This window comes from Juglans regia, chromosome 1 (assembly GCF_001411555.2).
Source record: "Juglans regia cultivar Chandler chromosome 1, Walnut 2.0, whole genome shotgun sequence".
Classification (NCBI taxonomy): domain Eukaryota; kingdom Viridiplantae; phylum Streptophyta; class Magnoliopsida; order Fagales; family Juglandaceae; genus Juglans; species Juglans regia.
Genome location: NC_049901.1, coordinates 20,165,356 through 20,309,534, shown reverse-complemented (window position 1 = coordinate 20,309,534; position 144,179 = coordinate 20,165,356). Strand labels below are relative to the sequence as shown.

Below are 144,179 nucleotides of genomic sequence, written 5' to 3'. Positions count from 1 at the left end.
GCATGTTTTTGTTTGATTTTTGAATTTGAAAGTAACATTGAATCCTGTGTGCTGCTCTGAATTGGGGCTTCGAGCTTTGACTACCGATTGGAGTCGAATTCTGACTCCCTTCAGAATCAAAGTCGGAGCACATTTTGGCCTTCGACCCCAATTGAAGTCGGAGGTCAGAAATGACTACTACAACTAAAAGTCGCAGTAAATCAATATGTGCTGCATTTTGTTTGTCTGGACTGGCTGTAGGAGACTTTAACGACCACTTTGTTTTGATAATCAGTTAGGAAAGACGAGAACATGTAAGAGTTGAACTTATTAATAAGTGAAAATTATTCTCACTTTATATTTATATTTAACTTGTTCCAAATTTCCAATATCATGAGATAGTTCTTCAATTATAAATAATAATATAACAAATGCTAAAATTTGAAATATTTAGAACTGGGAAATATTAATGTTGGCGTTATGGTTCTGTTGTATTTATGATTCAAATCTCACATTTATGTTGTCATGGGATACGTACAAAACTTTTGAGAGTCAGAGAGTTTTGTGGTTTTAAGATTAGTTTGAGAATTATTTTACCACTTTACAATAAAATAATAATTTAAAAAAAAATTCAAACATATCAAAATCAAATCAAAAGTCAAATAAAATTCTTAAAAATCGATTTTTTTATTATTAAGTTGTATAAAAAATTGTATATAACTTCTCGACTTATCATTTCAGTAAAGGATTATAAGTAGTGACATTGGGATCATGAAAACAAAACAAAAAATAAAATAAAAGTAATAATGGCAGGAACAATGATTGAAGTAATAAAATCTTGGAAAATGCTAGAAGGACCGAGAGATTCCAACCGATGCTTGACCGATGCCACATGTAATATTTTTAATGGCCTGTATAACGTAAAAAGAAAAAGTAGTTATGTAATTTTTTTAATGGCCGTAAAAAGTATTTAAAAAAGAAAAACTAGTTAGCCCCTTCATAACTCCTTCCCCTTCGCACAGATCTACCTCCATCACCTTGGCACGCCTTCCTCCCTCCTTTCCCTCTCTCTCGTACTGAAATTATTCTGTATATTTTTCTCTTTAAGTTTCATTTTTCTATTTTACATTTTCTTTCAAGATTGTTCTGAAGAGTTTGTGAATCTGGATTTCTATTTAATCCGTGAAACCTGGGTTTCTATTTAGTCTGAAGAGTTTCACTTCTCTGTTTGATTTGAAGAGTTTCACTTTCGTTTGAACCTCTAAGTTTGTTTGTTTTTTTTTAATTTTATTTTGATCGTGACCACTTGTGGAGTTCATGATCAATCTGTCTGGATTTTTTTTTCCTTCTAATTTTATTTCTTTCATGACAACTTGTTTGTTCACTGAGAAGAAACTACAATAGTTAGGAATGACTAGTCTGAAATGTAAATAAAAAAGAGGAAAACAAAACTTACAGCCCAGATTCGCGTAGGAGTGAAGGAGGTGGGAGGGGAGTAGGCTGGGAACGAAGGTTCGCTGGAAAAAATCTATGCTGCGCGGACGGAATGAGGGAGGGAGTGGGAATGGGTATTACAATTTATGAGTTTCCCTCTCTCTTTCTTTCTTTCTATCTCTTGTTTTGTCGTTTTCTTATTTTAATTTTTAATATTTTAAATTGTCACGTGAATCGGTCAATTATCGGTAAGAAATTGTGGGCTCTGTAGCATTACCCTAAAATCTTTGCCGCTCTGTTACGGCGAACCGATTTATTCATTTATTTATTTATTATTATTATTTTTATCATGGCCTCATGGATACATTAACAACCAACTAATAAACAATATCTATAAGAAAACACCCGTTGCATCCACCGCAAGACTACTTCAAATAAAGTCTGGATGTTCATTCCACCACTATAAAGTGTCATCCACAAACCATGCTTGTCTGCTAGAAGTAAAACTAGACAGCACCTTCTTCTCCTCCTGAATTAAGACACTGCACCTATTCAGATCTGCCCCCTTGAGCAAATAACCTCCATAACAGCAAGTGAGTCCCCCTTTTATAATCAAGTGAGAAATACCCGTGTGAGAAATTATTTGCAAATCCCTTAGAGCAACAAGTGCTTCTATATCCTCTACCTCATGAATACCGAACTCCTTTCTAGACATTACCATAACTATACATCCATTATCATCCTGCAACACGACACCCACACCAGAAACATTTAAGGAACTAAATATAGTTACATCCACATTCAACTTAAAAGTCCCACACGATAGAGGATACCAACGCAAGGTAGAAAGCTAGTCGTGAACTTTTACAGGCTTTCAAACTAACTGGTAATTCTCAACATAATCAAAGCAATTTCCAACCACAACACACATCAAGATTTGTTTGCTGGAATAATTTCATATTACGAAATTTCCACCCCCTAGGCAATTAACAAGAACCGGATCAAAATGAGAGGGTCATTAAGCCTTATAACTGCTTTTACAGTAGTATCAAATTCAGAATATCCATATATCAACCTTAAATCTCTTCTAAAATACATTTCCCACACTCTAAGAAAATAAGGGCATTTACATAAAATGTGGAAAACATCTTCATCTGCATCATGACAAAAAATCACACGTACTAGAACCCAGAATATGCCCCTGAAATAAAGCTTTTTTTTATAGGTAAACTGTCCTTACAAGCCCTCCATATAATTTTTTTTAATCTTATTTGGAAGCTGCATATTCCACAAAGTTCTCCAAAAAGAAGATAAAGACAATTCTTGATTACTAGAAGCATTCTCTCAAGCATGTTTTAAGTTTAGAGCAAAATAATACGCTGACTTTACAGTGAAAATACCATTCCTAGTGCCATCTGGTACTAATTCTTAAAAATTGAAACTGATCACAACATGTCCGTATGAAGTTTTATACTAGACACAATAAATCTGATTTCATCTGATTAAACCACACTATGAGTCAAAATTTGAGAAGAGAAACGAGTGCCTTCATCTTTACATTCCAAACCCAGACCATTGCCACCGCACCAAACTAGGTTCGTCGCCGCCACAACCGACAACGCCATTGCACCCATCAATTCTGTCGTCCCAACGAAGCTGTTTCAGTCAATTTTCGGGCTTCACCTGCTGCATTCAAGTACTCAAAGGCATCTTTCAAAATTATCCTTGCATCATATGTAAGGTTCTTTTTTGAACCCAGTGTTTCACTACAGCAAATAAGTGTTCTTCTCTTTCAAATTCTGGAATCTCACAATCCCTCATGACCAACAAGAAACAGGGGCCAAAAAGAAACAAAAGGCTGACTAGAAGCTCTTTAAATTCAACAAGTAAAGACTCCGAGAGCCTTCTCACTCCTCTCTGATCCTTACAACCGTTCTGAAAAGGGCTTTGGAAACCCTATCTGAAATCCAAAATACCAAAATATATCAAATACTAAACCTTTGATACCAAAAAAAAAAAAAAAAAAAAGATAGAAACAATTTAGACTTAAATTCATGCATTTGTAAACAATAACATGACCTCTATTCAAATCAAGCATATACCAAATAGAGGAATCTAACAAAAAAAAAACTGATGGGAGAATGGGGTCATGACGAACGCTTCACAAACGCCGACGTTGGTTCTAGGAGAGGGGCTCTATCGCCAACGAGAGAGGTGGAGGGTGGGCTTCAGTGGAAGAGGGAGAGGGGAAGGGGATTTTTTGCACGAGAGGGAGGGAGACTTTCACAGTGTTATCAGTTGTAGGCAGTCATATGAAATGTGAAATGGAAGAGCTAGGTGGCACAAATTTATTGACGGCTGTTGTTTGAGGAATAGCAGATGGACCGGTGGGAAGTTTTTCTCTTTATATTTTGAAAATGTATTGGTTCTTTAGGACCGAAACTGATCCTAAATCAGTTTTATACCGGTTTTTATATTTTAAAAATCTGTTTGAACCGGAGAGGACCAGATCGATATATATGTATTTTATTTTATTTTTATATTCTATATAATTTTTATATTTATTATATACTAAATTATTAATTAATAGAATATGAAATTTTAATATTATTATTTATGTCTATTAATCTTATAACTAATAAGTTAATCTCACTAGTAAGTCAGACACTACTTATATTATACTAGTATTGTTAACGTCGTGTTTCGTATGTGTTTGAGCCAGATTCCAGCAACTCAGGTATTTAGAATTGGGCCTGTGAAAATAGAGAAGAAGACAACTAGGAGATGGTGGCCTTGGGGCAGGGAGCCTCCAATGCAAAAGTCAGTAAAGTTTCTTGAAAGTTTGTAAATAAGTAAGAGAGTTTAGGGATCATAGAGTGTTTCTCTTACGTGAGAGTTGCTATTTATACTGGGAGTCTGGGGGATAGATTGTGCTTGCCCCTATGGAGTCTGTGTCCTTCGTACTATTTGTTTTAACAAAGTCTTTTAATGCAGTGTGGCTCTGCAACGGCTATTAATATTATGTGTAGTTCGGATAGTAGTGCCATTAATGCAGCGTAGTTTCCTGATTTGCTTTATCTTTAGTGATATGTGAGTGCTCTTGTGTAAGAAGATCAAGAGTTCCCTGCCTTTTCCTACTCTGCCCTGTACAAGTCTCTACGATCAGAGTGTGATTGAGATATGTTAGGCTTGTTTGTCCCATCAGCCGTTTATTTGCTTTTCCTTGTAGGTGCCTTTCTTCATGGGTAAGCTTAGACCTTAGGGATGGGTATCGGGCTGAGACCAAGTGGGCTTGTGGAGTGGGGAAAATCCCTTTACAAGTATAATTTAGATATTAATTAACTAGCAATTGTTAATAATAATATTAAATTCTAACAATTTAATCTAGTGTTGAAAAATTTATAATGCTAAAATTATGTAGTGTCTAGCATGCAAACGGTAAATCGAAAAAATTAGACTGGATCAAATCGAAATCGAGAAAATTAGAAGTTTTAGTAATGAATCGGTCCATATCAGCTTTTAAATTTTTAAAATCGATATATACCAATTTGATTTCAAAATTTATCCAAAATCGAACTAAATTGGACTCGTTACACCCATACTCTCTATAAAGAGATACACTTTGAAATGTTGAATTCTACAAATTAGTTTATGTATAAGTGATATTTCCTCACTAATTTTAGTTTTTCCAGGTCACTTTACGATGAGACTCACCTTAGATTAGGATCATTTAAATCCATGCAAGTGGAGTGAGAGGGGAAAAAAAAATGAAAAAGAAAAAGGAGCTAAAATAGCATCTTAACAAGATGGGTAAGGAAAGGGATACGTAATTATCAATATTAAACCTCTTATCTTATCTTTTTCTTTATTTATTTGCTACATTATTATTTATTAAACCTCTTAAGGTCTTATCTTCTGCTATGGGATTGATGATGTACTGTATTCTTGAAGAGTTATTCTATTTATAAATAACTATTTTGTAAGATTTAAATTTTAAAAAGTATATTTTAAATTAAATTATATCATACAAATAATTTACTATATATATTATCACGGCGGATTTATAAATAAAATTTTCGTCATTTGAAATCTACAGCGTAAACCGACAGTGCAGTGTTGAGAGTTTCAGCCTTCAGGGTTCAAACGTCAAAAGCGTGTCCTGATTTGGTGGTGCCCTACGAAGGCTTTCCATTTTCTAACGTTAATCCAAACGTGATTAACATTCTGGGATGTTCAATCCCCACTCGCATAAGCAAGCGCGTGAAACCCGTTCTTTGAGTGCATCGGAGAGAGTGAATTTAGTTTTGGAAAACTTTAACATTCATTTTGAATTAAATTTTAATGAGAAAAACTACGCATCAGTCGGAAGCCGCAACACAACTCACTTCAGTTTTTTTTTTTACACTCAATACATTGAGTGTGCTGCAGCTTCCGGCTGATACAAATATTTTCTCAATTTTAATTTTCATCTTTCGATACAAAGAATATTGGGAGGTGGAATTAAAAGAGAAATTTTTACATAAATGGCACACGTGGGAGTTTTGTTAGATGTAACTGAAATTCTTTGCAATAAAATAAAGGGCATTAATTAAGTTGATGCTTGGTGGTTCTTTGCCTATAACAACATCTCATGAAATTAGAACTTCGGACATCAATCCCCCTTTGTTGTTTTTGTTTTTATTTTTGTTTTTTTCAATTTTTCATGAAAAAGTAAAATCTATCTCAACCTAATTCATACATTTACACATCTATCGCAACTTATTTATATTTAAACATATCTCAATGGAACCTACACAATATTACTATTCATAGATCAATTCAGATCATCTAATATTATCTAAGCATCCAAGTGCGTTCTACTTAAAATATAATAGAGATTGACACCTAAAATAGTTGCCATTTAGATACTGAGTTAAGATAAGATGAGTTGAGATAAAAGTTAAAAGTTGAATAAAATATTGTTATAATATTATTTTTTAATATTAATATTATTTTGATATTTGAAAATTTTGAATTATTTATTATATTTTGTGTTAAAATTTGAGAAAATTATAATGATGAGATGAAACATTTCTTGTATCCAAACAATATTTTTTGTTACAATTGTGTTTAGGTAATGGTTATTCAATATTTTATCGTTACTTTTTCATTACTTTTCATTATTATTTAATATTTTATTATTATTTTTTTACTATTATGCACAGATCATCTAAGATCACCTCAGTACCCAAATGTACCCTTAATATTGTCGGGAAGGTTTACGTAAACAACAATAAATATTGTGAGACTTATTTCATGCATTTAGTTTTTTTTTTTATTATGAGAGAAACTCTATACTCACTATCCAAAATGCTCTCAATTTATTTTATGTCACATCATCTAATTATTACAACTTTTTCAAAATTTTAAATAAAATATAATAAGCAATTCAATTTTTTCAAATCTAAAAATAAAAGTAATATTAAGAAATTATATTCTAACAACATTTTATTCAACTTTCATCTTATCTTATCTAAACTTCTTTCCAAATCCTCATTCCATATTTGTGAGATTCTATTAGTTCCTTTAATTTGAGTCACATTCATGTCAAGCATAAGATTTTCAAACAATGTTAAAAGATTTTAGTAGTTATAGTCTATAAATCTCCTTTACCCTCTCTTACCATCTCTAAATAGTCTTTATTTACTATGTAGAAAAGATAAAGATGAAGAAAATTGCCATTAAATTTAGTATCTTAACACTCTTTTTCTTTATTATTACTTGAGAAACCTAATCAACTTTTTATTGCCTTTTTACCTTCAAAACTTCGACACTGAAAAAATAAAAAATAAAAAAAACAACCTAAGATTATTAATCCTACTCAGAACAAGCAACCTTTAAAACCTATAAAACTAAACCTAAATGTAACATCCTTGAACAACGCTGATGATTTTGATTATTGCTCATCGCGGACATGCTTGGACCTTAATTGGTTTATAAAAATTAAGAAAAATTTGTATTATATTATGATAATTTGTTCATTTTATAATGAATTATGCATTGTGAAGAATTTGGAGATGGTTTATTAATGAAGTATATTTTAGATCAATAGATATAATTAAAAAAGAGATTTATAATTTGATAGGTCATATTAAATCACATTAGCGTATTAATTTTATTGCGTAAAATTTGTGAAATGATTTGTAGAAGTTTTAAATAGACAAATTACACAAACCATTGTAAAAAATGTAGATCTCACTTAAAAAAAAAAAAGTATAAAAAACTATTATTTATTACTATTAGTGAGACTCAAGCTTCGTTTGGAAGTTAAACCTATTTCAATTCATTTCAACTCATTATTATAATTTTTTTAAATTTCAACATAAAATATAATAAACAATTTAATTTTTTTAAATTTTAAAATAATAATATTATTAAAAAATAATATTCTAAAAATATTTTATTATTTCAACTCAATTCAACATCTAAATGCACTCTCACTCTTTTATAAAAAACTTGTAAAAAACTTATCGATTCGAGACTTGTAATAAATTTTACTTTTCTCTAAAATATTTATTTTAAGTCTTCAAACCTTACGAGCAATGTTCGTCACTCGCTTTGAAGTAACGTGGGAACACAAATTCAATTATTTTCATAATCGCGTTTCGGGTAGTTTAAAGCATGATCAATTATTAAATCCTGTTTTTTTAATTGCCACCAATTAAAGCAAAACTAATCCTCCATATGTGTACGGTCAACGATCTCCCTCAAGCTGCTCAAGCTCTCTCTCTCTCTCTCTTTGCCCTACTTTTTTTTCTCTTTCCCAAATGCTCGAAAATTCTTTTTTAGCAAAGGCAAATACTTCTACCTCTGAATCTCTTTCACAATTTAGTTCTTGAATCTTCTTTGAATCCTCTCCACCTGAGTAAGCATCTCTCTACTTCGTAGTTTTTTTTTTTGAATTTTTTGGGTCATTTGATTTTATAACATTTGACGCAAGTCTAACTCTAAAGTTCTAAACCTCTCTTAGCTTTGAAGTATCTGAAACTTACACTCCAAGTGTGTGTATGTCTTTCATCCCTGTTTATTAAATTTGATAGATTTAGATCTGAGGCAGTTTCCAGAAAGAGCCGGTTTTTATTTATTGTGTATGAAATCTAATTGCTAGCTATTGTTTCTTTCATCTATTTTAGATGTTAGTTGTTTAATAGTTTTTTGCCTTAATTGCCTTCAGGTTCATTCATTTTCAATGATTTAGAAGTTTTCGGAGTCTGTTTGAGAACTGGGGAGCAAAACCGACCCCTTTTCACATGCTTAATTGGCTATTCCAGCTCTTGATTTCAGAATTTGGGATTTTATTCATTCATTTGTGCTATAAGCCTCAGGCTTAAATGTTATTATTCATATACTCATTAAGGTGGCTCTGGTTCTATCACCTGGCCTACTTGCCTCTTTTCGGCACTCTTCTATTTAGAAGATTGGTGCGTTTTGCTTTAGTTACTCAGGTTTTATGAGATTCTCAGCTAATTCGAAGAATTAGTACAAGCAATTGGTGTTCGGCTAACGACCTGCAGATAAGTATGAGGAAAAATGCTAATTCCCACTCAGGAAGAGTATTCAGCGATAGAAAGTGGATTCTTCCATTTTTTGCGAGTGTGATTGTATCAATTATGTTGTTTTTGACAGCCATTTTTGGGCTATTTACCTCTCCTTATCATGGAGAGCAATTGCCGCTTGACATTGTTTCGTTTGCGAGATCAGAGGACTCAAATGGGTACTTTATTGAATCGGATTTGGGAAGATCATTTGAGACTGATGAGGTATTGAAAATGCAAGCACCTAGATTGGCATATCTTATTTCAGGGACTAAGGGTGATAGTCATAGGATGATGAGGACCCTAAGGGCAGTATATCATCCAAGAAACCAGTATATTCTACATTTGGATCTTGAGGCACCGCCTCGCGAAAGGTTGGAATTGACGAATTTGGTGAAGTCTGATCCGACATTTCATGAAGTGGAGAATGTGCGGGTTATGTCTCAATCCAATTTGGTTACTTATAAGGGTCCAACGATGATTGCTTGTACCCTCCAAGCAATTGCAATCTTGTTGAGGGAGAGCCTGCACTGGGATTGGTTCATAAACCTCAGTGCTTCAGATTATCCTCTTGTGACGCAAGATGGTTAGTGCCAAAATTCTCTCTTTGTTTGGTACAGTAAGTAGTCATTGGTTGCTAGCGTTAGATATTGTTTTCTTGGTTGTAGAGGGCATTTATGCATGTTTAACCTGCTTTGGGAACAATAACATATTCATCACTTGGGGTTTGAGCTTCTATCCTCATAAATGTTCTCAAAAGACTGAGAATTGGTTGTAAAGTTTGACATTTTTGTTAATATACTTGGCAACAGTTGCAAGTGATGAATATATTTTGCATGGCGTTTTCTTGAGTGAGATATTGAGCACGTAGGATTTTTTTGCCTCCAAAATGTAGCAAGATGTTCTATTTCCCTTGGGTTATGTGGTTTATATTGACTGTAGCATTCCAGAACATGGTAAATGGTTCATTCTCAGTCAAGTTTTACTGATGGGTGAAAGTGAGTTCGGTAGTTGATTTCATTGAAGGTTTCTCCAAGAAAATCAGTTTCTCTTTTGTGTCAAGTTCTTCCACTCAGAAAAAAAAAACTTCTAGAATCTCTTGTTTTTCTAATATGCTATGGTTTTATTGTGTGAAATAATTTTATGAAGGGCAGCTTTTAAACTTTGGATAGATGGAAATGGCCTCTTTCTTGTTGGTGCCTGTTTTGGAAATCCTTGGGGATCCTTATTCCTGCTTCATAGTGCAATACATAGGACATAATCGCTTACAGAGAAAGCCATGTTGTAAGAGCTGTGAAGAAAACCGATGGAACAAGATAGAAGTACCTTTAGATAGAGCATGTTTAAACACCTTATTAAGGCATTGTCTGTACAAAAACTGCAAAAAGTGCTTTTGTGTGTTTGGTTGGGTTCAGCAGATTTGGAAAACTGATTCTGCGATAAAGCTTTGTATGGGACTCTTTGAATTTTGCTAAATGGGTTTTAACTTTCTCTCTCGCTGGAGACTTGTTAAACTTGGATGGGAGTTTTGTCATTCATTTATTTAGATCCCTTGGCTTATTCAGAGGGAACCTTCTTTGATCTAGACTCTAGAAGGGGCATCAACAGTGGATCAGATTTCATTTTAGTAACTCTCTCTCTCTCTCTCTCCCCACCACGAACACATTCATTTATTTACTTATTTCTTCATTTTGGAGACAAAAATCTGGTCCTTGCACTCCTGTTCCTTTCTGTAATCGTTTATTTCCCTTTCACTTGAATTCGTTTCTTCTTGATGTGAAATTAAAAAATTACAGACTAACGAAAGCTTGATTATTGCTTCCTTGATCTAAGGTTTCTTAGATTCTAACATATGGATAAATGACTAAAGTTGGGTTGGAAAAAGTATTATAATTTCCTTGATGTATATCTTAAATTCATTCATCTTGCTTTTGGATGTATTTCTTTTTCTTAATCCACAAAGTGAACTAGTCAACTTTTGTCATTCCATTCTCTTATAAGAGGTCTTGCCATGTTTCATAATGGTACGCTATCAGTAATCATGCTATTCTAAACTAGTTAGTTCTAATGCAACTCATCTTAGCACTGACCCCAGTTTGAGGCTCAGTGCTCCAATCAGTCTTGATATTAAGGTTAGGTTGGGATAGTGAATTGAGATGAGATGAGTTGAGATGAAAGTTAAATAAAATATTGTTAGAATATTCTTTTTTAATATTATTATTATTTTGGGATTTGAAAATGTTGAATTGTTTATTGTATTTTATGTGAGAATTTGTGAAAGTTGTAATGATGAGATGAGATGAGATGGGTTGAGAGCCATTCTCAATCCAAACCGAGCCTAAATTCCAAAGCCTAGGTGTCTGTGTTGCCCGGTCGCGATATATATGTATTGTATTAAATAACTATGAGCTGGTCTGGTTCCATCTTGGTGAACCGGTCCCTTGAATCAAAGACTGAACTGAACCAGTTAATTTTTAAGGAAAAAAGGACTGAAGACATGGATGGTTCCAGTGAAGTTACAGCCTGTTCCGGTGGGTCTGATTGGTTTGGCGGTTATTTAATACAGCCCTAGATGGTTTTGTATTCAGTATACTCTGATGTTGTAAAAGTATTTATATTTTACATAGATGCATTTACGGCCTTCTTATTTTCTTTTCTTTCTGTCTGCTTGTGGAAGTAGAATGTGATTTATTCTTTGGTATGCAGATCTGCTCTACGTTTTCTCCAACTTGTCTAGAAACTTCAATTTCATTGAGCATATGCAGATTACCGGATGGAAATTGTAAGTAAAATGTACAAGCAGTGTGCATGCTATCCTAAGAAGATTTTTCTCTATAATATTGATGATGGGGATGCCTTATTTACCTGCTCTGTAGGAACCAAAGGGCAAAACCAATAATCATTGATCCGGGACTCTACTTATCGAAAAAATCTGACATTGCTTGGACCACTCAACGCCGATCGCTTCCTACATCATTCAAGTTGTTTACAGGTAAGTACAATGCAAAATTATCAGTGCTTCAAGCGTAACAGTTCTGAAATGCATCTTATGCTTAAGTTATTAGCTAGCAATGGTCCTTTCTTTTAGAGGTTTTGCCTCATTCTTTGCAAAGCCAATCATATATCTCCTTGGTTTAGGATAAACACATTGGCAAACTTAATGCATTTCCGACAGTAGTAAAAAAATAGTTGTTACAATTGTTACAATATGTTTGATAAAGTTTTTGTTTTTTATTATAGTAATTTTTTTGTTTTGTTTTGGGTTTTTTTTTTCTTTTCTTTCTTTTGTTTTTTTGTTGGGGGTAGGATCATTCTGTCCTTTTTGTTTAAGATCTCAAGCTTCACACTTTTATGTCTCTCTTACACTTAGATTTTGTTGTGCGCAATTAGATAGCAATGGTACATGTACAGTCGGACTAGGGTAAAATGCTTGAAGGTCATTACTCTTGTATGTGCCTCTTCACATTGTGGCTATTTCATGGGATTTAGCTTCAGAATGAACATTATATAAAGTGCTACACGTCAACCTGTGAAGTTTAGTTATAAAATTTGAGAAAATTGCACTTGTTTATTGGGAAGTATATGTACTATTAGTTGCATGGCGTATGGCTGTGATCTCAGCGCTTGGGAGCTGGTTAGAATAGGAGGTTCTTCTCTGTTTACTACTAGGAAATCTCCTAATTAGTTGGTTCCCCTGATTATCGATTTCACTCTATATTTGTTTTACGAAATCTGGCTGTTTGCTGATTAAAATTTGGCATATTAATTATCTGGTTTATTTAATTGAAGGTAAATTCGAATGAGATGATCTGTGAAATTAACCTATTTCGAAAACTATTTTGCAGGTTCAGCTTGGGTAATGCTAACCCGACCCTTTCTCGAGTACTGTATATGGGGATGGGATAACTTCCCACGAACTATCCTTATGTATTACACAAATTTCATCTCCTCTCCGGAAGGTTATTTTCATACTGTTATGTGCAACAGTCCAGAATTCCGCAACACTGCAATTAGCCACGATCTCCACTACATTGCTTGGGACAGCCCTCCAAAGCAGCATCCCATCTCTTTGTCAATGAAGGACTTTGACAAAATGGTCAAAAGCAAGGCCCCATTTGCTCGAAAATTTGCAAAGGATGATCCCGTCCTAGACAAGATTGATAAAGAGCTTCTAGGTCGAACAACACGTTTCGCGCCCGGGGCATGGTGTATTGGGAGCAAAGATGATGGAGCCGATCCATGCTCATTGCGTGCGAATGGTACAGTGTTTAGACCAGGTCCTGGTGCTGAGAGGTTAAAGGAGCTGCTTGATGTTCTGTTGTCCAAAGATTCTCGGAAGAAGCAGTGTTCATGACAATGGTAAGAGTCGGGTAACTCCCGAGTGTAAATTTGTGTATTCAGGGTATACGACTGATGTAAAGTGGCAGAATTTTGTTTCCTTATTATATTAGTTGAACATTTAAGTTATAAACACGATCCACTTTACAGGAAAAGACTCGTGCATGGCTACAAAGTTCTGACGATCGAACTATCTCCTTCTTTGCCTTTTTTGATAGCCGAGTAGTATATTCCTGAAGCCGATATCTTCCCTTATGATGCGATTTACATTTTGTAAAAACTAAAAGACTCTTAGATGTGAACAGTAGATCAACAGTCTTTTATTAGTCTCTTTCAGCAGAGATTAAATTCATGTATTTGTCAACAATCATCTCCGGTGAAGAATCAGTAAAATATCCCTTCTCAACATCTAATCCTTCTTCAGCTGCTAACATCTCAACCTGGTTCTGGACCCGGTCTGCCCCAATTTGATTTGGCTCTAAGAGCATGCAAGCTATCTCGGTTGAGTCCTCACCGTGAACCAAGCCCAGTGTTTGCACCGTTGGGAGGCCGCCTCCTCGAGCACTCACCATGCGAGCGATCCTTCGAGCAGCTGAAACATCTGTGGACATGATGGGTATGTTGTACAATGCCACCCACGGGCGTGCCCCAATCATTGTGATGCCTCTTGCTTGAGAAACCATGGTGGGACCTTCATCAGGATTCTCTGAAAGTATTTCAGGCATGGTCCATCCCGCCCACTGGTTTCCCATGAAGTTGGGTCGGTAAAATCCAAGCTCTCGTCTGATGGTGTCCAGAGCCTTGCCAGTCGGGTGTGCTGCAGCATACAAATATACCGGGACTGCCATATATCAAGAACATGAAAAGGAAGTTAAAGATAAGATTCCAGCAGCAAATCATGTTACTATTGAATCTCAAACTACATACAAAAGATTGGACCAACCTTGGAATCTATTGCCAATGTCTGCTGCCACTGCCCTAGCAAGCCAAGCTGCTTCATCCATTGATGCCCTGGCCAATGGATGGAGAAGGATGTCATCCACGACACCGAGGCGAGGGTGAGCCCCGGAATGGGTCTCAAGGTCAATGGCTCCAAAAGCAGCCTCGGCCATGGCTAGGATAGTTTGCTGCAATGGGCTGTAGATGGCACTCCCAGTGATGTCATGCATCACATATGAAACCAAGGTGTACCTGACCCTATTATAAGCTCGATCAGGGAATTTGTTCACTATGACAGTTTCTGGGTCAAGCCTCCCAGCTCGCTCGATGGCATCAAGGGCAGCATGGTTTCGTGATTCTGAGATAAACAGCTTGCAGCATAGTAGCGACGATTGGTCTATGGTTTTCTTCTTGTCCTTTGTTTCACGAATAGGGAATATTATTGAAAAAAAAAAAAGAGTTGAGGGATTATTTCACTCTCCTGTTCCTTATATGAAAAATATACGTAAAATTTCCCCACATTTTGCTTTCTTTGACATGATGGATAATACACTCTCTTGATCGTTTCTCCCATTTTTAGTGCCTATCCATTTCATTTTCTCAACTTCAGCTCATAAAATCACTTGGTTTTCAAAGCCAAGCTGAACACACACGTTCACATTTTGCTTCCACAGCCACTATAGTCTTTGGTGAAGGTTACGGCTGTGATCGTTCCCGTCAATGTCATTGTTATTATCAGAGCTCTTTTATTTTTATTTTTGGGATAGTTGTCTCTTTTCTCGTCTTTCCTCAATAATAGCTTCCAAAATGTTCAGTAACCAGCTGATCAGATGTAAAGAACTAGAGGTAGCAAGCAAGCAATAAGAAAGAATTACATCCATTGACTTCAATTTTAGCAACTCAACTTTCATTCCTTAAACCTGATCATTTTTAAGGCCGATTGAGTACTGCAGGCGGAAAAATCTCGCAATAAAAACTACTGGGTTGGCGTTTTCTTTACAATCATCATGATCACATCACTTCTCAAATTCATTATCATCATATTTCAACGAAAATAACCAGAATAATTAGAAACTAGGCATGCTTATGTGAAGACTGAATGACCATGGCAGTGATATTGCAGCCAAAGAAGAAGAAGAAGAAGAAGAAGAAAAAGAAGATGAGCCCCTAATTACCTTGCAACTTGGGTCGAAATCCATTCCTTTCCTCTGCTCTGCCTGACCCTTGGCGTTGTTGCTGCTCCTACTTTTTTCTTTTTTTTCCTCCTCTCACGAGAACTAAAGATGAGGGTAGATATAGGAGAATAGAGATGGCATTAAAAAGCCATTTGAGATAATATTTATGTATATGTGAGTCCACAGCACCCGTACAAACAAATGTCCTGGCCTACATATTGACGTGTAAATGCTCAAATAATGAATAGGGAGAGCGGAAAGATGAGAGAGAGAGAGAGAGAGAGACGTGCTGGAACCATGAATCACGTGGTGCAACTGATCTTCAGCATCAACGACCGCGCTTCTCCTTCCATCTCATGATCTGCACCTTTTGTATTGCAGAAATTGTTAGTCAACAGGATTCAATTAATTAATACTTTATAATTTGTATTCTCTAGGAAGCAAACAGCTTTATTTATTTTTCATGTCTTTATTTTTTTAAAAAAAATAAGATTAATGAAATTAAATAAGTTCATATTTTAATTTGGAAAGCTTTAATTAACCATTTGCAAAATGCATATGAAATTATTTTTATATCATACTGCCCTGACAATAACAAGTTTAAATATTAAGTATTATGTTGGCTATGCTGCATAAATAATTAAGTATTACTTGTGCAAAACATGGTGATTAAATAAATGGAGCCAATTTGGAATTTGAAATAATTGTCTGGCTGGGTTTGTAACCACTGCAGAATGATTGGTAGTTAGTGATAACTACAAAACATAATATTAGGCCTAGTTTAATTTCACAAAACTTTTCATCTCATCTCATCTAATTATTATAATTTTTTCAAATTCTCATATAAAATAAAATAAACAATTCAACTTTTTCAAATTTTAAAATAAAAATAATGTTAAAAAATATATTCTAATAATATTTTATTCAACTTTTAACTTTTATCTCAACTTATCTCATTTGAAACCCATTATCCGTGCGTGCATGTCACGTAGGGCTACAACCCAAGCAACCCGTTAATAATTTGAGCCCGACCGGACCCAAACCGTCTTTCTGATATCGACAGACAGAATCGACCCGACCTGCACATTCCTGATTAGGACAACCCGTATTTTTTTTTTCTTTTAATAGTCAAATTCAAATACTAGCGATCAATTCCTTTGCACAAGTTTCATATATAAAACCCTTCGTCTCTGCAAACGTCACAAGGCAATGTGACCTTTCTTTGCACCAAAACCCACCAAAATGGGACACAACAAAAGCCAAACCAAAGAGACAAGTTAGAAAAAAAGAATAATATTTTGGCAGAGCTGCTGCGTACAACCGCCCTTTGTGGAATCGTGTGTAACCGGATGATGTGGCTCTGACAGAATTTAAGATCTTAACTAAATCACTCTATCTCTCTCTCTCCTCTCTCTATTCTCCGAAAAATCAGAGTGTTTCCAGACTTAGAAAGTGGAAACGAAGAGAAGCGAACCCACCATGTTATGTTTGATGAGGAGAGAAATGAAAACGACGAATGTTTCCTCTGGATTCGGACTGAAACACTGCCACTGGTTTCGAAAACACTCTGGTTTCAGAGATAAAATGCACGGGAACCCCATGTGACCCGCGCTCCCATCGTTTTTTCTTCTTCTTTCTTTGTCTGTCTTCCTCTTCATCTCTTCAGTCTTCGCAAGCTCTTGAGTCCACCACACGCTGCATAGTCCAGGTGATTTTAATGGTAATTATTTCATTTTTTGTTTCCTGAAACATGTGTTTCTTTTTTACAACAATCTATTTTATAAAGATAACTCTATTTTTGGTATGTGCGGGGCTTTGGACGTTATAGAGATTTTTGTTGATAAAGAATATGGTGGGGTGGTTCATTGAAGCACAGAAGTCTGTTGTAGAGAAGAGTGCAGGGAAGTCGTTTTTGATATTGGCTGAGACGAGGACATTTAGGAAGGACCCTTTTGATGGGTTTAACCGCTACACTAGTGGCTGGAATATTAGAAACGAGTTGTAAGATTTTTTTATTTTATTTTCCATCTAAACACCTAAATATATTTAGGGAAGAAAATCTAGAAGACCATCAGACTAGAAGAAGAAGGAAGAAGGACTGGAATGGCTGGAATATCAGTAATGAACATTATTGGGCCTCAATGAACATGTTCTCCCATTCCTTGGCAATGTTAAATGTACGAAAGTTTTGCAATGAAGCTGGAATGTCTTCTTCTTCAAAAGGTTTTCAAAAATTTGAGCCATGAAGTACCTTAGCATACCGTTCCATTAGAAAAAGTTTTGATTGAAGAGAGTCAGAAATGGAAGGTGCGCTAAAATATTTGTGATGTGCAGAGGAGATAAATGTACAGGGAGCAAGAAGAGGGTCAGAAAAAAAATTGATAAAGAGGGAGAAGGAGTGAAATGATGAGGAGAGAAATGTAAAATAAAAACTATTAAAAGAAGCGCCGGTTGCATGGGGATTCCCCAACCCGGTTGTAAGTAGACTTTCTCATATTTTGGAGAAGGTAGCGTCACTTTTGAGTTTACCTGTATGTTCACAGTGGCTTTGGTATCATTTTTTTTTTCTTTTCGTTTTTGAGGCATTTATTCAAATGGTTGGAGTCCCAGATTTTTATGAGTAATTTTTTCTTTTTGGTCGGTAACTTTTTATGAGTAGTTTGACGAGGATAAATTCACCTAACCCAAATTTTTCCTTAAAATCTTGGAAAAAATTCTTATCTTTAACCGATTTGCAAGCCATCTTTAACCTTTGCGCTTAGTTTCTTTGAGCCAACAGATCTGGTCAACATATATTGTTTCAAAATCAAGAAACAATAGTACCATCGCTCAACTCATGGATTTAGGAAATCTAATCTTGACCCATAATGATGGAAGAAAGATGAGTTGTTTTCCATCTAGACGACGGATGGACGACGGGAAACGGAGGCGATGGTGATGGCGTCGTGATGAAGAGAAATGAGGATTTTGGGAGGTTGGGCTAGCTGGCTGGGCTTTTCATTTGCAAAGGAAAACGTGTTCTAAAGTTTTATAAGCTGGGTTGTACGGGTCGAACCCGAACAATAGTTAAAACGCCTTTTCGGTTCGGGTCGGGTCGGAGTTTACAGTCGGACCGGGTTGGTTGATTTCGTGCACAGGCCTAATGTCATGTGATGAAAGTCTATCTATATATATATATATATATATATATATATAAATAAGTATATTACACTATTATTTGAAATATCCAAAATAATATATTTTATTTAATTAATAAATTCTAACTTATGTTACCTACTTAAAATTGCGAAACTTGCAATTGAACCTCATCCTTTTCATAGTAAGAAAAGGCAAAGGTGACATGTGGTACTGCAGAATCAGTACTTAATCCTAGTTATTTAGTTTCTCAATATATTTGTGGATTAGAGACGAAGTTGTGGGACCTTTTTTTTTTTATAATGATTTTGAGCTCTTGAGCTTTCTTCAACTAACAGGCATTTTCACCTACTTTTCATAAGCTTTATCTTCTAATAACGAGGTCATGGAATTGTCAAGTGCAGGCCGATCATATTTTTTAATACATGTATTAAAGTCTTTTATCTCTATTTTGGGCGCTTTTGTTTAGCATTTTTTTATATAGTAAATAAGAAGTATATATAGAAGATCAACGTTATCTCATTATATAATATATATATATATATATATATATATATATATATTTCCTTGGCTCCGCTTAGCCCCAAAACATAAATGATCAAAAAAATCTACTCAACCTCCTACTATTCATACAACCTCCACACTCCACATTATTTTTAATTTTTATTATTTTTTTCTTTTATTAAATATTTATTATATAAATAATGAATAAATAATTTAAAATAATTTAAAAAGAATAAACTCAAAAAAAAATTTTAAAAAAATATTAAAAATTTAAAATATTTAAAAAAGTGTAGAGTGTGGAGTGTGGTGGAGGTTGTGTAGCAAAGCTCTAAAAAATATATCCTTGAAAAAATTCACTCCATAACTCACCCTTTATTCTCAACCCACCAAACATTCCCAGGTGTATGTCTTCGAATCAAACTGACATTGAAAAACTTTTAAGACATGAAGCAACAACATTGTCATGGAGCGAGCTTAGTCTTGAATCGGAAACAGGTCCAGGAACCCATTTCTCTGGCCTAACACTGGTTGGAAAGTTGCTATCTTCAAAGCATTTAAACAAAAAAACATTCCATGCAACTATTAAGGCAGTTTGGAGCTTTGTGCTTGGTCTCATGGTTGAAGATGTTGATATCAATGTGTTCCTATTCACGTTCCCGACTCAGTAAGACAAAGAAAGAGTGCTGATCAACCGACCATAGAACTTAAAAGGGTTCCGTATGGTACTTAGCAACTGGCCCCAAGGTCTTAGTGTGCATGAGGTGGAACTCAAATACTCTGCGTTTTGGGTTCAAATCTATGGCCTTCCACTGGTAATGCTCACGAATCTGAACGCAGAAAAAATTGGGCAATTGCAGAAAAAATTGGGTAATGCTAGAGAACTTGTAGGATGGACCATGGACGAGGGTGGAGAACTCGTTAAACAGGAGGAGCAAGCAATTTATTTGGCATGCAACAACAACCTACTAATATCTTCCAAGTACCATGCATACATAATCCTCTTCCACATATAGCTTAAACCCCATTTTGAATCAGGGAACTAGCAGAAGGTCTATTCTCAACAACGAAAAATCTGGACAAACAATCAACAAGTAAAGGAAAAGAGAAAATGTACACAGAGAACTCGAAGCAACCCATATGTCAAGAAATCTGGAGCAAATCTCTTCAAATTTTCACAGGGGTTTCATGCGCTACCCAGTGGAATTCGAGTACTGGTAGTCAAGCTTCCATCCCAGCTGGTTCCCTTCGTGAACAAGACCCAATACGTGGCAATGAACAGTGGGCCGACAAGAAGTTAGTAGTCCATTTTAATGCTAGTAGTCAAAGCCCTCTTTTCTCTGACTAGCCCCCAAATGCCCATCCTATTAAACAGACCTATCCCTCGATTACCAATTTATCACACCAAGTGTTTTTCTCATTAAATCCAAGCTTAACACAATCAAATCATGTCTCTGCCGATTTTTTTGAAAAAAGCCTAGTTGGTTCCAACTCTTTCGTCTCTAGCCCATCGATTTACAAGCAAATCATAACCTAGTTTGAACGCCTCTTAGGCTTAATAATACGTCAAGAACTTAGCCCAGTCCAAGAGTTAGGCCCCTTTTGTAACCCCAGTGAAATAAGCAGCCCTAGTAACAAATCTACCCTTGCATATATGCCCAATCCAACCATATTCTCGTCCAACCAATCTCTTTCACAAGACCAACCAACAATTTCACACCCAAGACCCCAACATCAATTGAATCTCCTAGAAAGAGAGAAATAACCCACTTGGAGGAGGAAGTTCTACCGAAGAAAAGAGTTCTAGAATACCAAACATTCACAATCAATCAAGGTATCTAAGACCATCCAAACAATTAAGAAGCCGAGTAGGATGAAAACCAAACTTTGGCAAAGTTATTTAATCCAGCGAAAAAAAGAAGAAAGACCAAGAAGAAATCCAAAGAAAGAGTAGTCGATTTGTGTCTTACACAAGACCCTCTAAGAAACAAGAAGCATCATCCCACGATGGTAACAATTATCATAACTCTCCTCTCAGAATGTAGTTTGTTTGGTTGAAGTAGATAATGTGGTAGGGGATAACCTGCCACCAACTCAGGAATGAGGTTGCTATATTGAAATTGCAGAGGTCTAACCCGATCCTTTACAAAGCATAGCTTAAGGGCTCAAATCAGGTCTCACCAGCCTGATACTATTTTCTTACCAGAAACATTTTTGTCTGATGTAAAAACTCAACGCGTTGTGAATAGCTTAGGTTTCTCGTTGTATATGCATGTTCCCTCTCAGAGCAAATTTGGGGGGGGGGGGGGGGTGTTTGTTTTGTGGCGTCCTAGCACGTTTGTTGAACCTGTAAACATATCTAGTAATGTTATGGCGTTTATGGTGTACTCGGACCTTGTTCATATGCCTTGGTTATTCATGCTTGCGTACTGTCCAGCCCAGTTGAGTTAAAAGAATCACTTTTGGAATCTTTTAAATGCAATTACAATGGCCTATTTTGGACCCATGCTTGGATTAGGTGATTTCAGCACAATTCTAAACCAGTCTAAAAAAGAAGGGGGTAGACATTTGCTTCTTCCTCTTATCGCAGCGAACTATAACTTTTTATGGATAAGAATGGATACTTAGGACCAAAATTCACTTAGACTCATAAAAGGCATGGCCTAGCAAATATTCTTGAGAGGTTAGATAGAGGTATTGCAGACTCTTAATGGACACTTTTATTCCTTGATGCCAAAATCCATCACTTACTCATTCACTCATCTGACCATGCCCCTCTCCTCTTGAACACTTTAGGCACTGGTAATTCTAAAAGTTCCTTTAAATTCTAAGAATTCAAGGCCAGAGACCCCACTAGCCTAATTGTTGTAAAAATGTATGGGATAGAATTATAAATGGTTCTCTTACCTATGTTCTATCTCAAAAATTGAAAGCTATAAAAAAGGCCCTAAAAATCTGGAACAAATATTGTTTTGGTCATATCCAAACTCAGATAAGGAACTTGAACAACCATTTATCCTAGCTTCAAACTCAAGATCCTATCGATAATTCCTGCATAATGGAAGAAAAAAAAATAGGGTTTGCCTAGAGGAACAACTTAGGAGAGAAGAGATCATCTGGCGCCAAACATCTAGATTGCAATGGCTCACCACTACTGACCTAAATACTAAATTCTTGCATATGTCCTCTACCATGAGAGGGAGAAACGATATCTCTTGTCTAAAAGATCACTCTAATCAGTGGGTCAATGACCCCTCCAGAATTCAGAATATGTTTCTTGATCATTTGCAGAACATCTACCAATCCTCTAGACCTCAATTCCCAGAAGACATGGATAATCTTTTCCCCAACAAGCCTACTAATCTGGATAATGAGCTTCTCTGTAACATCGCCAGTGATGAAGAAATTCTTTCAACCATTCTACAAATCCCTTTATTCCAATTCCCCTAGTCCTGATGGCTTTACTAGTTTCTTATATAAGCAATAATGGGAAATTGTCAAGACATATTTTATTGATGCTATAAAACTTTTTTTCATCCATGGACAGCTCTTGAAGGAGTTAAATCATACTCACATTGTGTTAATTTCAAAAATAGAGTCTCCAAACAAAGTTCATCAATACAGGCCCATCAATCTGTTCAATGCGTGCTATAAAATCATTGCAAAGGTTTTGGCGAACACGCTAAAAGTTATCCTTCATAAATTCATTTCCCCTATCAAACAACTTTTATTTCTGGTAAAGCATCCAAGACAACACTTGTCGCCTAGGAAATTTTTCACCTTTTAAAAAAGGAAAGAGGGAAAAAAAGGTTTGATGGCTGCCAAAACCGATATGAAAAAAGATTTTGATTTTATGGAATGAAACTTCTTGCTTACTGTTTTAGCTTGCTTAGGCTTTCACCAAACTTGGATAAACTGGATAATGTTTCTTACTCTATAATAATCAATGGGAAGCCTTGTGGTCATTTTAACCCCTCAAAGGGTGTAAGACAAGGAGATTCACTATCTTTTTTCTTATTCATAATTGGCAGTGAAGTTCTTTCTACATTAATCTCTAGGGAAGAGCACATTGGAAATATTTGAGGCATTAGCATAAGCAAAAATGGTCCTTCCCTCACCCACCTATTATTTGCTGATGACCTAATCCTTTTTTGATCAACTTCTATTCAAAATGGTCAATCTTTTCTTGGTTATCTCAATGAGTATTCCTCCTGGTCAGGTCAAAAGATTAATGTGGGTAAACCCTCCATCCAATTTAGCAAGAACTCTTCCAATTCCATAATCAGAGATGTTAAAGAGATTTTAAAATTCAGAATCCTTACCACTAGGGTAAAGTATCTAGGTCTTCCCCTTGATTTTGATGCCCATATTAGCACCTTCTTTAAAGAAATAGTGGAAAGAATTCAAGCTAAATTATCCAAATGGAAGCCCAAACTCTTTTCTCAAGCAGACAAAACAACCCTTATTAGATCAGTAGCAAGTTCCATCCTCTCTTACATAATGTCTAGCATTTGGATCCCTAAAAACATTTCTAGGAACATTGATAAAGTCTTCACGAAATTCTGGTGGGGGGTTTGATCCTAATAAGACACACAACTTCACCCCAAAATCTTGGAGCTCAATCTGCAAATCAAAATCCATGGGAGGTCTTGGGCTTAGGACAATCTCTCTCTTTAATAGAGCTATGTTGAGTAAATTAGGATGGCATCTCCTTAGTGAAGACACAAGTGTCTGGAAAAGCAACTATCTGATAAATACTTAAAAAAAAAAATTCTTGGTTAGAAGTCTCTGTCAAACAATCTAACCCTAGATTTTGGAAAGGACTGTTAAAATAAAGAAGCTTAATTGCCTCTAGATTTTATTGTCAGATCAATAATGACATTGATACCAAATTATGGGTGGATCCCTGGATACCCACATTGACTCCCTCTATCCCAATACGTCTATCTTCATCCACCATCCAAGATCCCTAACTGAGAGTTTTTGAATTAACTCTTGAAGAATCGAGAAGATGGAACACACTTCTCCTCCAAATTTTGTTATCTCAAGTTACTGTTAATGAAATTGAAAAAATCTCTTTAGCACAATTTCAATTCCACAATATTAGGGATCATATTAAATGGTCTCACCATTAATATAGGAATATTTTAGTCAAATCTACTTATGCAGCAATCTCAGCATAGTGTAATGCACAAAGATCTACTCATCCCTTCTTTAAAGTTATATTCCTCTTAATGAGGATCAAGTTTTCTGCCCCATCTGTCAAATGGAAGAGGAAATTACTTCACATCTTTTCTTAAACTGTCTTTACTCTCGAATCTTGCGGAGACAATCACCCTGGCCATTGGACATATCCTTCTCAGCAGGTCAAGATATTAACAACTGATTCTATTAATTCTCAACCCTGCTAATAATCTGTACATCATGGCGAAGGATCTTCACCACTTCCAACTGTTTGTTATGATAGCAATGGATAATATCTAGTATTATTGAAACCAAATAATTCTTGAGTCCCTCAATATCAACATTGATCAATTTGTCTCTAAAGTTATCAAATCCTATAGAGATCACTGTAATGCTTGGGAATGGAGAATTTTAAATAGCACCACCACCTAGTTCCCCCCTCCCCCAGACTATCTCTTAATCTCTTTTGATGTAGCAGTGAGAACATTGGGTAGTATTGCAGTAGCAATTAGTCAAGTCCATGATGGTTCTATCGAGTTTGTGATTACAAAATTCATGATTACCAGCAACCCGAATCAAGGGGAAGCTATGGCACCATTTATAGGTATACATAAAGCTTTTCTAAAACAATTTAGGAATATTATCATTGAGGGGGATTCTCAAGTAGTCATTACAGCAATAGTGCAACCCCTACAAATCGCATTTTTAAAAATAGATGGAACAGTTAGAGATACAAGAATATTACTTCAAAGTTTTAAAAGATGGGAGGAATTTAAAATATATATCTCAAAATCGATTCGTGCATTCTATTGCGCAATGGACAACTTCAAACAACCTGCTTGGAAATATCCCCTTAATTAAAGTCCCATAATGTATGCTTGATTTTTATAGTGGAAATGATCCTCCGGTAAATTAGACTTTTGTATGTAATCAGGACAGTTCTATTAATGAAGTTTATCACTTATTGAGGAAAAAGAAAAAGCTTGTGGAATCTTGGTTAGGTGTTGCAACGAATCCATAGTTGTAATCTTACTAGCTCCTTGTGTGATTTTAATAGATGATTATTCTTATTATACATTGCTTTGTCTCTTATTCTTGTTTGTTCTCTTTGCCTTAGTCCAACTGCATTGTCATTTTGATTTTGATTTTATGCTTTCTTAGTATATTAACTCATTATGATATACCTCTCATTTTGGACTCACATGTAAAACGTCGACATATTGAAAGCATCTAGGAGACCCACCAAAGCACGAAAGTCAGGATCTTTTAGAAATAATTTTCGATTTAGATGTGATTTATGAAACGTCTAATTTCTCACGTCAAAGAACAACCCATAAAATATGGACTCTGGCTAATTGTACTCTTTTCTCGGTTTCTATATAAGCTATATTCACTACAAGAAATATGGTCTTTTCCAGCGCCTAAAATGGACGCAAATAACCATTAAATTCGCTGCTGAAAAGTATTTGCGGCGAAATATACTGCGCCGGCTAGTAGTCGCAATTGTTGAGACATTTATTAATTTCGCCAGCGAAACAAAAAATTCGCCGCGAATTATTTTTATTTGCAGCGAATTTTTTCGCTGACAATATTCTTCATTACGCCGTAAATAACGCTGGGTTATCAATATCATATCGATGCGAAAACTTTTTTGCAGCGCTTTATATCGCTGCTAATAGGCACCAGGACGCCGCAATAGATTATTTGCAGCATTTTTAAACTCTGTCGCCAACTCATAATTGGTCTTACCGTTTATTTGCGGCGAATAAGTTTGGTTGAAAAATATTATTAGCAGCGAGTTTTTACCGCCGCAAATAAACCTATGATGCTTTTTTTTTTTGGCGTCCAATTATATTCGCTGCAGATAATGTTTAACGTTTTTTGCGTCCAATTATATTCGCTGCGAAAACGTGTTTATTGCTTTGGCATCCAACTATATTCGCTGCAAATAATGAATCAGTTTTTATATATTTTTCTCGGCGTACTGTAAATCGCCGCAAGTAATGAATTTAACTAATTTTCCAGTATACGTTTAAAAAGCACAATTTTTTTGTGGGTACCTAATAGGCTGCTCCAATTCATTCACAATAGGCCCAAATAGTACTTTAATCCAATACTTAGCATATATTAATATAAATTCAAGTTTTCAACCAATACATCATAAACTGGCATATGGTGCATTAATGGAAGGCAATAAAGTAGTACAAATGGGAGCAGCTATATAATGTCTCTGTGAAGCTTTAAAACATTCACATACAATCCAAATGTACTAGTTAAAACAAATATGATCAAAACAAATGGTGGTCTAATAATAATCTGCAACTTCGCACATCGATCGTTGATCTTCTTTGCGATGACATTGGTGATTGAGCGGCAAAGATCGATCCAGCTGTCTTCTACATTCGCTGCACAAAAGAAGACACCAAGTTGGAAATCTGCAATTAATATGGAAACAAATGGGGTACATGAACAAATAATGGTGCAATTAATAGGAGTACATACACAAACAATGCACTTTATATAATTTTTTTTGGCATAAAACTCACACGAACAAATAGCAAAAATTATTTAAAACCTTTTTTTACTAGCTGCCTTCTACATTATATAATTGTCTAGCTGGCTACCTAATAGTAATATATAAACATAATCTAATTAAAACAGGTATTAAAATGGAAGTAAATATAGAAACTCAAGATGTAGATCATGCTATCCATTATATTTGCATATACCACATGCATGCTAAGGAAGATGATTCCAAAAGCTTATATACAATTGTTCATGAAAACTTATTATTATTATTCTTATTTTTTTGCATCTTCCTCAATCAAGCCTTTTGAAGGCTGCATGCTCTACAAAAAAGGCCACTCGTGTCTTTTATCAAAATCATGTTGAGGTGAAGGATGCAGCTTGTTCTATCTATATATATATAATATACCTTTATCTATAGAGAGAGAGAGGTGCCCTATAAACTGATGACAAGCAACCGGCCTAAAATGGTCATGCCCTTGCATTGCATCACACATGATAGTTGCTTAAAGTTGAAAAGTGTGTGTGTGGTAATTTGTCTCACTTTTTAATGTTGCATTATCACCTTTTTTTTTTTCCTTTCATCTTGTTGTTGGGGGTGGCTAAGGTATAAAGTGATTAAGTATCTCACAAAAAGTTTTGAAACCACAATAAATGCCATTATTGTTGCAACCATAAATTATGGTTAAAGAAATAATAATTTAGTAGCTAAGAAAGTTAATAAATTATATGGTTTATGGTTAATTAGTAACCTATTACACCTATATATCAATATTAAAATGGTATAAAGATAATATGATATATCCCAGCTCATTCCCTACATGATGCCAGCCCAAGCTAAAAAACAAATTCTTCCACTAATAAGCACCTGTGTTAATAACATTCTGTCTTAAATTCCAAGTTAAATCCAGTACTAGGCCAGCCATGCATAATGCAGGCACACACACCTCAGCAAACCCAACATGCTTTCCAAACTGATGACGACTATATAATATATAGAATATATATATATATTTCTATATATTATATACTACTGTTTTTAGGGTTTACCACAGTGGCTATCTCTCTATCCATCTATATAGATAGATAGATATATGGCTAGTTAGTGGCCTTTGTGGGTGGTTTTGGAGATTTGGAGGGCTGTGTAAGTAATAATCTGTCATAGGGCTGAGGAAAAGTAAGAGTCTGTTCCCTGTTGCCACTTGACTCACCTCCCGAAAAGCATGATGTACAGATAAGGAAAATGAAGAAGCCTAGCATTGCCAATCCGTTCCCTGTCCAATTGATCTCTCTCCCCCAAGACTATCAGGTCACAAGATTCTATATACAGTCTGGATGTTATACTTTAAGTTCTGGTTATGTATGTGCGTTTTCTTTGTTCAAACTTTTGACACTATTTTAGGATAAAGATCCACCGCAGTTAGATAAATTCTGTGTGCCATTGATTCTTTATTCCTGTGAGGAATGTTTTTTTTTTTTCGTCTTTCTTTTCACTACCAGTTTACACTTTTTAGCATACATCAATCAATATTGATTATGTTGTTCAGCCTTGTGGGATGATAGTCATGTCAGGTTGGTCTAGTAAATAAATACATGGTGTCCAATATCACAGAGTTTTTTTTCTTTGGACAAAGCTGGTGGTCCTGTATCTACCTTTCTACACAACACAGCAAGAGTCTGCAACTCTTGCTCCAAAAAGATCAAAAAATAAAGAAACTCACCATTGTACTGAATTAGCTGTTGCATGACTTCGTTGTATTGCTTCTTAATAACGATCATTCTTGAATCTATTTCTGATCTCCAGGGCTAGTGTTAATTTTAAAACTATCATCGCCATGAAGTGATCATGGGTTGGTTATAACTAAATGTTGAGCAAACTTGCTGACTTATTTGGTATTCTAAATAGTCCATCATTTATTATCTTTTAAAGTACTCCAAAACAACTCAAAAGGCAATTGAAATAATTAGCAGCCATGCCATCACGCATGATCTTCATGATCAGCCAACGTTACCCTTGCTTAAGGCACTACTTAGTTATATTATGCTATTCATTTCTTTACTTTAAACTTAGTTAACCCCTAGTAAACTTGTAGCAACATAAAAAAGTGCACATACCAGTTAATTAACAAGCTTATATACATTGGGTTGAAACATCCTTGGCCGGGGTTCTTGAATGTGAGGTTCTTGAATGTGAAGCCTGCTGCTACGTCAACTTAAAAGATCAGCACTCGATGTAAAAGTCTGCCACATCATTTACAAGGTCATCAATTAATGTAGAGCATACGCAAAGCGTATTTTATCACTAAAATATTGGATCTTATTGGTTTTGAATCTATTTTTAGATATGCACTAACTTATAAACAACAAAACTGATGATTTGTCAATCGAAATGGCTTACCCTTCAAGAGTAACATCTAGGCAACTTCGGGAGAGCTCATGCCATACTGATGATTTTCAGCATTTGCAAACTTCTCTAACAACTTCGTCATCACCCCACCACCTTTCCTTGACAACTCCCGGCCTGGCCTGCTGCATTAGCTTTCCGCGCTCCTCAGGTACATTATATGAACATTGAAAACCCTCCACGTGCAGTAAATGAGATTCACCTATATGGACAAAATGAGATTGCAGCGTATTTTATTGCTGTTTCAGTCCTACCCCAGTTTATGGGATTCACTTTATAGTTCATTACAAAGATCCAAGAAATTAGTTATTCCATCCATGTACCAATTTATAATTTAAAACATCAATCCAAGCTACACAATTAAATTCAAAATCTGTATTGTAAAAAGCCCTTCCTCTAACCATTCAAGTTAGCTACCTGGGCCCAAAAATACGTTACAACACATATTATGATTTCAAGTTCCATAAACCCTTTCATATTCTATATTACATTTAACAAATTCAAGACCTTCTATTGAACAAACATACATGTATAACTGGCTAAGTAAAAGTAACATATAACATCACATGGAACCATTACTTGGAAACATGTTCCAATATTAGTTATAATCTGTCCAAACTAGTACACGGCATTATCTCATAACCACATCAACCCAAATGACGATATGTTAGCTTCAGCAGCCCAATCTAGTCATCTAAAAATATGCATTCCTGATTTTGTATATTACATAGGCAAATTATAGTTTAACTTTTCTATTAAACATCATGAACTTGCATCAATTCTGCTTGACCAGCAGCCAAACAATGAATTTGGGTTTGGCACTTAGTACCAATGCAACCCAGTCATAATCCACTTCTCAAAGGTCATCATTAAATCAATGCTTTCACAGTCCAGATTATCCAAGAAACTTCACATACGAAAATGGCAAATATGGGCTTCAATTTCAGTCATTTGAAATAAATGATCAACATAAAAAAAGACTTGATTGTTTTAAGTCTTACAGTTTTGTTTGAGAAAAAGGTGGATGGCATGCATTATGAATGTTCCATTTAACACCACTGGATCATTAAGGACAACTTGCTTAATAGGAAGGAAAATGAAACTCGTACGATCTATAGATGTATGCATACCATAACTTATTTGTGTACGTAAAGTAGGCCTATCTATACTTGGGCAGCTCCACAAATTTTGTATAAAAAATATACAAAATAAAAATTACTCGAAATTCATATCATTTGTATAGAAGTGCATAACTCTTTGAAGTAAACCGTACATGGAAACATGAAGACATCACCTGCTTGTTCAGCCTCCCATGAATTTGGGCAAGATGACTTCTTCAGGTCAAGCATCAGAGAAATACTTGTACCACGTACCAGCAGAACATAACATGCACGAGGAAGAAGATTACAAAATTCCAGGACACGCATTAGGCTCTGGCGTAGGCCGACCCTTTCCCATTCATACCATGTACAGACAATATGGTATGAATTAGCCTGTACAACAAGCAACCAACTGCTTGTTAAGCATGCCACTACACCCAATCGATATGTATAGTGAAGGTGGTGGCGTAGATACTTACATGTTTGACTCGTGTTCAATGAGGCCTAACATCATCATATGATAATTTGCCAACATATTATCATACCTATTTAAGTATATATCTTGGGCCAAAACATCTGCTTTCCCAACCCAGCTTGCTCCCACAAAACATAAGCATATAACCTCCCATTGGATATATATACTATATATATATATATATATATATATATATATATATATATATCTCAAAAATCCACCATCTTACGCCAAAAATGCACCAAAAAATGCCCCAAAAAAAGCAACCCATATTCTCCCACAAAAATACCCTCAGTGAGTCTCTCGAAGAGACTCACTAAGGGACGGGTTCGCAGCGAAGATGGCCCTCAGCATACGATCGGTTTCCTGTTGTTTCTCCATCATAACCTCCATGTTTGCCTTCATGCACTCCATCTCACTCTTGGAAGCTTCAGCGTCTTTCTTATGTTTCTCAATCAAGGCTATATACTCTCTCTCTCTAGCCAACGAGCGTTGTCTTGTAGCATCGGGGATCACCATCTCTCCCAAGCCTCTTGCATAACCCGGTCGATGCCCAAGTACCTCTCTAAAGACACCAGCTGCTGCTTCGTCAGTTCGTTTATCTGGTTCTAGATTATCCAGCTTCCCTACCATATCCTTCTGCAATAGGACATAATGAACCGATTACACACTTTTATGCTTTTCTAATAATGCATTTTTAAGATTCACATTTGATAAATTGAACCATCATTGCATTTAACATACCAAAAAGAGACGCTAGAATATACTCACATAAATGTCTTCGGTGGCAGGTGTCACAAATTTAGGACAAAGATTAAATGCTTCCAGCTTATATTTTCCCTCATAGAGAGGAAATTTATTGCATACTATGAAGAATATTCAAAAATTCATGAAGTGAGTAAAAACTGAAACAGAAAATTTCAGTTTAGTTATAGGAACTATTATTTGTTCTAATCCATGGTCTATAGATGTATGATCTTTCCCAAAAGTGTGTTTTTTTTCTCGGATATCTCGCTCAAAAAAAAAAAAAAAATTCCCCCTTTGGAAGCCTAGTCGACCAAGAAATCACCGTGAACTTTAAACTTATTGCGGCGATATTAATTCCAGCAGACCAAAAAATCGCCGCATTAGGCATATTTTTTCATCTAGTGATATGCTGCCATACGATTTTCCACTAACAAGTAAACACATCAGCTTTAAAAAAAAAAGATCAGAAATTGATGTCTACATTATATGCATGCATCTTGTAATCGTACAGAATTTCTGTTAGAGCAGTCGGAAAATGAATATCTCTAATTTGCATGCATCGTATATTTAATTTGCATATTTCGAAATATGTAAGAGTATTTATGTTGGTGATTGACAAGGTTAAAGCAGGAGATATATAAACATAATTTATGATGCCTAACTCATTTTTTAAGAAATAAATTAAGTATGATCAGTAATTCATACTGACAGCTAGCAAAATAAATGTTGCATGAACCATGTATATTTTTATGTATTTAGTTATCTTAGTCGTATAAAAGTCATAAAGTTCATACAAGACATTTAGGACATCAGCAAAATATTACATGAAATGAAACGACTATATATGATTAAAGATCGATGCAAATGAAAATGAAAAACTCCCAAATGACAAGAATTATGTCACATTTCTCTCAACACAGCAAGAGTTTTATATATCAATTACCCTCTAGAATTCAGATTTGTGGGGTTGTTTTTTTACTTTTCTATTATAGTTAGTGGTTGGATCTTGACTTTATTTTTACAATACACTAATGGACCAGCCCAATCTAAGTTTAAGGCACAAATGGTCTTTCCTATCTTTTTTCTCCTCCACTATATATATATTTATATATATATATATATATAAATATATGAGAAAAGAGAATCACATGAAGTGACCACATCGTTGTGGGAAGGTATAATGGGTGGATGCAATGAACTAACAGGATATGTAAGACAAGTGTCCTTTAGATTGATCCAACGGCTGGATAATGATGGGGATGGTGTCGACCCTCACTCAAAAGAGTCTAGTCAGCACATGGTGGTCCAATTATCAAACTGGCAAACTTGTAGCAACATGATGCACTAATTGTTAATTTTTAACTCTCCCCTAGATGTTGATGACTTGGGGAGGCTAGAACTAGTCATCCAATTGAATCTCTATAAGTGTTTATAAAGGGAATTTTGAAATGAACATTACTAGCACAGGTGGAGTTTTCTTGCAGCCAGCTTTCTGAAAAAGAAAACAATAATAGCACAATCCATAATAAGTACATTATTACTAGGGTAGCAAATTGCCAATTAATTAGTTTGTTGATTTGCTACACATGCAAGATAATCTTAGCTATCTCCTTGTTCTTTGTTTATCTTTCCTCAGATTTGTTTTCATAATATAATCCAGCACCACGTGTTTCTGAATGACTTTGCTATCTTGTAGTTTACTTAGAACTCACCGAGAAAAGATTTGTTTACATGTCCATGGCTGATGCATGGGTTTCCAAATAATTAGCAGGATTTTAATGGGGTGTTGAATAAATGCAGTCTGAACTAACCTTCTAAGATAATATGAATTTTATCAGCAGATCTAGGTTCAGTTCATGCTGTACGTCAACCAATACAGTAGCTCCGACTGGTGCTACTGTATTTACTATATATACATACATGCATCATGTATCACTCCACGATCGAAGTTCTATATATATATATATACATATATGTATATATACACAATATAAGAATGGTGTCCGTTGGCAAGCTTGATGTAGAAGTTGAGGTGAAGTCTGATGCAGATAAGGTCTGGGGAATCATTAAGGATTCTGTCACCATCCAACCAGCTAGCATGCCCTAATGACTACCAGGTGTGAAGTTCTTGAAGGCGATGGCTAGTGTATTGGTTCTGTTCGCCTAATCACATATGGGGAAGGTAATTATATTTGGTTCATTTCTTGTACCTACATGTAAAACTGCAAGGTTTAATTAATGCAGTAACTGAGCTGCATATTGCCTTCTTTTGATCATTTTAAACAAATATGTATTGTTTTGTTTTGTTAATTTTTGGCTTGTCTGTTTTTATTTCCAGGTTCTCCTATTGTCAAGATTTCTAAGGAGAAGATCGACAATTTTGATTAAGCAAACAAGACAGTTGCTTTTACTGTGATCGATGGGGACCACTTGAAATTCATATATTATTTCAAATGCCACATTACTGTGACTCCAAAGGGAGATGGTAGCCTGGCAATATGGCTATGCGAGTTTCAAAAGACTACTGACGAGGTTCCAGATCCACACGTCAGTAAGGACTTTGTAGAGAAGAACTTCAAGGAGCTGGACGAGCTTGGCCTCAAGCAATAATAGAGGCAATTTTGGGTCTGATACATATATGGGGATATTTGAATATTTATGGTCTAATAAATAGCACAAGTAGTAGTTTGCAGTGCAGTACCCTGTCCAATCCGTAACGTACGTGTTTCTTAAATAATATCGACAGTTAGTTAGCCCTATAAAGTTAATGTTACTGTATGTGTTAAAATCTATGGTAGGTGGATTAGATTTTCCATTAGAAGAACACAATTATAGACTCTGTAACTGGAAATTGAGAGCTTCTTCTAGTATTACAAACAGGGCTCTGTTATGACTTATTGAGAGCTTCTGCTGTAAATAAAAATTTTTATTTCTCACTCTTGATGTTCATGGGAAAAATAATTAAGTTATGCACCCTACCATTTGGACAATTCCTGGGAAAATTGCATGATCTTTTGACATTTTCCAAATTAGAAAGAGGGCCCAGCTGATTATTATTAGCAAGTAATTCACGTGGGGATAGATATATCTATGTTTTTTTTTTCTCGATCTCAATCAGTACTAGCCTAAACCTATATATGTATGAGATGTTTATGACAAGACCTCGCCTACTTCATGTTTGGACGAGTGAACCTAATTCTGCAGTCCATTGACAGGAGCCCATCACATTCAGTCTATGCAACCCTCCTTTAATTCCAAGTTGCCAACCTCATCAATGGCATTTCCTACTGTGACTGTGAGCAGCAATATTATTGGTTTGAAAATGATATTTACAATCACCCTAATTCCAAAAGTATATATTAATAATGATAAACAATAGTACAAATGGAAGCTAACGCATCATGCATCATCTCCGGCCCCTGGCCCCTGGCCCCTGGCCCCTGGCTAACTAGGGAACCCACCAACAAAACAGCCAAATTAATGACGTATATATAGAGGCCAAGAAGAAGCCCACACTTGGAACAAAGCATAGCAACAAATGAAGCAGAAGTAAATTTGTGCATCCCTACATCCAAAACGGCAAAAAAATCAGCACCTAACCCTTATAACACAGCAGCAGAGCACACAATGGCAACGCCAGTACCACTTAGGAGCGAACAGTTTGTAACTTCAAGTTACCCATCATTTTCACTAATTTTGAATGGGTGACAGTTTGGAACTTCAAAGACGGTCGAAGAAGACAAACACAAACAATGCACTAGGAAGGGGCGATGAATAAAAGGGAAAAAATAGATACAGATCAACAAAAAAAAATTCACTCAGAAACGAGGATACGCAGAGTGCAGTTAATTTAGACACTCTTAATCAGTACCCATTTTCAAAATGCATAATTTTTGCAATAACCAACTCATGCGCCTATGAAGGGGGAGAACTATTTCTTAAAGGGAACCACAGATACCTGTCAATGGACGATCTCGACCGCCGATATTGGCCTTCCTAAAACAATCACTCGAAACCGGACCGCGGGGAGGCACTGACTATGGTACGCAGTTGGTGTCTGTGACTCTGGAATGAGGGGCCTGGGATTTTCAGCTCCACAATCGCCGGGTGCAAACAGGGGCTTCTGACTGGTAGGCAAAAATGGGGACGAAGGATTTCGGCATTTGGGGGGAAATCGTGATTTGGGGGGGAAATCTCTGATTTCTGTGGAGGTTTTGGCGCCGAGATGGATAAAGCGAGATTTGGCAGCGAAATTGTGCGTCGGGAGAAGGATTTAACATTTTACGGCGGTCTAATTCGCCGTAGTTATCATTAAAATCGCTGCAAAAGTAGAAATAATATTTGCGTTGAAATTTTACGTCGCAATTAGCATTAAAATCGCCGCAAAAAACTCGAAAAAAAATGTTTCAGTTGGAAGCTGCGTCGACCAAGAAATCGCCGCGAATAACGACTTATTGCGGCGATATTAGTTCCAGCAGTCCAAAAATCGCCGCAATAGGGCCTTTTTCTTGTAGTGATTAGGCTTTACATATACCTTTTTGAGGTGACCACTCGGAACATGATGTTTAAGTAAAATCATCCACTATAAGCATGGTTGATCAAAACGAACTCTCAATTCTCACTCATCTCTCTACAATCACTCACGTCTTAGGAAACTTGGCTTGAAGCTGATCTCTAGTTCTCCCCCTCTCCAATGGTCCTCTAGATCTCAAATGAAGCAGGTCTGGCCTCTTTTTGTTGTCTCTCTTCCCTCTTTAAGTCCCTTGACCTGACTTTATTCGCTTGTCTCCAGCTTTTTCATGTCCGATCAAGCCTTGCTATTGTCAGACCATCTCTTCTTCCCATCCTTTGATCTAGCATATATAGTGGGTTTTCATCTTCAGTGCGTGGGCTTTACACTTGCACTCATTTTACTTTCAGCTACATTTTGTTATGAGCTTGCACATTTTAAACTATATCTAACATTATCCTTTTGAAAGATCTACTTGATATAACCATATATGAAGTCTTTCATAGGCGGAAGTAGCAAGCAAATAGGTAGACCTCAGGTTCATCCCTAGCTAGCTTACAAATGGCAAAAGCAATTTAATGCTAAAAACCTTCTCGATCCGTAGTAGTGGATATGGCATGTGAGATATCGTTGGATACAAGTTCCTTTCTGTCATGAATAGTTTCTCTTTATTTGACATGCTGAGTCCGTTTGTATTGAATGCATGCATGCCTTTGAAAAACGGCAAACCCATATTAATTAAATACCTAGCAGCTTACACATGAGCTACGACTTAATTGGGCTTAAAGATTTTTACAGAGTACTTTTGCTTTCTTTCTAAAAGATATATCAATGGCAAAAAGCAAAAATAATAAAAGAAATATTTCTACAAGCCTCAAATAGACTAGACTACAAGCTAGCTCCATGTAAATCTTTATAAAAAAGTGACATCATCTTCAAAAAATATAAAAAAAAAACTATATTTTTTTATTAGTGTGATCTATTTTTTAACAAATGACTCGGAATTTTTTATTTGAGACTTTTATATAGCTGATATTACTCAAATAATAATAATAAAGCTTTATAAAAACAAAAGGGCACTCTAGTAAAAGAACTGATCAACATATCATGATTCATGGGAAAAGCACAAATAAAAACGCCAATGGTTTCCAGAATCAGCGCCCGAGACACAGTTCCCATGATTCCTCCTCTAACCTTGATAACTCCGCTCTTTAAACACAGTGAGAGAAATAGAGAGAGAGAGAGAGTAGAGTAGAGTAGAGTAGTTGCATGGCCCTTTTTACATGACAAGCAACCAAAAATAATATGGCCATGATATGAACAACCACTTTGAATCTTCAAAGGAGAGAGAGATCGAGATCCATTTCTTTACTTCTTTCGTCCGTTTGTTTTTCTTTTTCCTCCCAAGATAAAAGAAGCCCAGTTCTTTATTTTTAGAGAGAGAGAGAAAAAGAAAGAGAGAGAGAGATGGCGATGGGGGGATCATACAAGGGGAATGGGAGTAGTTGTGGGCATAGAGGGAGGCCGTACGGGTTAATGCTTCTGCTGGCATTCGGTGCGGCATTGCTTGGGGTCATGGTCCTCCACAAGCTCAGAGAGCGCCGCATCTTCAACCTTCTTCTCAAAGAGAAAGACCGTGACCTCATTTCACTTCAGCTGCTATTGCAGGTAAATTCCTCTCTCTCTCTCTCTCTCTCTCTCTCACTCTCTCACATGCAATTTGCTTTTGGCTTGTTCATCTCCTTGCATGCCATATATATATATATATATATACACACACACACATATACACGAAGAACATGCATTCTTTCTAAATCAAACGGAAAAACACTATATGGTAAATCCAAACGTTGTAGCTAGGATATGGTGGTTTTATGCATCTTAAACTGCATGTATATCTTGGGATCGATACAACGATATTTCTGAGTTTCAGACACCGATACATAATCGATCATATAATCTATCTGTACCATTAATTGGCCGTAAACGCCGTCTGCCCGCTTTCAGCTAGCTCATGTTTTACCGGTAACGTTTACGTAACTACCGTAAACGTATAGATGGTTAGATGATGCTGGTAATTTTGTTGCTTTTCTAGAATGTATGATCTTGGGAAGATGGAAATATTATATTTCAACAACATTAATCTCATACAAAGAAAAGTGCAGTAATGATCTCTAATAAAATGCATGTCACCATATTGAACAGTACTACTGAACAGAACTTTGGCATTGTTTAGTAATTTCATTTTTCAAGATTCACAATAAATTACCAAAATTAACATTTTTGTATTCCAAGTTACCAATTTCCTTCAATTTGCACCCTCTTATCCCCTTGACCTGATGATCAATATAATAATGAAACACTATACTCGCTAAAATTATTTGTCTAATAGTACTGACATTGACGTAGCCAAATCTCAATGTCTAGCCAAATTTTGGCTAAGTAGTTCAAAAATGGTCTGTATTAGAGTAGTTAAAACTCAAAGGCTCCACTTTTGAGCCACGGTTAATCTATCAATTTCTCCAAATTTGACTAGCCACTATTTATTTCCAAAACAATATTTTACTTTAAAAACATTTCTAATGGCTATTATTAGATAATTAGGTTGATAAAAAAAAATAGTTGAAAAATAATAATTTTAAGTAAAAATTAAATTATTAATTAATATATAGAGTGTATTTGTAAAATATAAAAAAATTATTATTATTAAAATATTTAATATTTTATAATTATTTTGACTTTTGAATGGATAGTCTAATGTGGATTAACCTCTCTAATGATTTTGACTTTGGCCAAAACTTTAATTTTTAGTCAAATTTTGAACTTGCCAATGCTCTAACACTGTACTCGCTGAAATCTAATAAATAGGAAACAAAAAATAATAATAATAAAAGAGCCAGGAACACACAAAAAAAAAAAAAAAAAAGAAAAAAAAAGAAAAGAGAAATCGCCAGTGGTGTTCTCTACACACCTGTTTGATAATACTTGAAAGAATGACTCAATAATTTATGTGCGTTTATTATTTTGTTTTGGATTTTATTTTATTTTATTTTGTAAATGAAGCGTAGCGAAATCATTTTAATTTATAATGATGACATTTTAGACAATTCACTCACTTCTGTTATATTTCTTAGTTTGGATTGAAAATTCATCTCAACTTATATCATCTTATCATTACAATTTTTTTAAATTTTCACACAAAATATAATAAACAATTCAATTTTTTCAAATATCAAAATAATAATAATATTAAAAATTAATATTCTAGTAATATTTTATTCAACTCATCTCAACTTATCTATGAATCCAAACGGAAAATGTCAATTGTATGGTGGGGTGCAAATTAGAACATGAAATGGTAGTTTAGGATACCAAATTATTGGTTTTAATAATTTGGCGTGCAATTTGAAAATAATTGGGTGAAAGTTAGACGTTTAGGGATGCAAAAAGAAAACTTTGCATCAAATTATATACATAAAGATGAAGCATGCATGCATGCAGAGAAAATCCACAAATTCTTCACCCATTACTGAACAAAAGTGATCTTACCGACCCGACATTTTATATTTTCTATTTGGGTACACACTCACACAGAAGGAGATAAATCACTCCAAGGAAATGAAAAGGAAGAACGAGGAGATGAAAGCCAAGATATACTCCCTTAGAACTCAAAAGATGGAGCTTGACAGAAGGATTCTAGAGAAGCAGTCTACCATTGGCTCACTAAAAGACGAACAGAAAGCCATGGAGTCTGCACTCGAGGAGAAGCAGAATGAAATCAAAATGCTAAGAGTGAAAGAGATTGATCCAGGGAAAGAAAATCCTCATGTGATAGCTCTAATGGAAAGCTTGAAGCAGAAGGAAGCTGAAATTGAGGATTTGAAGCACCGTCTTGAATACCCAGTTAAGGTATGGTCATTAAGTGCCGATGACCCTTCAAACCCGCCTGTGAATTCAACCATGAATGGAAGTCGTGTTGGCGGACAAGCTAACACTGACCTTGTCAGTATCGCAGAAGAAGGTAAGAAACTGCATGAATCCAGATATTACATAGGTGGTGATAATTTAAGTACGGTAAGTGAAGATAGAAGCAAACTTGAATCGAACAATTTCAGAGATCAGTCCGAGACCAAGGAAAGAGTTGAAGATGGAACTGGAAATTTAGTTGGTGATACTGGCCGGAGGGAGATGAAAAGAGAACAGATGCAGAAGCAGGGGAAATTGCTAGAAGAGAATATTAATAATGGAGGCCAAGCTATTGATAAGCCTATTGAAGATGGCCAAGGAAGTAAAAATGAAGATTCTCAAAATGGTGGGAGCGATTTCGAGGGTAGAAGAGATAAGGATATAGAGGTGACAGAAAAACTTCAAAATTCTCAGGAACCTCGTGAGATGATTAATAAGGGTGGGATTAAGTCAGAAGAGCCAGACAACTCTGGAATTATCGCTAGAATGAGAGGAAAACATGGCCATGTGAGTAAAACGAAGGCAAAGAGATGGAGAATGCTTGTGAAAAATAGGCACAATGGGCATCTTGAAAATAATGAAGTAGTGAGCATGAGAAATAGAAGATTCTTTAGGGGTGATCAAGATGGATTGAAGGGCAGAAATGAGGGGGCAGAAAGAGAGGGAGGAGAAATGGGTGTTGATAATCCAATGGAAGAAAGCAACACTTTTAATGTTTCAGGTGCCAAATTGCTGAAGCCTAAGAATCCTGATACAAATCATCAACGCGAGATATTGGAAAATGCCCAAAATTCTTTAAATGTCCAGGTTCTGAAAAATAGAAGTTCTAACGGTGAAACCAGCAACGATACAGATGATGCTAGAACGCAGAAATTGGAGGAAGGAAGACGGGCAGAAGAGCACGAAGCCAGTGGTATTCGACAACAGACAAGCAGCGGTGATATTAGTGAAGTAGACGATAACGCTGAACAAGTAATTAGAGTCGGCAACACAAACACAATGCCAGAAGAGTTGGAGGATGCCAAGGTACAAGAATCCCAAATAGTAGCAGCTGATGGTGATTTCTTTAAGGAATCCAAATCCAATGCAGAAGGAGAAAATCAGTACAAAGAAGAAACGGATGAGTCCGAGTTTTAATATTGAACTGTTAATGCTTTTTATTTATGAGGAGTTTTCTACATGTTTTATGCTTGCTTAGCATGTATGTTTAGCACCTAATGACAAAGGAGACCGCCCTCCAAAGCAGCAGAAATTAAATATTTTCTAGCCCGCTATCTCATCCCCCTCATCCTCCTCCACGCCCGGCGCTTCCCTAATTCCTGTATAGCTTTTTCGTCTAGGAAATTGACATCAAAAGCTCCTTTTTGTTCCAATCCTAGAGAAAAATTCCAGGTTCATCTACCTTCCTTCCATAGAAGCTTCCACCCCGCCCGTTGCCCATGGGTAACACTCCTCCCTCCTGCCCGATGCTCATCTTTCATTGGGTTGCTCTACTCCCAGCCAGAGCGCTTCCCTCCCCGCAAAACAATGTACTGCCTCATGTGGTAGTCAGAAATATGGCATGAAGTTGTGAACGAATAGCAACTTGAGCACCACCATGCATGCATGCTACCTATTTCACTGAAACGCTGCCGAGAGAGGGGTGGGGGCCTGGGGGTTCATTCCGGAATCCGTACAAATACAGGTCCAAGGAAACCCTGCTCTCGTGCAAGATCTGGGATACGTTATACCAAAGGGCCGATGGCAAACCAAGGTTTCATCAATGTTATTGCTTACACATGCCTAACCATTGTCTCTCCACGAGACACCTTCCATTCACATATGTACTAAAATCATGATTTGGGTAGTTACTACTCTTTTACTATCCATTTACTATTTATAGTGTATTTATTTTGTTATCATTTCTTTAGTATTTTTTTTAAACAAAAGCACTTCTAACCGGTCGGGCTATTTTTTTTTGTTTAACTGCCTTCCACTTATATGCTGTCACTTAAGAAATTACACCAAATTTTAAATACATTCGTTTACATGGAAAACAAAGGAAAATACAATCATTCACATAGAAAAATCGATCTAGTTCACACACACTCTCTCTCTCTCGTCTGCAGTGCCTCTCTATCTTGCTATCTCTCTCTCTCTCTCTCTCATGTCTCTCAGCAGTTGCCGCCATCCTCCACACTGTCCAGCGTCGAGTTTGCCTCACTGGGAAGTCTTTATCTTCCTTTCTCTTCGTCCATCCCTCTCTTGCTTTGCGATTTTCATTTCTCATTGGACCCCTCAAACCACCTCCCCCCATTATAGGTTTCTCGTCAATGCTAGTAAGTCACTCCATCCACCTCTCTCTCTCTCTCTCTCTCTCTGCCCTTACTTGTGGCCATGCCTTCACATCACTGTCGCCAAGCCACTCCATTGCGACAATGTAGCAACTTGTCGCATCGCAAGGCCAACCGCCACCTCCTATGCATTCAGTCTTAATCCCCCAATAAGCTTATCTCCTCTCTAGAGAGCTTTGACATGCTCTCGTGACGGTGACAAGAAGGATATGACATTTCCTATTGGGCGATGAAGCATAAATCTTTTCATTTCATGAAACTCAAAAAAATAAAATCTGATAGCAAAGGGCGACGAAACATAAATCTTACCCATGTCGATCTATTGAAGTTTTTGTCTTAAATTTTAGGATTTAAAATGTAAAAGAAGCTGTGGATGGGTAACGGAAAATTTTAGGGAAAAAGATATATGTGGAGGGTGACGGAACTTGGGTGAGATGACATTGTCTAGCTATGGTGACGATTTATTTATTTTATTTTATTTTATTTTTTTCTGGTTTCATTCGGCGACAATCTGGGTTTTGTGAGGCAGCAATTTGGTTCTTTCCAAATGGTGAAATCAAACTAAAAGACCTTAATCAGAGATCGAGGGGATGGGAAGGGAATGGTTTTTGTGCGAGAGGTTGGCGAGGGCTCAGAATTTTGGATCGGTTGATGTGTGGTCACATGGTAATAAGTTGTGAAACTTACGTGGCAATAAACTATTTGAAGGCTTATTTGAGAAAGCTCGGACGGACCGGCTGGAAGATAAACTCTAAGAAAAAAATTAAAAAAACATATAATTTTACTAATATTCACTTCTTTAACCGTTAAGTAAAATAAAAAAAAAAAATCAAATACAAAGTAGTAGTAAAATAGGTAATAGGAGGATAGTAATCCTATCATTTTCTTTTATTATAACTGTTCATTCGAGCAATTTTTTTTTTTCTCTCACTCCGGTCCAGAACTTACCTACTTGCCCATATCCGGGAGTAGGCACCAACCGATTTATTTTTGGTCCTTCCCCTTTGATCTCTCTCTCTCTCTCTCTCTCTCTCTCAAGAATATGCATATTCTTGAAAAGAACCGTGCTTTATCAGCAGAATGTGCTACTAAACTAAACAAGTTGCAGACCGCATTGGCTTTCATGTACATCTTCATTTTTCTTGTCCGACAAAGTGGACAGAAAAGGGGAAAAAAGGAGAACAAAGCTGTCAAAAAATCCCGATTACAACCCGGATATCCAGATTTCCGACTTTCAAAACCCGGATTCGACCGGGTACCAGCCTAGGTTAACCTGGGCGGGTCCCAGCCACATCACACACCTGGGTCCGGGTACCCAGACGAACAGTCTCTATTATTTATCAGTTCACGTTAGACTCAAATTAAATTGAAGTTGGGATCAGAAAGGTGAATTCCATGCAGTCATGCAAAACCATAATGAAGTGACTTCAAAAACCATCAAACAGAATTTGGACTTACGAAGATGGCTTTGCATTATTAGCACACTATAAGGCCAATGCATCAAATCATGAAAAATAACTAGAAAACAGGCAACAAAACATAAAGGGCTGATTGTCTTCCTACAAAAGAAATCAGCCTCCAAATTTTATCACAGGATCATTCTCCACAGATTGATCATAACGAGCCAACAGAACTATTTCCAACCAATAAAAGTCCAAGCCCACGGCTTATTACCAGGAAAATTCCATGACAATTAAACAATCCAAACCTCAGTGTGATGCTTCCACTGGTTTCTGTAAACAAACAAGAATAAGTCGGTAAGAACAAAATCAAAACTTAAAAAAATGTGCATGAGTACTAGGTTAGCCTAAATAAACCCTTCACTAGACTGAACAAGTGGTTTAGCATCAAAATTGAAGTGGTCCTATGTGTTCTAACAGCCTCAAAAATCAATGTAAAAAAATAAAGGGGAAAGCTCAAAAATCACGGTTCCTTCTTTCACTATTTATATGACCACCCTCTTCAACTTTTCTAGACTTCCTAGCACTTTCTCCTTTTCCAGTTAGACGAATTTCTTGTATACTTCCTGTAGACAGGAGAAACAACCTTTTTCAAATCTTAATAAAATTAATATCTTAATTATAAAAAAACTATATGACCTCCCTCTTTATTTTGGTCGATGTGGCATATCCTCTTAAATAAGCATTACACATAGAATTTATTTATTTTTTGATGATTCACTACACAGAAAATGAGAACAAAGCTCTTTATTCTATTAAATGGTGAAGGGCACGGTTCACATATGCCAAGGGATGAATGAGAACATTGGACAAGTGAAACAAAGGAAAAGACACCAAATTTCTTGCCTTCAACTCTTTGTTTTTTTTAAGTTATAAACATTTCATTACAACAGGAGAATCCTCTAGTACATATGTAGTAGACCAGAACAGCTAATAAGAATAAATTCTTTTACTCAAATTTTTTCCTTTGTGTGCTCCAGCTAAACTTTCTCATGAAAATTATTTTTAACATGCATAAATGAATATCATATGAGACGATTATGTGCTAAAAAACCAATGTTACTTTCACCAGATTGGGAAAGGCAAAAGTCAAAGGAACTCACATACTGATTGGACACATTATGAACAGCATGCAATGCGCAATTTTATTACTTTCAGCACAACAGAAAATGTTGCACAGGCCGATTATTCTGATGTCTAAAATAGTAGAGCTCTAAATTTCTCATGACTAGGGCGGATCATACTAAAAAAAGTAAAGATGGTGATCAGGTTGAAGAATACACAGAGTTACCTCTTCCTCCTTGCCTTTGCCTCTTGTAAAGAATTTGTAGCTCCCAAAGATGAGTAGACCCCAGCCCGACAGGGAGACAATTACAAACTGCAAAAGCATAATGTTCAGTCAAGAAAGCTTCCTGTGTAAGTGACCACAAATCCTGTGTCATTGTCGCTCAGGACACAGCCGTAATGAACTTCCACAAATAAAAGGTTTAACACCATGACATGAATTTCATCTCAGTGAAGATAAATAGCACCAAAAAAACCTCCAAACAAAATAGTGTGAGTGATTTGAGGGAAAAAATGGGGATGGATCTGAGTTTTGAATCACAAGATAGGACTCACATGCTCTTCCTTCCACTTAGATGGGCTCATTGGGTCTTGCCAAACATTAACCCTGGGTGGGCCATGGTGATCTGCAAATAATCAAACAAAAAATAAGTAGGGACAACAATATATTGCAGATAATAAGTAGAGATACTACAAAAAGTATACATCAATTCACATTTGGTTCTAACGAAAGGATCAAATAAAGATTGGAAAAGAAGCGCTGATGGCATTCATGTTTCACATATATCACATATGGCATCAAGACCCATGCGTTCTTCTCTCCATTTTTTTAACATTTTGAAAGTAATTTATCAGTGAGAAAAACACAAAAAAGTAATCAAACATTTTTTTGATAATTCAAAACAGCAATCAAAGAAGCCAAATGATGTCCTTAACAGCACCTCCTTTGACTGGAAAACTGCCTCTGCAGTGAGAAAATCATACTTCTTTCATTATTTCACTTACTATTCCAATACACTTGTACATCACAAATTTAGCATTCAAGAAACAAATTAGCATTCAAGAAACTTAACAAAAATTAAACAAATCAAAACAAGTATATGTATGCAATTAAACAGAACGTTGATGATTTTCTTTGATAAATTCCCGCCATCAATCAGGTTCATTTTCTATATTATTTTCTATATTTCTTGAGTTAATTTTCTTAACAAAAATTCCATTTTTTCTATCGTTAAATGTAGGGTTTTGATGACTCCCAAATTTATCCATTCACACATCCAGTGGATACCAAAATTTATCCACCAATCCCAGAACGTCGAACTACATTAAAAAGAAAAAAGTAGAATTTATTTTCTAAAAAGAATCTATTTAAAACATATAATTTCAGTTTTATGGGAACTGAGAAATCACAACGACCTTCACTCGACCTAAAGCAAAAAAAAAAAAAATATAACTGTATGACTTTAACATTTTTTCCTGGAGGTCGGGGTGGGAAGAAGGAAAAAACCCATTGCATTAGCTTTAATATTTCAGAAAAAAAAAAAAAAAATCTTCGCGATCTCTCAGCCAACAGAACAGCCGAAACCTCAAAATCTCGAATCTCAATATGAACTATGCTGAATTATTGAATTCATTAAGGACCTAATCTGCACGAAAAACCCTGAAAAGACGAAAATCTTTCTTTTCCTTTCTTCCCTAAATTCTCTCAGCAACCAACTGGAGAGAGTAGAAAAGTTAAAAAAAAAATCCTTACAAACTTCCATTATCAAGCTCGATTATGCTCATTTTGTCAAATTTCTAAGGACATAAAATACTTATGACAAACTAACAGATTCCTTTCTTTCCCAGATTTTCTCAGCAACCAAAAACCAAATAGGGGAATGAAAAGATTGGAGAATCTGGTTTATATGAAATGAGATCGAGAATCAAGAGAAATGAACACATATAACATCGAGATATACAAATAGGGAAATTATATGTCTGGGTGTGTTAAACCTGCAGCGCCGGCAAGGCCACGCCGATGAACTAGATTGGAGGCTTGAGCCGAAATCTTAGGAGAGGAGAGCCGGGTTAGAGTCGCAGCTTGACGAGCAGCAGCCGCCGCTAAAGTAGCCATGGTTCCGAGGTTCGCAGTGGATCGTTGGAGAGAGGGTACAACGGAACTGAGAGAGGTCAAGGGAGAAGCAGATCCATATATAGGATCAATTACAAACGACGCCGTCTGGTTATGTTATTTTGTCTCTCTCTTTTCCTTTTTTCTTTTTTTTTTCATTTTCAAAAACCGAAAATATTTTTTTCTTACAAAAAAGCAAAAAAAAAAAACGTAACTATTATCACTTTTGCAAATTCAGATGCCGGTCGAATTGAACAGTGCAAACACAGATACAAATAATATTGAACGTTTAAATGCATAGGGAAATAGATCGAGAAATGCTTTCCCCATAAAAAAAAAATTTATGTAAATGAAAATTTTATACTGACGTGACTTGATATGATACATCAAATTATAAAATTATTTTTTTATAAAATAAATATAACGTATTATATGAAATATTATCAGTTTTTAAGTTTAATTTTGTGAAATCTTTGTGATTGTATTACTTCTCATTGCCTTAACATAGGGTTTGGGAAAAGATGATATGCAAAAGACGATCGACAACTGAGGGCATGATTGGACAGGCAAAGAATTTTCAAAATTTTTAAAACTTCTCATAATTTCATTCCCAAATATCACTAAACTACAAAACATTTCACAATTTCAAAATTTTAAATTTTTAATCTAATAGTTACCAAATGATCATCCAAACACAAAAATCAATAAACCTTTTATAAATTTTAAAACAAAACACAAAAATCAATATAACTTTTATAAACTTAAAAACAAAAATTATATTCTAACAAATTTTTAACTTTATAATATTTTTGTTTTAAACTTTTCTCTCTCATTTTTTCAAAATCTAATAAAATATTTTCATTCAAATTATTTCACCGATATTCACAAAATTCTAAAATATCAAGTGTCCAAACATATCCTCAAAATGCAAGAACGATTCAAATTAGGGTTGAAAACCGATCCTATCGGTGCGGTTTTGATTTTGATTTTTGGATCAAAACTGCACCGATAGTTTTTTAAAATGGTGGTGCTGACCGAAACCAACCACCAGGGATAGTGAGAACTGGCTGGAATCTTACGGCCGGTACTAATTGGTTCCACGGTCGGTCCATTGATTGCTAAACTATCCCCAAATTCACATAAGAAATTCAAAACAAATCAATCAAAATTCACAACAAAATCAAAAATTCATAACAAAACCTCAAGAGGAGAGGTAAACGGGAGAAATGAGAGGAGAACGAGAGAGGCGAGGGACGTTTCAGAGAGTTCCGCCTCAGAGAGACGTTTCAAAGAGGAGAGAGTTCGGAAAGGTAATGGACAGGCAGAGGATGAGAGATCTCGAGGAGATGAGGGACATGCCAAGCGTTGGCGGTGTGAAGGAGGAGGGGAGGGGAGGGCTGTGGCGCTGTGCTGAGGGTTGAGAGAGGAGAGAGAAGAAAGAAAGAGGATCGGGATGAAGAAGAGGGGAGGGGAGGGGAGGGGAGGGGAGGGGTATTAAACCCCTTAGATCTAAACGACAATATTTGGTGCATTAAACCAAACGACATCGTTTTACTTATATGTATATATATATATATATATATATATATATTCTAACTGTTTCATGTGAAATAACGTTGTTTTACTTAATATATATACATATATTATATCATCCGGTTTGGCAGTATGAACCTAGTTAAGACCAGGATTGACCCGATCGATATTGGTTTCTTATATTTCCTACCGCCGGCGGACCGGTTCTCCATCGGTTTTGGCCGGTTCTTGACTCTAGTGGTTTATTCCCGTCGGTGATGGTCGGTCTCATCAGTTCTTGTACACCCCTAATACAAACGCAATGCAATATTGTTGTAGGATGTGGGAATCACGTGTGACAGTGTTGAAGCTACAAGCATTATCAATATAACTTTTCAATTGTTGCTCGTTGATGGGGAGTCATGAAAAATTTTTAGAGTTGGTGGGTGGGATAGAGCATGGCTTTCACACTTTGAAAATAGTTGTTACACGCAAAATGCACTTGATATTCATGATACTTGTCAAATGATCATTATTTCTGATGTGGCATTTTAATGGTTAAAAAAAACTCCATATAAGTCACTAATTTGATGATTTTCCAAACTACATAGAATAAAAAATTCAGTTGAAAATGACATCGACTATATCTCTTATAGTAAAGTAAGTCACAAGGAGTCACACCTTTTATATTGCCGCTATATCATAAAATGGAAGCATGAAACGATTTGAGGGTAATTTTGCACTTGAGTCCATCTAGGGGGACTCTGCGCACATCCTAGATAATATTGTCATTTGTCATTTGTGGGAATAACATTAATGCCCTGCCCATGATTCAATCTAGTCGAGATTTTTTGAAATCGCACATCTGAAATCTTGCTCAGAATTTCCCTCCCTCCTCTCTTCAGTCTCTGGCCGGCATTAGGGCTGTACAAAAAACTGGCAAACCGACCAAGACCGACTCAGACCGGCCGCTAGAGCTCGAAATCGGCAGGAAACCGATCGGCTGTCGATGGTAAATTATCAAAACTGGCATCGGCCGATTCGGTCCCGGTTTGAACCAGCCAAAAACTGAAAAACCGGCCGACGTCATATACCTTTTTTTAAAAAATATATTCATTCATTAAATGACGCCGTTTCACTTATTTACGCTGTTTCACTTAAATAGGTGAAACGGCGTCATTTGCATCTTACGTTTTAAAAAAATAAAAATAAAGGGAACGGCGGCGCCGTTTCCTACTAGAGCATATTATCCCCTAGCCCAGTTTCTTTCCCCCTCCCTCTTCTCATTCGATTTCGACACTCAGCACTTCAGTAGTCAACGCCATCCACTCCACTCCACTCCACTCCAGTGACCAGACCAGCGACTCCAGTCTCCAGCCACTCACGGCTCACCGACGCCCAGTGGTCCACCATCCAGCAGCGGCGCAGCCTCCACCGCTCCACGTTCCTTCGGCAAACGGTGCAGCTCGAGAGCCTCCATTCTATTTTTTAGGTATGATTTTGTGAGATTTATGAGGATGAAAATTCTGAAAATTTGATTTAAATTTAGTGATGAGTGTCGATTGATGAGTCTGATTAGTTATTAGTGATTTTCTTGAAATTTATTTTTTGATAAGAGCCTAAGAGGACCAATCAGTGGATTAGGGATTCTGTTTTCTGGTTTGGTATTCCAATCTAGGGTTAGGGATTGTGTTTTTTGGTTTGAGATGGTGAAATAGTGAATTGATGATTGAAGATTGATGAAGATTGATAGTATTCCAATCTAGGGTTAGGGACTGTGCAGTGTTCACGGATTGAATGAACAATGAACAATCGGTTTTATAGATTTTTTTTTTTTTTTTTATAGATTTTGTAAAATGAACAATCGGTTTTATTGATAGTTTTGTTGATTGACAGTTTTGTTGAAAGTAAAATAATTTGTGATGTTTATTAAAAGTAAAATTTATGATATGTTATAAATAATTTATGATTTTTATTGACAATAAATATTCATAATTTATTGAAAGTAAAATAATTTGTAAGATTTATGAGCGATCTAAAATGTAGATTAGAATCTTAGATTTATGATGTTTGCCACGTTGTAAACTAGCAGCTGTGTAATTGACAATTGATCTTGATTCGAACTCCCAGATACCAAAACCTCCGGCTTCAAGTGCCCCTAATAGTAGTAATTGTCCACTTCTTAAGAAACGGAAGGGGAATGATCCGTCAATTGTTTGGGACCATTTTACAAAAGTTGAGGGTTGTTCTGTAGATGGTCCTAAGGCCACGTGTAATTATTGTGGCAAGATATAGCTTGCCACTCGAAGAGGAACGGAACTTCAACCATGCAAAACCATATACCTTCATGTCACAAAAATCCTCATAAACGTGGGCCTTTAGATAAATATCAAACAACATTGACAGGTGAGGTATCCTCGAAGGGGTTTGGAGAGAGTAATAATTCTTTAAGAAATCTTGTAACCCATAAATATAGTGAGGAGGCTGTGAGGATGACGCTTGTGGGGATGGTAATCCTCGATGAATTACCATTTAGAATTGTTGAAGGGCAAGGATTTAAAAAGATAGTTTGGTTGCTTGAACCTAGATTTAAAGTGATATGTCGAGTGACGGTTGCAAGAGATTGTATGAAACTATTTCCATATGAAAAAGCCAAACTTAAAAAGTTATTTAAAGATGAGTGAATGAGGATTTCATTAACTACCGATACGTGGACATCGGTACGAAATCTTAATTATATGTGCCTAACTGCCCATTTCATTGATAGTGATTGGAAATTGTAAAAGAAAATCATTAATTTTTATTTAATCCCTAATCATCGAGGGGATACCATTGGAAAATATGTTAAATCGTGTCTCCTTTATTGGGGCATTGATAAGATATTTACTGTTATTGTTGATAATGCTAGCTCAAATGATACTGCAATTGCATATTTGAGACATTTTTTGATGGAGAATATGTTGGAGGGGAAGTATATGCACATGAGATGTTGTGCTCATATTCTGAATCTTGTCGTGAATGGGGGTCTTAAGGAGTGTGATGATGCCATTACAATGGTTAGAAATGCGGTTAGATATGTGCGTTCCTCCCCTACAAGATTAGACAAGTTTAAGAGATGTGCAGAAAATGAAAAAATTGATTGTAAAAAGATATTGTGCCCTGATGTGCAAACCTGATGGAATTCAACTTACATGATATTGGAGGCTGCTGAGAAATTTGAAAAAAATTTTAGGAGAATGGAGAGTGAGGACTACAATTTTCTTTCTTACTTTAAAGATGGAAACATTGGGCCTCCTAGAGCTGACGAGTGGGAGACAATGCGGGTTTTTGTGAAATTTTTGAAGATGTTTTATGATGCCACTTGTTGATTTTCTGGTTCTTTAATGTCATGCAAACACAAGTTTTTTGAAGATTTGTAGGCTCCAAAAAGAGTTGGTTAGACTGTGTGAGAGTGAGAATACTTGTTTGATGAGCATGGCCATAAGCATGAGAATGAAATTTGACAAGTATTGGGATTCATTGGATATGATGAATTTGTTGTTGTTGATTACAGTTCTCCTTGATCCACGTAGTAAGTTGGGACTTCTTTCTTTTCACTTGAAAAAATTTATGATCACAATTGGGCTGAAGATTTGTTGTCGAGGGTGAGACAATTATTATTATTAGACATGTATGCGGAATATAATGCTACGTTCGGTTCTTCCTCGCTTAGTAGAGAACATGTTTCCCCTCCTTCATCTGCATTTCCAAATGATGCTGAAGACAATCATGAGTCACAACTTTTTTATGAGTGGTTGCTAGCATCGACTCTGGATCTACAGCTACCAAAACAGAGATTGACCGATATTTATCATATGGTTGTGAGTCATTCAGCCAATCTTTTTATTTGTTGAATTGGTGGAAGGTGAATGAGCCTAACTATCCTATAGTTGCGAGGATTGCACGAGACGTGTTAGCCATGCCTGTTTCCATGGTTGCATCAGAGTCAACATTTAGTACGGGAGGTCGTGTACTTGATCCTTTTCGGAGTTCCTTGGCTCCGAGAACTGTTGAGGCACTTATTTGTACTCAGAATTGGTTGCGACATTCATCAACGCCAATTGATATTCAAGACTCCATGGATAATGTTGAGAGTTTTGTAGTAGAATCTAGTAATGTGTTTTTCTCATTGAATTTCCATATTCATTTATTTTTATAATTTAATTTTTTTTCATTATCCTAATTTATTAATATTTATTTGTTGTTTTCTTATAGAGTTAGGAGCATCACACATCACAACTATTGATGATTGAAGAGTCGAAAACTGCAGCTGAAGAATGAAGATTTTTTGAGTTTTATTCAAAAACAATTGTTATTTGTTACTTACATGCTTAAGATAATTTAGTTTTGTTTGTAATGTGTATTAAACATCTAGTGGAGTTTTATTTATTTATCTAGTAATTAGTAATTTAGTATATAAGATAATAAGACTATAAAATATAAGTAGTATATATGTAGTAGTTATTAGTTACTAATAATATATACATGGCATGATTAAAATTAAAAAGAAATTGAATAAATAAATTAATTTTAAAAATTATGCAAAAAAAAAGTCTAAATGTAGATGATCTTGAATAACAAATTGAGCCCAAAAAGAGGTTGAATTGGGTCTTAAAATGACCCAAACAGAGTGGTTCAAACCGGTCCAAAACTTGTGGCCCAAACCGGCCCAAAACCGATGAACCGACCGTGAACCAGCCGGTAACCGAACTGGATAGTTTTCCCCTCATGATCGGCCGGTTTGGCCTCTCCAAATAAACCGACCTATCGGTTTCGGTTTGGGCCCAAAACCGAACCGATAGGTCGGTTTTTCAGCCCTAGCCAGCATCGACTTGATCTTCTCCTTCACTCTGTCAGCCGCTGACCACGCGAGGATTCAAAAGATTTTTATTTTTTAAAGCAAATGTTTGAAAAAAAAAATCAGCTCTAGTTTCACATGAGATCTTCTTGCTCGCAACTTTGCAATTGGATATCAAATCTGAAACAACATAAAATTGATTAAACTTGCCTGGATAGAAACCATTACAGAACAAAACGCAATGATTTCATTTGTCTCAAAGATTTGTACATAGAGAGAAAGCAAAACAAAACTATCAGCCATTTCCTTTGTAATTCAATCTTGTTATACTTCGTGTTGCTTGTACAAAACTTTTAATAAGATGAACTATTGTGATAGCCCACACTTGTACGTTTATTTTATTTTACAGAGAGAAAGCAAAACAAAACAAAAATTTATACACAAAGATGTGGATGAAAGACCTTTGTAAGTATCAGAAGGAGGGGAAGAATGAGGTTAGTGTAAGAATATTCCATTTATATAGCATTTACAGGGGACAAGAACAGAGGTCTACAACTATAAAAGAAATAAAGATGGAAAGTATACAACTATGAACAAAACCTATGGAAATGCTATTTACAATAGTGCAAGACTAATGTATTGCCAAAAATAAAAGAGAGATCATAGCAGCTGTTTATGAGAAGAGATGTGGGGAGAAGATTATGGAGAATCGAGAATTATGGAGATATGGCTTATATGTCTCTTCATTCCCTCTCAAGGTCAAGGAGGGATTGATTCTACGTAGAGCTTGCTACGATTTGGCATGAAGTTGGGACTACACAAGTACTTTGTGAAAATGTCGAAAACCTGGTCCTCACCCGAGACGTGCAAGTTTTATCACAACATGAACAACTTGTTCACAGACAAAATGATCATCAATCTCTATGTGCTTTGTCCGATGGTGGAAGATGGGATTCTTGGTAATGTTAAGAGTTCTCTTGTTATCACAATGCAGAGTTGGAGGGAGTTGGGATAGAATGTCTAAGACTTTGGAACTAATTTATATACCACATGAGTTCAATTTTGGTGGAGGTGAGGGCTTTATATTTGGCTTCACTAGTGGATCTAGACTTTTTTGTTTGCTTCTTTGCCCCCCAAGACAACAGATTAGGACCAATGAAAATTGTGAGATTAGTAATTGATCTATGATCATCATGAGAGCCTGCCTAATCCGCATCGCAAAATCCTGAAATAGTTGAGATGAGACTTTTAACATAGTGAAGACTGAGATTGAAAGTTCCCTTTAAGTATCGAAAAATCTCGAAGGAGCTTGCATGTACTGGCATACATAATGTATAGTGTAGGTGATGTCTGGCCTAGTGAGTGTGAGGTACTGGAGAGAGCCAACCATTTGATGATATATAGTAAGATCTGTGAGAGAAAAACCATCATGTGCAGATAGTTGCACACCAGACGCAAGAGGAATTGAGACTGGTTTAGCCCAATCAAGACTGAATTTCTACAATAAGGAAAGGAGATAACGTGTTTGACTAAGAGTAATATTGGAGGTATCCTGTGTGACCTGAAGTCCAAGAAAATAGTGCAAGTCTCCAAGATCCTTCATGTGAAACACTTGAGACAAATGAGATAAAAAAAAAAAAAGCATTGATAGAAGAAATGGAAGAACTAGTTATAACAATGTCATCCACATGAATTAAGAGAATAATAATATTCAAAGCTTGACGACAAAGAAATAATGAAGTATCATACAGAGACCGTTGAAAGCCCATTTGTTGGATATATGAGCTAAATTTCATGTACCATGCTCGGGGAGCTTGCTTGAGACCGTAGAGCGCCTTGTATAGGCGACAAACATAATCGGGATATATAGAATCCTCAAAGCCAGGTAGTTGAGTGAGATAAATTTTCTCTTGTAAGTCACCATGCAAAAAGGCATTGCTCGCATCAAGTTGCTTTAAAGGCCAAGCTTGAAAAAGTGTCATGTTTAAAATCAAGTGAATGGTTGCAAGTTTTACAACGAGGCTGACTGTGTCGTTATAATCAGGGCCTGGTAGTTGAGTGAAGCCTTGTGCAATAGGACAGGCTTTATAGTACTGTTCGATAGATCCATTGGCCTTTGTCTTGATTTTAAAAACTCACTTAATGCTAATCAAGTTCATGTCTTCGGTTTTTGGTACTAAAGTCCATGTGTGGTTGGTATGGGGAGCATCAAATTCAGACTACATGGCCTACTTCCAAAGAGGTTTCGTAAGGGCCTGTGTGTATGTGCTTGAATCCTTTGGTTGAGTGGCTAGATTTGCCATAAAATAAGTTAGAATAGGATGTCGTGTAGCTAAAAATACTTGTGGTCTTCGTGTACCATCATGTGTCCTTGTAACTATGGGATGGGTACGAAGTGGCACTGCATTCATATGAAGCTGAGAGGAAGCAGGGGCCGAGTCTGAAGGAAGGTCTAGAGGAATGGCAGATGGCACATCTTTTGGACTTGGATTGACATGAGGAGTGGAAGGCTGAATATAGATGAACTAGGAGGAAAGCTCATGGGTTTATTGGGTGCATTGTAAAGTATGGATGGTAAATACCAAAGTTTAAAATGCTGGACATTAGCATCAGACAAAGCTTGTTGTGTTGAGAAAGGAAATGTGGTCTCATAAAACAGAATATGTCGAGAGATGTACACACGGCCCGTGATCAGATTTAGGCAACAATACCCTTTGTGATTTGGTGTAGCCAAGAAAAATACATCTAGAGGTCTTGAAACTAGTCTAGTTTAGAGCGGCCAAAAGGATTTAAGTATGGGTAACATGCGTAACCAAAAACTGTCAAAGGGGTATAACATGGTGGAGAATTAAAAACAAGCTCATATGGAGACTTATCATGATGAATTGGAGTGGGTAACCTATTGAGAAGAAAAATTGTTGTAGTAAAAGTAGCAATCCAAAACTTGGACGGAACAGAAGCATGAGCCATTAAAGTGAGACCAGTCTTAACAATATGACGATGTCGGCGTTCAGCTAAGTCATTTTGTTCCAGAGTACTGAGACAAGATACCTATTGAGGTATTTACAAACTCACCACCCCGTCACTTTGAATAATTTTCATTTGAGTTTGAAATTGAGTTTCTAGCATTTTAAAAAATGTGAGAAGGATATGAATGACATCTAATTTATGAGCCATGGAAAAATACCATATGTAGCAAGAAAATTCGTCTATAACAACCAAATAAAATCGAAAACCATCATAAGAAGGTATTGGAGCTAGTCCCCAAACATCCATATGAAGGGTATGTAGAAAAGTTTGAGTATTAGTAGTACGAGAGGCAAAAGACAATTTCTTAGATTTTTCAAGACTGCAACTTTCACAAAAAACCAAAATGCTTATTTAAAGTAGACAAAGAACAGAGTGAAATCTTAATAATTCTTGAATTTGGATGGACTAGTCATGCGTGTCAAATGGTGATGGAAACCTTGGTAGCTTGGAATGCAACTGGAGGTAAAGAGAATGGAGTGGCACGTAAAGGGTACAAACCAGCATCAACGAGGCCTTTAAACATCACCCGATTCGTTTTCAGGTCCTTTATAAAAAAACCCAATGTATAGATCACAAAGCAACAATTGTGGTCAAAAGTAAATTGAGAGACTGAGAGAAGTCTCCTTTTAAAAGCAGGAACGATAAGAGCATTTTTAATAGTGAGAGAGGTATGTGGAACTTCAAAGTTACTAGCAGCCAAAATGGGAAAACCACAACCATTTCTAACCATCACAGTATCGGTACCTAAATATGGTAGTATACCTTTAGCATTAGTAGAGGTAAGAGTCATGTGATGATTAGCTCCAGTATCCAGATACCAGACGTCATTCGAAGTATCACCAGTTTGAACAACAAGAAAAGCTTGATAGGTTTTGGCGTCTTTAATAGTAGCACAACAGTTGTCGGCTTTGTGGTTAGGTCCACCACAACAGAAGCACGTTATACGACCAGTACGTACGGGAGGCTTGCCACCACCACGGGAGGAGTTTTGTTGAGAACGTCCACAGCTCATGCGACCTTGGGACCTGCCACCCCCATAGTTTGATTTATATTTGTTCTGATAATTATGAGAACGTCCACGAGAAGATGAGTTTCCAACATTACGATTTGCATAAAGAGTAGTTCTATTGGTGTAGAAAGCCATGATTGAAGAGGAATCTCTTATTGCTGAAATCCGAATACCAAAGTCTCTTAACTTGCTAATGACAACTTCAAGGGAGGGAAAGTTATCTCTTGCATTGAAAGCAACCACTATGGGATCAAATTCAGAGCCTAATCCTCTAAGTAAACATATGTTAAAATCATCATCGTCCATTGTTTTGCCGGCACCAAGGAGAGTAAGAGCCAAAGATTTGGCTTTATAAAGGTAATCTTCCATTAAAGTAGTACCTTTGGTGAGGGATTGGAGCTCACCTTTAGTCTGTTGAACACGATCCCGAGTATGTCGACCATACAATGTCTCCAACATGTCCCAAGCTTCATGGAAGGTCTCACTATTGATCACCTAAGAAAAAGGAGCAGTGGACACTGAGATGTTGATCCAGTAAGGATCAGTTGATAGTTAGACTACCATCAGTAGTAGTAATAATTGCAGACGGGTAAGGGAATTCATTTGTGATATAGCCAAGGAGCCCATGACCACGTAAAATGAGAACAACCTGGACTTTCCATAGGAGCTAATTTGTGGAGGCTAGTTTAATGGAAATGTCTGTGAAATTTGTTTTGGAAGAAAACAGATCAAAGGAGGCTAGCTCGTCCATAGGAAGAATCTAAGAGGGAAAGGAGGAAGACATTTTGACAAAGATCCACTCATGGCTCTTGATACCATGTAAGAAGGAGAAAAATAGCTGGCAATATGCGTGGCTCATATTCCATTTATATAGCATTTACAGAGAACAAAAATAGAGGTCTACAACTATACAAGAAATAAAGATGGAAAGTATACAGTTGTGAACAAAACCTATGAAAAAGCTATTTACAGTAGTGCAAGACTAACGTATTATCAAAAATAAAAAAGAGATCACAATAGCTGTATATAAGGAGAGATGTGGGGAAAAGATCATGGCGAACCAAGAATCATGAAGATATGGTTGATATGTCTCTTCAGTTAGAACTTAGGGCTCATGAGGTTAAAGCTCTGGAAGATGAGGATGGGGCTTAGACGATGCGTTTCATTTGGCTAAGGTTTCTCGACTTTCCATCCACTTGAATGGAACTGTGCGTTTCAATGGAATATTGTCTTTTCCGAGTACCCACTTAAATGAAATTGTGCATTTTATAATAGCCACGTAGGGTGTGCATCGGGAGTCCCCATTTGAAGACTGCAATAAGAATTTCTCTTTTACACTTACGGTGTTGGATTGTAACACCCAGAACCACCCACGAAGAAACAGCATACTCATTGAAAATATGTCGTTTTAAGTGAGGGGATTTCTTTTCCCTTTTTCCTTCCCCACCCTGATGGTTACTTGCTCCCCTAGATTTTTCCTCCCCCATATTCCCACCTTCCCACGCCTTTTTCAATCTGTTTTCTAACCCCCCACCCCCCACAACATATCACTCTCACTTGTTAGTCTCTGTCGAGTCTTCTCCCCTATGATTTTGGGTTTGCCGAGTTTCACTCGGTTTTCCCTGTTCTCCATCGCCAATTGCAGCGCCACCATCCACGTTGATCCACCCCATGCTCCTCCACACCAACCAACACCAACCCCTCTCTAGACGCCACCTTAAGTGACCAAACTGCCAAGAAGCCGCATGGGAACCACCACTTGAAGCCGCAGTTAACCATGCATGAGTTACACCATGCCAAACGCAAACTGAGTGGTTGAGTATGTCAGATTCGGTTGAGTTCCTCATCAGGTAACCCACTGGGTGCCACCCTCCAACCACCATGGAAGCCCCAGTTCGTCCATGCAGCAACCTCGCAAGCCTCCATGTTTGTTTTTCCTTTATTCCTACACTAAGCGCCAAGCACGCTGGAAACCATTCAACCAGGGTACATGCAACCCAGCACCGTTAACCATTTATTAGAAACAACCCAACGTTGTCGAGTTCTCTCTAGCACGACGGAAGCCGCCAGGCCCACTACTTCAAACCTCCAACCCACGCCACCATAGCCAACCTAGAACCACATGTAGGAATAGCCACGCTAGCCTCCATCATCCCCTATTTCCCCTACACCAAAACAGAGCAATCTAAACTCCTCCCAAAGCTCTTATTTTTCAGCCACAGTTCCTCGTCGGCAATAGACACTTGGCACCGTCGAAATTCCACTACCGTCAATACCCACTTGGCAGTTAGCTGCCGGTTACACCACAACCACGTCGGAGACTACTTGGCACGGGGTCCTCCACCGAAGAACCCCTCCAGCTCTACCCGAGATTCAGTAGCTCCTACCTCTCGGAAATCCCTCTCCCAATGTGAGCCTCTCTCATTTTCTCTCATATTTTATTTCTCTTTCTCTGTCTCTCCTACTTCTTTCTCTCTCTCACAACACCTTAACTTCCTGTCACAGTCCTCTCTCTATACGTAAGTTCGGGTCTAGATTAATATTAGAGGATCACAAATTGGCCATACACACACTGAAGGTAGGAGTCATATGGGTATGTTTCAGGGGTCAAAGAATTCGTGCATGGACAATATTAGAAGGCCAAATTATGGGGTTAATATAATCTTAGGTTTTAATTGTGTAATTGTTTGGAGAAATTATGTGGGAATCAAGGTATTTTGGGGAGAGTTGATATTTTTGGGTCTCGAAGATTTTAGACATTAAGGAAAATATTATTTTTTTTTTATCTCAGATTTTAATTACAAAATATGTGTTCAATTGAAAATTTATCCAGGTTACGTGACTATCTTATAGGTGAAGACTGATATTCCCTTGGCATTGTTGTAAGAAAATTAAGAGAAACTAAAAAGTTCAAGTAAGCGAGATTCCTATGTTAGACTTTCCATAAAAAGAAAGTGAACTGAGATTGGTTTATGAAAATGTGTATGATATGTTTTGAAAAGAAAATGTGAAAACAAACTTAGCTATTTGTTCTTCATTACTCATGAAATCTGTATGAAAGAGAAAAGTATTTTCTAACATGACTAATGTAGACATGAGCAATATTTTGACATGATATTTTTGAAATGTGCAAAAGAATGAATATGAAATATGAAAATTTTGTACATATTATATGAAGATGTTTTGAATCTGTTTTGAACATGTGAAAATGATATGAATATGTTCAGCACTCTGTTTGATATTATATGCATCTGAAAAACCTTTGGCAAGATTTTCTGATTTTGATCTGATTCTGATTCTGGTTTTAATATGATGATTCTGATTCTATTATATGGTTAGTACCAACATCTCTGATATAAGTGCACCTACTTTGAAAATAAAGTGATTTTTCTGCGTGTTCTTTCATGTGTGCACACTTGGGGTTTCGAGAATGAATAAAGAAAAGTTTCACATTTTGATACTGCCTGATTTGACCACCAGGAATAGCACAACCCTACCACGAGAGTTAAATATGATATATGATATGATATGATATGATGGTAGGATACAATATGAAATTAATGATATGACAAGATGAAGATGTTCAGTTATGTTATGCCAAAGAGGTTTTTGAATATGAATAGTTGATTTTAGATTATGAACAGTTTGAAATGTTGCTCTGATTTTTTGATAACAAGTTTTTGAGATCTGCATATTGGAACTGAAATGTTTTGTTTTTTCATTCTGAACTCAATGAAAAGGTTCATGTTTACATACTAGTATATGTTCTCTGCTTACTGAGTTGTTGATAACTCACCCCTTATCTCTATTATATTTTTAGATATTTTGGATGTTTCAGCTAAGGATCAAGAATAGAAAGCATGGGTAAGTCTATGTGAGCATAGTGGATTAAGTACAAAACGATGTCATAGTTATTGGATAATTTTATTCAATATATTTGTTGTGTTATGATGACATGGTATGTTGAGAGGTTGACGTTTATATTAAGAGTTTGTGGTGTTCCTAGTTAATTATTTAGAGTAATTGTGTTAAAATAGTGAGATCTACGTGTAGTTGAGGTATTGGAGATTTTATCTATACTGTGAGATATGATTTTAGGTAACGGTTAACTCTCATACCCCATATGAGACCGGGGCGTTATAGTTGGTATCAGAGTCAAGTTTGAGGTTATGCAGATTATAACATATGAGATTTTGGATATTTGTGATTATAGGAAGTAACTTAATATTGGAGGTGTAGAAATTTGAGGACTAGAGATGATTATGTGGTTATTTATGATTTGAGATTCCGCAGACTTTATGGATTGCATTTTTGGAAATTCGAGGTTTAGAGATTCTGAATACCTTAAAAATGATTTTGATAAGGTCTAAGGTTCTATAATTTTGTAGGCTCCATGATATAATTTTGATGATATTTAAGGTTTCCACATTTGCAAACTCATGGAAGGTGGCTTACGAATTCTGAGTTAAATTTTAAAAAATGATTTTTATAACATTTGATATTTTAGATTCGATAGGCTTATTCTTTAAACTTTAGAAAATTATTTTTATAAGATTTAAGGTTTAGATTTTGGAAGGTATAAGCTTAATCGAAAGCCAGGTTTGGCATTTTGCCGACTTTTAAAAAAAATTGAGGAGGTTGGGATGTAATGTTTGAGAATTTTGTGAATTTTTAGAGATGATATTTAACGTTTAGATTTCGGGTTGACTTCATGGAATGGGTTTTGGTTAGGAACTTGAGGTATAGACTTGTGACATCGATGTTTTAGAGGCTACAAACATGTCGTTGGAATCTATAAACTTAAATTTGGTGATTTAAAATGTGTGGACTGATTAAATATGATGTTTAGGTGTACATGAGTGAGATGTAATGCGTTTAGGACTACAAGTTGTGAGAGTGAATTCGAATACGTTTTGAAGGTATCAAATTCGTGGTTTTTAGAACTTAGGCTGAAGCATTAGGGCATATTTTAGTGAGATTCAAGGTTTTGATTATATGTATTTTTGTTTAAGCTACGGGTAGGACCGGGTTAATATATATATATATATATATATATATTCAACTCTTTTCTCTGTGAATGCTTTAGGGTAGGTTTGGGGCATAAAACAAAACACAAAATTCTTATCTCATCTCATCTCATCTCATCATTACACATTTTTCAAATTTCCATACAAAATATAATAAACAATTCAACTTTTTCAAATCCCAATACACATTTTTCAAATCCCAAAACAATAATAATATTAAAACTTAATATTTTAAACTTCAAAACAAAACACAAAATTCTCATCTCACCCCTCAAACCTACCTATCATCGCTACTCTTGGGTTTAGCCTAACTAATTTTAAGTTGATCCTCCCTAAATATTCAGACCTCCTTATGCTCATACCTGTTACACTTTTCGAGCAGATCCTTTCATGAATATCTTGCAAAATGGTCCATATTGCATGTCTTCCATTTATTATTAAGATACGGTCAATTTCTTTCAAAAGTTTCTAAGTTGTCTTTCTTGAAGTTTCTTTTAAATTTGACGTGAAGGAAAACTAACATTTTTCTAAACCTTCTTTGAGTTGGACTTTGAAAAAAAAAACCTTTTGGGAATTTGACATGAAGAAAAAATAACCATTTTTGATAATTCTTTTAGTTGGGCTTTTAAAAACAATTGCCTATATACATTACTTATTTATATTTAGTAAGCTAACAACCAACTTCTTTGTCCAACTTAACGAAATCTTTTTGGCAACTTAGTGTTCTGACAATAATATTTTGGGGGCTATTTTTGACAAAAGGTTTGAACTTTAATTATGAATTTCCAATAGAAGGACAATCTTGAACCTAGCTCCATCGTGTGATCCTCTTATTCTAGGTGCGAGTCAATTTCCTCCATAGTCACTTAGTGGAGCACAACATTTGTGCCTAAATGTGATTTCAATCATTAGATTAGTTCTCTTTCACCGATAGAAAGTATGTGAGAAGGTCCCAACTTCACTAGTTTATCTTTGATTTTCGACCATTTTGTTACGACTATCCAACCCTATCCACCTCATGGGCTTGATTTGGTGTATGGGTTTCTGAGTTCTCGAATCACTCCAAAATCAAAGGATGGTAAGGATGCTATGAGTACTAGTGTGTGGTCATCAGACATAAATGTGTACTTGATGGCTATTGATTGCAGTTGAGAATGGAAGAGTGTATCTAAAAGTACACGTGAGTGTGCATGGATTTGGTAGATAAGAAATCTAGTTGTTATCAAATTGTGGTAAAAGTTATTTTGGCAGATGCTGAAATGGATTAGACTCCGCGTTGATGTACTTATGGATCCTAGTTTTAGACATTTTGGTGAAGTTATTAGCGTTCGCAATGGAAGCTTGTTTTTGGTAATACGATGGTTGAAGAGTAAACTTAGTGAGGATTTTGAAATTAATTGTGACTTGATATCACTTAGGACTTAAATTTCATTATATAGATTTAAATTTTGAGGATTATTAAGAACGAGGGATATTTTTGGGACCAGAGGTAATAGATAATAGACATAGTGGTGTTATAAATATGAGATTGAGGAAGTAATGGTGAAATTTTTTATTGAGTACAAATGAAGCTTGGCATGATGAATTGAAAGTAAACTTCATGAGAGTTTAAAAATATGTTGACATGAGATCATTTAGAATATAAATCTTGTGGCTAGGGATTTTTAATTTCGAGGATTATGAGGAAGAATAAATTTTTAGGGACCACGAGTTGGATACCTTTTTGAATTAAGTGACCCTGAACTTGGGAAAGTTTAAGTTACTTTTATTTGAGATTTTTATATTAATTGGAGGGTTCTATATACTATTTTATATGAATTCAAGTTAAGATTTTGGATGAAATTATTACTAGGCTTTTAATTATGTTGTTAAGGGTTATATTTCTAGACTTGAATTGGACCCTAGATAGTATGCTGATTGATACTATGTGCGTGGAGGTCTACGCCTAGAGGAGTAGGAAATATGTGAGGCATCGAACTAAAATATTGGAGGGTTAGAATCTTAAAACGTTAGATTTGACAATATAACTAAGGATTAGAATAAGCATGGAATGAATGTGGTTGAAAAGTGTTTAGGCTTTGCTTGTGGTACTAGTAAATTTCAAGGAAGATTTTTTTTTAAGGGGGGAATGATGTAACACCTAGACCCCCGCCCACGAAGAAACAACATACTCGCCAAAACTACACCGTTTTACGTAAGGGATTTCTTTTCCCTCTTTCCTTCCCCACCTCGATAGCTACCTCCTTCGCCAGATTTTTCCTCCTCAATATTCCCACCTTCCCACGCCTTTTTCAATCTGTTTTCTAACCCCCACCCATCACAACATATCACTTTCACTCGTTAGTCTCTCTTGAGTCTTCTTCCCTACGATTTTGGGTTTGCCGAGTTTCACTCGGTTTTCCCTGTTCTCCATCGCCAATCGCAGCTCCACCATCCACGTTGATCCACCCCATGCTCCTTCACGCCAACCAACACCAACCCCTCCCTAGATGCCACCTTAAGAGACCAAACAGCCAGGAAGCCGCATGGGAACCACCACTTGAAGCTACAGTTAACCATGCATGAGTTACACCACGCCAAAAGCAAATCGAGCCATCGAGTATGCAGGATTCGGTTGAGTTGCTCATCAAGTAAACCACCGGACGCCACCCTCCAACCACCATGGAAGCCCTAGTTCCTCCACGCAGCAACCTCACAAGCTTCCACGTTTTTTTTCCTGTATTCCTACACTGAGCACCAAGCATGCCAGAAACCATTCAACCTAGGTACGTGCAACCCTGCATCGATAACCTCCCAATGGAAACAACCCAACGCTGTCAAGTTCTCTCCTACACGACGGAAGCCGCCAGGCTCACTACTTCAAACCTCCAACCCACGCCACCATAGCCAGACTAGAACCATGTGTAGGAACTGCCACGCAAGCCTCCATCATCCCTTATTCCCCTACACCAAAATAGAGCAATCTAAACTCCTTCCCAAACACTTAGTTTTCAGCCACAATTCCTTGCCGGCAACAGACACATGGCATTACCAAAGTTCCACCGCCGTTGATACCCACTTGGCAGTTAGCTGCCAGTTACACCACAACCACGTCGGAGACTACGTAGCACGTGATCCTCCACCGATGAACCCCTCCAGCTCTACCCAAGCCTCAGCCGCTCCTACCTCACGGCAATCCCTCTCCCAACGTGAGTCTCTCTCAGTTTCTCTCATATTATATTTCTCTCTCTGTCTCTCCTACTTCTTTCTCTCTCTCAGAGCACCTCACCTTCTTGTCACATAGTCCTCTCTCTATATGTAAGTTCAGGTCTAGATTAATATTAGATGATCATAGATTGGCCATACACACACTCAGTTATGTGTTCTGCATTGCTTATGTAATCTGTATAAGAGAGAAAAATATTTTCTAACATGACTAATGTAGACATGAGTAATATTTTGAAATGTTGTTTCTGATATGTGCAAAAGACCGAATATGAAATATGAAAATTTTGTACATGTTATATGAAGATGTTCTGAATTTATTTTGAATATGTGAAAATTATATGAATATGTTCAGAACTCTGTTTCATATTATATGCATATGAAAAACTTTTGGCATGACTTTCTGATTTTGATTCTAGTTCTATTATAATGATTCTGATTCTATTATATGGTTGGTACCAACATCTCCGATATGAGTGCACCCACTTTGGAACCAAAGTGGTTTTTCTGCGTGTTCTTTTCTATGTGCACACTCGGAGTTTCGAGAATGAATAATGGAAAGTTTCACATTCTGATACTGTCTGGTTTGGCAACCAGGGATACCACAACCCTACCATAAGGGTTAAACATGATATATAATATGATATGATGATATGATATGATAAGATGAAAATGTTCAGTCATGTTATGCCAAATGGGTCTTTGAATATGAACAGTTGATTTTAGAATATGAACAATTTGAAATATCGCTCTGATTTTTTGATAACAAGTTTTTGAGATTTGTATATTGGAACTAAAATATTTTGTTTCTGCATTCTGAACTCTTTGAAAAGACTAATGTTTACATACTAGTATATATTCTCTATTTACTGAGTTGTTCATATATGTTTACATACAAGAATATTGGGTTTTTGCGGCTAATTAATTTTCGTCCCTACAGAAATTGATGCTAAAAATTATTTTTTGTCCAACTTACACCGGTCACAAGTTTCCATCGTTAAGGGTGATTTTCAAGAAAACAAACAGTTCTGCATCTTTTGCATCCACAATTTTATCCTATTGCATCATTTTCCATCGACGCAAAAAATAGGCCTCATCATCGTACTGTAAGAGACAATTCGAATCTTTCACAACATTATACTGTATAATTGCGATGATACATATTCTTTTAGTGACGATTATTTTCGACACAATATGATTATATGGTTGTTGCGATCATATCATTTCCGTCCTTACACAAATTGATGCTAATACATGATGTTTGCGTCAGATTTAAACTCGTCGCAAGTTATCGTCACTAATACAAATTTTGTGATTCTCGCCGTTTTATTTCCGATGAGTAAAAATTCATTTCTAAAAATAATTTTTTGTGATCAAATTAAAATTGACGCAAATAATTTGGATGGAAAAAACTAATTTCGACACCTTTTGCATTTTTTACGGCAACATTAAATGGCCGCTAAATGTGTTGAAATTATTTGCGACTACAAGCTTACTACTTGCAATGAAATAAAACTGCTGTAAAAAGTCAATGTTAAAAATTAAAAGACAGAAAATCCCAGAACTTGTTTTGAGCTTGCCCTAAATCCCTTTTTCCTTCCGTCTTTTCCCCTACACAAGGTCTGTATCTCTATTTCTTTTCCTCTCTCCCCCATTTGCGCCTCACATGTCCATCGCCCATCCCATCGTCATCAGCGTGCTGCCGCGCCCATTTTAGCCTTGCCTAGCTAGTGAGTCACTCTCTCTCCTCTTTCTCTCCCCTTCTCTCTATCTATTTGTGTTTGTCTCTCTTTCCTCCGTCTCTTTTTTCTCATCATTGAACATTGATTGAAGGTTAGGAACAATGGACAGGGGGTTGTGGTTGTACACCACTTTTGCAGCTGTCTTGATTTTATCTGATTTGGTGGGTTGGTTTTTAGATTTGCTAGGGTTAGGATTGTTGGATTTGGGATTTTATCACTCAGAGTACTTGGGGAAATTTTCTTTCAGAATTTTCTTCCAATCGTTTGTCATATATGTTACCGACTTTGTAATGTAGAAGGTAAATGGGTGAAACTTACGGTGCTTTTCTATATTATAAGTTCAAAGCAAGCAAGAGGAAAAATCACATCCATAGCCACCTTGTTAAAGCAGAAATCGTAATAAGAAGAAAAGTCAATCTTGAAATTCAGTGAGCTTGTGCGATTGAAAAAATCTTGTGGGTAAAATTATTGCATAATTATTCTCTTGTCGAGGTATAAATATATGCTATATGTAGAGGTGGAGTTATTGATTCCCAAACTTTTAGACATGCTTTGAGTTATTAGTATGTGAATTTAGAATTTCTATCATTAACACCTGTTGTGGTTGAGACTTGGTGTAACGCCCCGATCCCGCAAGGGTGGGAGAGTTACTTCCTATCACTTAAAACTCACATTTCAACAATATAATAATAAATTCAAAATTCCCAATATCATATAAAAATTTCGATTCAAACTAATTTTCTCAATAAACCAATTTTTCAAAATGCAAAGTCATCGTAACATAATAAAATTTCTTAATAAAAATCAACAAGACTCATAAATACTTTCTATACTTAATCCACTATATTTAAATCATCTCACCCAATGTCTCATAATCTTGATCCTCAGCTGAACTATCAAAATATCTGAAAAAATATTGTAGAGATAAGGGGTGAGTTATCAACAATTCAGTAACCAGAGAACTTATACTAACATGTAAACATGAACATTTATAAAGTTTGGTATGCAGAACAAAACATTTACTTTCAGAATGCAGAACTAACATATTTACTTTCAAAATGTATAAACAAAACTTGTTACAAAACATCAGAGCGAAACTTTAAGAAAAACATTCTTATTCAAAAATCATTCTCCATATCATAAACTGAGACATCATCTTCATATCATATTGGAGCATTGCATCGGGATAAATACCATGTTTAACCCTCGTGGTCAGGTTATAAACTACCATTATATTCGTGGCTTGGCTGTATACCATGTTTCACCTCCGTGGTAGAGTTATAAACCACTATTATACCCATAGCTGGGCCGTATACTATGTTTTACCCTTAAACCACCATTATACTCGTGACTAGGCCATATACCATGTTTCACCCCCGTGGTAGGGTTATAAACCACCATTATACTCATGGCTGGGCCTTAACAGAAACTAAACAGAACAATATCGGAATCAAATCATATTCAAATACAGAATCAGAAATTCATGCCAAGGTTTTCAGATGTCACATCATATCAAAACCGAAAACTGAACAGTTTCAAATCATTTCACATGTTCGAAATAAACAGAATCAAAACATCTTCACTTATTCACAACAAAAATTTTAGATTTTCATATTCACTCTTTTTGCATAATTCAGAAACATAATGCACAAAATTAGCTCATGTATACACCAGTCATGACAGAAAATACTATCTCTTATATAGAATTTATGCATTAGCAGAACAAACATCTGATGTCGTTTTCAAATTTCTTTTCAAAAGCAAACATGCATATTTTCAAAGTCAACCTCTTTTCATTTCTTTTATGCAAAACTAGTATATGAACCCCGCTTACCTAGGGTTCTTAGCTTTACATAAAATTCTCCACAACAATACTTAACAATTATCAATCATCACCTATAAAAATTCATGTAACTTAAATAAATCTCCAATGAACAGATAATCTCATATTACACCTGAAATACCTATTTTAATTCCTCAAAAACCTAAAATTTCTCTTAATTCTAAAATACCATCACTTTCTAAATTCCTCAATATCCACATAACTATTAAACTCAGAATATGTCTAAAATTGCATAATAATATTAATAATAAATACAATTATGCCATAAAATACATTTTTGGTTTAAAACTCATTAAAACAAAACCGATTAAAATAGGAGAGCAAATATTTCATTTGATAAAAGTAGACTAATTAGTTTCTCTTTAAAGAGTTCAAAATAAAAATTTTGCACTACTATGTACTTCTAAAAAATATATTAATGCTAATAATAGATTTCAAATATTTATTTAATCTGGATTTAAAACAAAACTCATACAAAATGAGTTTAATATATAAAAACTAAAACATGATCAACTTATAATTACTCTGTTAAAAGTATCAGTATACTGACTTAGTACTATAACTCCATACGTCTATGTCCAAATAATAAAAAAAAGGTTACTGCATGTAATATAAAACTCATGATTTCAAACCCAATATACATAATCAACTCATTAAAATATAAATCCATTAACCTAAACATCTGAAATAATATATCTGGAAACATCATACTAAGGGGCAAAATGGTAATAATACATCTCTTCTATTAGGTTAACAGAGACACAAAAATATTTCATTTTTAAGTAAACTACCACAAAAACAGAGGACCAAGACGTGAGTACAGCAGCAGCACTTAGCCATGGAAAACTAAGAGGCAGCAGCACCATGGGGGAAAGAGGTTGCGGTGGAAGGTGGCTATCCCAACAGCGGCATATTGAGAGAAAGAGAGTGAGATGAGCGAGAGAGAGAGAACAGTGAGAGAGAGAAAGAGAGAGAGAGAGAGAGAGAGACCAGAGAGATGAAACACGGTGAGAGGGATACCATGCGAGATACTCACCGAGGCAGCAAGGAGATAGAGTGGTTGGGGCGGCAGCAGATCACGAAGTGGTTGGGCATTAGTGTCGTTGGACCTCCCTTGCCGTGGCTAGCGGCATCGAAAGGGTTGAGTGGTGCTCTATTTTGAGGTGCAAAAATAGGGGTGTTTCGGTGATGCATGTGAAAGAGCTTCTATGTTGGGAGGCTAAGTGTGGGGTATGGTGGTGCAGGGTAGAGCAATGGAGGTTTAAAGTGTGGCTCGGTGGCTTTCAACATGCGTGGGAGACTTTGGCATGCTGGTCAGCTTTGCTAGATGTTGTGCATGGAGCTAGGCAGTTTCACACGGTGGCTAAACAAGGGTGTTGCATTGGTCATGCATGGAGGAGTTGGGGCTTACGTGGTGGTTGGATGGTGGCATCTATTGGAGGCTGTTGATTCATGCAACAGGAGGCTGAGGGAAGTGGCTGGCGGCAGCAAATGTCACAAAGGTAGTTTCTCTATGCATGGGCTAATATATGTGTATATATATGTGATGTGAAAACCCTAGAAAGGGAAGGGAAAAACTGAAATTTTGCATGAATATGTGGGTATATAAAGACGCTTTATCGTGAACCCTAGTGGGATGGAAGAGTGCATGGCGTGGAGAACGTGCGTGGTGGGGAAGTTTCTAAAAAGATTTGGATGATGGGTCTCTCAGTTTTAGAGAAAATAGGTCCTCTTACTTAATAAATAAATAAAAACCTCAACTCGACTGTAAAAAAAATAAAAATAGTCCAATCAGTCCAGTAAATTTTTGGGCCCGGGTGTTACACTTGGAGAAATACTTTTGGGTCCTTGTAGCTTTTATAGAGAACAAAAAAGGATTTACTATTTGAGTCCATTGAGATGAAAAAGATAAATTCTTGGTCTTGGATGGAATTGTGTGAACAAAACAGGCTGGGTATCATTTGAATGGAAGAGTAATGCATACTTAAAATCTATGTTGTGGATTCATTGGTGTGTAATCCTGTTCTACATTGATGGTCTTATTCTTTTGGTATGTGTGCACATGTGAATGGGCTGTCATGCGTATAAATACATATGTGAATATTATCTATGGGCTGTCATGCAAGAGTAATACATAGACAAGCATGTTGATTAAGATATTGAAATGGCTTTCAATCCTTTAGAGGACATGTTGAGGCTTAGTGAAGATTTGATCATGAAGGTTAGATAATCTCCTCATTCTTTTCTTTTTTGATTTATATACGTGCTTGGAATTTTCTCGATGCTATATTTGGTTTCCAACAAAAATTTAGGAAAAAGAATCCAAAAAGTTTTAGTGTTATTCCATAAATAGAATTATAGGTTAATGCCAATGAATGCCAGATGGAGAGATGAGTAAGATTTTTTTTGTGCTTTGCCTTTAGCATGTGTAGGAAGACATATATCGTGTGCTTGGACTTTCAGGTTTCTTTTTTTGTGGGACAACTTGATCATAATTGTTGCATTTGTATGACCACTGTTTTTTTTTTTCCTTATATCCGGAGATATTTTGAATTGATTGTTTATTTAACAATATGAGGATGTGACATACATGTATATATGATATTAGTTAAACAACTTAATATATATTGGATTTCTAGTCTTTTATTGTCTTTTTAATATTACTCAATTTATTTAATTGTAAGAAGAAATCATGTATGCAAAAAAAAATGCTATTCTACCAATCACAAAGCTGATGGGTGATTGAGAAGACATTGGATCGAAGGTTCTTAGGCAAAATCTAACTATTCTTCCATCAAGAAATTGTAAGAAGTTCTTGTAGTCTGCCACATATATAGTGTGCACAGCACATAGTGAAGTTATCTACCAAATATGTAGTATTAAGCTTGTGTGTAAGAACATTGTAAGAAGTTGCTTGACTTATATTGTTTAGGCACATTTTATGTATAATATATGATGGTACTTTAGTTGACTCATCATGAACACTAAGGGAAAAAAGCACTACTCAATAATTTCTATGCATATATAGATGAGATGAACTCTAAGTGAAAGCAGTTATATACTTCTAGTTCATTTGGAATCTGTGTACATATTTTGGTTTTTTTACCTGGCTAGTAGGATATAATGATTTGTAATTGGACTTTTGTGCTTACATGTATATGGAATGATTTTTTATTTGAAAATCTTTTTTTTTTTAAATCATTTCAGGTTCATTAATTGAATTTTGCATAAAAATTCAAGGGAAACATTAATGTTTATTTAATCTATTTTATGGATTATTAAAGTTCCTAAAGTAGTAAACATTTCAAGCATATTTATCAACGACCAGAAATTCAAATATGCTATCTCGCTAATAACTCATTTGCGGCCAAAAGACATTAATTTTTTAGCATCCAAAATATGCGTTGGGTAAACAGATATTTGCGTACATTTTGTTATTGTCGGAAAAATATAACATGAACCATTCATATCATTACCATCCCAAGCATGTGTGACGCCAAAACTATCGACGCAAATAACTTTTTGCTTTTTGTTGCACTATCTCTCATATTTGCAACAACCTACATAGTTGCCAAAGATTATGTATTGTGGCTCCAAATTCCTTTTGCGAACACATACATGTGCCGGAAATGAAAATTGATTTGCAGTTGTATGTTTTTACAACACCATATCACCATCGCAAATAGGTACTTTTGTCATTGTATCCAATATCATTTACGACAAAACCATCTATTTTTTTCGTCTCATGACGCAAATAGTCTTGTTTTTGCGACATTATTTACCTTCGACGTGAAAGTGCTTTTGAGAGTAAGTAGTACCGTCTCCCTTGCGTCGATGAGCGATGGATAGAAATAATCATTTGTGTCACTATTTTGGCATTTTTGCGTCGATTTCATGTGACTCAAAAAGTCAAATTTCTTGTGGATATAACTCACCTCTTATCTCCATAATATTTTCAGATATTTTGGATGTTTCAACTAAGAATCAAGAATAGAAAGCATAGGTAAGACCATTTGAGGATAGTGAATTAAGCCCAAAAGGATGTCATGGTTATTAGAGAATTTTATTCAATAAAATTATTATATTCTGATGATATGGTATGTTCAGAGGTTGACGTTTATATTAAGAATTTGTGGTGTTCCTAGATAATTATTTAGAGTAGTTGAGTTAAAACAATGAGATCTATGTGTATTTGAGATATTGGAGATTTTATCTATACTGTGAGATATGATTTTAGATAACAGTTGGTAACTCTTCGACCCCATCCGAGACCGAGGCGTTACATGGATGGCAAAGCTAATGATCTTGCATTTTAAGCTTGTATTTGGGAGCTTAGATCATTTCAAACTATTTCACTATTATTCAAAAATAGTTCACTACTATTCACAAATTATTCACTATTATTTATATACTATTTCACTACTATTCACAGATAATCTGATATACTCTTAACATCCAAACATATCCTAATGGTATTGGTTCTTAGTTCTTACGTTGGTTTCAGGGAGTAAGGCCGTATACCAAAAATCATCCAAAAAAGAAAAATCGAAATCTTAAAACTATATATACACATATATAGGAACCAAGCAATCATCACAATTATTTCATTCCTCTAAACTTAAAATATATGAGAAATACTACAACCGTAAAGATATTTCACAAAAGTAAACTCAAAAACTGACGATACTTTGTATGATAAGTTAGATCTACTTTACCAAAAAAAAAGTAACTTTATAATCTATTAGGCACTTGTGCATTTCTTGATAGCTACATTTTATTTTGGGACTTAAGTCCATCCTTTGTATAAGTTGATTTCTCAATATACTTTCATTATTTATGCATGTTCTAACAAAAAAAACGTTTCTAGAAATCTCTTGGATTTTTGAAAGGTGTTTGTAATGAATACTCACAACTATACTGCATCCAGGAAGTCAAAATATCTCATATTCTATCAAAGAATTTACATGTTAATATCCTGTGATTTGTGCCCTTTGTGTAGGACTAAACTCCTATACAAGGGATCTCCTGTTGTTTTTGGTGTTGCTGGCTTTGCTGCTTCCATAATTCGAACTGAATAATGCTACACTTCAGACTTCTCTCCTGAAGCTGCTCACAAATAATCACAAGCAAATTTTACAAAGGGCTAACATAGATTATTGCAATTAATATCCCTTCATCTTTTAATTCTTCATATTTTTAAAAGAAATAAGTCATGAAACTTACAAAAACTCATTAAAGTGATGGTTCCATGGAATTTTACCTCGAGGATAGATATGGTTCTGAAAAGTTCAAGGGCTTCCTCTAGGAGCAACTTTTCTTGGGCAACAACCTCTGCTAATTCGGATATCAGTGTAACAGTGTTCTCGGCCTGTTGAATAAGCAACTTGGAGTTCAATACCATAAGCACAAAGGCATGCAATTAAGAAGCATGAGAACAGTACATTCTTAACGATTAATGCATATATACCGAGGGTCCAAGACTTGTAAAAATCGACTTAATGGAAGTTGTGAGATTCAATGCATCTCCAAGTGTGTTTGTTGCTAATTGAATGTCCACCTGAAACAAACACACTAGTGTAGTTGAACAATATTTGACAACAAAAATATATACTGTTTATCATCGTTTTAATTATCAACTTTTCATCATCTCCTGATCATGCGACGAAAAATTTGTTATTTATCAACTAATCATTTGATGCCACACGAAAGGATGACAAAAGGGTTTTAGAAACTCAAAATTCTAGAGCCTACCTTTGCACCATCAGTTAGGGGGACTTTGCAGACAACAGTATGCAAACACTCCTTGGTCTTGGACACTGCCGATAGATGCTGCCTTTCCATGCCTCCCCAGGCTTCCAATAGCTTAATCTACACAAAATTAGGATCACTCATTGACTCATAACCAATACTACTTAGATTGATGGTTCCAGTGTTTAATAATCCATTTGAAGGTAAGAAAATTGTTTTATGAAGGGTTTACTGCTGCTGCTTACTTGGGAATGAAGTATATAGTTCAGCTTCATGCCAAGTTTTTCCTTTTCAAGCTGTAACTTCTTCTGTACCACAGAGTGTCGCAGCTTTGTGAGACCATCCCAGCCACACAACAAATTTCTCTGCCCACAAAGTAAATAAGTAAATATAAACATATACATTTCAGTTAAGATTGACACCACCCTAGTAACAACATTCTCATTCCAAGTAAAGGAAGAAACCTTAATCTCATCTCCAATAGTTTGACTAGTTGATCAAGTTAGGAGGGCAAACACCACCATATATACGTCTACACTTGAGCTGAGATTGATTTCTTCGCAGTGAATATTAGATTTGAGTTGTTGTTGTTAATATAGGATTTTGAAGTATCCTCTTGTACTACCACTGAACATGTCAACACATACGGCGATTTCATCTCTTGACACTCTGCTCTAGTTGGTGCTTCTCACATAACTTCTATGAAGACACCCATTGAGAAGCATTCTTTGAAGGGTGTGTATCAAATTAATTTAACTTTCATGAGTAATTGCAAGGAAGTGCATAATATCCCTGTCAATTAAGATCTATAATTTTCTTACCGAATTGGATGGTCAAATGTAAAGAGAGACACAACATTACATACTCATGCGAGTCTGCATTGTTTAGAGATCTAATGCAAAAGGTATTAAATGCTCAATGACTACCATAATGCGTCTATCTGTATCCATGGCATTCATTTCTTTGCCATTTAGTTCTTTCTTCCTAAATGACATTTCTCTATATATATCATAAAACATCCAATTACCATTAGCATATATATATGAACCTCGAACGAAAACATGACATTGGTCAACAAAATAAGAACCATGCTCACCTCAGCCTGAATAGCTATGCTCACTTTCACAGCCTCAGCTCTGGCATTGGCATACCGCCACTGCAACAACCGATTATGAAGCAGACGCAGTTGATGAACGCTCTCTAAACTACCCGGCACCATGGACATCGAGCTAGATGTAGAAGATTTCTTACGCTTAAGCAAATCCAATCCTATGTTAAGTAATTTCTCCATGCCCGTTGCCCTTGAGGGGCTATTCGGAGGCTTCAAACTCGAAAATGACATCGGTTTCGCCTTACTTTCTACTGACATCAGCGGTGAGCTTGATCTCCCCGGCGACAATGCCCACTGTGACTTGGCGTCTGTAAGCGAATTCACCCTCTTTATGACATTTTTTATGGTAAACTTGTTCGTCCTAGGAAAATTATCACATGATGTCGGGTGGGAAATATTTGAGTCTGAGACCTGCATTGCAGATGCATCTCTCGTATACTTGAAAGAAACTTCTGCTTCCGACTTCCGTGATCTCACCAAAATTTTTCCGATTGCCGGAGAACCAAGATCCGCGCCCGAGCCCACATCGCTAAACTCCGAGTTCAACTCTGAAGTGTTGGGAAAAGAACCGGATTTTCCATATGTTTTCCGGAATATCTCATTTTCATCTACGGATAATCTTCCAGGAAGAAAACCGGAAGACGTTTTAGCTGACGAATTCAATAACGAAGAAGAAGAAGAAGAAGATTTTCCTGGAAACGCTAATTTTCCGGTATACCTCATAGACCGTCCAAGACTTGGTCTTTGATTTTCTTTAGCGCTGATCTCCTTCTCATTCTCAAACCGACTATCAAGGAAAGGGCCGTCGCCGTTGGCCGTTTTCTTATCGTTTTTGCGGTCTTTGAGCCTCTCATTTCCAAGATGATCAGCCAGAGTACCCAAGTTCTTGGTTGGCTTAGTGGAGGAAGAAGTAGCCGACGAAGGCCAAAGTTGATGAATGAGTGCGGCCGAATCATCAAGGCTCCGTTGCCGGCGGGTATTGGTACTAGAAGTAGGACTGGAGGTAATGTGCTTGCGTCGAGTCGGGGAGAAAGACTGATTATTGGGAGATGGGATTCCGGTTTCATTGGAAGTGAGTGAAGATAGGGAGAGAAAGCGCGAAGTCACCTCGCGGGATCTCCTGCTGGCTCTTCGGAGTTTGAATGACTGATCATCACCCAAAAGCACCACCTGTGCATTATCCTCCTTCTTCATGTTCTTTTTTCCTCAAAAGATTTCCCAGAATTAGAAGCTTCTCTGATCTTAAGGGATGGTCCAGGAAAATAGAGACAGAAACGGAGGAAGATCTAAAGAGTTATAGCTACGGAGTACGAGGAACACTGTTTATTTTTGGGATTGTGTTCTGAAAAAAAAAAAACTAGATAACATGAAAAACAAGCACAGATAATATGTATTGTGTTCTTCTGTAAAAGGGATGGCATAAAAAACAAACATATGACATGAGAGTGCGGCAACTGCAACTGCAACTGCAAGCAAATATTGAGGATTTTTATGCCGGGCCGGGACGGCAAATCTATTGGTTTTCTTTCTTTGTTTTGTAATTAACGTCACTGTCGTTGTTGGCCGGTTCCCATAATTTATTTTTACAGTTAATGACATAGGGATGGCTTTGCTTTTCTAAAATTTGGTGCCGGCGGAGTCAGAGAGAAGAGTTCCAAATGGACATGAATTCTATACCCCACGTTGCATGGGGGATTTATGCTGCTTGTATTTGGTGAAAGAACATAAATTTCATTCCAGTTAAAACAAAAAAAGACCGCCGTTGCCGGGGATCGAACCCGGGTCACCCGCGTGACAGGCGGGAATACTCACCACTATACTACAACGACTTTCTTGTCTGTTTAATTCAAAACGTGCTATCTATACATTACAGATTAAAATTAAAATACGTTGTGAATCAGAGAGATTTAGCATTAGGGTATTTGAATATCATCTTCACACGTGCATGTATGAATCAAAATAGGTTCGGGGCCTCTTCCCTACCATGTCTTTCTTCACCTAAATAGCAAAATGTTTTGTTATACATCAATTATTATTTACCCTCATATCCCACACTTGACAGCTAATTTTTTTTTCTTTATTTATAGGATTTGAAGTGTTGAGTAATGAATAATGACTGATGAAAAGAATTATTGAATACCAATAAGAAGGATCGGCCATTCCCTTTCATTCCCAATTTTCCAACCCCTAAACAACGTTTAAGGGGCGCAAACCCAATTGGTACGATAAGCACGTTTTGCAATAATATAGTCAAAGAAACCTCTTGCAACCCTTAAACTTTTGAGGTGGTATAGAAGAAAAAAAGTTGAGTACTATAGAGATTCGAAAAATTGCATATATTCGACAATGGCTTGGAAAAGGTTCACTTGAAATGGGTCAAGGTACAATACTAAGCATTGACATCCTTGAATAATGCTATAAAATCAGCGAACTGCGGTACTAGGGACACAGAGAATCAATAAATAGTCATTTTACTAGAAATCATGGGCACAAATCTTCTTATGCACCAAACTTACCGTGGAGAAGAAAGATGTTCATTTCCCTCTTTATATAGAAACATTGTACAAGCAAGTCCTAAGCCACTAACGTCATGGTGAAGATTATACCTCAAGAAATTGGCGAAGCTAAGGTTTCATATGTATTATATCCTTTCGATCTAGTGGCAACTTCGAAGGAAGGCCTTCATTCTTCTTTGAAAAGAAAATAGCCTTGGGGAAAGACCGAATGCAAAATCAATGGAAATTGCACTGTTGCAATAGATAATGCGAATAATCAACATATTTCTCCCAAAGGGGCTTGTATTTTTCGATCCCAATCTTCAACCATGGCTTTGAGTTTCCATTGAAGTGCAGCACAGCACCCTTCAATATCACCTTGGGATCAACATTTGTGTAGCCCAACCCCAAAACATGCCATGAGGGGTCCAAAGGCTCTGTTAATCCATAGAATGTCAACAGTCCAGGTGGAAGTGTACCGAGTTTCCACAATGTCCGGTCAACATTCATTTCCTGCCAGTAGTGGTAGATACCAGTTACGTTCCTTTTCCTCCACTCAACCAGATCGAAAACATTCATCCCGAAAGCCCATCCACATGCATCAGGATCAAAGTGTGATCTAATGAGAGGGTGAGAGTAATTCAAGTACTTATGGTATCTATGAAATGTCTCCATGCATGTCTCAACAGCCCCATTGACATTGCCATTCAAATCAATGGAAAAAAGAGCAGATAGATCCTTTTGAACCACGACATCATCATCAAGAAATAACACCTTGTTCAGTGCAGGAAAGACTTCAGGGATATAAAATCTGAGGTGGTTAAGCATGGATAAATACTTTGGGTTTCGAAACTTGATCGGAGTCCGGCCATCATCACTATTGCCAGAGAAATAATAGCTCTGAGTTTCAGAGTCTTGGAGTTGCTTAAGAACAGGAACATAAGAAGCATTTAGCCAACTGAAGTCTTCAAACTTTTGAACCTCAACTGTCACTCCTCGAAAATCATTCATGGAAAACCAAGCCTTCATAGCAGCATAATTTATTTGATCTGTTACAAGATGGAAGACGACCATATCTGGATTTTTGGAACTTAAGGCAGTTGAATTGACCACGACTGAGGTTGCCAAGATGTTGTCAGAGAAGACGCAAAAATGATAGAGATTGTTATCCTTAAGTTTCATGTCTATTTGATTTCTTTCAATAAGCTTCCTCTGTAAGTTTGAGTTATTGAACCATTCAGTTGTTAAGCGCACACCAAGGCAATATAAACTTTTTGGGACTTCTTCAGCAGCTATTTGTCCATATTTTGAACTCTTTTCACTCACAGAACTCCTTTGTTCGTCAAGAGTTTGGATTTTGGCTTTCAGTCTCATGATCATTGTTGCACTGTCATAATGGAGTTGCTGACCTTGGTAGAGTAAGAGTGTCATATCACGAATTGCAGTTTCTGACTCTCTAATTGTCAGAGGTGTTCGCCTTATTGCAGCATCTGAGAGGAGGATCTGTGAAATGCGAATCTGAGCACTTAATTCCCAAGCAAATTGATGGTTGTTGCTTTCTTTTGCAATTACAACGAAAGCTTTTGCAAGAGAAACTAGATCACTGAGTTGCCTGGTGACCGAAACAGGACTCAACAATTCTTCAGTAATGTTAAGGCCTTCCATGATTCTATCATGCCTGTGTCGCTGCAGAATAGGAAACGTGCACACATTTTTCTTAGTTCTGCAACAGAGACTGGAAAATTGTAGTGTAATATAATTCTCACTTTGTGTCATAAGTAAAAGGGCGGGGGTGTAAGACTCAAGATTCCTTGTGTTCAGAGCCAAGCAACATGATAATAGCAGGGGTGGAATATACCCTAAAATTTTAAAATACAAATAATTTAAAAAAAAAAAAAACCTCAACCTACCCCTAAAAATTTATTTAAATAAGCTATTCTATATAATTTAAAATAATCCTCAACTCCTCAAAAATGGTCTCAAAACTTCTTTAATCTAAAAACTTTTCAATAACTCCGTAACTCTAAAAAGTCCCCAAAAAACTCATGAATCCCTATGAAAAACTAATCAAAAAATAAATTGAGAACTTTATAAAACCAAAAAAACATTACTTGAATCTTTAATGAAATCTTGACCTTTCTAACTCAAAAGTTTGACCACAAAAAGTTTCTAATAATATTTAAAAAAAAAAAAACATTTTTCAAATACTACCAACCAAAGCAAGATTTTCCTCTAATATTCTCCAGCAATTTTCTTGCCCTTTTTCACAGTAATAATTTTGAATGGAAATATTGTGTTTTTTGTTGAAGAGAGAAAGGCATAATTTGTAATTCATTATCTGTTACAACCATGATGTGCCTTAAGCATTTTCAGATTGATGAACATGTTGATATTTTTTTACATCTTCAATTATGTTTTTTCTGTTCCATTTTGCATTATACATATATATATATATTAATTATTGGCACCGGTTGTCCAGGAACAACGTCCCAACTAATCCCAAGGGTGCATAGGCCCTTGGCAAGGAGTTTCTCGCAAGCGCACCTCGGGTAATTCAAGGGGTTGCATTATATATATGAATAGCCCCCCCTCCCCTCCCCTCCCCTCCCCTCCCCACAAAAAGATAAATTCCTATCTCTGACACTATAATAGTGCCACCAAAAAACAGCAGCATCCTAACGACCAGTATTTGGACCAGACATTTTATCGCAATACATTTCCACTCTAAAACTAAAAGATTTAACATATTATTCTATTCATAAAGTTCAACTGTAAGATTACTGAAATGAAACCTAATAATTTGAGATCTACGAAAAGGGTAGATGCCACTGACCAAAAAGAGCTGAATGTGATTATAAGACTTTCATTCATGCATTCATGCCTATAGTCCAAGTGCATAATGGCTAGCAAAGTCATGTTTATATAAAGACTTCAGCATCTGCCTTTTCCATACTTGGCAGGAGAGAAGTTGAGAATCTTAAATGCATCATATAGGTTAAATAAAGCACTTTTGCACTTGAAAGTGATTATTATGTCCATCTGACTGATAAGTATTAGTTTTACCTCTACCCATCAAAACTCAAAAATGGTATTAGTTTTAGCTCTAATCATAAAAGAAAAAAGAATGCAGTAGTTTTACCTCTATCATGCCACATTCAACTGATGTATTCAGTTTATACACCTATTCCTCATGTCATAACATTTGTTCTTCCAGTTTGTTTCGGGATGATAAATAACCATAGGCAGTGCCTGCCTATTCTAAATTTTTCTATGAAAAATCCATCAGCGTGGGGAATCAGTTCAGATCAATTGTAAATTTGTAATAGAACCTATGAGTAAAAGCTTTTGGGCGCTGAGAGGTGCTTGAATCAGCCGGTGCTCGCTGACAATTAGAAATTTTGGCACTGCAAAGGATCTCTACCACACAATTCAATATTTGCAACTATAAGACAGCATCATTTTTTAAAGTTTAAAACAACAATAAGACAGACTAGCGAGCAAAGATAGATCGGAATCTCCAGATGTCTAAAGGATAGCCCTGGATTTGTCACATCCAGCTCAATTTGAGTAAAACGCAGTGTTACCCTCAACCCAATTAAACATTAAGTAGACTCAATTCTCACATTCAACATTTGAATTCCCTCATTTTTCCTGAATTTTTAACAGCAACCGAACAGAATAAAACTCCAAGGTCCAAACTAATGAGTAAAACCAAACATAACCCAGATCTTTTGTTTACCTTGAGTATCGCTGGTCTCGACTTACTCTCGCTTCCTCTGCTCAGAACAAAAATGAAAAGCAAAACCGCTATTGAGCACAATACCCACCACAGTACATTTGAAACTGACCTCCTCACAGGCCTCCGAAAATCAATCGGCCTCCGCCTCATTCTCAATCAGTCACTCCTTTTGTTTCCCCAGAAAATATTTTCCGTGAATTCGCCTTCCTGGTGAAGTTTAATAAAGGAAATGGAAAAGAGTTACGGTTTGGCGGGTGAGTGCTGGGGCATCTGTAATAGATCGCAAGCTAAGAATTGAGATCTGTGACAGAGGTGGGTATTGGATATGAAGAATTGGGTTTTTTCTCCATCTGTAAAGAGATTATTGGGGTTGATAATTAAGTGGGGTTTTTTGCGGATTGAAGTTTTCAATTGTGGACGAGAGCTCCTCTCAGGGAAGAAATCTCGATGAGGGAAGAAATAAGCAGAGAGAGATTCCTCTGTGACGAATAAGAACAGTTGGGATTTTGTCAGACTGTCGAGTTGGGTTGTACTTGAGATTCTTGTGTCATGTGTGCTTCGTAGGTTTAAAGCTGAGCGTCTCTGACGTGTTCTTTTTTTCTCGAAAGGTTATTCTAAAACTTTAGATGGATAAAAATTAAAAGTTAGGATAAACTATTATTATTAATTTAGAATTTTAAAAAAATTAAATTATATATTATATTTTGTATGAAAATTTGAGAAAATTATAATGATAAAATGAGATGAGATAAAATCGTTTTTGTATTCAAACGGGTTTGATTTCAAGATGTTCTCATTTCTAGCTCATTTTATTTTATCTTAATATTTAAATATCATAAATAATTTTTTTTAATTTTTAATTTTAAATATTTTTATTTAATCATTATAACTTTTTCTTAACTTTTAAATAAGAATAATGCTATTTGTCCCGATAAATGAATTCTCACATGGGTCTTGAATTTTTTTTTTTTTTATAGGAAGTGTTTTTTAATGATATTGTGAATTCTTTTAAATGTGTAAGGATATAAAAAAAATAAAATAAAAAAGGCCAAATGGCCTTATTAGGACCCATCCTCTAGCTACACCCTCAGTAGATTTGCTCCAAAAGAAGGACTCGAGAATCTTAAAGATAAAATATAAGATAAAAATAGTCCGTAGAAATCCGTAGAAAAATAAATTTTGGGAGACGTACTTGATCACGTTAGATGCGAGCACGGAGCTCAGCTTGGCGAGATAAGCAAGAAGTGAGCTCGATCGCGTGAGGTGCAAGCACGGAGCTCGGTTTGGCGAGATAAGCGGGAGGTTAACTCGACCGTGTTAGGTGTGAGTGCAAAGCTTGACTCTAGCAGGAGATGTGCTCGACCACGTAGAATGCAAGCGTAGAGCTGGTTTTGGGAGGAGATGTGTTCAACCGTGTTAGGTATGAGCACGGAGCTAGGCTTTGGTGGGAGATGGGCTTGACTGCGTTCAGTGCAAGTGTGGAGCTCGACTCGGCGGGATAAGTGGGAGGTGAGCTCGACCACGAAGCTCGGCTTTGGTGGGAGAGGGGTCGGGTAGTCAAGTGACATGCCTGCCTGTTGACTCTCGGCGATAAATTAGTAGGGACGGGCCGTCCTTAACCTTTCATGCCTGAGGGAGGTCGGGCAGTTGAGGGACTTGTCCCTCTTGTTGACTCTCGGCGAGGAAAGGGTAGGGTCGGGCAGTCCTTGACCTTTCCCGCCCTTGAGTTCGTTTGTATGAACGTTCATCATTAGCACAGAGTGTTTATCCTCTCGATGTTTTTGTTTTTTATAGCATTAGCGGATTTTTCCCTTTCAATGTGAGTCATTGATGTTTCTATTTTGTTGTTGGTAGTTACCCACACTAAATGGTCAGAGAGTCTGTCGACCCACTACGTCCATCTTAGGAAGTTACCGAACCCATCGACTCATTCCCGAAGGTAATCTGCACGAGGCAGTCGTGGAGCTCGGAGCCTTGTTCCTGGAGTTAACCCACTGGCGGCGGTTGTGGCACGAGCGTAAACACTCGGTATTTGCTGGAGAAGGTGTTGTGCTTGTGTTGCTATCAAGGCGAGAGAGATCGGATAGTGTAGAGATTGTCCTTGACCTTTCCTGCCCATGAGGTCGTCGTGAGGAAGGTCTGACAGTCAAGAAGGTCTGACAGTTCCTTTTGACTCTCGGTGAGAAACAATTTTTTGTTTGAAGGAGATGCTTGACTGTGTTACAAAAGCTGAACCGGTTAGCATATACTCTCAATCACAAGTGTGAGATTTGTAAACCTGAATCGTCTTGCTAGAGCATGGTAAAGGTCTGAGGCATGCTGACAAGGCCTGTGGGCAGCCATATTTTGGAGAGGATAACTGTCCGGGGTGCCTGTGATACAGAGCAGGGTTGTGTATCCAGTATCCTGCATTGTGAGGGTGAGTTTCGACAAAGTATGTTCCCTTTGAATCAGGGCGATGAGGCCGTTGTTCCTGATTTCAGCTTGACTGAGTTTGACCATTGCTATTTCTTCTTCTTCTTCTTCTTCTTTTTTCTTCTTTTTTTTTAGCCTGTTTACTGTTGGCGTGCCATGGAGGGTGCCCGCGATGTGTTAGGCTCTTCTTTGTGGCCAAGGGACTTTGAGTGGCAAGGCAACTCACTATGGCCGAGGAACTTCGTGTCTGAGCAAGTCTGTGGCTGAGGAGCAGCGTGTCTAAGTAGTGGCTGAGGAGCTGCATGTTCGAGCAGTGCATAAGGAGCTGTGTGACAGAGTAGTGTATGAGCAGTTGCTTGTCTGTTTTGTGTGTGTTTCCCACTTGCATAGCCGAGATGTGTGGCCCAGCTGCGTGTGCATGATCGAGGTGAGTGCCTAAGCTATGTGCATGGGACAGAGATGGGTTTGTTCAAGATGTTTGTGACCGAGACGAAGGTGGCCAAGAGTGAGTGCTCAGGCTAAGCAATTGATTGGGCTTGCTTGTTTTTGCATGTTCGAGATGGCATGGTCGAGATGTGTGTGGTGGCCGAGGTGGCTGGTTGAGCTGTGGAGCACTCCGCTGACAATAGAGATCTCCAACGGTCATGGCGATGGCTGGCATTGCCCGCCAGCTCACGATGGCTATGAGGGAGGCCTTGTTGGATGCATGTTGTTGGCCCATTGCCCACCGTGCATGGCCTTTGTCGTCAGGGACACCCACGTCGACCCTCATGGTGGCCACCTATCTCCTCTGTTAGGCCCATGGACAATGGGTGAGAAGCATCTCGGGTGCACGTCACTGGCCGACATGTGCATGACCTTCGTGGTCGAAGACCAGCACAACGGGGACAGAAGGCATCGGCGGTTCAAGTGGTGGCCAACGGCGCGTCAGTCGATCCCACGACCGGTGGGGAGGAGTATCCTTGGTGCATGGTGGCTTGCACCCACTAGCCGACGTTTGTGCGGTCCCCATGGTCGGAGCGACCTGGGAGGTGCATGGAAGTGCACAGTACTAGTGACTTGGGACGTGTATGTGTGTGTGCACAGTGCCTTCAAGTACACAGTATTCATCCATGTTCTCCCCTCTTTTTGCACAATGTACTCAATGTGCACTGAACACTTGCAGCTCAAGTGCCTGAGGAACTTGGCTTACAGAATTTACACGTTGGGTACATAAAAAGTACTTAAGTGCACAATGCACACTTGGGCGAGAAAAGTTTCACTCGCCCACTTTTTGTAACAGTGTTGTTCATAAAAATACAAGTTGAAAGGCTGAGAATCTTATCTGAAAAAATTTCATCTGCTCATTTAGAGATTATTTTGTGTGCTGGAAAATCATCATTCTCCCACTTTTAGTGTAGGATGTAAATCGAATCTCACAGACAGCACCAAGTGTTAAGGCCAAAAATTGCATAATAGGCCGAAAGAGGAGAAAAAGTGTTTTCTAGCCCACTGCAACGATTCGGGCCTTGATCGATGTGATTTGGAACCCCTGACGACAAATTGATGTAGTTGTACGACGTCCGTACGTACATCCATGATAGTGAATTGGAGATAAATGCAGAGAAAATAAAATAAATGGAGACATACAGATTTATGTGATTTGGCATAATGCCTACATCCACGGGTTATTTGGAGAGTAAATTTACTATAATATTATTATTTGATGGTCTCTCATCCTCTCTATACAATGGAAGTCTGGGATCTATTTTCTGGAGGAGATCTTCCTCTCATCGTGAGGTTGGAAAATCCCAAGAAGTCGAACCCGAAGTCATCTGGAAGTCCCCTTATTTCTTCTACCCCCTCCCTCCTTTACGTCACATCTCTCCCTCCTTTATGTCACATTTTCTCTTCTTACTCCTAACACAATATCTTTCCTCAGCCTTTTGTCTCATTCTCTCCTCCTTTTTTTCTTCCCTCACCCTTGGGTTAGGTTTGGAAGGTTATTTTGAGCCTGTGATATTATCCCTTTCAATAGACATGTTACCTACATTTGTCTTAGTGCATCAAAGGATGCAAATAACAAGACTACTTGACAAACTGCTCAAATATTCACAAAAACTAAAATCTTATTTGTTATAATTTATAGAGAAAATTATAATATATAATATAAAGAACTTATTTTGTTAAAGTGAAATAGCTGGTAAATAAATTTGAGCTCACTCAAATAATAAATGAATTGTTTATAAACATAAAATATAATTTTATAATAAACTTAAACTTGAATAAGAGTTAAATAAACAAATCTTAACCATACACTATTCACTCAAATTCAATCTATTTATACCCTTAGAAACATGTACATATGTCTTCGAGCATTGCCTTTTTTTCGTTATTTAAAAAAATTATTCTTTAAAATTTTAAAGACTTATTTTTATATTTAGTTTTTTAAAAAATGAAATGTGGCATGCGTAATTTTAAAATATTATTGATGGAAAACTAAGGAAATGATGGTTTTAATTAGCTGAAATTACAAAAAGTTCAAAATTAAAATTAAAAAGGGCAGACAGACGACAAAATTAATGAAATCTATTGTAACACCTGGGTCCAGCACGAAACTCGCATTCAAAAATTTTTATTTGGATTAATATTTGTAGAACAAGCTTCGAGCCTAAAATTTATTTTGGCAGAATATAGATTTTATTAGGCTTGATAATTAGGTTAACATTTTTAATGGACCCAGTGAGAATTGGCCTGAAATTTTTATGGGACAAGCTGTATTATTTTTAGAGGTTGACTCGAGGCTTATAACTCACAGAAAGGCCCAAAACACATAGGCCCAAAACCCAAGCTGTGAGAACCAATTTCAGACTCTACGCTCATGCATGTCTCCATGCCATGCACATTTCTCCCTACCCTTTCATTCTCTAGGGTTTTCCTCAACTAGGGTTGTCACACCTTCCCCATTGTCCACCAGTAAACTAAATTGAGCACCACTGCCCTCTTCACGACCTTAGCCATCCAAACTCCATAGAATAATGTCGCCCAAGCTACTGCACGTGAATTCCTTCAAGCACGGCAACACCACTTCAAGTCGTAGCACCTTCTTAGCCTGGGCTCACCACATAGCAACCTCAGTTGGAGGAGAACCAGATTCAAGAACCACCCAAAGTGATCGGAAGTCCCACTACCGTGAAACCAACCTCCACATCATGAGCCCTCCTTCCATTTAAAACCGACGCCACAGCTCAGCCATAGCCCAGCCCTTTGTCTCCCGTAGCATCACTACACCAGTGCGCCCCCATCGTAACACCCCTCTGCCCAGCCACCGTGTGATAGCCCACTATCCTGCTCCATGCACTACAACCACCTACATATAGAAACAAACGTATGCACCTATGTTTTTGCTCCTCAAAATAGAGCACGACCAAAGGAAGCAAGACCCCATATCCCTCCATTGTCAACCATCGTTTCTCACCAGAAATGGCCACATGACACGGCCACAACTCGGTCCTGCTACTCCCCATGCCACCAACGTCTAGGTTAGCACACTCCATCGTACATAAGTCTCCTCTATCTCTCTCTCTCTCTCTCCCTCCCTCCCTCCCAGTGCTCAACCATCTAGATCCACTCAAGTCTCCGCCACATTTGCCTCTCGATAAGCTCTTCCTCCCGACGTCAAACCTCCTTCTCCCTCAGTTTTTTGCTTTTTTTCTTTATTTTTCTTTTGTTTCTCTCATTCCTCCAGAAATGGACATATATGTCTTTGTAAAATAGTTTTTAGGCCTTAAGCCTTGATGGACAATGGGACATGATCTCATAATTAATTATGAAGATTTCCATCAAGCCTTTTTGTGAGTTTCCGTAAATCACCTGAAAAATTCTTTGAAATGATTTTACATTACTGCCCTTAATAGGTAAGGGCAGAATACTTGATTGGAGTTGGGTTTGACTTTTAAAATTTGACATGTATTTTAAGTTGAGATTGATGTTAAAAAGAGTTGCGATTCTGTTGGAGTTATGTTAAGTGAATATTAAGTGGATATCGATGAATTTGGTAGGTAACGATACTTTAGGGTTACGAGAATTTTAAATTTTTAAGAAAAATAGGTTATTTTAGTACTTTAGGCTTAAATATCAAAATGCGTGATTAATTAGATATTTAAATAAATTACGTGTCTATTTTAAAGGTGATGACTGATAATCATTTGGCATTTTTGTGGAATAATTCAGAAAGTTAAAAGTCCAGGTAAGTGAGGTTCTTATACTAGACTTTGCATAAAATGAATGAACTGAAGTTGATTTCATAAAAAAATATGCATGTTTTGTTATGAAAAGAAAACTTGAAAGCAACCTCGGTCGTTTTATCTGCATTACTCATGAAAACCGTGTTAGAAAAGAAAAGTATTTTTCTATCATGACTGGTTAGACATGAGCTATTTTTGGCATTCTATTTATGAACTATGCCAAAAAAGCGAATATAAAAATTTGCGCATGATTATGTGAAGATACTCTGAATTTGTTTTGATTGTGAAGATGATATGATTTTTTTCAGTACTATGTTTTGATAAGATGTGGCATCTGAAAACTTTTGATCTAACATTTTGATTCTGTATATGGTTATGTTTCTGCTCTACCCTGACCTTATCACTGGTGTAAAACAGTAGCCTCAGTTTGGGTTGGTACCAACTTTTATATTTCTAGTGCACCCTACGTGGTCTTTGATGTGTGCACACTCGAGGCTCCAAGAATGAATAAGACGAAGATTTCACATTTTGTTTCTGCTCGATTAGCCGCCAGGGTTTGCACAACTCTAGCACGGGGGTTAAACATGGAATTATGTTATGATATGATGCTCAGTTATGCTATGCCAAATGATTCTTTTGAATAAGAATATTTCTAAATTTTGCTCTGATATTTTTGATAACATGTAATGATTTTTCATTTTGAAACCAAAAATATTTTATTCTGCATTCTAAACTCTGTAAATGCTCATATTTACATAATAGTATATGTTCTCTGCTTACTGAGTTGTTGATAACTCAGCCTTTAACTCCATAATATTTTTCAAATAATTTTGATGGTTCAGCTGGAAATCAAGAATAGAAAGTATTAGTAAGGTTTGATAATCGTAGAAGAATAAGTATCACATGGTACTAGTATTTATTGGAGAGTCTTATTTAGTAGATTTATTATTTTCTGTTATTATTTTGAGACATGGATATTTCTGAGTCTTTGTAGAGATTTTAGTTTATTATGTAAAGGTATTTATACGGTGTCCCTGTGGAAGAACATATATATATTTTCGTTGAAAAAATAAATTAATATTTTATGGAGTCTTTGGAATATATATAATTTTGTTACGGGAGATGATTTAGGTAACATGAGCTAACTCCCTGTATTCCAGGACCAGGGCATTACATATATTAGAGTTATACTACTCATCATCCCACACTGCAAATGCTAAACTATTTTAAAAAGGAATACATATTTTAACTTTTTTTTAATTTTTTTGATTTTATTTCTTCTAAACTAATTGAGTTGTTCTACTTTATCATCCATTAGTCATGTACTTGTTATGAGAAAAAGGAAAAAAATTAAAAAAAAAATATGTTGAGATGCTAAATAGAATTATTCAATATATTATGGGTGATGTTATACCCACAAAGGATTCTCACCGAGAAATCCTCATCCAACGGCTAAAAGTTTTTTTTTTCTAAATATTTTTTTGAACACCTTAAATATTTTTAAAAAATACAAAAAAATCATAAATTCATTCAAAAATACTTTTTAGAGAAAACTTGAGGAGCGGTCTGATTGCTTCCCCTCATTAAGTAGTCGTCCAATGGTTGTGAGGCATGTAAGTAGTTTATAGTGTTTAGTCTGCACTTGCATACACCCAATCAGATACCCATACAACTCCCTCTCTCATTCCTTCGTCTTCCAGACCATCCCAACTCAAACAAAATCTCACCCCACACTCATCCCCAATGGTGCTCGACCCAGACAGTGGCAAGGACGGAACTCGACCCAGACGGTAATCTCTTGGTATTTTTCTCTCGGTAATCTCTCTCTGTCTTTGAAATTCCTTTTCTTTTTGGTGCTTTGTTTCATTTTTTTTTTATCTTCTTCCTATATGATGATTCGAGATACTTGAACTTTGGTTGTCAACCCAGATAGTGGACGGATATCGATTTATGTTTGGGAGATTTTTTTGTTAGGTTTTCATGAAAATAGAGTTAAAAAATATGAGTTCTTAAATAAAATTGAAGCTTTTACAATTGATGAGCTTGTAAAATTGAAGATTTCTCTTGGATATAATTTTATATTTGGGAAATTTTTTCTGTTAGGGTTTCAACAATGTTGATGATTACTAGCTGCTGAGTATGACACCAAGTAAGGCTATGCTTGTTATGAGAGTAGCTTTGTAGTGAAATCATGTGTTGCATTGTGACCTAAAAACATGTTTCTATAAAATTATTTCTTGCGATATTAGCTTACATTTGGTTGGGTTCTCTGAGCTTGGTCTAGCCATTGATGAGTGCTATTTGATGAATGCTCCACTAGTAGCCAATACAACATAGAGTAACAATTAGAAAAACAAAGATAAATAAAGGAGTACAAAAAGTTTTCACATTTTTTTATGGATGGATGCTTCTTTCTAACTTTTTTGTCCTAGGAAACAAAAAGTTCTAAATATTAAAGGTGTGTACGAGATGTACATTCTTGTGAGAATTGGATAATCTTTATTTCACTTAAAATGACTCCATCCACATTATGTTTTGCATTAAGTAGATACAGACTATGTTACTTGAAATCAAGAGACTCCTTATTTGTTTTAGGCATGAATGTTGAGTATTTATGTGAAGCCATCAAAATTCTCTCCCCCCCTAGAATGTTCCTTCAGGTTTATATGTTCTATCATTTTGAAGTTTCAAATGGTGGTATTTCATAGCCAAGTGGGATGACCCAAATGGAAATCAAGAAAATATTGTAGAATTTTTCAGAGGAAAAATGTCAACAAGGGTTGTGCATCATATCCTAAAGTTTCACAAAAATTGAGCACGTGAAGTTTCAACCAGAAAATAAACATAGAGACCCCTTTTTTTGTCCTTGGAGAAGAAGAGAACATTGAACACCACTCGTCTAATATTCACAACATCAAATCAATTTCCTTTTGTTGATGGTAATTCATGTCCTTCATACATTAAGCACTTTCATGTTTTCTCGCATATATGCGACTATGCTTACTTTCTTCCATATTTTCCAGCAAATGACAAGTTCAGATTCTCATTCCGATTCAAGTGCAAGGAGTTTAAGTGGGAAAGAGAAAGCATTTTGGATAGGCCACTTTGCTATTGTGGCATTCCATTGAAACTCCAAATCTCTGGAAAGGATAATAGTTTTGGCAGAAGATTTTACAACTGCCCAAACTACAAGATCAATAAACAATGTGGCTTTTTCATATGGATTGATCTTGAAAGTGAACAAAACTCATGCTGCAAGATGAAGTTGGAGTTAGCTCAACGAAGGAATGAGATGTTACTTCATGAACACCAGTTGATCGAACAAGCCAAGTATAAAGCGATGGAGAATAAGTATAAGGAAACCTGAAAGCGTTGTTAACATCATGGTTGTTTTTTATCACAATTTTTACTGTAATTTTTATGTATCCCAAAAATATTAGTGTATGTCGGGCAGTGCTTCAACTCATGTAATCTGTTTGAGCTCTTACTTTGGACAACTAATTTGTAATGAACTTGTTATGTAATTAGTCGTGTTGGGCTTCCGTGTTGTTTATTAAAAAATTTAGTCTAATTTCTTATATAGCATGCAACCATTGCTTTCCTGGATGTAACCAGATTTTTTTTAAAAATAGGATACTAATATGTTAATTGACTAACCTGATTCCATCAATAACACTAATTGAATGTTTTACAAACGGTTTTCAAATATTCAGAATGGAGATCAAATATTCAAAATTACATAAGTACATGTTGCTTGGTGCCAAATACATAAGTTCAAAATCAAAGATTCACAAGCGCAATTAAAACTCCCAAAAATATGAAGCTTCAATCCACAAAAGCTCATCAACTTCAAAACAAGAAAGTTTCACAACCTTCAAAAGCTTCAAAACCCTCCTGTCACATTAATCACAAAACCATTAGTTATATAAAAACAAAAAATCATTTTACATTTAAGCCATATCTCCATAATATAAAAACAATAGAAAAATCACAATCACATACATAAGCAAATTTCCAATAAGAATCCAAGTTAGTGCGCTCGACTTCAGGTGTATGCCCAATATCCCTACATAAGCAACAACAAACACAATTAAAAAATTAAAATTTTGATTAATACACCTGAATAAAAAATATTCAAACTTATAATACCTCATTGAATGATAGTTGTTCCTAGCAAGTCCTTCATTCTTGCAAATACCACAACACTTTTTCTTGGTTGGTTGACTCTTTTTTAGGTTATTTGCTATCAAAGACTTTGGGTGCCCTTTCGTGGGCACCCGTGGAGGATCCTGCACCGTTTGTGAAAATGTTGATACAACTTGACTTCTTAACATCTGCTCATCATTGGTTGACTCCCCTCTTTGTAAAAATTCTACATGATTTTCTGTTGCAAGTAACCCTTTATGAACCTTCTCCAATGCAAGTGTGAAGTGATTGTGTTTTTTTGTTGATTGTGATGAAAGTTCGACAATGTCATAAAGTTATATCATTGACTTGCTTTTTCTCATCGTAGACTCATTTTGTCTGTGTCGAACTTGCCATTCAGAAAATGGTATATTGGGAATGGGTCGACTCTTAACATTAACAGTCCATCTTTCTAAAACATAAAGTTGTGGTAATCTATATAACTTTGTTTTCTTGCCAAAAACACACAAGATATGTTTGCAAAGAATCCTCATAAACTCACATATATGGCATGTACATGTTTTATGTCCTTCATCACTCTCCAATGTCACATGATAAAGATGTGTTTTTTTCCCATAAGCTACCACTCTATATGTTTTGGTCTCACTCTTTTTGGATAATTTTTTTTGTTTAATACCGTAGACTATTGAACAGCTTGTCTTGAAAGATCATGAAAGACTTTCTTGTATAAACCGTTGATGCCTTCTCTTCGATTTTAAAAGGTGTTTTCAATATTGTCTGCATAGATTTAGTCCTGAAATCATTATCTTTCTCTTTAAAGTAACATGCATCTATAGTTTTTTCATACTAATATACAAAGTCACTAACCAAAGTGCTTGAACGAACATAATCTTTGAAAATTTTGATCATGCTTTCACTCTTTTGAGTTGTTTACATACCGGCATAGAATGTCGAACGCAAGTAAGCCAGTGCCCACTTATCCCGTCGGCTGTAAATATTTTGTAGTCAAATATTTTCTCCTAACTCATACTTCATTATTATCAAAGCTCATTCTTACTCGAACTTATTAGTTGTAATTGTCTCATGAATGTGTAATGAAGAAATTCATTTTGAAAATTGGAAAATTTGTTATGTACATAGGCCAAGAGTTCGGAAAATTTTTATAAAATGTGCCACAACCACAACCTATGAGTTATATTCGGGAATACCTCTACAATGGCTTTAGCTATCGCCTTATCATTATTGGTAATTATAGTTGAAGGGGCACGCCCAAGTATAGCCTATTGCCATGTTTTTAATAACCATGTATATGATTCGGCCATTTCATTAACTAACAAAGCACAACTAAACATTATGGCCTGATGATGATGATTAACTCTAAAAAATGGTATAAATGATATCTTATAAATATTGATCAGGTAAGTAACATCAATTGTAACAACATTCCAAAATATTGGTATGCAGCTCTTGATCGCACATTAGTCCAAAAACAACTTCTCATGCACCCATCCTTATCAACTTGCATGGAATACACAAATCCAAGTTCTTTGAGTTGCCGATCAATAAAGTAGGAATATAACATTTGTGCATTCCCCTCTTTAAATATTTTTTTCCTTGTGGTTTCCAAATAATTTTCAACATCCTTGCCAATACAACCAACATTAAAGTCACTACCTGATTGCTACTCAACACCGACATAATGTTTCTTGTCGGTATATCGTACTCATTCAAAGTCATAATAAGTTTTTTTTTAGACTTTTGTAACACCCCTATGTTCACAAAGCAAACTAGTACTTTTTGGTGTAAGCAGAATATGGTTATGTCTGTAGAAATCTAAGAATGATAGAATTGAAGTCTAAATTTGCATTTCAATGATTTATACGAGTACAGCAGATTCTTTTAAATAATACAATAAGAGTAATCATATCGATTTAAAATACAAATTCAAATTCAAAATTCAAAAACCCAAGATTACACAACTCCTCCTCATGTTTCAGATACTCTATTTTTCTCCTTGATCTTCGGTTGCTTCACAAGATACTTGGTTATAATTTTTATCTTCAGCTTGATCTTCGGTTGCTTTAGTTACAGATGCTGCTTCACTGCTTCAGTTACAGATGCTCCAATATGCCCCCGCAATTGAAAGGGCAATTCTTGAACTTGAAGATTGTTACGTAGTAGAGTAAATCGAGCTGCATGCAATGGTTTGGCAAGCAGATTAGCCAGCTATTTTTTGTTGACAAAAATGAAACGTCAAGTTTCTTTTGAAGTACTTGATCACGCACATAGTGAAAATCAATTTCAATGTGTTTAGTCCTAGCATGAAACACCGGATTAGCAGAGAGATATGTGGCATCAATATTATCACACCATAGTTTTGGACAAGTCGGTAATCGAAAATGCAAATCACGAAGTATGGATTGAATCCATTGAATTTCAGCTGCTGTATTGGATAAGGATTTATACTCGGACTCGATGCTACTTCGTACTACCGTTTGTTGCTATTTGCAACTCCATGAAATTAGATTATTACCATGAAAAACACAATAAGTGCCAACACTTATGCGATCATCATTATCACTTGCCCAATCAGCATCACTAAACCCATGAAGAGAATGATCCATTTGTTTCGTAAACCAAAGGCCAAATAAAATTGTACTTTTTAGATATCGTAGTATTCTCTTTACTGCCTGCCAATGAGGATCCTTTGGTTGATGCATAAACTTGCTTACACGATGAACACAGTAAGCAATGTCTAGTCGGGTAAACCCAAGATAATGCAAAGCTCTTATTGTGCTTCTATAGAGCTGTAGATCAATAAAATCTGCACATTCAAATTTTGAAAGATGACAAGTAGTTGACATCGGTGTTGCACATGACTTTACTTTATCAAGATCGACTTTGCATAGCAGCTCAGTAATATACCTCCTCTGTGTCAGAAATAAATCATTACCATCATATAAAGTTTTCACCCCCAAAAAGAATGAAAGTGCGCCTAAGTCTTTCATGGGAAAAACTGTGGATAGGCTTATTAATTCATCAATAGCCTCTCAATCCGAACTAGTCACGATGATATCATTGACATAAATTAGGATGATTAAATGAAGCCGATCTTGGTGAAGGGTATATAGAGACGTATCAGATTTAGAGCCTTGAAATCCAAGTTGCTGTAATTGATTAGCGAGCTGAGAAAACCATGCTCATGGGGCTTGTCGAAGACCATAGAGACTCGTTTTTAATTTGCATACATGATTTGGATAATCAGGATGAATGAATCCTTGCGGTTGATGCATATAGACATTTTCTTGAAGGAATCCATGAAGAAATGCATTTTGAATATCCAATTGCCAAAGTGACCAATTGTAAGAGATTGAAAGAGAAATGACAAGGCATATGGTGCTCGGTTTTACCACTGGACTGAAGGTCTCAATGAAATCAACACCCTTTTGTTGATGAAATCTTTTCGCAACTAGGCGTGCCTTAAACTATTCAATGCTGCCATCTGCATTTCTTTTTACCCGATAAACCCATTTATTTCCAACAAGATTTTGGTTCAGTTGTGATGGAACTAAATCCTAAGTACTATTTTGAATAAGTGCATTGAATTCAACATCCATTGCTTTACGCCAATGAGGAAATTTTGAAGCTTTCGTGAAGCAGGTTGGCTCTGTAGTTGATGAATTAGCTTCAAATAAAAGTACCTGCGAAAGGGGATATTTAATATATCTAACATATGGTTGTTTTGGCCCGAGGCTATTTGTCTAAGATCTTGTGGTCATGCGCTGGGAGATTGATGCTGTGTCAATGGAGTGAGGAACATGTGGGACGTCAGCAGCCATTGAGTTGAGAATAGCATGTGGGTCTAGAGCATTTGCATGAGGTGTGCCTTGTTGTGCCGTGGTAGAATTAGTTGGCAATTGATCAATTGCAAGTGGTGTTGGAATAGTTTGACAAATATCATCTCCTGCATGCAAAGTTAGAGTACATGTAGGGTGCAAATTTAAAGGTAGAGAAATTGTTTCAGGTTGATTTTGACAATATGCGGAGGTTTCAGAATGTTTATATGGAAATGAAGTTTCATCAAAGATGACATGTCGAGACACATATTTTTCCTGTTGATAAATCAAGATATTTGTAACCCTGATGTGAGAGACTACAACCAACAAAAATGCAAGTTTTTGACCGAAAGTCTATTTTATGGCGATTATATGGTCGTAAATTTGGCCAACAAGCACATCCAAAAGCATAAAATCATGATTTGGTTTTTTGTTGTAGGCTTTTTCAAAGGGAGATTGATTGTTTAGGATATTTGTAGCCAGACGATTAATAATGTAAGTTGCAATTTGGAAAACATCTTCCCGATAAGGTTGTCAAAGATTTGAGTGGGCTAATAAAGCAAAGCCCATTTCAACAATTTGACGGCAACGCCTTTCGATTGAGCCCATTTGTTCATGTGTATAGGGACATGCAATTCTATGATCAATGCCACAAGATTTAAAATAATTATTGAGACGTTGAAATTCTTCACCCCAATCAATTTGAACAGCTTTAATTTTGGTATCAAAGTGGCGTTCAACATAGTTTTGAAATTGTAGGAAAATATTTTCTATTTCAGATTTTTGCTTTAGTGGAAAAAGCCAGATCAATTTTGTACAATCATCCAAAAAACAAACATAATAGCGAGAATTATAACTTGACAGAACAGAATAAGGTCCCCATACATCTGAAAAAGTTAGCTCTAAAGGTCGAGCGACACGATTAATAGATTTTGCGAAAGGCAAATTGTGGCTTTTAGCCATCTCACAATTAGGGCAAACATATTGTCGTTTATTTAAATCAACAGGAAGATTATTTGAACTTAAGACATGATTAATAGTACGAAGAGAGGCATGTCCTAGTCGACGATGTCAGTCAGAGAAAGATACTTGAACACCAACAAAAGCGGAAGAAGCAATTTGTTGGAGAGGTTGTGAAAAGCAGTACAACCCATCTTTGCTATGACCTTTATGTAGGATGTTCCCCGAGTATTACTTAATAAGAAAAAAAGTGTCATGAAACTCAAAATAAAATGATTATCTTGAGCAAAATTTTGAATAGAAATGAGATTTTTTGTGATTTGTGGAACAACAAGAATTGTATCAAGAACAAAAGATTTGGAAGATGCAGTATGGCCAGATTTTTCACATAATTGAAAACATATGGCCATCTCACAATCAAGGCAAACAGGGCAAACATATTGCCGTTTATTTAAAAAAGCACTAATAGCATCTAGATGCAGTATGGCCTAGCTTTTTCACATAATTGACACCAAATATCATAGTTGCGAGAGGAAGAATTACCTCTACCAAATGCACGAGATGCACCTCTAGAGTCACGACTCCTGCGAGAAAAATTTGAGAATTTCCCATGGCTCTGGGTTCCAAAGTAATTTTGCCGCGCATCAACATTAGCCGAGACAGGGGACAAAGGAATAGAGTGGGAATGATGATGGGTTCGGGCCTCACAGGTTAGTAACATAGAGTAGACTTCCTCCAATGTGAATGACTCGTCACGAGCAGAAACCGTGGTTACAAGGGAGTCATATTCAGGCCCTAAGCCAACCAGTAGATAGGTGATGATATCATCATAGTGCAAGGGTTGTCTAGCAATAGCAAGATTATCTGCCAGCCGTTTGATATGCATGAAATACTCACTTTTCGTCTAAGTGGTTTTGCGAGTTGTGGAAAGCTAAGACCTTACTTGGATTGCTTGAGCCCTGGACTGGGAAGCAAAGGCTGAAGTGAGAGCTATCCAAACTACATGAGAAGTAGTGCAGTGAGCAACCTGCGCAAGAACTTCATCAGTAAGAGAGGGATTAAGGCAGCTGAGAATTAAGTTGTCTTGAGTTTCCCAAGTGTCAAAATGGGGGTTGGGAGTTTTGATGTCATTTGCATCAGTAAGTTCCTTCAGTGGTTGTTTGAGAGTACCATCGACATAACCAAATACTTTCTAGTCTTTCAAATATGGAAGCATAGTAGCTTTCCAAGTAGAATAATTGTTACAGCTAAGTTTAGAGATATTGAGAGATCAAGTTGGATTGAAGAGAGGAAGTAGGCTGGGCTGTGTATCAGAGGTGGATGAATCAGGAGAGGCCGACATGATGGAGAAGGAGAAGGAGAGGATAAGGACATTGGTCGATTAGTCTGATACTATGTAGAAATCTAAGAAGGATATGATTGAAGTCTAAATTTTCATTTCAATGATCTATACGAGTACAACAGTTTCCTTTAAATAATACAATGAGAGTAATCGTATAAATTTAAAATACAAATTCAAAATTCAAAAACCCAGGATTATGCAACTCCTCCTCATGTTTCAGATACTCTATTTTTCTCCTTGATCTTCCGTTGCTTCATAGGATACTTGGTTATAGTTTTTATCTTCAGCTTGATCTTCGGTTGCTTCAGCTACAGATGCTGCTTCGCTGCTTCAGTTACAGATGCTCCAATAATGTCCAACCACAAACTTGTTGACTATCCACTTTTCACTATCTTTTTTTTATCCCTATTATTGCTTTACATCCATTCTTTGTCTCGATAGGTTCAGGGATTGTTCGATCTTTTTCTTTCAAACTTACCCGCCAGAATCCTGCCCTTGTGCAAACATAGTCTACTGCTCAAAGAGTTTTATTATCTTTCGACAACCAAGTATGATTCATCCGAATTGCAAAACTTTTTCGTCTTGCATATGCCTTGTAAAATGCTTGGGCGTCTTCCAAATCCTCAAATCTCATTCCAATGAATGGCTCCAAAGTACCACTACTCAAAGAGACTCATCCATCTACATTCACTCCATCTTTGATATTCACTCTATCTTCGACATTCACTCTATCTTTGAAATTCACCACATTTTCGACATTCACCCCATCTTCGACATTCACATTAGATTGAATGTCTACATTTTCAGCCTCAAGTTCATCACTATCAACCCAAGAAATTTGTTCCTTTTATATAAAACCACCACATTATAAATTCAGTAGTTATTCAAAACAATCACATTAAACAATGAACTAAAAAATTATGTAAATATCAGTAAGTGAATAGTGCAGATTGGAGTTTAAAGTTTATGTGCTGCTATATTTCCCATTTAAAGGATCAAGCTGCAGAAAGATTGCTATAAAAATTAGAAAGCTGCAGCAGTAGGCTAATAGGTATTCTCTTTATAATAGCAACTTCATCATAGGAGTTCTCTTTAATCTAGTCACATACATGTTTGGAAAGGCGCATTAATTGTAGATTAATAGACATTTTACAGTTCATTTTCTCCTAGACATTTAATCAAACACATATAGGGTAATATATTAGAATGCTGATTGAGACAAGGGAATGGTGAAAATTACCTGAGCAACACCAAGGTCACCTTTCTCAGCCATGAAAAACCATTAATTGCAGCCTGGGATGGTGCGACGGTGGTGTGAAATACGTGTGGGTGAGATGGTGCTCAATCGGTGTGGGTCAGGTGGTCTACACAACCAAGCTAGGCAACGGATGGTCGGCTTTGAACTGAGATGGTGGCGGTGGAAATGAGCTTCGTCTTGGGCAGCGGGCTTGGTGGCGGTGCAAAGAAACCTAGACGGGAGATTGGAGACGAAGACGAAATGAGGAAGGCGCTGCCGAAACGACGATTTCTGCCTCTTTTGCGTGTGGTGAGGTCTAACTAGTCTATTGTGTTTTTTCTTACATGTCATTGTCTCAATGGAGGGCTGCTCTTCTATCTATAACATCCCGATCGTCTCATAGCGCTTCTGTACTTTTTAATCATTAAGTAGAAAAACAAAAAAAATCCAATCAGTAGGTTTTGTCGGTAAATTTTATGGATGAACGTGGTGTTTTCCATATATTATAATTGGAAAGAGTCCTTCTATAGTCACTGAATAAATCTTCCGAAGATGTGTCCCAAACAGTACATTTCTTTTTTTATTTTTTTTTTATTTTTTATATATTTTTTTAATCATTATAAAAATTTAAAAAAATAAAAATTTATAATATTATTAAAAAAATATTCCTTTAATTATTAAATAAAAAAAGGAAATTTTGAGATCCAAGTTTCGATGGATTTAGCATTTCTGTATTGGAAAATGATAGGGACCTTTTAAGTCGGTGATAAGAACTCGGAGTCCGTGTTATATTCTACAGTTCTAAACTTCTACAGCCCTCTAGGCTCTATGGGGTACGTACCGGCAAATTCAAACAATCAAAGGGCAAAGAATAAATATTTTCAAATAGCTTTTCGGTCCCCAGTATATACATATATTCTCTATCTCGTGATCTTTATATTCTTGCATGAGAAGCAAGCTTCCAAGCGGTGCTAGCTCCGAGAGTTGGTCAGTGTCTCTAGAGTTTTCGATACCCACCAGCCATGTCTGCTATGGCTGCCGGCGCGGCTCCCCCTGCTAGCAGCTCCCGTCTCCTCTTCAATCCTCCGCGTCGGCCTCTCCTCCCTCCCGCCGGTCTCGCTGCCTCCCTCCGTTTTAGGTGCGCTTCGTTCTAACCTTTCGCTTTAGTTTTAGAAAAAAACAATCGCAGAAGGGAAAGACAAATGGAATCCGTTAAGACTCGATCTCTACCCTTTTGTTATCTTTCAATTTCCTTTTTCCCCTTTTCTTTTTGGGTGCAGAACCGGTGTTTTCACAAATATGTTATGTTTAGTAGGTAGAAATATAGGAATGATGGGGAATTCAAAGAATAGTTATAGATGGTTTGGTTTGCCCCCACGTAATTTTACTTTCTTCTATTTTATATCATTTCTCATGTTTGCACAAGTATAATTGGTGTACTTAAGATCGTATTCTAACATCCCGTGGACGTTTTGGAAAACTTAGTAACAAAAAGCCTTTTTTTGTTGATCATATAAAGGAGTATACTTGAATTTATAAAACAGTGTATTTACTTAGAGCAGATTTTTGTTCGGGAAGCTGATTGGACAATATGAAAAATTCCCGACAAATTTGAGTTTTTTTCCCGAGCGTGCATTAAAATCCGCTCTATTAAAGTGGCCGTTTTATCATCTATTCTTACCAGGTATCACTGCTAACATATGAATGAAGATCGTGTCGTGAAATTTATTTTTCTCCCGAGTTTTTGTCATTGAATTAACAACCCTCTTCCTTATTATCATATTAAAAATTTGAGATAGTTGAAAGAACTGGTTTCATTGGGTTGAGACTTTCTGGAAATAATATCTGTTAGAATACGATGCAATCGAGTTTCAATGTAAGAGAAATATAGAACATATATAATGTCTAAATTTTGCCCTTTTACTTTGAAGATCATCAAGCTGTTTTCGTTTTTCTGGATTTTTAATTTGTAACTAAAACGGAATACTAATATGTTGATATATATTTTAAAATCAAGCAGCTCGAACATATTGTAGAATTGTGAGTTTTGGACAGATTGATACAGTAGCGTGTGGGGGAAAGATTCAAAAAAAATCTTGAAGACATATAGGCAATTTAGGTTGTTTGATGGATTGTGGTTTAAATTTTTCTTGTTTTAATTTAGAAACAAAAGTATTTCATTTTCTTTTTTTGAATAAATTTTGACATTTTTTCTGGTTTTCACTCTTGATAGCATGATGGCATATAATTAAGTTTGCATTCATTATCTGGAAGACCTACTCTCGGTTGTAATATGCATGGGCATTTTACATGACTGATGCTTTCATTCCATCTAATGTTAATTGCCAATGACCAACCTATACTTGTATTGTCCAAGAGTTAAATCTATCATATAGATTGATGTTCAGAAAAGATGAACTCCGTTGGGATTGTCATTCACATTATTTGGCTATTGATTTGTACATTACATACTTTTGCATAGGATGCTGGCATTTTTTATACACCTTCTTTTTTATGGTTTGTGTGTGTGTGTTTTTGGTTGTCTATTCATTTCTACTCAGTTTAATAAAAGTATTCATACCTAAGGCAGGAAAAATGTGGACACATGCACAGAGTGGCTGAATTATTTTTTTGTGTTCAGAGATAATGGACATAACTGCTTTTGAGTCTGCATAAATCCCTCCATTTTGTGGTTTCAGACAAATTTCAATAGAAATCCAACTAATTCTAGGATAGGGCAGGATGGTCTAATAAGATATAAGAGGGTCTCTTGCTCTAGATAATGGATTTCCAAATTATTTGTACTCGTGCTAATGTTGGTGTTTTTACCAGGTATAAAGATACAATTCCAGAAAGATTTTCCAAGATCTGCAAGGTACATGAGCCCTTGGCCGGTCGTACAGTTGTTGCATGCAGATCTAAAGGTATATTCATGTCCTTCTTAGCTCTCTGCGTGACGAACTGAGTCAATCAGTTATCAAGGGGAGGCCCCAATTCCTTTTGATGATGAATGAGTTCTTAATGAGGCATTAGGCAGGGCTAGACCCAAAGGAATCTATCAAGTCTGGATTGAATCCTTTCTCTTTAAGCCCAAAAAGCCAGTAGCTGATAAAACAGACTCTCCCTCTGTCTAGCTCCCTCCCCTTTCCTCCCTCCTCTTTTAGCTAAGTTTTGACACTTAAAGATAAAACTGATTGACGGAATGCTGATTAGTTACAGAAAATTAGAAACTAGTCTTGGAACCATTAAGAGAAATGGTATGATTTTGCAAGGGGAATTGGCTTCGGACTACCCTGTCAATCTCTTGCTCTATCCCCTGGTTCTTTCTTTTGCCGTTTGCCTTCAGAAATGCTACGTCATTGAGAGAGGGAGGGTTGCTTACCTGGCTAATTCATCTCACATTTTTCATGTCTTCCAATAATAAGGCATGTCTGACTGGTAAAAAAGTGATGGTTATATATAATAAGGCACATCTAAATATCATAACCAAAGAACTATGTTGGTGGTGATATAGATCATTGAATGCAGAACCTCCGAAAGATTATTGGTACTTTCTAATTCCTAATCTTATGATCTGCAGGAATATCATTCCCACACCTCTCTGCTGCATCATCTACGCTTTTAGGTGGGGATCAAATTGGGCTGTCACATGCAATTCCTATCTTGCCAGGACAAAGAAAAGCTCTAATACCCGTGCGAGCATCCAAAAATAATCCATTCGGTTATCGCCTTCCAACAATGAATGAGAAGCCGGAATGGTGGCATAGAATTTTGGCATGTGTTCCATATCTTTTAGCTTTGCAGATGTCCGACACAGCATTTTATGTCCTACCTTTCCTTGAACGCTATGAAGTCCTCGAGAGTTTGTATTATTATATCCCAGGATCCGTTAGGAGGTTACCTTGGTGGTTCCAGTTTGCACATTTCTACCTTGCATACTTAGGAGTGGTGAGGAATAATAAATGGCCTCATTATTTGAGATTCCATGTAGCAATGGGCTTTTTATTAGAATCGGCGCTGATGGTGGTTGTGAATTCAAGCAATCTAATGCCCCTTATACACTTCCAAGGTACGTTTGGGTTATACTATTGGGCAGCTGTTGGATTCATATATATTTTTGTCATGTTGGAGTGTGTAAGGTGTGCTATTGCTGGTACGTATGTTAAACTCCCATTGATCAGTGATAGTGCATTTATTCACACTCTTTTCAGAGTAGGGGGATATCAGAGGCCTTTCTAGTAAGTGGTATCAAGTCCTGTAACATGGGGTTTTGGGAAGGGCCTCGCCCATTGTGTAGCCCAATATGTTCGACAAGAAAGGGGTGGGAAAGAGAGAAAATAAAATGTTAGAATTTGTTTTCTTTCATTTCATGTTGTTGTTTCTTTGTTGGAACCATGATGTTGCTGCAAATAAATGTCTTGAAACTATGATAATTAGACACGGTGTTTATTTGAGTAGTGATTAGTAAAAGAAAATTGGATTGATCAGACAGTGTTGAGAATAGCATATACATTTGAATCTTTGATACTGTGAGTTGTAATATAGGCAACGCCGTGTTATGTTGCTGCACTTTTTGCCAATACATGAGCTGAACGATTTGCTTCTCTATTCACGTGACAAACAGAACACTCATGAAAGGTTTTAAATAGTGATTTTGTGTCTTCAATTAACTGTCAACCCTCTATAGACTTGGATCTGCCCCTTGTAGCTCTTTTACAACCTGCAGCGAATCCAAAGGGCGTTGGAACTTGTAAAGTTGAAATGTGTGTTGAGTTCATGTATTTCTGAGTATACAGATGGTTGTAAGAGAGTCAAGGCTTAAGATTACTGTGTTCTTCACTGTCTTGCAATTGTTTGGAGTGATACTTGGATATTGTGAATTTGAGTATTATACAACTCATGTAAGGACTTCAAAAAATACTCATGTAAGCATTTAACCTTGAAATGGCTCGAGCAATGGACGGGAAAAAACTCAGAAGGGTCTTGTGTTTCCCATAGAAAATGTTTCCCATAGAAAATCCTAGAGGATGATAGAGCTATTTGAGGGCGCTAAAGCATGCAAACTATTAAACTAATGATTGCATTTAGTTTGAGCTTCGTTATCCCACGAGACTGTCAACATTGAAGCCTGAACGACTCGTCTGAGTTGTCTAAAACTGGTTAGCAGAAGAATTAGGAGGTAATTTGATATGGAACGAACAAATCTGCAAGCAGGCAACTGCAGAGCGAGTATTTGATGTTCGTGACAAACCTTTCATAGCCAACTTTGTCGGACCTAGTAAAGCATCGTAATCAAGCAGAAGAAGATTCGATGTTTGCAGTTTTCTTTGGAATTAAATATTTTTTTCACTGCAAATACGGTGTTCTCTTGGTCGAAATAAGGAGGTAAATGGGTTGTTCAATTGGTAGCCTGCAATGCATGGGGTTCACATGTTATGTCAAGCAAAATCTTTGGATGGTCAACAAGTAGAAAATATAAAAATAAACACTGATAACAGAGAGCATACACTACTAAATGGACACCAAAGAGAACAACTATCTCTTCTATCCATATTTTCCTTCTCATTGTCTTTTTTTTTTTTTTTTTTGGCTGTTTGCAATTGAGGATGCATGTTTTGATAAGAGCTTCAGGAGAGACAGCATGGGAAGCATTAAATTGGCCAAGAAAAAGTTCACACCTAAAGGACCTGGCCATCAAACTTGGAGACATCTTGCCATAAAGTAAAGACATGCATTCAATACCTTCAAACACAATAGATGTCCCCTTAAACGAGTTCATTAAAAAAGATGACTGAGTGAACAATCCCTTAAGCACTTTACTTTCAATCATTAGCTTTTGAATAATGATATATGCTTTAGAGAACTAGCATTGGCTTCTTCAAAAGTCAATAGATCTTCAAAATTTAAAGAAATATAGATAAAATGATCTACATTGGCCTCTTCAAAAAATAAAAGTTTGAATTAAGAGCTACAAATTTGAAGAATATCTTCAAATTTGAAGATGTACTGTTCATTTTCAAAAATAATATTTTATTATAAAAATTATCCTAATTGTTTTGCTTTTCAATTTTTATTTCCAATGATTTTCATTTCCATCGAAGGCCCTTTCATTTTCATTAATTAAAAATATATTATTAATTGATATATAATTAATATAATTGTAAAATATTAAAAAAAATAAAAATATTATTATTAAAAAATAATATTATATTATTATTTTGATTAATCTAATATGAGATTATGGTTAAAAAGGTTTTAAATTTATAAAAAATATATATTTTTTATAAAATTTTAAAGATGTCTTTGATTAAGTCAATATTAATGCTCTTATTCCGTAGTAAGTTGGGATTCGGGGAGAGGATCCCTATGAAACGGGATTCGGGGGATGTGCCCCTCAAAAAAGTTAAAGAAAACGTATTAAATAGTTACAAGAACAAATGCTAACAACTCGTGCATATATACTATCAGCACGAACGCTCTCACAATAGTAAGCTCAAGCAATCTCTGAAGCGGGTGAAAGGGAGAGATGCAGGGCCTCTGCTTCTTAACCTTACCTTAGAATGAAGTAAATGACGTAGTTGCTTATATTTGAGAATTTCAGGAGAGATGACAAGTTGCAACCAAAACGGAAATCTTTTCTAGAAACAATTGCATATTTACAAACAGGTTCAAATATATCTCAGGCATATTTGCTGTCAGAGGAACAGGTTGTAATTTCAGCTGTAGCTTCATATTTCTGATTGCAGCTGTTTCTCTATCTCTACGTGAATATCAAATGGAAGCTTTAGCCGACTGTCCAGAGTGATGTGTGTGCCTGACGTTTATCCCTCCTTTGTCGAGGAAAAAAAAAAGCTCAAAAGTCACTCTTCTCAATCCTGATACACTACCCAGCTACTACCAGGGGCAGCCTTCACTCCCCTTTTCTTCATTTCCCTTCTCATCCTTTCTGCTTCCTCGTGTCTCCCTAGACTGGCATATATGCCAGCCAACAGTACATAGTTGGCAGGATTATCAGGTTCAATCTCAGACAAAGCTTTTCCTGCAATCTCCGCTAGCTCAAAATCTCCATATGTTCGACATGCCCCCAGAAGTGCACCCCAAGCTTTTGCAGTCACCTTAACTGGCATTTCTAGTATTACCTGATATGCCTCGTGTAATCTCCCAGCTCTGCTTAACACATCCACTAAGCATGAATAGTGATCACTACTTGCTTCCACGCCATATTCCGTTCGCATTCGAGCAAAGTAATCCAATGCTTCATCAGCTAAACCCGCATGGCTACAAGCTTTCAGTACACCAAGAAAGGTTATGTCATCAGGCTGTACTCTAGCCAATTCCATCTGCTGAAAAATATCCAGCGCAATTCTGGCCTCCCCATGAAGCGCGTATGCCGATATCAAGCTACTCCATGCAACCACATCTCTTTCCATCATACCTCTAAACACATTTTGAGCATGTACAAGACACCCACATCTGCCGTAGGCCTCCACTAGGCCACTACTCAATTGGGTATGAGAGTCAATATCATTCCTAATTGCATAGCTGTGAAGTTCCTTAATCAGATTCAATGCTGCTAAAGCAACACAAGCGGGTAACAGAGCAAGAAGCGTAATCAGATCTGGCTTCAACCCCATTTCTCTCATTCGCCAGTAAAACTGAATCGCCTTAAATGACCCATCAGCCAAACCTACGGAACCCGCTATAATGGAGTTATAAGTTGACGCATTGGGTGCAACGTCCATAACTTCAAATAATCTCAAAGCATCAGGAACACAATTACATCGAGTATAAATCGATATCATAGAATTCCACACGACAACATTTCTGTTAGGGATTTCATCAAACAGCTGGCGCGATGAATAAATCGAGACGCATTTACCATACATGTCGACGAGAGCGCAAGCGACAAATGGATTTGACAGGAATGAGGATTTGGCAACATGGGCATGGATGGAGGTACCAAGTTGCGGGCGATGGATAGCTGAGCAAGACTTAAGGACGAGAGAGAAGACATGGGGATCGAGAGCAAGGGCCAGGGAGGCATGCATGTGGTGGAAAACAGCAAGAGCACGCTCATGATGGCCTTGGTTGACGTGCGATGACAGCAGCTTGGTTAAGGAAAGGAGGCGCATGAAGTTGGATGTGTATGAGCCCATTTTAGTTAAATTCTGGGGTTATGGGCGTTGGAGGGAGTGCTTTATTAAAACCGTAGAGTCTAAACAAACAAGTCCAAGTCCAGCTCTATCAAGTACAACTGAATCGCCTCTCGCCAACGTCCTGGCCTCGTTCAGAAATGGCTCGTTGCCACTTCCGGCGAGGTAAACCATGAACTCTAACCCCTCCCCCTCACCCTCTGTTTCCCTCTGGGGACTTTTTCTTCCATAATTTATGTGATACCCATATGATATAGATAAGGGTAGATGTTGTATGAGATCCTACATTGCTTGAAAATGAGAAGTTATTGCTCTTTATAAGGTTCCATTGGAGTTCTAATTGTATCATTGATTAGTCATTTTGGAGTATAGGCCATGTGATTTGAGTCTTTCATTGGGACGTTATAAATGGTATCAAAGCCTATCCCAACCAGAAATATAGGACTTGAGCCGTGCCACGTACAATGGACAAGCCCGACGAGAACGTCGGGAATTTAAGAGGGGTAGATTGTGATACCCCATATGATATGGATAAAGTTAGGTAGTGTATGGGATCCCACATTGTTTGGGAATGAGAAATTCTTGCTCTTTATAAAGTTCTAATGGGACTCCAATTGTATAATTGACTAGTCCTTTTGGAGTATAGGCCATGTGGTTTGGACCTTTCATTGGGGCGTTAAAATGTAATACCCGGACCCAAAATTTGTATAGTTGGACTATGGATTTTATTTATTTATTTATTTATTTGAGCTTGATATTTTAGGTTTTTATATTATGAACTTGAGTAGTGATTTTCCTTTTATTTGGAGATCTTGGCCGTTTGTTTTAACCTTGGAAAAACTTTCGGTTTATGAATAGTTCCTCACCCGTGCGACTATTTTCCATCCGCATGCACGTTACTCCCTTTTCTCTAGGGTTTCTCCATCGCCAATAAATACATATATATATATATATATATACACGCACCTGCATGTTAGTTTACAAAGCCTTTAGCTGCCGCAAAAACTCCCACGGCAATCTCCACCCACTCGTGCACAGAAGCTCCATCCACAAACCATCGTCCGTTTCGATCATGTCCCTCCTTCCCTCATCCTCCAGCGTTGCACGTCGCGTGAATCCCAACAGCCGCATCTCTTTGTGTCAACCACGGGACCACCGTGATACTGCCACCAGCAACCTCCTTGCCCAGACCTGCATGAGTCCTCTGTCTATTTGCCATATGACGCGACCACCACCTTGTAGAAACCGTAAGCCAGCCCTCTTCAACCACCACTCCACTGCCACAAACGAGACTGCCGAGACGCAACTTGGCTTCATTTTTCGAGTGTAGCTGCATCAGAAAAACCAGTGCCCATGTGCACGCAGCCGAATGGAAACCACCCCCGTGCAAGCTTCCCCCTGCACGACGGAAGCCTCTGGCCTTTGCCCAGCCCCTTGTGGAACCATAAGCCATTGTGCCCAACCACATGAAGCCTCCGCCCAACGCCTCCTGCAACCTCCGTTGCAAACCATGAAATTTCCTTATTTTTGCTCCCCGAAACAGAGCAGTTGCACCACGGCCAACCCCCTATCCTCCACGCCATCGCCTCCCTAGAAGCCTAGCCTCCACGTTCTCAACCCCCTAATCAACCCCTGCATGACCTTCAACACCGCAAGCCTCCACCGGAAACAGCTTGGCCCAGCTACCGCAAACACGTTCGCCCTGCCCTCGCTCTTTCTCTCTGTTATCTCTCTCATCGTGTTGTTCTCTCTCTCTCTCTCTGTGCTCCGCCGACTTCACCACCTTCCACCGCCAACCTCAGCTAGCTCTGTGCATTGTCGCACGTTCCCTTCCCTCACGGTGTGCCTCTGCCGCGTAAACTTACCTCACGTAGTATGAGCATGTTTTCAAATAACAAAGCTTACTATATAGTTAGTCAAGCATATATTATTTTAGATAAGTTACATCTTTACCCTTTTGAGTACAAGCTATATTAGCGTGTTTTAAACTTTTAAATATGTATTAGTGTACTCTATTTTATTTTTGTTTACAGAAATCTTTTAAAAAATTTAAATTGTTATTAAGCAAAGTTTTCTTTCAAAAGTAATCGATAATGATGTAATTTTATTTTTAAACATTTTTAGATATGATCTAGTTTATTAAATAAAAGTTGTTGTTTAATTTAAAATATTTTGGTTTAGTTATATGATCTAGTATTAAATTTATAGTCTGATTACAATTGTAAATAAGTTAGATTAATTTTTAATGTTTCAGTCAAATTTATTAGATGGGCATTGATGATCTTAGAAAGAGATGATATATTTTGAGGTTATAAGAATTTTAGGTTTTGAGAAACTAATAGGTTATTTTAGAAACTTAGGTTTAAATATCGAAATACGTGTTCAAATGAAATTTACAAGAATTACGTGATTATTTTGTAGGTGACGATTAGTATTTGTTCGGCATTTCTAAGGAAATTTCTGAAAAGCTAAGAAATCCAGGTAAGCGGGGTTCCTATGCTAGACTTTACATTAAAATAAAATGAACTGAGGTTTTTTTTGGGAAATATACATATTTGATTTAGAAAAGAAATTTGAATTACCTCAGTTATTTGTTCTGCATTACTCATGAGATTCTGTTTAAGAAGAAATTATTTTCTGTCATGATTGGTATAGACATAAGCTTATTTTTGACATTCTGTTTCTAAACTTTGAAAAGAGAGCGAATATGAGATTTTGTACATAAATTATGTTGCGATATGATTTTGTTATGTTCTAAAGATTTTCTGTACTCTGATATGATCTGATGTGATTTCTGAAAACCTCTGGCAAAACATTCTATTTCTGTTTCTGTTCCGTTCTGACCTTACCACGGGTGTAAAACTGTAGCCTCTGTTCGGGTTGGTACCAACTTTTCTGTTTCTAGTGCACCCACTTTGAAAATAAAGTGGTTTTCTGCGTTATCTTTCCTATGTGCACACTCGGGGCTCGGAGAATGAATAAGGGGAAGATTCACATTCTGTTTTTACTCGGTTAGCTACCGGGATTTGCACAACCCTACCACAGGGGTTAAACATGGTATTTGTTCTGATATGATAAGATAAGATGTGATGTTTCAGTTTATGCTATGCCAAATGGATTTTGATTATGAATATTTTTCGAACTTTCGCTCTGATATTTTTGATAATATGGTCTGATGTTGCATTTTGAAAACATTATTCTGATTCTGTATTCTGAAAGAAAATATTTTTGTTCTGCATTCTGAACACTGTAAATGGTCATGTTTACACACTAATATATGTCCATTGCTTACTGAGTTGTTGATAACTCACCCCTTATCTCCAATTATTTTTCAGATAATTTTGATGGTTCAGCTGGAGAACAAGAGTAGAAAATTTAGCAAGGTGTGATGATCGTAGTGGAATAAGTGTCTGAGGGTACAAATGCTTATTTGAGAGTCATAGTTAGTAAACTGATTTATTTTTCAGGTATTTGATTTGATGAGTTGAGGATGTTTTCGATTTTTGGAGAATGTCAAACTTATGTTATTGAGAATTTCTTTATTGTCGCCATGGAGGAACTTAGATTTTTGGATCGATTAAATGGATTAATATTTTATGGGATTTTATGGATTTTATAGTTGTGTTATTTAAGTTAATTTTAAGTATTAAGAGCTAACTCTCCGGACCTCCGGAATCGGGGCGTTACAGTTGGTACCAGAGTCAGGTTAGAGATTCAGCATACTATAAACCTTGGAGGTTTAGATATTTGTGGGTTTAGGAAGAAATTTCAGATTTGTGGTTTAGAATTTTAAAGAATAAGAGATGATTATGTTGATATTTAAGTTTTAGATTTAGTAAGACTTTATGATTGAGTTTTGAGATTTTGATGTTTAGAGATTTTAGATCCGACAAGCTTAATTTGTGGAATATAAGAGATAATATTTATAAAGATTAATTTAAGGTTTAATTTTTTAGGTTTAGATACTAAGACTTAAGACAGTTTAGAGCGATGTCGGGTTTACAATTATAGATGGTAGGATGAAGTATATGAGTTGGTTAAAGAAATGGCTAAGAATGGTTAAAACAAGTTCAAGATTTTAGTGATCCATTTATTTATTTATTTATTTTAACTTGTTTTTAAATATTTTAGTTGGTATTTAGATTTTGTCTATACATATTTTGTTTTCTTTCCCTAGAACGTTTAACTGAGTTTAAGATCTTAGGATGACTGCTCGTCGTCGAGTTCGAAACTTTGGAGATTTGAGATTCTTCAGATTTTATGGACTAAATAGGAGGCTTGAGGTTTAGAGATGGTACATAATTTAAAAATGATTTTGAGGAGATTTAAAGTCATAGAATTTTGCGGGTTTCACGATATGATTTTTGATGATATGTAAGGTTTTAACACTTGATGATATGTAAGGTTCCACAAAATCTGAGGTTTTAGATTTTGCATAATTTAAGGAAACAATTCTTTTGACATTTGAGATTTTAATTTCAGTAGGCATATTCTGTGGACTATAGAAAATAATTCTGACAGTTTTTAAGGTTTAGATTTTAAATTGACTTCTTGGAACGAGTTTTGATTAGGAACTGAAAATTTAGACTTGTGATATTGATGTATTAGAGTCTACATACACGTTGGGAGACTTTGCAAAATTAAATCTGAAAAGTGTATGGACTAGTTAAATGTGGAGGTTAGTTTTTTTCAAATGTACTTGATTTGAGATACAATGTGTTTAGGATTATAAGTTGTTGGAGTGCTAGAGTGCGCAGCAAAAACACGGTTTTGGTGATATGATAGTGAGTTTATTTTCGTTACTCATTAAGGTTTTATATTAGGTGGAGAATTTGAAATTAATTTTTGGGTCTTTAATTGTATTATTAAGTTCATATTTTAGACTTGAAATGGTAGTGTGCGAGATAGTGAATGGCTAGGGAAAATGTGGGAGAATATGATCGACAATATTGGAGGGTTAGAAGTTGAAATATTAGGTTCGACAATTATGGAATTTTAATTAGGTTCGACATTATGATTAACGAATGGGGTAGGCATGGAATTGTTGCAGTGGATAAATATTTAGGCCTTGCTGGTGGTACTAGCAAATTTCGAGGATGAAATTTTTTTTTAAGGGTGGGAGAATGTAACACCCGGACCCAAAATTTGTATAGTTGGACTATGGATTTTATTTATTTATTTATTTGAGCTTGATATTTTAGGTTTTTATATTACGAACTTGAGAAGTGATTTTCTTTTTCTTTGGAGATCTTGGTCGTTTGTTTTAACCTTGGAAAAACTTTCGGTTTATGAATAATTCCTCACCCGCACGTATACTAAATAAAACTTCAAAAACTTTATTAGCAAAGCTCAATCTCATGTATACTAAATAACCACATTGAAAACTCCAAAAAGTCAATTCCGTAGCAAAATAAACTAAAGAGTCCACAATCTCCTGATAGTCATAACAAACCAAACTAATAATTTCATAAGTCTTCTTAAACCCAAGATATAATTAAATCTAAAAGACATTAAAACTAAAGGACATCAGAATTCATTCTTCTAACATTATCTCCTCAGCTTAATCATGCTCACCATTCTAATCCAGATCCTCAGTTTGACTCTCCACATCATCTGAAAAATATTATAATGATAGGGGGTGAGTTATCAACAACTCAGTAAGCAGAGGACATATGCTAGCATGCAAACATGAGCATTTACAAAGTATAGCATGCAGAACAAAATATTTTTCAAAGTTATCATACAGAACAGAACATATTTTCAAAAGTAACAAAGCGATGATTTTAAGACAAGTAAAAACCCATAGTACTTTGGCATAACATAAACTGAGCATCATCATCAAATCAAAACAGAGCATCATACATAGCAGAGACCATGTTTCACCCCCGTGGTAGAGTTGTGCTATCGCCGGTAGCCAAACCAGGCAGAGACAGAGGTGAAATCTTTCCCTTATTCTTCTCGGAGCCCCGAGTGTGCACACAGGAAATACCACAATAAAACCACTTTGTTTCCAAAGAGGATGCACTCAGAGACAGAGAAGTTTGTACCAACCCAAACATATCAGAGCATAATAGAGCAGAGCAGAGACATAGTCAAATACAAACTCAGTACACCATGCCAAAGGTTTTCAGATGCCATATTAAAATAAAACAGAGTACCAAAACATAATCAGGTCCTTCTTACATACTAAAAACAAAATTTAGAGCATCTTTCTAAATAAATGCACAATTTTTCAGAATTCCCAAATATCGCTCTCTTTTTTAGATTTCAAACAAAATTTAGTTCATGTCTACACAATGCATGTCAAAAAATAATTTTCCTTTTCCACACAGATTTCATGAGTATGCAAATAAACGATCGAGATTGGTTTTGTTTTTCCCAAGTTCTCATTTCATCACATAATATGCAAAGTTTTCAGAAAATCAACCCCAGTCTCAATAATTCGTGTAAAGCCTAGCATAGGAACCCCGCTTACCTGACTCCTGTAGCGTATTATCTATGCCTTGAATACGGTCTCTAAAAACCTCGTCACCTATTGATAGAAACAAAATATATACACCGAGTATTAAACGACAATTCGCATAACTTCCATCTAATAATTAAAAACCCACAATCCCAAACCATATAATAACAAAAACAACACACTTAGACAACCAAATAATAAAATTGGACAGCCCGCATTGCAACCCAAAGTACCATGTACTAATCTTTGATATTATCCTAAACACCCATCAAAGTCAACGTCAAACATAAATAATAAAATATCAATCCCACTTCAATGGCCCCTAACTCCAAGCAATCACCTACAACTCAACCAAAACAACCATAATATTACTCCAAATAATTTAACCTCCACTTCAACGATCATATAAAAACCCGAACAGTACAAAAACAGCACCTATTCAACTCTGAGTATCCATTTGGTTTACTGCACATCCAACCCAAATAATTCAAAACTCAGAATAGCCAACACAACCCTGAACAGTTACAAACTCCTCCCACACAACCACGTCAAACCCAACAATTTAACCAAAACAACATTACACAATTTCAAAACTCCTCCCGCACCACCTCGTCAAAACCCAAAAGCCACCCTTTATAATCCTTCTTCAACAACAAAACACCATCAGATTACAAAGCGCCCAAATTTGATTATAAGCAGTAGAAATTTTCCAAAGATCAAACAATTAAAAGCCACTAATTTACACCATGAAAAGCAATGTAAAACGGCACACGGTTTCCTTACCCATTCAACAGAGCTCAACGTCAACACCACAGCAAGGAGATTAACCACTTCGCAGATGGAAGAGAAACAAAGAGAAATGGAAGAGAGTGAGCGTCTAATTAGGGAGCTCGGAGTGGGGAAAGACACAGCGGCACCACCTAGAAAATTCAAAGATGGAAAATGCATGAAACAGAGAAAAAAAATAAGAGGAAGGCGTCGACTTGTGGGAGAAGAGAGAGAGATATACCTGAAGACGAAACACTGCGCAAGAGAGAGAGAAAAGCCGAGTCTGAAAAGAGAACATCAACCGCAGAACTAGAGGGACGCGAGAGAGAGAAGCTTAGTGATCTGCTGCAATGAAGAGGTGCGACAGAGTGAGAAACTGATTTTGAGGGAAAAATCGAAAGTGAAAAATGTGTAGGAAAATTAGGGCATGAATTTCGGACTCACAAACAGACCCAATTGAAGAGAAGAGAGGAACTCGGTAAGGGGAGTGGGTTACGGGAGAGAGAGGGACACGGGTGAAAACCAGAAAATGAAACCGAATATGAAAGAGAGGGAGAAAGAAACGGGGAGCTGAGGAAGGAGATACTTAACCCCAAAAAGGGCGTCGTTCGCACACCTCCAAGGAAAAGGGCTGGGCCCTCGAGCAAGAACCGGGCCACACAATAAAAGAGAAAAAAAAAATGGGCCTTACATCCTCCTCCCTTTACAAAAATTCCATTCTCAGAATTTGCTGCAAGCTATAAGAATTCCCTTCGAACAACTGAGGATACTTAACTCGCATCTCTTTCTCGAATTCCCAAGATGCTTCATTGATAGCATGATTATTCCACAATACCTTAACCAAAGAAATAGCTCGAGTCCGTAACACTTGCTCTTTCCTGTCCAAAATCCGCACTGGTTCCTCGGTGTAAGTCATATCCTCTTGAATCTGAAGGGGTTCATGATCTATAATTTGGGTGGGGTCATGGGTGTACTTTCTCAACAAAGACACATGGAACACGTTATGCACTCCCGAGAGTGCCAGTGGTAGAGCCACCCTGTATGCCACTAGTCCAATCTGATCAAGAATCTCAAACGGTCCAATATATCTAGGGCTCAACTTACCCTTCTTTCCGAATCTCATAACTCCTTTCATCGGTGCAATCCTAAAAAATACCTTATCTCCAACCTCAAACTCTAACTGGCGACGGCATTTATTTGCATAACTCTTCTGTCAGCTTTGAGCTGCTTTCATTCTAGCCCGAATGGTATCTATCTTCTATGTGGTCTGCTGAATAATCTCTGGCCCTAGAAGTTTCCTTTCACCTACTTCATCCCAATGCAATGGAGATCTACACCTTCTGTCATACAAAACCTCGTAGGGTGCCATCTCAATGCTAGCCTGGAAACTATTATTATAAGCAAACTCAACCAATGGTAGATATCGCATCCAAGTTCTCTTAAAATCCATCACACACGCCCTCAACATGTCTTCTAAAATCTAAATAGTTCTTTCTGACTGTCCATCTGTCTGAGGGTGAAAAGCAGTACTAAAACTTAACTTAGTACCCGTTGCCTCTTGTAAGTTTCGCCAAAACTTAGAAGTAGAACGGGGATCTCCATCCGACACAATGGATACCGGTACTCCATGCAACCTCACTATCTCTCACACATATAGCTCCGCTAATTTCTCCAGTTTATAAGAAACTTTAATGTGCACAAAACGGGCGGTCTTCGTTAAGCGATCCACGATCACCCATATAGCATCTTGTCCACTTAAGGTCCTTAGTAAACCCACGAAGTCCATGGAGATATGCTCCCACTTCCACTCTGGAATCTGGAGTGGCTGTAATAACCCTGCAGGTTTCTGATGCTCCGCCTTCACTTGTTGGCAAGTTAGGCATTGCCCTACGAATTTAGCAATTTCTCTTTTCATGCCATTCCACCAAAAAGACTCTCAAGTCCCGATATATCTTGGTACTCCCTGGGTGAATAGTGTACAAAGAACAGTGTGCCTATTCAAGAATTACCCTTTTTAGTTCATCATCTGCAGGTATGCATACTCTACCTCTAAACCTCAAAACTCCATCCTCGGAAATGCTAAAATCAGGTTTGTCCCCGTTCCCAACTTATTCCACTAGTTTCACCAACCCTGAGTCCACTTTCTGAGCAGTTTTGATTCTATCTATCAAGGCAGGTTGAATTACTAAACTGGCCATGAAAGAATTATTATCACTAGCAATGACTTCAATACCGGCTCTTTCTAAGTCCATTAACAACTTATGCTGAGTGGTAATGGCTGCAACTGTCAGTCCTATTGACTTCCTACTTAGAGCGTCGGCTACAACATTAGCTTTGCTGTGTGATAATTAATGGTGCAATCATAATCCTTGATCAACTCAAGTCATCTCCTTTGCCTCATATTTAATTCTTTTTGGGTAAAGAAATATCTCAAACTCTTGTGATCCGTATAAATTTCTCAATTTTCTCCATACAAGTAGGGTCCTGTCTCCAAAGCTTGAGTGCAAAAATGACTGCCGCGAGTTCCAGATCATGTGTGGGATAATTCTGCTCATACACTTTCAATTGGCGTGAGGTGTAAGCTATAACATTCCCATGTTGCATCAGTACACACCCCAATCCAAGCCTAAATGCATCGCTATAGAGAACAAATCCACCTCTAGCTGTGGGAACTGTTAACACAGGAGCTGTCACTAATCTCTGTTTCAACTCCTGGAAGCTTTCTTCGCACTTTGCTGTCCATTGAAACTTATTATTTTCATGGTGAGTGCAGTGAGAGGAACTACTATCCTGGAAAACCCATCAATGAATCGACGGTAATAACCCGCCAATCCCAAGAAGCTTCTAACCTCATGAACATTCTTTGGTGCCGACCAATTAGCCACTACTTCCACTTTTCCTGGGTCCACTGAAATGCCATCTTTCAAAACTACATGTCCCAGAAACGTTATTAAATCAAGCCAAAATTCACACTTCTTCAACTTAGCAAACAACTGCTTATCTCTGAGTGTCCCAAGTACCAACTTCAAATGTTCTTCATGCTCGGTCTTGCTTTTGGAGTATATCAGTATATCATCAATAAAAACCACCACAAATTTATCTAAAAATTCATGAAACACCCAGTTCATCAAATCCATGAATACTGTTGGGGCGTTAGTCAGGCCAAAATGCATGACTAAAAACTCATAATGACCATACTGAGTCCTGAACGCCGTCTTAGCCACGTCTTCTGCCCTGATCTTCAATTGATGGTAACCCGATCGAAGATCAATCTTTGAAAATACTTGAGCACCTTGAAGCTAATCAAACAAAACTTCTATACGGGGTAGCGGGTACTTATTCTTTATGGTCACCCGATTAAGTTCCCCCTAATCGATACACATTCTCATCGATCCATCATTCTTCTTCACAAAGAGGACTGGAGCTCCCCAAGGTGATACATTGGGCTTGATGAAACCCTTGTCCAACAAATCTTGCAACTGCTCCTTGAGTTTCACTAGTTCAGACGCCGCCATACTGTAAGGTGCTTTCGAAAGAGGTCCAGTGCTTGGGACTAGTTCAATAGCAAGCTCTACCTCCCGCTAAGGTGGAAGTCCAGATAAATCTTCTGGAAAAACCTCTGGATATTCACTCAAAATAGGTATTTATTCCAACTTCAACTCTTCCTTTGGTGCTTCAACCATTGGTTGAGTTTGTTTATAATAATAGTTTCTAGGCTAGCATTGGGATGGCACCCTACGAGGTTTTGTATGGCAGAAGGTGTAGATCTCCATTGTATTGGGATGAAGTAGGTGAAAGGAAACTTCTAGGGCCAGAGATTATTCAGAAGACCATAGAGAAGATAGATACGGTTCGGGCAAGAATGAAAGCAGCCCAAAGCCGACATAAGAGTTATGTAGATAAACGCCGTCGCCAGTTAGAGTTTGAGGTTGGAGATAAGGTATTTTTGAGGATTGTACCGATGAAAGGAGTTATGAGATTTGGAAAGAAGGGTAAGTTGAGCCCTAGATATATTGGACCGTTTGAGATTCTTGATCAAATTGGACCAGTGGCGTACAGGGTGGCTCTACCACTGGCACTCTCAAGAGTGCATAACGTGTTCCATGTATCTTTGTTGAGAAAGTACACCCATGACCCCACCCACATTATAGATCATGAACCCCTTCAGATTCAAGAGGATATGACCTACACCGAGGAACCAGTGCAGATTTTGGACAGGAAAGAGCAAGTGTTACGAACTCGAACTATTTCTTTGGTTAAAGTATTATGGAATAATCATGCTATCAATGAAGCATCTTGGGAATTCGAGAAAGAGATTCGAGTTAAGTATCCTCAGTTGTTCGAAGGGAATTCTTATAGCTTATAGCAAATTCCGAGGATGGAATTTTTGTAAAGGGAGGAGGATGTATGGCCCAGTTTTTTTTTTCTCTTTTATTGTGTGGCCCAGTTCTTGCTCGAGGAGCCAACCCTTTTCCTTGGAGGTGTGCGAACGGCACCCATTTTGGGGGTAAGTATCTCCTTCCTCAGCTCCTTGTTTCTTTCTCCCTCTCTTTCACACTCGGTTTCATTTTTTGGTTTTCACCTGTGTCCGTCTCTCTCCCGTAACCCACTCCCCTTCCCGAGTTCCACTCTTCTCTTCGATTGGGTCTGTTTGTGAGTCCGAAATTCATGCGCTAATTTTCCTACACATTTTTCACTTTCGATTTTTCCCTCAAAATCAGTTTCTCACTCTGTCGCACCTCTTCATTGCAGTAGATCACTAAGCTTCTCTCTCTCGCATCCCTCTAGTTCTGCGGTTGATGTTCTCTTTTCAGACTCGGCTCTTCTCTCCCTCTTGCGCAGTGTTTCGTCTTCAGGTATATCTCTCTCTCTTCTCCCTCAAGTCGACGCCTTCCTCTTTTTTTTTCTCTCTGTTTCATGCATTTTCCGTCTTTGAATTTTCCAGGTGGTGCCGCTGTGTCTTTCCCCACTCCGAGCTCCCTCATTAGACGCTCACTCTCTTCCATTTCTGTTTGTTTCTCTTCCATCTGCGAAGTGGTTAATCTCCTTGCTGTGGTGTTGACGTTGAGCTCTATTGAATGGGTAAGGAAACCGTGTGCCGTTTTACATTGCTTTTCATGGTGTAAATTAGTGGCTTTTAATTGTTTGATCGTTGGAAAATTTCTACTGCTTATAATCAAATTTGGGCGCTTTGTAATCTGATGGTGTTTTGTTGTTGAAGAAGGATTATAAAGGGTGGCTTTTGGGTTTTGACGAGGTGGTGCCGGAGGAGTTTTGAAATTGTGTAATGTTGTTTTGGTTAAATTGTTGAGTTTGACGTGGTTGTGTGGGAGGAGTTTTGTAACTATTCAGGGTTGTGTTTGCTGTTCTGAGTTTTGAATTATTTGGGTTGGATGTGCAGTAAACCAAATGGATACTCGGAGTTGAATAGGTGTTGTTTTTGTACTGTTCGGGTTTTTATATGACCGTTGAAGTGGAGGTTAAATTATTTGGAGTAATATTATGGTTGTTTTGGTTGAGTTGTAGGTGATTGCTTGGAGTTAGGGGCCATTGAAGTGGGATTGATATTTTATTATTTGTGTTTGACGTTGACTTTGGTGGGTGTTTAGGATAATATCAAATATTAGTACATGGTACTTTGGGTTGAAATGCGGGCTGTCCAATTTTATTATTTGGTTGTCTTAGTGTGTTGTTTTTGTTATTATATGGTTTGGGATTGTGGGTTTTTAATTATTAGATGGAAGTTATGCCAATTGTCGTTTAATACTCGGTGTATAAATTTTGTTTCTATCAATAGGTGACGAGGTTTTTAGAGACCGTATTCAAGGCATAGATAATACGCTACAGGAGTCAGGTAAGCGGGGTTCCTATGCTAGGCTTTACACGAATTATTGAGACTGAAGTTGATTTTCTGAAAACTTTGCATATTATGTGATGAAATGAGAACTTGGGAAAAACAAAACCAACCTTAATTGTTTATTTGCATACTCATGAAATATGTGTGGAAAAGGAAAATTATTTTCTGACATGCATTGTGTAGACTTGAGCTAAATTTTGTTATGATGTCTCTGAAATCTGAAAAAGAGAGCGATATTTGGGAATTCTGAAAAATTATGCATTTATTTAGAAGGGTGCTCCGACTTTTGTTTTTAGTATGTAAGAATGACCTGATTATGTTTTGGCACTCTGTTTTATTTTAATATGGCATCTGAAAACCTTTGGCATGGTATACCAATTTTATATCTGACTCTATCTCTGAGTGCACTCACTTTGGAAACAAAGTGGTTTTATTGTGGTCTTTCCTGTGTGCACACCCGGGGCTTCGAGAAGAATAAGGGAAAGATTTCACCTCTGTCTCTGCCCGGTTTGGCCACCGGGGATAGCACAACCCTACCACGAGGGTGAAACATGGTCTCTGCTCTGTAAGATGCTCTGTTTTGGATTTGATGATGAAACTCGAGTTATGTTATGCCAAAGTACTATGAGTTTTTACTTGTCTTAAAATCATCGCTTTGTTACTTTTGAAAATATGTTATGTTCTACATGATAACTCTGGAAAATATTTTGTTCCGCATGCTATGCTTTGTAAATGCTCATGTTTGCACGCCAGCATATGTCCTCTACAACTGAGTTGTTGATAACTCACCCCCTATCATTATAATATTTTTCAAATGATGGGGAGAGTCCAACTGAGGACCTGGATTAGATTGATGAGCATGATTAAGCTGAGAAGTTGATGTTAAAAGAAGGAATTCTGATATCCTTTAGTTTTAATGTCTTTTAGATTTAATTATATCTTGGGTTTAAGAAGACTTATGAAATTAGTAGTTTGGTCTGTTATGACTACCGGGAGATTGTGGACTCTTTAGTTTATTTTGTTGCAGAAATGACTTTGTGGGGTTTTCAATGTGGTTATTTAGTATACATGAAATTGAGTTTTGCTAATAAAGTTTTTGGAGTTTTATTTAGTATACATGTTGTGTTGTATGAGATCTCACATTACTTGGGAATGAGAAGTTCTTGCTCTTTATAAGGTTCTAATGAGACTCCAATGGTATCATTGACTAGTCATTTTGGAGTATAAGTCATGTGATTTGGGTCTTTCACTGGGACGTTATAATATCTTCCTTTTTTTGGGTGCTAAGAGAGTTGGAAACACGATGAATTGAAAATATGGAATCATGGCCTCTTCAATTCTGAGGACTTGGGTTGAGCATGTCCAATTCCTCACTCAGGAGAAACTTTTGTGACTATTTGACTTTACTTTTAGCTGAGGTTTTCACTTTTTAGATGAATTAGAGTAATACTAGATACACTTGTAGAGTGCATAAGCACCATGCAATCTTTTTAAAAATTAGTAACATTTACTATTAAAAATTAATTTTTAATCACGTGGGTCTTGTAAATACTCATTTTTTTCAAAAATATTGTATGGCGCTTACACATTTCACGATTGTAAATATTATTTCTCATTAAACAAATAGTAAGTTAATGACCCTTAAAAGTTTATGTTCTTATTCTGAGTGTTTAATGAAATAGGATGGTTGCATTTGCTGGTTTGATATGCGATGCAAAGATGTGCAACCTGTATGGATGTTGCAAAGGAACCCATTTCATCATTATGTTTCAAGTCAGGTTGGTATCCTTTCAACAAAAGGAAAAAAAAAAAGGTCTATGTTTTGTGTTTTTTTTTTCCCTAAGTAAGCATATTATATATATATATATATATATATATATATATATATATAATGGATACAATAGCCAACTGGATGGGAAGCTCCAACATTCATCTTGAACCAACAAATACGACACAAGAAATAAAAAAAATAGGGATATGGGGTAATGACTTGACCCTCACCCACCCATTTCCCATAAGGGAAAGCCACTTGAAATGATTTTGATATAGTCTGAAAAACATATTGTAATAATACGATTGAAGGCACAGTGAAGTGATTTGTGTTGCATTTCACTGGTTTGGATTGACTACAAGAGACTTCCATTATCTCTTTTTCACGAGAATTGGTTAAGAGAAGCGAAAATATAGGAATATAGCAAACAATAGATGTGTCGAATCGCCTGCAGACAATTGTCAGGAATTGTGGCAGTGCGTGGAGGCCATGCGTCACTCTAGGAGAATGGAGGTTGGTCGAATTTGAGGTCGTGGTGACGCGTGGATTTCACGCGAGGATTAAGCCGCACGTGTGATGCACACGCTACTCCGTTCAATATTCTGCTTTGGCCGTCTGAATGATTGGCGACTAGAGAGTCCTAGAGCGAGGCGAGTAGGGGTCGTGAGGGACTGGAAAAAAATTAAATCGGCACTTCTTCTTATTTTGACTGAAAATAAAATAAAAACCGAAAAAAAAAAGGAACTAAACAATTTCTAGATTAGCCATATAGGGGAGGAGGGAGGAGCCAAACCTCCAACTCCTCCTAAAGCTCCAACTCCTCTAGGCGGAGAAAGTATGATGTTTTTATTTTTTGTTGAGAGTAACTCGCCTGGACAGAGAAAATACAAACGAATCTCCGTATGATTTTTGTTAATATATAAATATTTTTTTGTGGATATTAAATCCTAATATCTCGTTAGTAGTTTCAAAAAAGGAAAGTGTTTTGAAGTGGAGCACTGCTAGGTACAATCCCCGTTGGGGGACTGCTTACGGACGACTGGGTTTTCAGTAAATTCCTCTCTAATTTTGGTCAAATATAAAAACTGACATTTTCAATAAATTCCTTCCAGGCTCCAGCAATTATCCCTCCCGATGGACATCTCAGATCCCTCCATTCACAGAGCCAACTTCAACGCCGTCGGCCGCCTTCGAGCTTCGTCCGCCACAGTCGACGGCAGCTTCTCCTCCACCATCTTTGGCCACCATAACGTAAACCATCTGAACAAGCCAAGTTTTTGTAATTAACTTTATTTTAGATTTGGGGGAATTTGGTAGATTCTGGAGCTCTTTGATTTTCTATGCTCTTTGATTGTCTTGTATACAAATTACGGATCTCGCATTTAGTAGCTTAGCAATTTGATTATATTTTTTAAGTTATATTTTTACAAGTTATAGGAGTGCTGGATCTCGCATTTAGTGGAGGGTGGAGCCTTGTAAAATGGATAGAGGGAAAGCAATTTACCCTCTGAAAGCAAACAAAACCCAAAAAGCAATCGCCTTTCAAGCTAAAATGCATACACCTAGAGTTTAACGTTACAAATCCCTCTGAAAGCAAATCCTTGAAATTTACAAATCTCAGCCAGCAATTTACCCTCTGAAAGCAAACAAAAAGGATTTTAATGTGAAAATACCAGATGGGAGAAAATTTAACGAGAAATCAAAATAAAAAAAAAAAAAAAAAAGAAATACTAGATGGGATAAAAAAAAACTCTGGCAAGTTTTGGTCTGATTCAAGGTGTATGCATTTGGTAGACATCAGATTTGAGAGAGAGAGAGGGTGGTCTAGGTAAGTTTTGGTCTGGGTTTGGTGATTAAACTCGCCTTTCAATCTTCCGAATATGCGTTTGGCGAGTTTTGGTTTGGGTAAGTTGGGACGTCATATTTGTGTGTGTGAGAGAGAGAGAGAGAGAGAGGGAGAGAGAGCCCACCTTCGAGCAGTGGCTAGGCAAGGGAAATTTGAGGTGTTGGGAGGGGTTTGTGGGAGGGAGGGTCAGGTCATTTGGGGGAGACTAGTCTTTGGTGCTCGGTATTAAAACATAATCATTTTAATTAATTAAAACTCTCCGTTTCATTAAATCGTGTATGAGGAAGGCTTCGTTTCAGGATTGTATTTAGAATTATTCTTTGGAGTACACATGGTATGTTCCTTTCAGAGTCGTGTTGACTTTTTATGCATTTCTGATTTTTATGTCGAGAGTTCCTAAAAATTACCTTTTCAATTTTTTTATTTAATGATAAAAAAATGATTATTAATAAAAATATATTTTTATTTTTTCTTAATAATTAAAGATGTTGAAAAAATAATAAAAAGAAAATGAAAGAAAAAAAAAATTAAGGCACGGCAGCGGCCCATTTGGAGTATCCTTTTTCTTTACTGTGGTTAGCTGCTCATCATATGATCACTATGGCATATCATTGACATCCACCAGCATTACCATTATTAAACACTAAGGGCTGGCCATTCAAGTGTATCCTGGTAAATCTAAAGTATTCCCTGCTCAGTAGACCTTCACCATGTGCCATCTATGTAACTTGAGGTTGGTTTGTTAACAAATTTCTAGATCTGCATTTTTTTAAAAACTTATTGTACTTGCTGCTTCTTTCCCACATGTTTTGTTCTTTTATGTTGCTTGAATTGTCCGTTTTGAGACATTTATAGTACTTCTATCACCTATACTAGATCTGTAGCAGAGTGCAATTTCTTCCTTGGGGAATTTGTTGGGAAGGTACTTCTTGTATTTATTTTGTAAACATCTCTCTCTCTCACGTCTATCAGAACCGTCCGTAGATTCATAAAGATTTGATGGGAGCATAAGATGCTTGGGCAATAGTTACCAGTTTGTAAAGTTGTCGTTAAGAATTGGACTTCACAGAAAGCAGGTGAATTTGTGGTGGAAACGGAATTTAACCATAAAATTTATATATTAAAAGATGAATAGACCTAACATTTGTCGCTTGAATCTACTAGCGATTTTATACATCATAATAAATAGAGTCCTGGCGTAGTATCAATGCATGAACTAATTCATCCTTGCCACGTCTTGTAAACTGCGGACACGACCAGTTGTGTCAAGATGTGTACTGTCGCCAGGGGTGATGCTGTGCTGTCGATGTGATTAATACCGAGTTGGAACTTGCTTCTATAAGGTCAAAAAGCTCTACAAAATAATCACAATCAAGGCAGAAAAAAAAGATGTTGCATTTGGATCTCACTCATTTGGGGGTCATACAGCTAAACGAAAGACTAGCAAAAGAAATTAGTTGAACGAAAAATGTAAACATTTGGCTGGTAACGAATATTTTAGGACCATTATTGTTTATAATTAGAATATAATTATTAATTAATATGCCTAAATACAAAAATATAATAGATAAAAAATATTAAACTAATAATCTTTTATCATTATATATAAAGTAGATGGATACTCAATGTTGAAAAAGGTTTAAGGAAATAGAGGAAACAAGCCAATTTTTGGTGATTTTAATCAAAATTTAAAAAAGGCTCATTACAATCAGAATCAAGATAACAATAAATCAGCAACCCAGATAACCATATTAATTCAAAAAATTAATCAACGGGAAGGAAACTTTAACCAGACAAAAAACAAAAAACAAACAAAAACCCAGAATTAAACAAGGAATTATTACTACAAGTCAGGAATATAGTGCCGTTATTTAACTCCAGTCTCGTAATGTACAAGAGAAGAAGCTGATGACCACACAGAATTTCCGAGTTTTTCAGACCCTAGTCCCATTAGGGGGCTAGTGTATAGTTAAAACTCGATATGAAAATAGAATTGGCAGAGATATATGAAGTAGTACACATAGTTACCGCAAAAGCAGTTCTACATTCAAAGCTGACAAAGGCAACAGAGAAGATAGAAATCAGGAACCTCAGTTTCTGTATTTTCAGTCATTGGAAACGCAGATTCACCAAGTAGGTTCTCCCCATAAGATGGGGGGACTTGGATCTTGCGTACCAAATACAAGTTGGATTGTAAGTAACATCATTGGCCATCGATCAAACACCAAATCATAAAGCATATCAACATGACTAAAGAGAGGAAATAGAGCCAACAACAAGCTCGCTTATAGAAGAATTAACAGAATTTCAAAAGAATAAAATTCCCTAAATCTTTTAAAATTCCAAAAAGTGACGAACATACGTTAAAATAATTAAAATTCAATTTAGGTAGAGCCTCAGTTAAATCCCTTGAATTATCATTTCAAATGTAGCTTCACCAACTAGGTTCTCCTTGCAAGGCAAGGAATTGGCTCCACAACACCTCAAAAGAGTTGGGTCATCATTGGCATCCTAAGGCATCAAGACCAAAATTATAAGATAGAATTGAACGAGAACTTGAAAATGATTGAAATTTGCCTGGTTTGGCAAGAGTATTCTCAGAATGGTCCATTACTTTCAAGTAATGATATAGCAGCCTCAAGTAGGTTCTCCCTGTAAACAGGGGCTTGAAGCTAACTAATCTCATGTATGTGGACAGTCATCATTGAATTAAATAAATACGCCAATCCAATGAACGAAATAAAGTACACAAACAAAATCATTGAATAAAACCAACACTTGTAACGAAGAGATGAAACCAGGTTCAACACAAAAAGCTGAGAAAACATTAATTGACATATATGATGTACCGATGGGCTCAGATCACATAACAGCTCTATCAATCAAGAATCTTCAGAAGCAGAACTGGCATTTAAAGCTGAAATTTCATCATCACTGCCGATTTGTACATTAGAACTCACTCCTACAATTAAAAAAAGAAATAAACCAAACCCGAATTTAAAAAACGAAGCATAATTAAAAGTCGGCTCATATCAAGAAATTCAACCATTTTTCCGTTTATGCTTCATCGATTATTCTCAGAAGCGCGGATAGTGTAATCATCGCCAAGACAAGAAATAAATTTATGCCTTCGTTTTCTAACCAATTCAATGAGATCCATGGTAATAAATGCAGTTGTTAAGAAGAATATGATGAGGAAAGAAGGAGAAAACCTGTAGCGGATATTTTTAGAGGCAAAACCATTGAAAAAATAAACCCCCACGTGAAAACCGCCAAAGAGCAATCAATATCTGCCTCAAAGACTAGCCTTGTTTTCATATCGCTATCTATAACAAGAAAACAAGCTAAAGGTGTAGCGAGGCAAAGATTAAGGAAAGAAATAACAGATTTATTCTCAAGAGAGAGAGATTGAGATGTGGGCGTCGATTTGACACAGCTCAGCCGTGGAGAAAGAGAATGGCTGAACTGCAACACTTGACGTCGGATTGTTTTGGCACGAGCAATGGGGCTTTCGTCGTCATCGATTGATTACTCATTCAGGGAAGCCCGGGGTAGTGCATCGTGCAGATTGAAGCAGCCAAGAATCTCAAAAGATAAAAAAGAAGAGGTACAGAGTCACAAACACAGAGAAAGCGAGAGTGAAAGGAACTAACAGAGGAAGTCGAAATGAAAACATAACCCCTAAGAGAGGTCGCAACGATACCATAACCTAAGAGAGATTGCGAGCTGTGTGTACGCTACGTTTGTCTACATATTTACATATTTATAGGCATTCTTGTGAAACCCTAGCAAGTTCCTCCTGCGTCTCGGTGACATCCGGGTCGGTGGTGGGCTACTTACCGGACCGGGCGGGTCGCCTAATCGTTGCTCGGCTCGAGAATCTGATTGGGCCAAAGCCTTGTTTTAAACCTCTAATACTATTTATTAATGGATTTCTCCTTACGACCCTACTGTAACCAATTTGATTTTTATAAAAAGAGAAATTGCATTGTGTAAAAAAAAATTATAAAAGTAAATTTGTTATCTAACGCGATTTTATATGATCTATTAAATTTTTTTTTAATAAAAATACTTTTATTATAAAGTTATGTTAATTTATAAATTTATTTTTATAAAATATCTCGTGACTAAAAAATTTCTCTTATTAAAATCATAAAGACTGTTAACGTCTAAAAAAATTATGCAACAGTTCGGAAGGGGAGAAAGATCCATTTTTGGCCTCACTGAGGTTGTTCTGGGCCTAGATTGATATTGTGTGGAGCCTCCGATAGTGGTTCAATACAACTGTACGCTATCCGTGCTTACATTCATATCAGTGAACAGTAAATAAATGCAGAAAAAATAAAGAGATGGAGACAGAGATTTACATGGTTCGACATTGGACCTACATCCACAGGGGTTCGGGGAGGGGAGAATCCATTATAATAAGCTTGTTTTAAGTCTCTCATAGTCTCTGATCATCATTGTACAACGGAAATCTGAGTTCTATCATCTGGTTTTTCCCCTCTGGCTGGAGTTTTTGTGGTGAGGTTGAAGAAGGTGAAGTTTCAGAGAAGCCTAGCCAAAAAGTCCCTGAAATCGTATGTGTCTTTGCCTTTTATCTTATGCCCCCATTTGCTTTGTGTCACTTACTTTTTGTTTATATCATATCACCTCTCATTTATATTCACTCATCTCTTTTCCTCCTAACACATTTTTTAGCCTTTTGTCTCCTTCCCTCTCTATTTCTTCTCTCCTGATAAGTTCTCCTATGGGCTGGGCCTAAGAAATACTATGAGTCTATTATTTATCCCTTAAAATGACTAAAAAGTTTGATAAAAAAACTCAGGATTAATTTTATTTCAGAATAAGCTACGGGGACATTTTTTTTTTTTTAAATCCTATTATTTATATACTATAATTTTGCATACTCATTAATCATTATATCAAATCTCTATTATTTTAGATAAGATAAAAATGAAACAAAAGTGTAATAAGCAGCATTTTTCTTTCTCATTAGTTTGTTTAAAAATATTTTCGAATATTATTTTATTTTGCTTTCAGAAGTAATGTGAAAGACAGGGCTGAACTTAATTGGTTAGTCAACGTGTGAAGTCATTGGCACACTGAATCAAAAGTACTTGCCTAAGAGTCTGTAAAGTCCTAAAATTAGTCGAGATGGATAGAATTTTCCCGGACGGAAGAAATGAGAATTTCAGAATTCTGCTGTGTCAGTGGTTCTTTTGAGAAACCAAGAGAACACTTGTCATACTTTTGAACCAATCATATATCCTAAACAGCCAATATACAAACTTCTCTATCGATCAGAAGGGTATCTGAGATATCTCCCGTGTTTCCAGAATATATTCTTTGAATGCTGATCAGCATGAACGAAGAAGGAAGACGGGGGAACAATGTAAGCCAGATATGATAGTCACCGTTTGATTCTACAACATGACAAGATTACTGGAAGTAATGACAAGAAAGAAAATTAGATTGATTGCCGCCAAAACAACTCCTCACATGAAATCTCCAAAATATACATACAAGGGCAATTTGCTCAGTATCTAAATAGGTACAAATCAACTTTCATGCTCAGACTATCTTCCACGTCAAGTGCCGGTACCCAGCCCAGTTAGCGGCAAGACGGATTCCAATGGCTAAGGCTACACCCAGCAATGGCAGTGGAAGCCTCCCATGTACTGGTACAACTTCTACTTCTTCCTTCTCTTCTTCTAAAATCTTTTTAGAATGATGAGAAATAGCTAGAGCTAGATATGAAGCCATTACCAAAACCCTAACCCATGGTTCTCCAACTGCAGCAAGAACAGCTGCAGCAGGCAATGCAGATGAAACATCATCTCTCTTTTTAACAAACCGTGAGAAACCACACAACAGCAACAGAAGGGTCCAGAAGAGTGGCTCAGAGATGTAACCACTTACAGCTGCATAGCCAAGTAGGCCAGATACTGTAAGAAGATGAGGTTGGCTACTTACAGAGTTGGGAACAACAGCTTCTGCAATAGCAAGAACGGCTGATGCAAGTAAAATAATTGTGGTCAACTCTCGAACAGGTGCGTATGCCACTATGCCAGAATAAAATGATCGGATGGTGTACAGAGCAGTCTCAACACATCTTATCAGAGAAGTTATGGGATCGCCAATGAAGTGGAATACAATAGCCAAGGCAACTTTCAAGAGGTATCCCGCAAAAGAAATTATACCAAGTGCAGCCTTTCGCCAGTTACCAAGTTCCAACAAGACTGCCCTCCATGCATAGACAAGGAAAGCCAGGGCTGCATAGTAAACAACATTAAGTATTATAGCAGAAACTAAGCAGAATATGAATTACATTTTCTTATAAAGGAATAAAAGGAGAAAACATTGCAGATTATTCAGGCAAGATCAAATATCTATCACAAAACAACCCATAGGGGTTGGCTCAAGTGGTGAAGGCCTTGGTCTTGGTGGTATGCCCCCTCCAAGGTCTAAGGTTCGAATCCCATGGGTGCAAACAATCTCTAGGGGCCATCGAACTGGAGGATTTTCCCATTGAATTACCCAAGGTGTACTTGGGGGAAACTTCTTGCCGAGAATCTGTGCACCCCCGGGATTAGTCGGGAGTCAGGGGACGCTGTTCCCAGACACCCAGTGCCAATAAAAAAAAAAAAAAAAAGTCTATCACAAAACCTGTGCAAGCATTGGACAGAAACTTTAATGAAAGAAGGCAAGGTTCTACCGACTAAGTTCTTCATCAGCAAGTGTAGCTTATACATAAGTGGAACAAATACCATCCCAGTGGCTATGTACAGTTCTTAATAGAAAAAAATTACCATACATGTGCTTTTTTAATTAGATTGTGTAATTTATAAGCACAGGGATTTTCTCCGTACAAGGAAAATCAAGTTGTAAAGAAAAGCAATCAGTTCCCATCTCATTCAATATAAAAGATGCAAGTCAGCACTTTCTAGGCTCCCACCCCACTTTCCCAACAGCTTTTAAGGTAAATATCATCCACAGATCATAATCAAGAACTTATTCCAACTGTATGCGGGAGTGTGTCAGCATGTGAGCATTTCTTCAACTCCATTATATTCTAGCTTGGCAGCCTCTCCTAGGGGTGAGCACCGACTGAATTGAAGTCGGTATCCCCTAAATCCGACTCTGTCTCCGACTTCTATAGGTTCTGATCCGACTCCGACTAGGATTTATTGGGGCGGAGTCAGATTTACACATCGTAACTCACTTTTGATGATGAAAAAAAAAAGATCAGAATCCAAACAAAATTAAGAAAAATTACAAGAAGCAATCGATCGGGAAAAACTTGCATTTCGTCGCAAAAAGAGAACAAATCTACAATATAAACGAAATAGAAGATATAATGTTTACATTAAACCTTATACTCAAGCTTGAAGCTCCTTCGAAATCAATCACTGCTCTTCAGGTACATTTGAGAATGAAGTACCAAGAAAAACCGAAGGAAGTGCCAAGAATAACATAAAGAAATTGAGATACAGCGGGCTTGAGGAATCTAGAGACTATCGTCTTCAACAAATGAGGAAACGACGACAAGGGGACGCTTTAGATAATTTTAGGAGCTTTCGGTGGCAAGCATGGCAGCAGCAAGAGATAAAAGAGAAAAGAACGGCGACTTGAAATTGAGATGAGAACTATTTATTAGTAATCTAATTGTTAGTATTGATTACTAATAAATACTAATTCACTAGTGTCTAATTAAATGTTATTATGCTATAGCATTACAATTTACGTGTTAAACTTATTATTCTTAACTTATTTCTATACTAATATCTAACTTATTTTTATACTAGACTTATACTATAGTGTCTAATTACATTTATTATACTATAGTATTATATATTATTTCTAGCGTCTAATTACATGTTACATGTTATTATACTATAGTATATTACATGTTATTAACTCATTATAATATTTTATCCTAATGTCTAAATTAATCCTATTATAGACTTGTACTATAGTGTTTAATTACATGTTATTATATTAGTTTCTAACTTATTTCTAACCTAATTATATACTAGACTTAGTATTATATGTTATTATACTAGTGTTATTCTACGTTAGTATACATGTTATTATACATTAGTATTTATACATTAATATGACATGTTATTATACATTAGTGTTATATGGTAGTAATAGTATGATGTTTATATATACTAAACTAGTGTCTGTCAATTTAGTCTTTTTATATTATAGTATAAGTAAGTTTATAATAACTATCTCATAGTATTATTGAATTTAACTAATTTTCTGAGTTATAGTTATATAAAATATATATGATAAATGTATAGAAATATACATATATTTTTATAACATATGTACAATATTAGAGTCGGATTTGAAATCGAAGTCAAAGCCGGAGGGCAGAGTTGGAGTCGGAGTCGATCCGACTCCACCTCCGACTCCAACTCCGACTTTTTGGGGGAAAAAAACTCCGACTCCAACTTGTGAGTCAGAGAGAAGCCGGATTTGGAGTCGGATTTTCAGATTTTTGCTCAGCCCTAGCCTCTCCCACTACATTACTCCATTTACAAGGGAAAACATTCTTTGAAAACCAGTTCAACACATTAACCACAAAACTTATCCATAGTATCCAGTGCATGACTCTAAAAATTCACGCCTATAAAGCTTTCAACAAACCATCGACATCAAGTGTGCTAGTGCATTCAATCAAGTCAAATGATTCTGGAAGGATACGCTGTAAATAGAACCATCAAAATGGTAAATTAGGATCTGGAACCTCACTAAAAGAAAACACTTTTGTTACCCTACATTTCTTCCGTTACAAGCCTCCTCCAACACATTCTGCCTTGCCATTATTCTCTTTATGCTAACTGTGTTTTATTTCAGTATAGAAACTTGACTAGATATTCAAAGACCTCATATCTGAGTACATATAACTAGTACAGAGGAGCGATGAGATAAGGCACATTCATATGGTACAAAACCAAAGGTTACTATAAAAGATGCTTTAGGCCTCGTTTTTACAACCATTCTCATCTTATCTCATCTAATCATTACAATTTTTCTAAATTCACATATAAAATAAAATAAACAATTCAACTTTTTCAAATTCTAAAACAAAATTAATATTAAAAAAATATATTCTAACAATATTTTATTCAACATTCAACTTTTATCTCAACGCATCTCATCTCATCTCGCGAAAACAAACTAAGCCATTGGCAAACAATGGCAAAATATATTAAAAAAATATCTTCTAACAATTAGTGTATATTTTCGGCTACGTCCCCAAAACCAGTCCATTGGCAATTATCATACACTGAAAACCACACTACCCGAAAAACAACAGTCAAATTTATTTCTTTCCCTTTCATTCATTTCTCTGAAACCAAATGATGGCAAAATAAAATCCAAGAAATAATCCTCATTGGCAAGTAAGAAAGATGGGGAAAGCATTTTTAGAAAAATGGAAAAAACTGAGTTTTATTTTCCTCAATCTTAAACGCGATGGAAAACCCAACTCAAACTAAGCTCAATTCTTGAGTTAGACACAGATGCGGAAAACCAATGACCATAACTAGCATCCAATTGGACATTTCTTCTTTTTCCCCACACTTTTTCACCAACAGACAGATAGAAAGAAAGTGAGAGAGAGAAAGTATTTACCAACAAACCAAGGCCATCTGACTGGTGGGTCAGGAGCTTCTTTGGTCAAGTACCTGAAACGCTCAGGCATAGTGCTCTCTCCCCGAGCCGCTCTCTCAGCTTCTTCATCATCATCAACACCAACATTCCCTGCACTCGCACAAACCGCCAACTTTCTCTCAAACACAAAACCCAGTTTTTTCCAGGAAAAGCCAGGAAAATCTTGACCTGGTTTGGGGTTAAAAGAACGGGTTTTAGTGGGTAAAGAGCAAAATGGAACGGTTTGATCACGGCTATTGACTCTGAGTCGAGAAAACGCAGAAATCTTGAGAGATGGATTTGGATATGAGAGAGTGGGAAAAGTCATGGACATGGTGGTGGCTGGGGTTTACCGAGGTTTTTGCCTTTATCAGAGAAACAGAGCAAAATATTGTCTAGACCATGGGTTTTTAAGAGTTCGGATCACCTAGCACCCGGATCTTACGTATACCCGGGTGTAAGAGCACTGGCAAATGTGTCCAAGCTTGATGGTTTTTGTTTTAAGATCTTCGTATTGGATTCACTATATATGTAAATCTCAAACTTTAAGTTACAAGACATTATAATTTATCTTTAAATTTAGAGATCTATTATTGATGACTATTCACATTATTTAATTAGTAAAATTAGATTTTCGCCGGATCATTTCTTTAAAGGTGGATTCAAACGTAAATTTCTTTAAAAGATAATTTTGATGAATGTAAAAGAAATTTAACTTTTGACTATTACATTCACATAAATCTCCACATTGAAATAGTTATTTTTTTATTATATAATAATAAAATAATATAAGATGAATTTGATTTTAGTTATTCACATCAAATCTACACATTAGATTATACATTTATTCATTATATGGTAATAAATAACTAATAATTTAAAAAATATTTAATTTTTTTAATTATTAATTTATTTAATTTTATCATATTTTACTATTCTACTTATTATATATTAATTAATAATCATGTTTTTATTAAATTAATATATCACTAAATCAAATTAATATATTAACTATGATAAAATATGTGATAAAAAAAGAGATAAATAATTAATAAAATATATATTTTATGTATGTACAGTAATTTTAAATTTAAAAAAAAAAATTTAAAAATTACTATAATTAAATTCTAAATATTTAAAATTTGATTAATCTAATATAAATATATTTTACTCTTTAATAATTAAATACTCATTAAATTTAACATTTAACTATCTCTAACAAAAGTAAATACAAAGGAATTTCACTGACATAACATCGTATCATGTCAATTATTTTTTTTTCGGAACGAGACCCCCGCTGCCCATCCCTTTCCCCCTTATCCCTTCCCAGACCCCCACGCAGACGGAGACACAGCCCATCTCCCCCATCCTGACAGCCCTCGCCGACGTCAAATATCTCTCTCTTTCTACATTTGAGTTGCCCTAACTTTCATCACACCCTAACTGGAAAAATTAGGCTTATTCAGTTAGTCAGTTAGGCATTTTTGTGACTGGATTTTGGTTCTGCCAGTTGGGATATACACCATAGTTTGTTAGTTTGTGATTGGATTTTGGTTCTGTTGGCTGTAGTTTGCTACTAGATTTTGGATTTTGAGTTTGAGATATAGATGTTTTTATGCTGGGTACATTTATTTTGAGTTTGAGATATAGATTCTTGATGCCGGGTATATTTTCGTCTTATTGATGGCATATTTTCTGTGATTTCTTTGATGGCTAGCATTTTCTATAATTTCTTTCTTTATATTGCTGTAAATTGTTTCTAGTTTATTATTGCCCCAAACTATTGAGGAAATGACCTATTGAGGTTCACGAAGGAAATGAACTATTTAGGTTTATACTACGGTAGCTTGTTTCTGTGATTTTTGTTTATAGTGCATATGGAAAGGACCAATTGAGGTTCATGAAGGGTACTTTGTAAACTTTTACAAACCTACTCTAAGGTTTTAAATGTAAACCTCGGTGATTGTTCCAAAATATTAGCCAAACTTTTGAAAACCTACTTGAATGGCTATTAGGCAAAATGTTAAATTCTTGAACTTGGTATTATGGTGCTTGTAAGGGGATTTCCCTCCCGGGAAAGGCCCATCGGGTTTCGACCCAGAACCCAGCTCAAAGGCTCCCATATCTATGTAGGGGACAAAACTTCTACTAGGGAATGCATCGAATAGTCGACAAGATAGATCAGTCTGACATCCTGCGGCCGCCTTCAAAACCCAGGTCATCTACGGTTTGTATGAACCAGGTCAGGGGTCAGGGAACCCGTTGCATTAATAGCATTGCTGTTAAGTTACATGCCACATTTATGAAGTAGACGCGGAGCCACGCCGCATTAAATGAGGTCTAACAGTAGATAAAAAAAAAAAAAAAAAAAGGAAGGCACAAACTTTGTGAAGAGAAGACTATTTGCACCTTCCCCTAGACCACAGTATAAATAGCCAGCTCCAGGTACCGAAAAGCTCTCTAATCGCTAGACTCCCTTACTTATTTGTTACCCTTCAAGAATATTTATTAACTTTAGCATCGGAGGTTACCCGACCCTTAGGCTGCCATTTCAAAGCTGGAGTCTTTTCTACCTTTTTCAGACCCATTTTTGAAAACCTGAGTTGTCGAAACTTGACCCAAATGTAGGCGAAACACGAAGTTAACAGTGGTGTCGTATGTGTGATCATAATGGATCTTGCATGTCCTTCTCATACCCGAGATAACCTGTTCCTAGCAACTCGGAGGCTCGTCGAAGCTATCCAAGACATGAAAACAAGCCAGGAAGAGAACCAGGCATGCAAAAATGGAAAGATCGCAATGGGAGAAGACCATGCGTATGCGGATGAAGCGCAACACACAACAGAGGATACCAACGCTCTACGTCCGGCCCCCGATCGCGTGGAGATTATAAGCGAAGTTTGAGATGAGCAGGAGTCAAGTTCGTGGTAGTGGGGAGTCGATTTGGTCGGCCCACTTCCCCCAACAAAAGAGGAGTCAAGTTCGTGGTAGTGGCCATGAATTACTTCACCAAGTGGGTTGAAGTTGAAGCCTTAGCTACTATCACTGCAAGCAATATCACACGATTCCTATAGAGGTCAGTGGTTTGCAGATTCGATGTCCCACACACTATCATCTCAGACAATGGAAGACAATTCAATTCTAACCACTACTGAAATTGGTGCTGAGAACTGGGGATACTCGTCCCCGGGGCATCCTCAGTCCAATGGGCAAGTCAAAGCAACCAACAAGACACTAATGGGAATGTTCAAAAAGCGACTTGAAGATAGAAAGGGAGCGTGGGTCGAGAGCACCCTATCGTGCTATGGGCGTACCGGGTCACGGTGAAGATGTCGACTGAGGAAACTCCCTTCACCCTCGCTTATGGTCACAAGACAATGCCGCTAGTAGAGATTGGACTCCCTACATACAGAGTTCAACACTTCGAGCAAGAATCCAATAGCAAACGACTGGAAGAACAACTAGACCTAATGGAAGAAGTCCGATTGGAAGCTAAAATAAAGGCAGCAGCCAACAAAAGAAAGATCGAGAGGTGCTTTCACAAGCATGTGCGGCCGAGGACATTCAAAGTTGGGGAACTAGTACTCAAGGAAACATGAACTACAACGCGGGATGAAGGAAAGTTAGGCCCCCGCTGGGAGGGCCCTTGCGTAGTCATTGCCACAAATCGACCAGCCTTTTATAGCCTCAAAGACTTCCAGGGAAACGAACTGCCACACCCGTGGAACGCCGAGCATCTGCGAAAATATTATTGCTAAGCTGGCTTTCTTGTCATAGCTTTTATATATCTCCATGCACTTGTTATCGGCCTTAATAAAAAAATACTCTTGTCTTGTATAAATGATTAATTTCAGGGTCATAACGTAACGCATCAAGTGAAATCTCTCCCTCAAACAAATCAGTCTGCCCCTCAGCAAAGTCGACTTCGCTAAAAGAAAACGCCAGCAACTTACCTCCCTACGAGATAAAAAGGGAAATGAAGGCCTAAAGGGTTGCCTTATCCCTCTCACAGAGGGGTGTGGGTCGGTCCTCGACCACCCAAAGACAGAAATTTACCTTCATCGTAAGCTTCAACAGGCCGAAGCGAGTCCAATAACAGACTGTCTAAACGACTTACCTCCTTGCGGGACACCATAGGGAAAGGTAGGGCTAAATGTTGCCTTGTCCCTCTTGTAGTGGAGAGCAAGATCAGCCTCATGGCTCCCTGAATGAATTACCCCAACCTCCACTATGACGAAGTGTGGGACTAGCACCAGCCTGACTCAAATTTACACTTCCCTGTAATGTCAACTGGCGGGAGCGGGTCTAGAACAAACTGCCTGAATTATTTACCTCCCTGCGAAGGATGATCGGTGAGTAGGCGGCTGACCTCCTCGTCTGGGAGAGCGATACTAGCCCTGAGGCAGCCCAAATAACTTACCATGACCCCATTACGGTGAAGGAGCGAATCAATCGCGTCGCGGTTTGAACTACCTCCTCGTGGGACAATAAAGGGAAAGGTAGGCCTAAAGGTTGTCTTATCCTTCTCATGGCGGAGTGCGGGCTAGTCCTCAGCTACCCAAAAGAAAAAGCTTTTACCTTCCTCTTGAGCGTCAACGGGCGGGAGAGGGTTCAATAACAAAACTGCCTAAACAATTTACCTTCATGCTGGACACCATAAAGAAATGTAGGCCTACAAGGTTGCCTTATCTCTCCCGCAATGGAGAGCGAGATTAGTCTCACGGCTACCCAACCCTCTGACCCAAAGCACAATTATAGCGAGATTAGTCTCACGGCTACGACGAAGTGTGGGGTCTGCTCCACCTTGACTCAAAGTTATCCTTCCCCAATGTGTCAACAGGTGGGAGCGGGTTCGGTAGCAAACCACCCAAACAGCTTACCTCCCTGCGGGATATTATAGGAGAAGGTAGGCCTAAAAGGTTGTCTTATCCCTCCTGCAGTGGAGAGCAGGTTTAGCCCTAAGGCTACCTAAATACTTATCCCGACTCCCACCATGGTGAAGGAGCGAACTAACTACATTGCTGTTCAAATTACCTCTTCGGGAGAGAAATAGGCAGTTTGGCATGAGACCTTCCGACCTCTCCCTAACGAAGAGCATGCTAATTCTACGAACCGCCCGAATAATGAAGAGCAAAGAAACGAGGGCATCATCATCATAAACAACGGCGGTACAGGACGAACAATATCAGCAAGTACCATCCATCATAGACTGAGAAGCTTAGGTTTTTAACACTAACTTATGAAGAGAAGGCAAGCATAAGGCCCTCACGGGCTCCCAACGACAATGTGAAGAACACAAATCTGACAAGGAAATTTTGAAAAAACAAAGCGCCACAAACGAGGCCGACAGAAAAAAGCCAAGCCGAAAGGCCACCAACAGGCAAGGTCATCGATTGCGACCTAGAGCTGGTAGGGTGGATTGTGAGAAATACAGTGAGGCAAACCCCCACGACCAAGCTCTACCTAGGGCTGGGCTCCGACTCCGACGGAGTCGGAGTGCTTGTTTCCGACCTCCGACTCCGACAAGAGTCGGAGCCAAATTGGAGCTCCGACTCCGACTCCGAACTGGAGTCAGAGTCCGACTCCGATCGGAGGTCGGAGCTCCGACCTCCTATCGGAGCTCCGACATAAGATCGGAGCTCGACGTGCGCTCGACATGGTGCTCGAGCGGAACTCTTTCAGAGAGGTTTGCTCGACTTCCGCTAGAGCGGAGAGGTTCGCTCGACTTCCGCTCGACCTGTCGCTCGAGCAGAACTTTTCCAGAGAGGTTCGCTCGACTTCCGCTCGACATGTCGCTCGAGCCAATGTTCAATATAACATGTGCTCGACTTGCGCTCGACACCTCGCTCGAGCGCAAGTGTTCAGTAAAAAAAATTTCGGAGTCGGAATCGGAGCTTCTTGGATCTCCAACAACGACTCCGACTCCGAATAGATATTCGGAGCTACTCCGAATTCTGACTCAGAATTCCGATGACTCCGACGAAGTCGGAGTCGGAGCGGAAGTTGGACGGAGTCGGAATTTTCAGAATTTTGCACACCCCTAGCTCTACCCAAGCTTTCCATCTAGCCAGGAACAACGAGAAGAGCATAGAAACCATCTAGCCAGGTACGATCAATGAAAAATAATTTTATTGATTACCAAGGACTACAAGAAACAAGTTAGATCATAAAGCCGCATAAAGTCGTCGGACTACAAGGAACGAGTTATATCGTAAAGCTCACGTTTGCAACAAAAAAAGTCTCAGTGCCTGACCGTAGACCTAGACGGTAAAACGACTAGGGCTAACCTAGAAATACCACAATACCCCATTGTTCTCGAACCAACGTAGAACGAGATAATCCAAAATTCTCCAGCACGTCGAAGATACGGTCAAGAATAAGAACATCTAGAAGTTGATTTCTATATTGAGAATTGCTTACCAGACGAAGGTCGTTCACTACTACAACCAAGCCCGATCGAATCACTCCTCCATGCGAAGCAGCGGGCAAAGGTCTCCACCATTACGACTTGCCAATAACGCTCAAGGTTACCTCGAAACATCAACAGGGATGTAATAAGGCAACTAATTGAGTCGTACGATGATCGCATCATCTGAGTAGCCCCCAAGATAGCCTGCCGGCTGTTGAGAATGGCTTCGAAGTCAAGCCCCATAAGCAAATGCGTAAGAACGAGTGAGGCACAATAAGCAAAAGGGAGAGAACGAGAACAAGGGGTCCGAGACCCCGACAGTAGAGGACTGGCAAGGAGATTTGCCCTGAAAATCTACCTTCAACAGGCTGGTTCGTCCCCTCGCAAGACCATCACCAAGGTTGCTCGGAATCAGACCCTTCTTGAGAATGTTGCGCCGCCGCAGGGACTCTTCGTGTGGAGGAAAGTCCCCCACACCGATAGCTCGGAGGTCAAACTGGGGGTTTTGAAGAATGTAGGTCTTCATATGCTCCAAGCCTTCCGTATAGCCTAATTTTCACGCATCTTCGCAGACCCCATGGACATAAGATAGCTCATCCCGCAAGCTTCGAGGACCATCTTATTCACTTCCAGGGTGGCCTCCGCATCTATTCTTCGCTGCCTCTCCTCCTCCAAGGTGTTCCTCCTCCTTATCACTAACTCGTTAAGATTTTGAACTTCGGCCTCGAGCCATTTGATTGACCAACCATCTGTGTCCCACTGTAGGTGCAGTTCCTGGATATCAGCTTGCAATCACTCTAACTTCGACTGATACTAGTCAAGGGATTGCTGCAGTGTGTCCCTCGCCTCACAAGCGAGAGAGGCCTCAATGCGGAGCTGGCCAACCTCCCATTGGGACTTGACTAGGTTGGCTAAGGTTTCTTTGGCCGCCTCCTTCTGCTTACGCTTGGAGGCCACATGGTCCAAGGCCACCTAAACCAAAGAACAAAGGTCCTGGTTCTCATTCCTCAAGTTCGCTTGGTTGTCCCCAATAAAGGCCGCCAAACGCTCCAACCTCTACCACAAAAAGCCAAGTTGAGAAAAAAAGAAAAAAAGAAAAAGAGAAAGTCTGGGGAATTGGCAAGCAAATTTTACCCTGCAAATAGCCTCCAGATTCTACCCTCTTCCTTGTGAAGACGGTTGGTGCAGCCATGCAATGCAATCATCTGAAGGTCTGCAGGAACTTCTTCGACGGCCTCCACACCCACTCCATCGTTAGGCACACCAAGTGTCGAGATCCCTTTGCCTGGAACGTTGGCCTCCTCCACCTCGGCGATGCCCGGGAGAATAGCTTCGGTCGCAGGGGTAGCGTTGACTGTAACCTTCTGAGCCGGCAGCATAGCGCGAGGAGGATTGGCTATCGGCACCTTCTTTTTTAGGCACTTTTGGAGGCGCAAGCACAAGGACGGATGGCCCCCCTAGAAGAAATGGGGACATTATCAGAGTCGACAGAAGTGGGTGAGGCCCTACGAGGTCTCTTCCCCCTTCCCTTGACCAGCAGACTCGGGGAACGGCTACAAGTAGATGGAACAGCCGGGTTCATTGGAATACCCACATTAGAGCGTAGGTTAGCAGGGGGAGCCAAATATCGACGAAGGTTGCCCTCCGTCAATAGAGCCTCAGAAGAAACATCACCTGGATGCGCCCTCACCCAGGCTCGAACAATCTCAAGTCTCAACTTCTCATTAGAGAGCGGTTCAGGGTGGCTGATCGAGTTGCCATCTACCATACCCCAGTTGGCACGTACATGAAACATGGGGTGACTGTCTATCCAGCCGGGTACTCCCATCTTCACCCCACAAGAAAAAGAATATGTGGGTGTACACCTTCACCACCATATGTCGCTCCTCTACCCGGGCCAGTTCCTGAACCGGCTGGAAACTATAGATGTGCCGGCCCTTCCTTCCATACTAGGTTATGAGTAATGAAGAACTCGCGAGTCGTGAGGTCAGGGAAATCCGCTCCGGCCTCCTCTAGAGCGCGGCGCCAAATGACACAGCACGAGACTAGAATCCTACATGCAAAAGAAGGGATCTAAGCAGGCGCCAAATCAAAGAAACTCAGCACTTCATGCACTAGTCGGCAAAATGGCAACCTAAGGCCACATGAGAACATGGTGGGGTACATTGCCACTTTAGTATCATAGCCCTTAGAATCCACCGCTCCCTCAGTGGGGCAAGGCACTACGAGCTCCACTTTCGAGGGGTTCCTGTAAGTCACTCTCAACTCCTCCAATTCGACGGAGGTAACCCTCGACCACCATGTGTATACAGCAAAGCTGTCTGGGAGAAAGCCGCCACGACCTGTGGCAACATGAGCAAAACCAGAAAGCCTCGCTCAATCAGTAAAGCGCGAAGATTTCTTTGGAGCCATGAAGGACAGGAAGAAATGGTAAGGAACTTCGGAAGGGAAGACAAAAATAACGGAATAATAGGAGAAAGGCAAAATGAATATAATGGGCTTTTCAAAGTGAAAGGGAATTCTTATATAGGCGGGGTTGACGTTCGCCCTCCCAAGGTGTCTAACTCTGCATATCTCCACGTTCCCTCTCAAGTACTAGAATCCCTCGATTAATGCAACCGCTGTAAAGCGTATCTGCTGATATGATGTGCAAAATTAATGGCTATGAAACACGGAGCAATGATGCAAAAATCAAAGGAGCACCATTCAATGCCGAAGCGTAACTAACGTCGTGTTGCCACGTATGTGAAATGCAAGCGGTCGCTCAGCGTGAGGCAAGGCGGGCCGAGAATTTGATGGGATAAGGGGTCAAAAGAAATAAAAGGA

At 37.2% G+C, this 144,179-nt stretch overlaps 9 protein-coding genes, 1 long non-coding RNA gene, 7 other non-coding genes and 1 pseudogene across 17 annotated transcripts; 4 read left to right on the top strand and 14 right to left on the bottom strand.

Moving 5' to 3' along the window:
- Nucleotides 1-8,131: 8,131 nt before the first annotated feature.
- On the top strand, nucleotides 8,132-13,480 carry LOC108984729 (beta-glucuronosyltransferase GlcAT14A-like). The gene is made up of 5 exons (XM_018956777.2): nucleotides 8,132-8,317; nucleotides 8,627-9,573; nucleotides 11,694-11,769; nucleotides 11,864-11,979; nucleotides 12,833-13,480. The coding sequence occupies exons 2-5, from the start codon at nucleotides 8,973-8,975 to the stop codon at nucleotides 13,339-13,341; spliced, it is 1,302 nt and encodes a 433-aa protein (XP_018812322.2). The 5' UTR covers nucleotides 8,132-8,317; nucleotides 8,627-8,972; the 3' UTR covers nucleotides 13,342-13,480.
- Nucleotides 13,481-13,532: 52 nt separating this feature from the next.
- LOC108984730 (glutamate formimidoyltransferase-like) lies at nucleotides 13,533-15,575 on the bottom strand. Its single transcript, XM_018956778.2, has 3 exons — nucleotides 15,440-15,575; nucleotides 14,269-14,680; nucleotides 13,533-14,166 (listed from the first exon to the last, which is right to left on the bottom strand). Exons 1-3 carry the CDS (start codon nucleotides 15,461-15,463, stop codon nucleotides 13,649-13,651), a joined length of 954 nt encoding a protein of 317 aa, XP_018812323.1. The 5' UTR covers nucleotides 15,464-15,575; the 3' UTR covers nucleotides 13,533-13,648.
- Nucleotides 15,576-33,507: 17,932 nt separating this feature from the next.
- LOC118348480 lies at nucleotides 33,508-34,121 on the top strand (annotated as a pseudogene).
- A 3,100-nt stretch (nucleotides 34,122-37,221) lies between these two features.
- Nucleotides 37,222-41,184, top strand: LOC108983047. The gene is made up of 2 exons (XM_018954571.2): nucleotides 37,222-37,689; nucleotides 39,616-41,184. The coding sequence occupies exons 1-2, from the start codon at nucleotides 37,489-37,491 to the stop codon at nucleotides 41,122-41,124; spliced, it is 1,710 nt and encodes a 569-aa protein (XP_018810116.1). The 5' UTR covers nucleotides 37,222-37,488; the 3' UTR covers nucleotides 41,125-41,184.
- Nucleotides 41,185-43,720: 2,536 nt separating this feature from the next.
- LOC108983042 lies at nucleotides 43,721-47,037 on the bottom strand. The gene is made up of 4 exons (XM_018954568.2): nucleotides 46,841-47,037; nucleotides 45,401-45,471; nucleotides 45,072-45,158; nucleotides 43,721-44,053 (listed from the first exon to the last, which is right to left on the bottom strand). The coding sequence occupies exons 1-4, from the start codon at nucleotides 46,959-46,961 to the stop codon at nucleotides 44,030-44,032; spliced, it is 303 nt and encodes a 100-aa protein (XP_018810113.1). The 5' UTR covers nucleotides 46,962-47,037; the 3' UTR covers nucleotides 43,721-44,029.
- A 27,126-nt stretch (nucleotides 47,038-74,163) lies between these two features.
- On the bottom strand, nucleotides 74,164-77,215 carry LOC108983044 (QWRF motif-containing protein 3-like). Its single transcript, XM_018954570.2, has 6 exons — nucleotides 76,007-77,215; nucleotides 75,156-75,275; nucleotides 74,914-75,030; nucleotides 74,630-74,719; nucleotides 74,423-74,530; nucleotides 74,164-74,268 (listed from the first exon to the last, which is right to left on the bottom strand). The coding sequence occupies exons 1-6, from the start codon at nucleotides 77,213-77,215 to the stop codon at nucleotides 74,164-74,166; spliced, it is 1,749 nt and encodes a 582-aa protein (XP_018810115.2).
- A 563-nt stretch (nucleotides 77,216-77,778) lies between these two features.
- Nucleotides 77,779-77,850, bottom strand: TRNAD-GUC. Its single transcript has one exon. It is a non-coding gene; the product is annotated as a tRNA-Asp (tRNA).
- Nucleotides 77,851-78,342: 492 nt separating this feature from the next.
- Nucleotides 78,343-82,823, bottom strand: LOC109014322 (probable galacturonosyltransferase 10). Its single transcript, XM_018996750.2, has 2 exons — nucleotides 82,256-82,823; nucleotides 78,343-80,202 (listed from the first exon to the last, which is right to left on the bottom strand). The coding sequence occupies exons 1-2, from the start codon at nucleotides 82,403-82,405 to the stop codon at nucleotides 78,754-78,756; spliced, it is 1,599 nt and encodes a 532-aa protein (XP_018852295.1). The 5' UTR covers nucleotides 82,406-82,823; the 3' UTR covers nucleotides 78,343-78,753.
- An 18,522-nt stretch (nucleotides 82,824-101,345) lies between these two features.
- Nucleotides 101,346-104,904, top strand: LOC109014321 (protein TIC 20-IV, chloroplastic-like). Its single transcript, XM_018996748.2, has 3 exons — nucleotides 101,346-101,555; nucleotides 103,250-103,341; nucleotides 103,998-104,904. The coding sequence occupies exons 1-3, from the start codon at nucleotides 101,440-101,442 to the stop codon at nucleotides 104,654-104,656; spliced, it is 867 nt and encodes a 288-aa protein (XP_018852293.1). The 5' UTR covers nucleotides 101,346-101,439; the 3' UTR covers nucleotides 104,657-104,904.
- A 2,074-nt stretch (nucleotides 104,905-106,978) lies between these two features.
- On the bottom strand, nucleotides 106,979-108,786 carry LOC109014320 (putative pentatricopeptide repeat-containing protein At1g03510). The gene has a single exon (XM_018996747.2). The coding sequence runs from the start codon at nucleotides 108,571-108,573 to the stop codon at nucleotides 107,287-107,289; it is 1,287 nt and encodes a 428-aa protein (XP_018852292.1). The 5' UTR covers nucleotides 108,574-108,786; the 3' UTR covers nucleotides 106,979-107,286.
- A 17,570-nt stretch (nucleotides 108,787-126,356) lies between these two features.
- LOC109014319 lies at nucleotides 126,357-128,998 on the bottom strand. Its single transcript, XR_001999707.2, has 2 exons — nucleotides 128,488-128,998; nucleotides 126,357-128,237 (listed from the first exon to the last, which is right to left on the bottom strand). It is a non-coding gene; the product is annotated as an uncharacterized LOC109014319 (long non-coding RNA).
- Nucleotides 127,130-127,234, bottom strand: LOC118344338. The gene has a single exon (XR_004798111.1). It is a non-coding gene; the product is annotated as a small nucleolar RNA snoR97 (small nucleolar RNA).
- Nucleotides 127,669-127,783, bottom strand: LOC118344467. The gene has a single exon (XR_004798253.1). It is a non-coding gene; the product is annotated as a small nucleolar RNA Z278 (small nucleolar RNA).
- On the bottom strand, nucleotides 127,870-127,984 carry LOC118344465. Its single transcript, XR_004798252.1, has one exon. It is a non-coding gene; the product is annotated as a small nucleolar RNA Z278 (small nucleolar RNA).
- Nucleotides 128,126-128,218, bottom strand: LOC118344463. The gene has a single exon (XR_004798250.1). It is a non-coding gene; the product is annotated as a small nucleolar RNA Z223 (small nucleolar RNA).
- Nucleotides 128,299-128,382, bottom strand: LOC118344414. The gene has a single exon (XR_004798185.1). It is a non-coding gene; the product is annotated as a small nucleolar RNA U36a (small nucleolar RNA).
- LOC118344415 lies at nucleotides 128,687-128,842 on the bottom strand. The gene has a single exon (XR_004798186.1). It is a non-coding gene; the product is annotated as a small nucleolar RNA snoR134 (small nucleolar RNA).
- Nucleotides 128,999-130,664: 1,666 nt separating the features above from the next.
- On the bottom strand, nucleotides 130,665-135,434 carry LOC109014318. The gene is made up of 2 exons (XM_018996746.2): nucleotides 134,927-135,434; nucleotides 130,665-131,550 (listed from the first exon to the last, which is right to left on the bottom strand). Exons 1-2 carry the CDS (start codon nucleotides 135,276-135,278, stop codon nucleotides 130,850-130,852), a joined length of 1,053 nt encoding a protein of 350 aa, XP_018852291.1. The 5' UTR covers nucleotides 135,279-135,434; the 3' UTR covers nucleotides 130,665-130,849.
- Nucleotides 135,435-144,179: the final 8,745 nt, after the last annotated feature.

Bases quoted from the DNA above. Each gene is read 5' to 3' on its own strand.
- LOC108984729 (XM_018956777.2), top strand. From the start codon at position 8,973: ATGAGGAAAAATGCTAATTCCCACTCAGGAAGAGTATTCAGCGATAGA. The intron at 11,770-11,863 runs GTAAGTAAAATG...CCTGCTCTGTAG, and splicing joins CAGATTACCGGATGGAAATT to GAACCAAAGGGCAAAACCAA. The intron at 11,980-12,832 runs GTAAGTACAATG...ACTATTTTGCAG, and splicing joins ATCATTCAAGTTGTTTACAG to GTTCAGCTTGGGTAATGCTA.
- LOC108984730 (XM_018956778.2), bottom strand. From the start codon at position 15,463: ATGGATTTCGACCCAAGTTGCAAG. The intron at 14,681-15,439 runs GTAATTAGGGGC...CGTGAAACAAAG, and splicing joins ATTTCGACCCAAGTTGCAAG to GACAAGAAGAAAACCATAGA. The intron at 14,167-14,268 runs GTTGGTCCAATC...GATATATGGCAG, and splicing joins CATTGGCAATAGATTCCAAG to TCCCGGTATATTTGTATGCT.
- LOC108983047 (XM_018954571.2), top strand. From the start codon at position 37,489: ATGGCGATGGGGGGATCATACAAGGGGAATGGGAGTAGTTGTGGGCAT. The intron at 37,690-39,615 runs GTAAATTCCTCT...ACACTCACACAG, and splicing joins CACTTCAGCTGCTATTGCAG to AAGGAGATAAATCACTCCAA.
- LOC108983042 (XM_018954568.2), bottom strand. From the start codon at position 46,961: ATGGCTACTTTAGCGGCGGCTGCTGCTCGTCAAGCTGCGACTCTAACC. The intron at 45,472-46,840 runs GTTTAACACACC...GATTATTTGCAG, and splicing joins TGGCCTTGCCGGCGCTGCAG to ATCACCATGGCCCACCCAGG. The intron at 44,054-45,071 runs GTAACTCTGTGT...GTTTGTTTACAG, and splicing joins GCAAAGGCAAGGAGGAAGAG to AAACCAGTGGAAGCATCACA.
- LOC108983044 (XM_018954570.2), bottom strand. From the start codon at position 77,215: ATGAAGAAGGAGGATAATGCACAGGTGGTGCTTTTGGGTGATGATCAG. The intron at 75,031-75,155 runs GTAAGCAGCAGC...AATTTTGTGTAG, and splicing joins ACTATATACTTCATTCCCAA to ATTAAGCTATTGGAAGCCTG. The intron at 74,531-74,629 runs GTATATATGCAT...CTTATTCAACAG, and splicing joins TTACAAGTCTTGGACCCTCG to GCCGAGAACACTGTTACACT.
- LOC109014322 (XM_018996750.2), bottom strand. From the start codon at position 82,405: ATGAGGCGGAGGCCGATTGATTTTCGGAGGCCTGTGAGGAGGTCAGTT. The intron at 80,203-82,255 runs GTAAACAAAAGA...CCTATTCTGCAG, and splicing joins CGAGACCAGCGATACTCAAG to CGACACAGGCATGATAGAAT.
- LOC109014321 (XM_018996748.2), top strand. From the start codon at position 101,440: ATGTCTGCTATGGCTGCCGGCGCGGCTCCCCCTGCTAGCAGCTCCCGT. The intron at 101,556-103,249 runs GTGCGCTTCGTT...TGTTTTTACCAG, and splicing joins GCTGCCTCCCTCCGTTTTAG to GTATAAAGATACAATTCCAG. The intron at 103,342-103,997 runs GTATATTCATGT...TATGATCTGCAG, and splicing joins TGTTGCATGCAGATCTAAAG to GAATATCATTCCCACACCTC.
- LOC109014320 (XM_018996747.2), bottom strand. From the start codon at position 108,573: ATGGGCTCATACACATCCAACTTCATGCGCCTCCTTTCCTTAACCAAG.
- LOC109014318 (XM_018996746.2), bottom strand. From the start codon at position 135,278: ATGTCCATGACTTTTCCCACTCTCTCATATCCAAATCCATCTCTCAAG. The intron at 131,551-134,926 runs GTAAATACTTTC...TTTACTATGCAG, and splicing joins CAGATGGCCTTGGTTTGTTG to CCCTGGCTTTCCTTGTCTAT.